General features: G+C 37.2%; 3 protein-coding genes across 3 annotated transcripts; 2 read left to right on the forward strand and 1 right to left on the reverse strand.

Annotated features, from left to right (window-relative positions):
• Nucleotides 1-7,741: 7,741 nt before the first annotated feature.
• masp2 (MBL associated serine protease 2) lies at nucleotides 7,742-18,999 on the forward strand. Its single transcript, XM_077218161.1, has 11 exons — nucleotides 7,742-7,815; nucleotides 7,958-8,174; nucleotides 9,031-9,208; nucleotides 9,543-9,674; nucleotides 12,485-12,681; nucleotides 13,757-13,904; nucleotides 15,635-15,753; nucleotides 15,849-15,927; nucleotides 16,817-16,939; nucleotides 17,023-17,097; nucleotides 17,907-18,999. Exons 1-11 carry the CDS (start codon nucleotides 7,805-7,807, stop codon nucleotides 18,686-18,688), a joined length of 2,061 nt encoding a protein of 686 aa, XP_077074276.1. The 5' UTR covers nucleotides 7,742-7,804; the 3' UTR covers nucleotides 18,689-18,999.
• A 3,520-nt stretch (nucleotides 19,000-22,519) lies between these two features.
• On the reverse strand, nucleotides 22,520-28,510 carry dffa (DNA fragmentation factor, alpha polypeptide). Its single transcript, XM_077218163.1, has 6 exons — nucleotides 28,182-28,510; nucleotides 27,092-27,250; nucleotides 26,852-27,006; nucleotides 26,532-26,721; nucleotides 24,784-24,908; nucleotides 22,520-23,911 (listed from the first exon to the last, which is right to left on the reverse strand). The coding sequence occupies exons 1-6, from the start codon at nucleotides 28,273-28,275 to the stop codon at nucleotides 23,696-23,698; spliced, it is 939 nt and encodes a 312-aa protein (XP_077074278.1). The 5' UTR covers nucleotides 28,276-28,510; the 3' UTR covers nucleotides 22,520-23,695.
• A 103-nt stretch (nucleotides 28,511-28,613) lies between these two features.
• pex14 (peroxisomal biogenesis factor 14) lies at nucleotides 28,614-99,170 on the forward strand. Its single transcript, XM_077218162.1, has 9 exons — nucleotides 28,614-28,742; nucleotides 34,096-34,137; nucleotides 58,466-58,550; nucleotides 72,631-72,750; nucleotides 78,666-78,751; nucleotides 82,933-83,035; nucleotides 87,658-87,755; nucleotides 94,321-94,412; nucleotides 95,601-99,170. Exons 1-9 carry the CDS (start codon nucleotides 28,707-28,709, stop codon nucleotides 96,058-96,060), a joined length of 1,122 nt encoding a protein of 373 aa, XP_077074277.1. The 5' UTR covers nucleotides 28,614-28,706; the 3' UTR covers nucleotides 96,061-99,170.
• The last annotated feature ends 8,653 nt before the right edge of the window (nucleotides 99,171-107,823 follow it).

A 107,823-nucleotide genomic window follows, 5' to 3' on the forward strand; every position in this document is an offset into this window, starting at 1 on the left:
GGTAGGTTTAGGGACGGGGTTGGGGTAGGTCATATATCTATATATACATAATACAGTAATATAACGTTAAGTCAAAGGCGTTGATAAACACGCTGAAAAGCGATTATGCGTGTTGATAGCACGCCAAAAATGGAAATACGAATTGGCGTGTCATACATACGCCATTTCATGAGATCAGTCTGGTGACGTTATGGTGTTCTTAGGAGGTACTTTCATTCAAAGATGCTTCTGTAAAGACAAAGCTTTCAGAAACCAACCTCCAAATATGATCATCCTCACAAGGGACCATCCTAAAATTCACAAGGCAACTATATATTTTCATGTTTAAAGACACAATTTATACTAAGTTAAATTTGTATCCAATAACAATTTAAAGTATTATTTGGGAAATATTTAGTATCTAGTTACATTAAGTTGTTAAATTTTTTTTTAAATATATTGTTTACTTATTTAATCCCATTTTATTGTTTACTTATCTAATCTATATGCTAAAAAATGATTTAGTTTAATATAAGGAGGAGAGGATGAGATGTATAAAGGCCATTTCCCAGGCCAAGCAGGGAGAGTGGATGAGATGGGAGAGTGTGAAACAACGCAAGATGGGCTGGCAAGACCTTTGGTCAATGGAAAAGAGTAGGATCAGTTTCCTTATTAAGTCAACATATGATGTTCTCCCATCACCGCAGAACCTAAACCTCTGGGTAGGAGAGGATCCCTCTTGTCCTTTGTGTTCATCACCTGCCACATTAAGGCACATTTTGACAGGATGTAAGGTGGCTCTTAGCCAAGGTCGGTTTACTTGGCGCCATGACCAAGTATTGCGATGTTTGGCTTTAGCATTGGAAGGCAAGCGTAGTATGACCAATAAATTGCCGCCTGTTCTAGCAAAACATTACACGCAGAAGACAATATTCCTCCGCCCAGGCGAGCAACCACCAAGAAAAGGTGCTAACACCAATTCTCGCCCAGGACAACTGGAAGCTGCTAGGGACTGGAAGATGCTGGCTGATCTTGATCAGCGTCTTATTTTTCCACCTGAGATTGCCACCACTAACCTACGACCAGATATTGTTTTGTGGTCTGGATCAGCACGCATTGTTCAACTGATAGAGTTAACAGTGCCATGGGAGGATGCGGTAGATGAGGCATATGAGAGGAAGAAACTGCGGTATGCTCATCTGGCCAGTGAAGCAGAACAGCGAGGATGGAGAGTCCAGGTTTATCCAGTGGGAGTGGGTTGTCAAGGTTTTGTGGCACACTCTACAACCTGGTTCCTCAGAGACGTCGGATTCAGTGGCCAAGAGTTGCGTCGCACAGTAAAGAACTTATCTGAAGCAGCAGAAAGGAGCAGCAACTGGCTGTGGTTGAGACGGAAAGATTCTAGCTGGTTGTGTACAGGCCGCCATGCTACGGTTTCGTAGAATTCTTGAAAACTTGAAGAGTCTGTTGGTTTATTTGTATAGGTTGTATAGTATTTACAGTCATTACGTTCCTGTGTATATTGCGTGAATGACGGGTGGTTGGGCAGATATTATGCCATACGGAACCGTTGCCACTGAAACTGCATATTAACGCACCAGTGGGGCACGACAGCCTTAGTCAAACGGGTTGGCGCGTATGGTTGGGTTGCGGAGAGACCGGGACCGCACTGTGGTTGAAGCCGTTGTGTGTGCTGACACGTGTTAACACTAGACAGAAGGAGATTTACATCACCATATAGAAAGAAGCGTAAATGGATGGAAAAGCATAGGTTACTGTAAAGCTATATCTTAGTTGGTGCTTATCTTGGCGAAAGCCGAGTACAAGTCACCATGAAGTTTTAACATCTACTCTCGTGTAATGGAAATCTTAATTGATTCATTTATTTAATATATTTTTTTAATTCTTTTTTTAAAATTTATTTTACTTTTCCATGGACCCCGTAGCACTCTTATGCGGACCCCTTGGGCCCCCAGACTTGACAGTAAGGCATTTTCCTTCAGAAACTTGGACACAGCCCAAGTTTCAATCTACCCTAGCACGCAAACTTTTGATGACAAGCAGAAAATAATTGAAGTGTCAGAAATGATGTCACATTTTGAGGCCCCTGGTCAATGTGCTGATTACCCCTTCTTTGTGTTTTCTGACACCTGACCCAAAGGTAGTCGACACACCAATAAATTCTTGGAGAAAAATAAGAAATCCTGTTCTATTACAGGAAAACCGTGAGGCTGCAAAGACTATTTCTTTTTGTTTGTTTGTCAGTTTATGACACAGTTAAACCATGGGGAAAATGATATGCTGTGAAACGGATTGTCTTGATTGTAGTGATTTCTTTTTCAAGCTGGGCAAATGGAAAGGTGGGTGATACTGCTGATTACCTCGTCATACGCTTTTGTAGTTTCAGAGACTTTACAGAGATCCTTGAGAAGTGTAAATACCAAAGCTAACAATGATTATAATTTTTTACATTGTTCTTTACATCCTTGTTGTTTGTATTTTTAGGTCACCTGATTGGCTTACAAGACATAGGCAATTACAGTGTTAATGCCAACACCTGTTACTCCTTCACATGATTCTGCCTGGTCTTGAAATAACCACCCAACAGCATGTTTATGGGGTTTAATTTGTTGTATTGTACATTGAAGTACAACAGGATGTGTGTGATATTTCAACAGGTTTTTCTCTCATAGCCTAAAGTCTCAGTCAAAAGTGTGATTTTGTCCCCTTCTGTTTCTTCATTGGTATTATTGATCCTGGATATGTATTTTGTTTTGTTCCACATCAAAGTGACAGTACTGTCTGGCGTCTTATCAGGATGCACTTCATTATATGGTACAGCAAGCATTACTGGGCTGCTCAGAAACCAGTTTCTGAGGCTCTGAATTTATGACTGTAAATATAGTTTTGTTAGTTTCATTGGATTCTGTGCAAAATTGCTAGTTCTTGCTTGGATACATGCTCTTATTTGTTTCAGGCTGAACCTAAGATGCTTTTTCAATACAAAGCTACACAAAAATATTTAAAACAAGGCTAATGGGATGGAATATGTCTACCATGGCCTGATAGAATGATGACCTGTTTTAATTATAGTTTGTATAATGCTTCATGTCCTCAATGTTCTAGTGTATACTCAGCAACAGAAAATGCAAGTACTTGAACAGTGATTCATCTTTTCAAAATGAACTTCATATACTTATAAAAGGAAGTAAAGAGCTCTAAACAGTGTTTGAATTAGACATGGGCTAACAGTTGCTGATGCACAGACAAGTATCTGGTCTCTGACGTACTTGTGAGTAAATTAATGTATAGTGATTGTCTAATTCATTAACATCAATTTGCACTGTCTATACATTTTATCTCGTTATTGTATGAAATCTTGCTCTATTAGCAAATGTGAAGATGGTAAAAACATTAATTATTGTTGTGCTTACTCGGCAACTAATGATTTGCTTCAAAAGAAATTGGCAGATTTCATTCAATATTGTTTTATCCTTATTGGAATGGATAGTTGAGATTACATGTGCATTTACGATGTGATTTCATGTTAGATTTAACTACCCAAGTGGTTTGGCTGGTTAGCATAAGACAGTTAGTCTCTGCTAATATTTCTATTCGCTCTACATTGACAGCCAAGCATTCTAAGTAAATAACAGAAACGTTCATTATATTATAGTAGATCTTTTACCATTATAGCTGATTTATTGTTACTGTAGATATACAGAATTACCCAGTAATAGACACGGTACTTCCTTGAAAATAAATTCCAGCACAATGTTACAACAATCATAATGAAATGACCCTTCACAATAGATAATGCTTTACAATGAACTATTAGAGAGCTACATATATGTCAAATGGCATCTCCGTGATGCTTTTACAACATTTCAAATTGCCATCTCTGAAAAGCCAAGCCAATGTTGATTCTCGTTTTATTTCAAGCTCTGTTGCGTTTTCTTTTTACAGACTATCCTCAATTCGGCTCCGTTTTTGTGAAGGAAAAAGTACATACTTTTGAGTGTGTAGCAGAATAGTAGGCAAGTATACTACTTAGAAGTACTCATAATCTTTAACTGACAGCTCTGTTGCTAGTTACATGCATCCTGTCACCGTTTAAATTGTCCTGTCAATCTTCTTCCTGTCAAAAATCCTCCACATTCAATTCAATTTAATTTCCTTCCGTTTCAGAGAGAAATGTAGTAGCATCTTGATCTGCCATTCGTGGGTCTTTCATGCAGAGAAAACTCTCCTCATATAATTTGCATATTGATGCAGTTAAAAGTTAATGACCAAATGTATCTTTTCAAAAGTTCACAGTGCTGTTGCAGATGAAATGTAATGTGGATAACATTGAATAAATATCTTTTCATCAGGTTAGATACTGATTTTTAATCACTCACACCCCTTTAACTAAACCTCTCTCTATAACCGTCGGACGCACACATCTTTTTATTCGCGATTGTATCCTCATCCAATGCGCAATGGGTTTTGGGCAATAATAGCCATTAGAGTGTGCACAGATCTGCACTTTGGATTCTAACCAGAAAAAGTAGCCTGGTAGACCATCTGTGTGTCTTTGGAATACTCATTTCAACATACTACGATTTGGGAAACACTTATTCTAATTTCGAATACTATTTAGGACAGAATTGGGACGCAGCATCTATTTATCTATCTATATATCTATTTGGATATGACAAGACACGCAGGGGCGAGTGACATATGTACAAATTTTTCTACTAAAAATTATCCCGCTAGGTCTAAAATATAAACGCTTACAATAGGCTTTCCATAGTGAATGAGGGTAAGACAAAAACATGTTTTGGAAGAAGGTTTGACGATGTATTGATGATTTCAATTTTGTTCATTTTGAACAAAAAAGTTATATAATTAGCATGAACTCATTTAGCTCATTTAGCACATGCTCATATCAATAGATTTTTACTGCATTTTAATTCTTGCATCAAATCATTTTAATCCACTTTGCAGCTTGTTTGTCCAAATTATGGCTTTTTTGAAAGAAAGAAAAAAATTAATCCATTTAAGCCAAATATGTATCTTAATTTATTTCAAATAGAATAAAAAAATAAAATGTACTTTCCCTCCCTAAACCAAGCAGGTGCCTAGATGCCTTCAGAGGTTTCCAGTCAGAATACTCGAGGGAGTCTCATAAACCAATGTGAACGGTTGTTTCCTCCTTAGAATCACTTCAGCTGTGTCCCAACAACCTGTGACCTCTCAAGCAGGTGTGATGACAGAGGTCAGCGCATTACACCTGACAGCCACAATCAGCATGGGCATGTGCAGCTGGAAATTACCATTGTCATTTATGAGGATAATTATTGTAATCTCCTCATACATCAGCCTTTACCAGCGTAGTGTATTGGAAAATAGGGGTCTATTATAAGCTTGCTTATGGAACATTTGTCGCTTTATTCACTTAGTCTCTCTCTCTATCTCTCTCTCTCTCTCTCTCTCTCTCTCTCTCTCTCTCTCTCTCTCTCTCTATCCTGCTAACCCTCTTTCTCTCTTTCTTTTTCTCACTCATACTAAAACCATCTTTTAAATCATTAAATAACCATCTCAATTTGTGCCAACAGGTTTAAATGAAAGGGACTGTGGCATTACAAAGGCATTTAGAATTAATTCTGCTCTCAGGGTAATTGGCACATGCGACAGTAACAGGCTTTCAGTGTCACCTGTTGTTTTTTTATCATAAACATCTGCCTGTGGCACATCGCAAATCATAGGCCTATGTCTGAAAATGCCAAATACTTTTTTCATATAAGTGTGACTGTTCTACTTTTGTCTTTCATACATTTGCAATGTTACGTCTCTTATTTATTATCACAACACAGTCAAAAGTGAGCAACAATTGGTGTTGGAAAAGCCATTTTACAAAATAAATTTGGTCAATTTTTTACTGTTCAGCAGGATGATATGACAGTTTTATTGGAGTCTGATTAATATCTGTTCTTATCATAGTTTTTCTTGATTGCTAACACACAATTGATGAAACAATTCACCATTTTCTCACAGCACAATCTCAAAGCCACACACCAGCTTGTGCAAACCTCAAACTTCCACTTCAAATTCATATGTTAGTCAAAAACTTAGCCAAACTTCGGCCTCAGATGACACACGAACCCAACTAATACACAGACACTCCACTGTCTAGAGAACACTAGTGAGATCAATTCATAACTCTGTTATAAAAACCTCCTTTTGGCAATCAGAAATGATTTTACAGTTTAATGACTTTTACAGTCTACGGCAAAAATAGAGGGGTGCAGATACAGTGAAATTCAACAGTAAGCTTTAAGAAAAGTTTGAGATGAGCCCGTAGGCCAATTTCCCTCATGGTCATTCCATGCACAAGGATATGGTCAACTATAACACTTTGTATTTCATCAGGAACAAATGTCCTTTGACCCTGGCCTGTTCCCTTCCTTTTTCTTTTCCCCTGCTCTTCCTCTTTGTCTCTCACCACATTCATTTTCCAAAGCACATAAACACCTGTGGCCCTATTTATATTATCCTAAGATTCTGACATTTACACATGGATAAATGTGTGCTATTTGAGTCCACAGTGTGAGACTTGAGGTAATTATTATTTTGTGTACTTGTGTTTTCTAAACGAGAACATGGTTAAACCAAAATGAAGACATTTTTGCAGAAAACATTGAGAAAATTGGAATGGGTCAAAAAGGGTGATATGTGTTAAACGTTTTGAGAAATGTGTCTTTGTTTAAAGAACTGAATGAATGCTTTGGGAAATTGGGCCAACTGAATAAGTTATAGTATGTTAGCAATCAGGAAAAAATTTTATATAAATAACTTATCATCTCAGTGTTACTAGAATGTGGTTGCTTGTGTTACAGTGAAACTATGTGCTGATAAATCTGTTTAACAATATTCAAAATATACAATGGGGTCCAAAAGTCTGTGACCACTAGTAAAAAATGCTATTGCTCAAATTTCTAATTTAGTGTATTTGTTTTTCATGGTCAATGAAATTGTAGTAATTTGAGTGAAAAGTTCATTTAAATAATTAAACTTAATTTCAGGATATCTTTAGTCCACATGCTCAGTTTCACAATTGTACCTATTTGGTCAGTGACCTTGTGATTTCTTATTTTATATCAAAATGTTGTTGTTTTTAAATGTTTAAATGTTTTTTAAAAATTTTGTGTTCAGAATATTGCAAAAAAAATATATATATTTTTTTTACTCAGATTTGCAATGTGGTATCAGACTTTTGAACCCCACTATATTTAAATAAGCATAGTTGTTAAGATCTGTTGTTTTGTTCTTTTGAATTAATTTCTACAAACTAAAGTTGTGTTTGCATTTACCCACAGAGGGGAAAAATCAATTATTGACGACTGGTCAGAAGGACACATTCCAAAAATGAGAGTTCATTTGCTGTCAGATGTTTTAAAAGTGCGAATAATATAATAGTCAATATAAAAGCAGAATTAATCAAATGTTTGATTTGCTTGTTCTGAATGTGTTTAAATGTTTTCTTGTGTGATTGTTTCTCTTCTTTTCGAAGAGAAACACTGACAAAATCTATTGTTTGAGGAGAAAAAAGATGTCAAGCTTGACAACAGAGATTAACTTCACTGGTATGTCTTCAACCCAATAAGTGATATTGACACTTGTCAGAATGGATGGTAATGAAAACCAAAAGTTCAGTGTTCAGCGCTGTGTTTACACAGAGCCATTTATTCAGCTAGTTCATTAACCTGGAGGACATTAGATTTCTGCACTGGTGAACAGGACATGTTTTTGTGAGATGAACTGAAGTTTGTGGTGTTCTGGAATGATGAACAGGTATTGAATGTGTTCACTGTGATGCGTTAAGTGTGGAGTGTAAACAATTGCCAGTCCCCTATGTCTCTGTTTAATGTGTTGGGATTGTGACAGCTTCAATACGTTATCAGTGATACACCTTTATGTTTTGCTGTTGTTTTAGTGTATCTTTGGCTTTCGTCGCTCTGCTTCCATTAACTTTTGGCTCCGAGCTGACTGGACTGTTTGGGAGCTTCACATCACCAAACTTTCCAAACGTCTACCCTAACCACCAGCGTATGGTGTGGAATATCACAGGACCACAAGGACACAGATTGCGCCTCTACTTCACTTATTTTAGCCTGGAGCCTTCTCATCGCTGCGAATATGACTATGTTCAGGTTAGATCCATGTTTTCAACAGAGATTTAAATGTTGGGTAATTTTATGGAATATATATACACACCGAAGTCCTAGATAATGATTCATATTTTGGTATCACAAAAAAATCAGTCTATTGAAATTGGATAAAGAGAATTGCAGTTTTCAAATGAGAAAGACATCAATACATTCTTGCCAGTGCAAATCAAAATCAGACTTCAAACAGGAATCTGTTAGTTTGGCTGATTGAAAGCTTTACAAGGTTTACTCAAAAATGAAAATTCTGTCATCAATTACTCAACCTCGTTCGTTCATCTTCGGAGCACAAATGAAGATATTTTTTATAAAATCTGAGCCCGTTCTGTACTCTCTATTGACAGCTACACTACACAACTACCAGTTTGACGTTTCAAAAAGTTCATAAAGAGATCATAAAATTAATCCATATGAATTGTTTCTCAATGGTTCTCACGGAAGCTCAAACGTGCCGCGAAAACCCCAGAGAATGAACCTCATTGGTTGTTGAACGTCAAGTGAACATGCTTGACTTTCTGCTTACCACAACTTATGTGTGAGTTGTTGAATGTTTATATGTGAATAAAAGCCTAAATTCAATCTTTAATGTAGATTATTACTAAAATATTTAAGTATATTGATAATTAATCAGATATTTAAAATATCAAAACATATTAGCCAAGCGAGTGTAAACACCTTTCTAATAAACCTGTTGCTTATAAGCACCATTTCCAAGTAATATCAGATAACTCAAATACTGAACATTTGATTAAACCTCCATTAATTGTACAGTATGGGTGTTATGTGAATGCAGGATACAGATGTGTGTTTGTAATAATTACTACTTGCTTAAACTTTTCAGGTGTTATCAGAAGGAAATGAGACGGTCCGGTTCTGTGGAGAAACGGAGACAAATTACGGTGATGCGCCCAAAAACACTGTCATCTATTCTGCCAGCAACACCATGGCCGTGCTCTTCAGATCAGATTACTCCAATGAGGGCCGTTTCACAGGCTTCCAGGCATTTTTTTCTGCTGAAGGTGATGGAAACAATGGATTCACAGCATGACTGTCTCTCTCTTCCGCTGTCACCTCTTGCTGTAAAGGCTAAAGGGTTGAACTAGATGATAATTTAAGCTAAATAAATCAAATATTTTATATTTACTTGTTTATGACGTTGTATAGTCTTAAATGAAAAAGATTTTTTATCAGTTTATACTAAAGTCATTTTCATTATATACTATATATATATATATATATATATATATATATATATATATATATATATGCTTTTTTTATACTTGAATTGATCTTAGTGGATGCCCAAAACTGAATGAGAACTGTTGCTAAACGACCTCGTTTTACTCTTTACAGACATTGATGAGTGCCTGAGCACTATAGATGGAGAGCCTGTGTGTGACCATAATTGCCATAATTATGTCGGGGGATTTTACTGCACTTGCCGATTGGGATTCCAACTCCACGATGATAAAAGACACTGCCCTGGTAAGGCTGATATCAGAATAGGTGAAAACCCTGGCCTGTAGTTTTTCTTGATTGATTAAGAATTGTATAGGCTCGGCCACTGTTCATGATAACGCTCTGATTGTGCAGCTTAAAGCACTCTTAGGGGGGTCATGATTTTAATATGTCACAAAAAACAGAGATGAAAACTTAAGATAAGTAAGAAATTTACTTTTGCTTTGCTTAAATAAATGTTCAGTGATATCTTCCAAAGATTGCATTTTTTCTCTACATAATGTTGATATGGCAACTGGACAATACACTAAGTTTCATCATGCTTGCATGTGTGGAAGTATTTAAATGTCTTACAACTAGCCCCGTGTTAGGTTGTGCCCTGCTCACCCCAATTACTATTCATGGGTGTCTTGCTCTTGAGGCAAGCATATGCAAATATATTTGCCCTTGTGACATCACAGATCCCGCAATATCCAAACAAGCCATTTTCCATGCTGGACAATTCATTTCGAATGATTTCTGCTTCTCTCGATTAATTAAATATAATCATCGCAATATTTGGCCCGCTGATTATTTTTCCTGAAAACGTTATTATTTTTATTTTAGACATTTTGGCTACATTATCTTGCATTGGTAACAAGCCTCTATTATCTTTCCTACATTTGCTGCCCAGTGTTTTGCTTAATCTTCTCAATCTGGCAACCATGCACACGCATGGTTATATAATTATATAAAATATAATAAAATCATTTATATTTTTTCAAATGAGTTTAATCTTAAATTTTTCTTATATAGTCTTAAAATGTACATCACAGACCTATAGAAACAGCGGTCACAGCAGCAGGCTGGGCAGCCACAGCTCACTACACACTATCTATCAGTCCTGTCAACAGCTCTTGATTGAGCTTGCATGGCCTATAATCCAGCAGGAAATAGAGTCACAAATAGGGGTTTGTTATATCATTGATAGAGTGGCCGCAACTAACTGCATAGCGTTTTTTTCGATATAAGCGAGGATTGTGTGGGATTTCGAATAGGCTAGGCATATTTCCATTTTCGACCTTCAGGTTGTGAAAACTTTTGGCAGAAAAATGGATTAGCTCCAAAAACTTCTCTCATTTAAAGTGCTAATGTTCACTGCGGTTCTGGACAGTGCTAACTGGCTTTAGCCTGAAGCACGCTTTAGCAACAGACTGATGATTCACTAGTGTGGCTGTATAAAGCAGTTGATCTCTGTCACTCTAAGCGAATCCAGGTTAATTACCATTGGTTCCTGAGGGAACAGCTTTATAGAGATCAGTTGAAAATTGATAACTTTTTCTAGCTGTAATACTGTGCTAATGATGGATAATTAATCACAATTACCAGGCCAGACATGCCTCTTAATTGTTTTTCTTTGCTAATGGGGAAGATAGAGACATCACATCATATCACACAGAAACAATGCCTTGTGTCTGAATCATTTAATCGTATGAATTAGTAGACCTTCACGCTGAGATTCTTCATTTATTGCAATTATTTGTAGCATCTGCACGTGTTGGGGGTTCATTTATTAAATTAATAGTATTGCTAAAAATAATATTTCTGTCACCATTTATTCACCCTCAATGTTCGAAACCTTTATGACTTTTTTTCTTCGGTGGAACACAAAATGGGAAATTCTAAATGTGACTCCTGTGCTGCTATATATTCCAAGTCTTCCAAGCCATTTGATTTCTTTTTGTGAGAAATTTAAGTCATTATTCAATGAAAATCTTTGCATTCAGTAAGTAATACTCAATTATTGAGTCAATGAGTCAATTCATGAGTGAATCATTGACTGAATCAACTGATTTGTTTAAAAGAATTGACTCAAAAGATTGATTTGTTTAAATCAGCCATCAGTACTTATTTCATGAATTTGCCTAGAGTGCGTGTGAAGGTTTTCAGTGAATGTTCCTTTTATAGATTCAGTAAATTATGCTTTAATGTGTATTATTTTGAGGCTTTCAAGCCTCACGCAGGATGCAAAAGTACAATAAAACTTGTTTTCATCATAAAGCTTAAAAGCTCTATTCCCCATTTATTTTAATGGCATGGAAAATAGCAAACAAAGAAAATGTTCAAATTTTTATCTTTTGTGTTTTGTGTAAGACAAATGGGTTTGGAACAACATGATGTTGTGATGATGCTATTGAATATGTATGTGTCTTTTTATTCTATTCAAAGTATCAGTACTGATTGATTTTGCATGTTGATTTTGCACTTCTGACAAAAAAATGAAAATAAAATTACTGTCATTACAATGATCTTATTTTTAAAAAAACGTAAATAGTGGTCAAATATCAAAGCTTAAAAATCCTAAATCTAAACCAAAGCCTAAATCTTACTGATGATACACAGTTTAGTTGGTAATAGCATCCAGTGAATCTAAACTACACTATCTTGGGCAACCAGTGATTTTTGCATCTAAAGTGGAGGTTTGAGTAAAGGTTTTCTTATTTGTATGTTTTTTTTGCACATCTCTCATTTATAATTTCATTCAAATGCAAAAAATAATAGCAAATTTACTACCTCAAAAATTGGACTGTTTCTATCTCATAACCATTTTTCAGCTTTAAAGCACGTAATGTTTGTAACTCTTCATAAATTTCACTCAAGATGCAGTGACAGAAAGCACTTTCTCTGGCCATTTTACAGGTGGAAAGGTTTATTTGCTTCGGAGCATCCCAAATCAATGTAGCAATTTCCTGCGGTCCTCATTGTTAAATGCGGCATGGATAGTTGTCTGTTTAATGTATGTGTGTGCGCTTTTGACAATTTCCCGTGGGTGTGAAAATGCTTTTTCCCCAATGTAGCTGAGTGTAGTGGGCAGGTGTTTCAGGAGAGGTCAGGAGAACTGAGCAGTCCAGAGTACCCAGGTGTTTATCCCAAGATGAGCCATTGTGATTACACCATCAGTTTGATGGAAGGCTTCCAAGTGACCCTGGAATTCCAAGACCTGTTTGATGTGGAGACTCATCCTGAAATCCACTGCCCTTATGACATCCTTAAGGTTGGTTATTTCTCAATCAGCAATCTCTGACAGCAGGATGGTAGTTCAAACCTAAAACACCAGCCATAATAGCATGTGTGTGGACACATCTCAGTCACTTTAATGAGGTCCTACTGAGTCCTTTGGGAAGTCTATACCTCTACCTGATAAAAAAAAAATACTCCTAATAATATTCAGAGTGTATGAGATATTTTTAAATCAGTTGTTAAATACAGAAAAAAATATAATGTTCTCATGCTTTTTTGCAATATGTGAGAAGTATTAATGCTAAAGATTTGCTGTTTTACATGATTTCTTTTTCTCATAGATTTTTTTGGTGAATTGTTTTGAATCCAGTTGGGTCAATTTTGCCCCAACCATAAAAATCGTACCCGCCACATTTTTAACATAATACAATGATTAAAGTTCCAAATAACTACAAATGTAGAAGAACTATAATAAAATTAACTCATGAATGTCTACAGTGTACTAAATGTAATAAAATATTTTATATGGTTAATAGAATCCCCACAAAGCCGTCATAATGCTGCACTTTATACTGAAGACTCGTTTTAAACTTAAGGAAGATTATTTATAATACAAATACTGTTTGAAGAGAGAAATAATATGACTTCTAGTGCCCTTGTTGAGTGTTAGAAAATATTGATTTTAGAGTGATTTACACAGAGAAGATTGGCTCTCCATATGCTTGATTTGCTTGATAAGTGTTTAAGAGTGTTTACTTTTCAGCACTGATTTCATACTCTGCATCAAAGCTCATTCGATTTTAATGACTGGAATCCAATTCCCTTTTTACGGGTTTAACCATCTTGTTATGCTAAGCAAATTTGTAATTTTGAGTTTAGCTGTTTCCACCCTCACTGCCTCTAAAAACAAAAATGGTTCCCCTTAGCACTGGTGTTAAGTGTCAGACTACTCCACTAATCACTGACCTGAAGGCTGTTGAATACATAATGTATGCTCTCTCATGCCCTCCACAACCACCTATTATTTCTCCTCACCCTCCCACCTCCCAAGAGGCTTGTTTATCTGTTGCCATTTGTATTCACTGTCAAGTCAAACTGTTTTGTTTAAGATCACTGCAGGTGGAAGGGAGTACGGCCCATTTTGTGGCAGGACCCCACCAAGAAAAATAGAGACAGGAACTCACAAAGTGCATGTGACCTTCCGCTCAGACGGTTCTGGGAAAAACAAAGGCTGGAAGATCAAGTATTCCAGCACAGGTAGTTTACGACCCCCTATTATGTATCTTTATGATAAGTAAAGAATAACGTATACCCAACCTCAGTTTATTTTGTTATAATGAGCAGCTAACTGTGCATGATCCTACATATAAAATGACTACTACAACATATTAATTAAATAAATATGTGTGTCACGGGAGCTGTTAACAGGAAGCATATGAAGATTATAACAAAATAGTCTTTAATCCAAATATCTCACAGGAGAACTCAGGGAAACAGACATAGCCTAACGCACCTTATCATTAACGACAATGAACTGAACGAAGACAGGACTTAAATACACAGAGAAGCAAAAGAGCTAATTAATGGGCAACAGGTAAACGGGACATACAATCAAGGGAACAAACTGGCACACACTGGGAAACTGGGTCACACAGGCAAACAGACACAGAACTTAAAACACAATGACAATGTGGACATAAAATATTGGTTTGTGTTGAAATTATTTTAAAATCTTACCGGTATATTATCTTAAAACTTCCAATATACAATATTGTCCACTACAATGTATAAAATAATCAGCCTAGCGACAAATCAAACAAATGCAACATGCATTTGTAGAAATGAGAGAGCGAGTCAGCAGTGTATCGCCGGCTTCAGTTACCAAATGAGTGGACTGATACAACGTAACCATGGATGACGTTCAATATACACTGCAGCAACAGTCGAGTTCCGGAAGGAAAAATCCGTATAGGGGAATTGATTTTGAATTATAAAATTTACGTTTTAAATAATCATGTTCAATAGCAGAATACCTAGTAAAAAAACAACACTACCCATTTTCACGCAAAGAAATCTTCACCAATCAGAAAATTTCAACAAGCAAATTGCACCAGAAGAACACTTTAGCACTAATCAAGTCAGTCTCCCTAAGCTCTCGAACTTCTGAAATACATGCACCATTTGCAATAACTGTACAATATGTTGTTTCTACAAATATAATCATCATCTTATAAATCAGTAGTTTTGTATTCATCCAGAGTTTTTAGTTTTAGATTGTAATTGGCAAACTTCATGAGATTGTAGTTGTTTTCCCTATCAAAGGTGTTAAAGTTAAGGTAGGTAATTTTCAGAGAGGCTAGCAATAGCGAGCTTAGACACTTAGACCACTTAACTTAATGATTGCTATCAGGATGTGAAGATACTTCTTCAACCAGTTACAAAAAATATTTCTGGAACAAATCGCCTGCCCTGCCTTTAAGTAAACAGTGCTGTACTTTTGTCTTTTTGTTCGAATTTCAAATATTAAAAAATGTTGTTCAAATTAAAGTTGTAACGTGATTACCTTGTAGCTGCTTTGTTTGCTTCAAGACTTATAACTCTTAAACAAAGACCTTTTTGGGAAAAATACTTCAGGACAGGAACCAAGGTCACTGACACTGTTGCACTCTATTAGGAAAGGGCTGACCGCTGAATACTATTGAACAATCGGAATCAAGTGTTCCAGAATGTGTGTAATAATAATGATCAATATGGTGTTTGCCTTACATTTGTTTCGTGTGGATTCTCTCTCAAGCACATTTCAAGAAAATGATGAATGGTGTGCAATCTACCAAAAAATAAATGTTTTGAAGCAGGGTTTCAGATCTGACGGCTGTCTCCAGACATTTTGGACATGATGCATTAAGAATCACATAAACATTTAAATGACAAGTTAATGGCCTGGTTTCCAGAATGTGTGTTTTCATTACTGTTCCCTTCTCTCACAGCCCAGCCATGCCCAAACCCCGTCACTCCTCGACACGGACATATCCAGCCCCAGCAGTCTCGGTACATCATGACAGACACCTTCAATGTCACATGTCATCTGGGCTATGAATTAATTCTGGTAATCATTTTTCCTCTTTTACTTTCTCTAAGATTTAAGAAAAAGAGCTTGGCATGCTATATAGAGAGTTAAAAGTGACCCTTTTGCATCTTAAGGGAGGGGAAGCTTTGCCCTTTTATCAAGCCACATGCCTGAAGGGTGGATTTTGGAATGGACCGCTGCCTGACTGCATCAGTAAGTTGCTCAAGAATCCCAGATAAGCATGAAGTGTGTATAATCGTCAATGGGGGTTTACTGCAACAAAGAGGAGGTACGTTTTAAAACCTGAGGTGTTATTTCAAGCTGAATTGGGTGAAATTTTGACTGTGGACTCTGTGATGAAATCGTGATCACACATAATAAAAGCACACTTTTAATTAAAACATTTCAGATATGCATTTTATCATGAAAAAACAATGAAAAAGGGGATTATAACAATATGTACTTGGTAAAATTAATGATTAAAATTACAATAACAACAACGATTTTCTTTTTTTGCATGAAAAATCCGAACATGCAAGTAAATCGAAAACTAATTCAGAAGTAAAATTATTTGACTTGTTTTCAGATAAATCCATTTTTCTGATCTCATTGGCAAATATTTTTTTGAGTTGTGGATTAATATAACATATTCTTGTTTTTTCTTTTGCTTCTCAAGTAAATGTATGTTTTTGTTAGTAATTTGAACACTTTTATTAGGAAATAAAACTAATATACTGATTAAGAAATAATTTTTTCTGTAAAAAAGAGTGATTAAACATTGCATATTAAAATAATTATAAAAATAACAGACATATGCAAAAACAACTGTAGGACTGATTATACAAGGTTATTTAAAACATGTTAAAATGTGCTGAAATAACAAACACAAATAATAAAAAGACAAGAAAAAATAATACAAAGAAAGAAAAATAAGCAGATTCAAATCAAAATGAAAGAGACAAATAATCAACCGTAAACAGATTTTAAGAGCCAGACATTTATTTAACTAAATAAATAAAAAATGGATATGCTTAGTTTTGGCCACACTGTCATTCTTTGTGTCTATAAACTGTGTCAGTTACCAAATGCCTTTCTTTTGCAGTTGTTGATTGTGGAGAGCCTGTAGAAGTGCATAATGCAAGTGTGAAATTCACCAAGACCACGTATAAATCCGAGATCAAGTATTCCTGTGATGAATTCTACACAATTGAGGCTGGTACAAATGGTAAGGTGGATGTCACAGGATGCAAGACACTGTACTAATCAATCACTGGAGGTTTACAGCAATCCTTTTCTCTCTGAAATTAGGAGTCTATACCTGTGCACATGACGGCTACTGGAGAGATGCCCTGGGTGGAAAAATACACCAGATATGTTCACCCAGTGAGTTTTAGTTTATGCAAATGGTTTATGTTTGAATATAGTGTACACTACCATCAAAAGTTTGGACACGTTTGAATTAATTTGTTTTTCAGTATCTCAAAACCTTATATCCAAAAATCTTAAATGATCAAATTAGTTTTGTAGACAAATATAAACTTATATTAAACTAATATAAAATATGGGATAGTAAACGCAAAAATGAAAATTCTGTCATCATTTACTCACCCTCAAACCTGCATGAATTGAACACAAAAGAAGATATTTTGCAACCAAACAATTGATGGGCCCTAAGATTGTTCAGAACTGTAATCTAAAGAATGGCTCAGATGTTAGTTTTTTTGGGTTACTAAAATGGAATTATGAAAATTAACAGTTTTGAGCAGGTCTTCTCACCCAGGGTGCAGCAAACCTCCAAAGGGACCTCTAGCATATATGATATAAAAAAATAAGATATTGCTTATTTAATTTAATCTTTTTGTCTCTGAAAAAACAGGATTCCCCAAGCATTGGAAACCGTTTTAAACGTGTGGTTTCTAGGCCTGGAAATTTTTCTAGAATTTTTTTCTAGATGTGCCAAACTTTCAAATTTGAGTAAAAAATGACTTTTAAAACATCATTAATCCTTATCCAGTTAATAATGAACAACTGGAAAAATCATGGGGCCTTTGAAAATGTTTGGTGTCAAAAAAAAGTTGAGAACCACTGGTTTGTAGGAAAATTGAGAAACAAAATGTCCACATTTTTTCCTGGTAGTTTATATATGTGTCACATTGCCTAATCACTAATCTGGTGTCTGTCATTCCTGAAAGTTTGTGGACAGCCTGAGAAAAAGCTATCCAAGGTGATTGGCGGGGAGAATGCAGAAAAGAACGAGATTCCCTGGCAGGTCATGATACGGATGGGTCCCAGGTTCATCGGTGGCGCTTCTCTCGTGTCAGACAACTGGGTCCTCACTGCTGCTCATGTCCTGAAAAGCTATACAGACACTTCCCAGCTGCAGCTAAAGATGGGCACAGTCAAACAACAGGACAATGAGGCGGTAGTCGGCATTCCACAGAAAATCTTTATTCACCCTCAGTACCATCACGATAACGTTAATTTCAACCATGACATTGCTCTGATTAAACTGGAGTATAAGGTACCTGTCAGTAAAGCCGTCATGCCTGTGTGTTTGCCTGGAAGGGAAGAGCGGTTTGTTTTAAAGGTTAATGACGTCGGGAAGGTGTCTGGGTGGGGTGTGTGGAATACAAACAGACCTGCATTATTTTCCAGTAATCTCCAGTACGTACATTTACCCGTCACTGATTTTGAGGACTGTAAGGCTAAATATTACTCCACAGTGACGGAAAAAGGGAAACTAGTAGTGACAGAGAACATGATATGTGCTGGGTTTGCTCAGGGAGGAAAAGATTCCTGCCAGGGGGACAGTGGAGGGCCCTATGCATTTTTTGACAATCAGAGTAAAAGCTGGTTCATAGGTGGTATTGTGTCATGGGGTCATGGCTGCGCCCAGGCTGGGTATTATGGGGTTTATACCAAAGTGAGCAATTACCTTCCGTGGATTGAAGAAATCATGTCAAAAAACAGTTGAAACAGTTGTGAAAGTGTTCAAAATGTTTGACTTGGATTTGATATGGATTTATCATTGGCCAAATTATTGTTAATTCTTTTGACCATGACAGCACTGCATGTAGGTTATCAGTCATTCATTCATTTTTTTGGTTATTATTTTTATTAATCTTGGTTTTGAACAGCACTTTGGTCGGCACTTGCTGTTTTTAAAAGTGCTAAATAAATAAACTAAACTGACATTTTGTATTCACTTACTTGCTTTTGGGGTACCAAACAAATAAAATATACACTACATATATAAATATATATATATAAAAAACTAAATACATACTTTCAAACACTTGGTCACATGCCAGGGACTATCATTTCCAGCAGGAGGATGTCAATGAACTTGCTTAGTAAAATATAGTTTAATAAAATTCATATTTGTATCATGTAAGGGCAGTTTCCTGAAAGCAAAAGACAAGAGAGGGTGTGCTATATTGTGAATTATTTTTTTCGTTGATTAATAATTATTTTCTTTAGTAAAACAATTTAAATGGCATGAGCCAGAGTTATTTGTTTCATTTTCATAAAGCCATTGGTGTCAATGCAGAGGTGTTTGTTTAAAAGGCAAGTAAGCTTAGACATCATGATTGACAGTCATTAAGTTCTTATGCATTATGCATCTGATCTCAGAGTCGTTGTCTTCTATCAGCAGCAGGACCGTATGGTCTCTCCAGCCCTGTGTAATTACCTCTCCAGTGCTATTTTGGCCCTGTGGAGTTCTAATCATTCTCAAGCCTACTTCAACCTGTGTCCTATCGCAAGAACTCAAGGTACGAACAACTGAAAGTTTACTGCAAATACTGCATGCATTCGAAGCAACATATCATACCAATATTTACCATTTAAATACATTCATAACTAAACCAAAACAATAGTAATACAAACATCACTTTACCATATTGCTTGGAATTTGAACAAACTCTTAACACTGTAATTTTGTGCTATACACACGATACCTCAGATAGCATCATTTGTTGATTAGAGGTGAGCTATAATGTATTTTGCTGAGCAGAAAATATCAGTAGTTGGCAAGTGACAATGAGTGAGTCATTCATTCATTCAGTAACAAAACAAGTGGCGGTCTTTAAGAGTCATTAAATCATTCACTCCAAAGATTCCTTCAGAGACACTGACTCATTTAAAAATGAAACACAGTGGACAACCGGGGTCGCATTGATTAATTTGACCAAATATGGAACTATTTTCGTTTAAAAACCACTTGAAATAATTGTTTCAAATGTGAGCTACTCAAAGAAAGGCAACTTGCTTTTGTTCTGAATAGTAGCATGGTGATTACCTGCGTCAAGCTTATGAATATAGAGCTCACATCACACACGAGGAGGAAAAAAGCACGTATAGGCCTTTCAGTTTTATTCAGAGGTCAAAACTGAGCACAAATATGCCATTTGTTGCAGATATTACTTATATGGACAAAAATTAAGACGGATTTTTGATAGCTTGTAATGTAAATCAATTATATTTGTATACAGTATACTATAACAGACTAAGCTACTTAATTAAAGCTCGGTTGTTTTAATTTTGGGGCAAAACGTGCAATGAAATCCAATACAATGATGATTGCGAGATGTTCAAATATGCATGTATCATCTTAAAATATAAATAACACTTACTATTCTATACGTTTTTTTTTAAACCTGGCTACGTGTACTATGCTAGACTAACTGGGACTAGTCACAGCACTTACATAGGCCTATGTATTGTTTCCCTATTGTTGGTTGATTGCTTCTACTATTCTCCTCATTTGTAAGTCTCTTTGGATAAAAGTGTCGGCTAAATGATTAAATATAAATTGAAATGTATTCTAATGTTTAAAAATAATAAAGTTATTATTATGTTTATAAAAATCATGAAATACTCCTTAGTAATTTATGTATCAAATATAATACAGTAGGCTTTATAGGGTTAAATATATATATATATACATACAGTTGTGGTCAGAATTATGGCTGTAAAAAATAAATATGCATTGTTTATCCTTTTGATCTTTCATTTAAAAAAATTGCAAAAATCTAACCTTTCATTGAAGTAAAATAACTGAAAGAGGGGGGGAAATTATATTATGAAATAAATGTTTTTCTCCAAAACGCGTTGGCCACAATTATTGGCACCCCTAGAATTTTTTACGAGTAAAATATCTCTGAAGTATATTCCCATATATTTACCTTTTTTTAGCACACCAGAGTGACTAGGAACATGAAATTGTCCAGCTATGACTCCTTGTTTCACAGGAGTTTAAATATGAGGACGCACAAAGGCCAAATTCCCTTAATCATCCATCACAATGAGTAAAACCAAAGAATATAGTTCTGATGTGCAGCAAAAGATTGTTGAGCATCACAAAATAGAAAGTGACTGTAAGAAAATAGCTAAAGAATTGAAAATCCCCATTTTGACCATCAGAGCAATAATTAAGATGTTCCAATCAGCTAAAGATGTTATGAATCTGCCAGGAAGAGGAAGTGTGTCTATATTGTCTTAATGCACGGTGAGGAGGAAAGTTTGAGTGGCCAAAGACTCTCCAAGGATCACAGATGGAGAATTCCAGAGATTAGTTGAGTCTGGAAAAAATAAAAAAAATTCAGACAAACCCCATATCCCCACATGTTGTTTGAGATGGTTTCAAGAAAAATCCAGCATAAAACTCAAACTCCAGCATATTCAGTTGTCAAGCACAGCTGGAACTTCAAACGGCACAGGATTCTGTGGTCAGATGAAACTAAAAAAAAAGGGCAAACACAGCAAACACGCTATATTGGTTTGGTGCACACAAGGATAAAAAGTACCTCATGTGTACAATTAAATATACCGCTGGATCTTTAATGCTGTGGGGCTATTTTTTTGCTGGAGGTCCTGGACTTCTTGTTCAGATACATGGCATTGTGGATTCTATCAAATACCAACAGATAAAAAATCAAAACCTTCCGGCCTCTGCTAGAAATCTTATAATGGGCAATGGTTGGATCTTCCATCAGGACAACAATCCAAAACAAACATCAAAATCAACACAAAAATGTGTTATGGAGCACAAAATGAAGCTTCTGCCATGACCGTCCCAGTTCCCTGACCCAATGAGTGGAGTAAACTGATGAGAAGAAACACTAACATGTATCTGGGAATCTGAAGGATCTGGAGAGATTCTATATGGAGGAATGGTCTCTGATCTCTTGTCAGGTGTTCTCCAAACACATCAGGCATTGTAAGAGAAAGCTCAGAGCTGTTATCTTGGCAAAAGGAGATTGCAAAAAGTATTAAATAATCTTATTTGATATTATTATTCAAATAATTGATATTTGATAGAATCCACGATGCCATGTTTCTGAACAAGAAGTCCAGGACCTCCAACAGAAAAAGGGTGCCAGTAATTGTGGCCAACTTGTTTTGGAGGAAAAACATTAATTTCATAATGTGATTTCTCCCCCCACTTTCAATTCTTTTACTTCAATGAAAAGTTAGATTTTTGCTAATTATTTGAATGAAAGGATAAATGCAGATTTTTTTTGCACAGCCATTTTTTATCATATTTACCAGGGGTGCCATAATTTTGACCATAACTGTATATATATAGATATAGATATATACATACATATGCTCATTTGATATCTTGCTTTTTCTAGACTCAACATATTCATCAGCCTGTTAATCTCAGTATGCTTGCAGGATTCAGTGAATGATCAATGCTCTGTGGTTGTGCCCTGCATGACACAGCCAATCCATCATGCAACAACAGACCCCAGTTGAAGCTGTGGTCACGCTTGTCTGGTAGATAGTACATAATTCACAGTTGATTTGCATGCTTCAGGTGGTCTTAAATTTAATCTGGCTGCTTATTTTCTAATACGTCATTTGCACATTATAAAGACCAACAGTCTTGGCTTTATTCTGATTACTAAGGAAATCATCTGTTAAGGGTTTCAAGACAGGAAGCCAAATACTAGAACAGTTCACATGGTGTCTTGCATACATATCAGTGTAATGAATTCCTCAGGAACATCTCTATATCTCTGTTAAATTGATATTCTTATCACTAGCATATAGTCTAACAATGGCCAGAATTCAAAAATTCAAATCAAAAGTACAACATCACAGCCACAAAACAGCATAAGACTGTCCGACTGGCTTCGCAACCCTGCCCAACACCAATCAAAGCTTACATATGCTCATTACAACGCAGAGTAGGACTACATCCGCACGGAAAAAGATGCTTTTAACAAGACATTCTTGGTGAATAGGAACAGACAAGCTGGTCTCTTCATTAGTTTATCAAATGGAAATTTTATCTACATGCATTACCATTCTCAATGCTCTCTGACAAGCTGAAATATTTTTTTAATCATTATGGAACTCGATAATACAATTTATATTCATGCCCAAAACTAAATGTCAAAATATTTTTATAAGTCTAATAAGAATATTTGACATCATTTGACGTTTCAAGTAGTGTTGTGAACAGTACCACAACAAAATATGCACCCAATGGGCTTAATTGCTAACATTTTCAATTTGACACATTTAGTGAACCTTGCAATTTCACCGTAATATATTCCTTCACTGAGCAATATCATAACGCAGCATGAAATGTTTCTATTAGGTATTAAAATGCCATTTCTGCCAGCATTTATTACAGGTGATGAAATTAAGATTGGACATGTTGTATTTGGAACAATCAATAATGAATTTAACTCCCTTTTGAAATAATTATTAACATTAGATTTTCAATAAATTGTGTACTTGCTTTGTTATTTTTTTTCTTATGTGGATTATTGACTAAAGAAAACAATAGTTCTTAATCCATATGTTGTAAAAAAAAAAAAAAAAAACAGCTCAAAAACAGTGGCTTTGGCATTTCCATACAATATACTATTATCAAAATACTCAGTATCTAAAAATTGGCTTATTTTTTTACATGAAATGTAATGAAGGAGTCCAAGAATGTAGACTAGAATAGTATTGTATATTGTCAGTGCGTGTGTTTTTTGCTGCGTTTAGCTCGGGTCTCTCTCTCAGCTTGTGGTTGTGAAGTGGACTGGTTTTGAGCGCTGATGGATTGCAGGGCTTGAACTCGCTTTAGGCGTTTACTCAGCTCACTTTCACATGCCTGGACCAGCGCTGATGTCCTTTCACTGTCCCAGCCCAATACCTCCATCATGACCTCCACTCCCTGCCTCACCACCATCTGCATAAACAAGTACATCCATATATGAGACCATAATACTAAATTAGTCATCTTAATTTACCAAACACACAAAAGCATAATTCTTTTTATTAATATGAATTAATTAATATAGGTATTTCTCTTTTTCAAAAACACTCGTTTTTTGCAGATATACTCCTGTGTCTTGCATTCATTCATACCACTGAAAAGAGTGAGTGCCCCCTACTGATATATGACTGAAAGTACACATTTATTTATTAATTTTTTAAGTCAACATGACATCACAATTGACCCTAAGGTATGTAATGCCTACTTTTCACAATTCAATCAATTCACAATGGATAAAAATCAAGTCCTGCCTTCAATTTCATTTCAGTTGAATGTCCTGTTACACTCTAAAATATGTCAGATTACAGAAGCAGAATGGGTTGTGAACGGTGTTCATGTCTTTCACTCTCTAGTATATCAAAAATGATAAATGTTTACTTTTTTTTCTTAAAATCACCATGAAATCAAAACGGACAATTCTTATTTTTTATGGAATATTGGAGTATTTATTCTAAATGATTTGTCTGTGCATATCATTATTTTTATATACTATATATATATATATATATATATATATATATATATATATAATCCTCATAATCTTTAATCAAAATAAATTCCCCTCCCTCTTGCAGAAACATCTCTTCTCTTCTCTGATGATGTGTTTACTGGCGTGAGGTGGGATATGACATCACAGCAATAGCAAACCACAACCATCCAATCAATTCCCGTTTCACTTAAATATGTCACAATAGGGAAGAAAAGACTAATCGCAACTTCTGTTTCATGCAGACTTTATGAAATTGTGGGAGATCTTACAACACTGTTGTGGTTGGATATCATACCTGTAGCTCCTCATTGGACAGTCTGGTCTCTGGGTATTTTTTGTCCTTCAGAACCATTAGCGTTGTGGAGTTGAACCCTGCTGCGGCCTCCACCTGCACCCCATCTGTCTCATCTAGTTTAGCGCCTGCAGCAATGACAGTGGTTAACATCCCGAAAGTGCTGGAAAGATTAGGGCTGTCACAAAAACAGATAAGCTTTTGATCATCCAAGCTGCTACTTTTCTTCATTCCACCAAGTAATGATGAAATGAACTTGTCTGAACTGGATCAATATTTAGAAATAGCTCTGCGACACCATCTAGTGGCAGCAGAGTCAAAGCAACACAGTAAATAACATGATGTTACAGTTAACTTGGGGATCTTTCAAATATTGCTGGTATAGCTTGGGTTGTTATCTTTCTCATTTTATCAAATGTGATTTAAACTTTTCATTGAGGGATATATTCCTCTATTTTTCTGGGAGTGACTATGCTATTGATAATGTTGTTAATTTCTTTGTGTTGCATTGTAAATTTTTTATTCACAAAAACAAATTTCTCAAGACTTTGCCTAGATTTGATGTCCTCATTGCTGAGATTTCCCTTATTGTAAAATCTCCTAAACTCATCAATAACAGTAAGAACAACTCATTTCTTAAGAACTATGTACGCTTTTTTCCTACTTGTTGAGGAGCTAGTTCTTTTATTTATTTATTTTTGTTTTTTTTTGTTAATGTACTCAATGCAGTGCTGTTTCTTCTTTGTGTAAAAAATTTTTTTTTTGCTGGTATCTATAATATTTGCTTTAAAGAAGACCTATTTTTATTAGTTTTTATAAGTTACAAAGCACAAAGTCTACTCCATAGGGAGTTATTCTCTATATCTGTGCGGACTGTTTCCTGAAACGCCTCTATTGTAGTCTTGAGTTTTCTTCCAAGAACTTACACATCACAATATTCCTCATTTAAATAAAAAATGGGGTGAGGCCTGGTAGAGTTGCGTTAGTAGTGTGTTGAAACTTGCGTTATGGTAAGGAGTGTGACACTTTTGAAGCGTCCATTGAAGCAGTCGACCATTAAGAGCACACAACACTTTTCGGAAGGAGGGGTTTCATAGAGACAGGAACTAAACAGAGCGTTACTGACAGACTGGGAAGAGAGGTGCTGCAACAATAGCCGAACAGTAAGGAACGGTTCCTGTTATATTTCCCCATTGAGCTTTGTTGAGCGCGGCACTATTACAAGCCTTTCCCGGAAAATTCCTGGAATTTTCAGCGCGGTTGGCTAACCATGCTGAACCGTGCTGGTAAAATGCGTGTAGTGACGTTGTCACTCAGGATCGGTCACTTGTCTGTTGCCTGGCAGCCAGTTTCTCTGTAGCTGTCCAAGCGTGCTATTTGAGTAAAGTTACCACAATTTAATAATAAAATAAAATTAAATATCCGATCATCCTCCATAATGTGGTCTTATACTGTCTGTAAACTCTTGCATTACCAAGGCAAAGACTGACGAATTAATATTACAATCCAAAGAGCGGCCTTTTTCAGCCCCACAGTGCAAAATGAAACCACATCTGTACCGACTGGGCCGGATCAGCACGGAATGGAACGGTTACACAATGAGAACAGTTTGGCCCGACGGTGTCAAGTCAGCTAATGTAAAATATGGGGAAAATTATATTTTTGAACATTAAAGCATAAAAACCTATTCTAGTAAACCACAAAAACAAAATCTGATGATCATAATATGGCATCTTTAAACATATTCCTACTTTCTTCTTGTGGGTCCAAGGCGCCTTCTCGCTCCATGGCTTTCAAATAGAGCCTCAGTAACTCTTTGGACTGTCTCTCTTCTTCCCTGCGGTCCAGCATTCTCTGCAGCGTGTCCTGTAGGACCTGTGTTTTCTGCTGTGAGAAGTTCAACGCCGCAGCCAGATCTGAGTATGGCACTTCAATCAAACTCTGTAACACATTTTTATATAATTATTCTCTGAAAACCCCAGTAAAACATTGTCTATTTACACAATTTAACCATACATGTAAAGGATAGAGGTCTTTATGTGGCAAAGTAAAAAGCCAACATCAAGCAGACCTGTAAATTTGCCTCAGACATAAGGATAATACTGGCCAGGTCCTGTCTGAGCTGCTTTGCCAAACTGCGCCAAGATTCAAACCCATCAACATCGTCCATTCCATCTATCTCTATATTAGCAGACTCTCTGAAAGGCTGTGCTGTGCCTCCATCAACTAGACAAATCATAATCAGTTTAGGTTAGTAATGATGATCTGAACAAATAGTAATACAAATATCCTGGAATAGGCTATATCTCACTTTGATGAATATGCATCCATATTTCATCGGCATGCAACAGCATGAATTTTGTATTTGCTGGCAGACACAGAAAGTAAGCTTCGTCTTCAACGATGGTCCCATCTTCTTCTAGCACCACTGAGACTGATGCACTGGGACTAAACCCTAGAGCCTCACCCCCTGTGAGAGATGAAGAGAATGTGTCAAATGACAAATAGAGCACAGGATGAATGAACTGTCAATCTTAAAAAATGAGTAATGGTGTACTTCGTTTGCTTTTTATATGACACATATATATGTGTCATTTGACACATATATATATATATATATATATATATATATATATATATATATATATATAAACATTTTGAACTTCGGGTTAACTTGATTAAAAATATTATTAAGGGTATAAACTGAATAAAAAAGCAGAAATATTACAATCCAATAAAAAAAATCAAAGAAATTAACAGACAATGAGCTATGTTAGGATATTCTGTACATATGGGCTTATTTGATAAAGTTGATGCAAAATACTTGGAGAGAAATCAAAAATGGGAAAACATTAAAGAATGTATGTAATGTAACATTAATTTTAATGGCATTTTTGACTGAACTATTAACAAGATAGCATGCCACAGCACATGTTTTTGTTTCAGTTATGCTATATTTATTATGAATAATATTTTTAGGGATGGGAGGAACAAAAATCAATCCTCCAGTGCACAAAGATTCTCTCTTCAACAATTCTGAATTGATTCCGACAACCTTAGATTTTTTAAAAGTATTTATATTTAAATAAATTATTATTATCACATGTTAGATCATTATTATTTTTCTTATTAATACTTTAACCCATTAATTAAACATTACTCTTATGTGTCAATATTGATCTTTATGTTCTAAAATTAGGCTATTATAAACTTTTCTCTTACATTTCTCTTTAAATGATGCCTATGTAAACACTAGTAAAATATGCAAAAACGTGCTATATAAATAAACTTGGCTAAATTAAAAGTTTATATAATCCTGCTTATTTCTGCATGTTAAAAGAAAACATATAAACTTCCACCTGAATTCAGGGTGAAGCGAACTCATTTATTTTCAAACCCACCTTTTAATTTGAGTTGATCCAGAGAGGTCACAGCCAGCCCATAACACTTCTGTCGGCTAATGTTACACACTTTACATACTTTTAATTCTGTCATGATGATAGTCAAAGTTCAGAGTTCATTATGTAGTATCTTCAGTGCCTCACACTTTGTTCTTGGGTGTTATTTTTTTGTCTGAATACACTTAAAATTCTCACCATCTGTTTGACAGATATTTCTGCTTCCGTGTTTTGAAATGTGCTGATCGAATAGTACTGTGAACGAATCGTTCTGTTGATTAGATTCGTTTTAATGAGTCAATTGAACCGATTACCAAAACCGGACTGAACTCTTGCTAAAATAACAATCACTTTGAACTGGTTCTTTGAAACGAACTGTTCAAAAGAACTGACCAGTGAGACTCGAACTTCGTATCACTAGTTCAGACCAGAGCCATTGAGAGAAGAATGGCGTTGGTTCAGACTAAAGCAATGGAGCACAGTTGAACCATTAGCTTCGTTAGCTTTCTGGCTAGTAGCTCTGAGAAGATGGCATCCTCGGACCAACCTGAACAGCAAAATCAGGTAGTTGATAACATTTCTCCAGTTAGCAACATGTATTTTGCTTGTTCGGCCGTGGACCTGCATAGTAAACGCACATTTTGTCACGTTTAAATTATTGATATACTCATAATCTGGCTGTCCCATGTTGTTTAGGAAAAAGTTTTAGCTGGTTTGCTAGCGTCCTGCTCACTGTCATCCCATGCAGTTAGACAGATGTGTGTGACAGGTGTAGGCCACAGAGAATAGGGCATTCAGGAGATTTCACGGCAGATCTTAGTGTCTGGATCTGGTCAAATTAAGCACCTTGGGAACATTTATCACCTATTATTTGTTATGTTCATTCAGGGGTCATTGACCCTGAAAACATGACACAGGTCACATCAGGGGCGTAACCATCATTAACATTAGATACACCATATCATTTTTTTTAAACCAGTAATTTACAGCTTTTATTTCTTGCTTAAGGCAGAACATACTTTCTATACTGTAATAAAGCCTATTGCAATTAGCACTGCATTATTGTTGTTTTAAAATTAAAATTTCCTGAGATGGTTTAAAAAACACACATAAACCATATATTGTCGTAATCGTGTGTTTATTGTCTTCACGTTTCATCTGTCCAAATGTTTCTGCTTTTTATTCAGCTACAGTGATATCTGGATGCCCTTGTCTATTTAAGGATTTCCTGGAATGTCATAAGTTATTAATTCTATGAGTCCGTTTTGGAATTTTTGTAAGAGAGCGCGCTCTGGCTTCCAGTATGAATGAAACTTGCATTACATAAGAGTGTTAACACTTCATAATGCTTACATTGCCTGGTTTTGGATAAGAAAAAACGTCAGGTCTCGCATAGAATATATTATCTCTTTGAGTTTGAATCTAGATTTATTCACGTTGTTACATGAAAACCTGAAAAAGTGCGAGAGATGAATTGTCATGTATCCTCCTTGGGCTCATCTGTCTTAGTCTCAGAAAAGTTTTTTTCTGTGTTTACTGCTAAAGTAAAAGCTTTATTTAGGCAATGTTTCAGCAACGAATTAAATTGATTGTTTATCCAAAAATGAACAGTCTGTCATCATTTACCCATCCTGATGTGCCAGACCTGAATGTGAAAAAAAAGGTATATGAGAGAGGGTGATGCAATATAATTGGAGGACAGTCAATAATTGGAAAACATTAAAGAATGTATAAACACACATTTTAGAAATATATAATTTATAATAAAGTCTAGGTCTAAATTTATAAAACAAAATCTTATTACTCTAACCCATTAATAAAATTGTATTACTTATATTTTTTCTTTACTCATCTTTATGTCCTAAAATGATTTTAAACTAGAGGCTTATATATCCCTTTAAATTATGTAAAATATGTAAAAGCATTAATTATAACATTTAAAATGGGCTATATAAATCAGCAACAAATTAAAGGCATACCTCACCCAAAAATGAACAGTCTGTCATTATGTACATTATGTCTGTCTTCATGTTTTTCCAAACCTGTATGGATTTCTTCACCAGGGACACAAAACGAGATGTTAGGCAGAATGACATCCACCATTCATTTCAATTGCATATTTCCATGATTTTTTAAAATGATGACATACTCTTAATTTTGGGGTAAATATCCCTTTAAATAAATGCTGTTGTAATGCATTAAATGTCTCAGATTTAAGAATAGGACATGAATCTTGGTTGATTATTCTTATGCATTTTTCTCTATTACATACTATGATGTAAACATAAGTTTGTCTTGATAAATAATTGCATATAAATATAGGTGAATTTTATGACTGTGTAAGAACGCATATCACCAGGCCAGAACAGAGTCTGCAAAGCGTCACGAGAGACGGCGTTAAATTCCCTCATGTCTCAAAGCACAAAACATTATAATAATAACGAATGCGAACAACTTAGAGAGCTCCGACTTGTACCAAAGTCCCTTTCAAGGAAAGTCTGTTCACTCGGTAGCCGTATTTGCAACGCCCCCGGGCAGCTATTTCGGGCATCCAAGACCAAGTTCTGTCTACCTGAATGGGGGAATCTTGAAATCTCAAAAACATCTTGCAGAACACAATTAAATAACATATTTCAAATCAGCAACAAAATCTGACATGGACTGCCCCATAAATGTTGTTTATTATGCTCAAATAGCATTTAAAAAAGCGTATTTTTCATACTAGATCCACCAATGCGCATGAGCAGTCCTTAGTGCACGTTCAGAACACTGACTGTTTCTGTAGCAACCGGAGCTTCTAACGGCAGCTGGCGTGATGTAACAACTTTATCAATCAGCGATTGGCCGTTATATTTAGAAGGCGGGACTTAATCTGCCATATTCCATGTTGCACTTTCTCCCATTCCAAAAGTAGTGCACCATCTTTGTATGTCTTAAATTCTTTGCAGATTGCATTGATAGTGTCAACAGAAATGGCCATAGAGTCTGAGGAAGTGAACAGCTCCGAGTAGAATGTCAGGGGTGTCATCTTGTAATTACAACATGACTTAAACACAGCATAAGCTCATTGTTTTGGTTCAGGAGGAACTATAAAAGGTGTCTTCTGTTTGTTTGCTGTGCTTGTCTGTCTGTCTGCTTAACCTCATGGAACATGCTAATGACGTGAACAGAGTGTATAGGTTGACAGTCAGGTAGGGCATCCTATCATTGCATTCGGACCGAAATGTGACCGAAAAAGTGTTATTGAAAAACTCTGCCTACCACTTCGAAAAATGTCAATAAATCTTTTAAGATATCCTGAAAAAAAAAACACTTCCACACTCTCCACATTAAGCAGCACAACAATTATAAACTAAAATAATAAGAAATGTCTCTTAAGCAGCAAATCAGCATTTTAGAATGAATTGATATTGAATAGGCTATTGAATAGATTGAAAAACTGTATTGCTGGTCCAACACACTGGAACAAGCTCCTGTAGCCATCCGAACAGCACCGTCTCTCTTTGTTTTTAAATGATCCTATTTCCTTGAACATTTGTTATTAATCTAAAATTTGTTATGTAGTTGAATTTTATCCCTTTGTACATTTTTAAATGTTTAATTTATTTTGGTCAACCCATGGTTGTTTTTAAATGTGCTTTATAAGTAAAGAAAAAAGAAAGAAAGAATGCTGAAGGATCATGTGGCACTGAAATTAGAGAAAAAATTTATAAAATATATAAAAATAGAAAACAGTTCTTTTAAATTGTAATACTATTTCATAGTGGTACAAATTAGTCTTTCTTCAAAAACATTAATAATCTTACTGACTCCAAAATTTTGAACGGTAGTGTTAAAACTGTTACTATTATGTCCTTGAGCCTAATCTACCTAACCCAAAATTGCTTCACACTAATATGTTACAGTATGTCAAATAAATATTCTAATTTGAACTTTCCAGGCTTATTTAGTGCTCTAAAGTGGATTTAAAGGGATAGTTCACCCAAAAATGAAAGTTCTGTCAGTATTTACTCACCCTCATGTTGTTCCAACCCCGTAAGACCTTCGTTCATCTTCGGAACACAAATTAAGATATTTTTGATGAAATCTGAGAGCTGGATCACTCCTCCATAGGCTTCTTAAGGGATTGAAACTTGCCAGCCCCGAAAAGTCATTAAAGACATTGTTAAAATAGTCCAAGTGACTACAGTGGCTCAATCTTAAGTTTATAAAACGACGAGAATACTTTTTGTGCGCAAAAATAACGACTTTATTTAAACTATTCATTTCCTTCTCTGTGGGCCTCGAGTCACTTCACTAGAATAATAGCGTAAGTGCTTCTGTGTTGTACGTCACACGCATCACCCACATGACCAGCGTCGGCCAATAGTGAGCCTACGTGTGACGTAGCTCTACGTAATCACACTACGTTAACTGACGGCCCACAGAGAAGGAAATGAATAGTTGAAATAAAGTCGTTATTTTTGTTTGATTTTGCGCACAAAAAATATTCTCGTCGCTTGTTAAACTTAAGATTGAGCCACTGTAGTCACTTGGACTATTTTAACAATGTCTTTAATAACTTTTCGGGGCTGGCAAGTTTCAATCCCTTAAGAAGCCTATGGAGGAGTGATCCAGCTCTCAGATTTATTAAAAATATCTTAATTCGTGTTCCGAAGATGAACAAAGGTCTTATGGGGTTGGAACAACATGAGGGTGAGTAAATACTGACAGAATTTTCATTTTTGGGAGAACTATCCCTTTAACCAATGGTATCAGACATCCACTGATCAGAAACAAAACTGTGACATAGAAAATACCAGGCCTGGCTCAATTGCAGATGTTGATAAAGGCAGGAGTGTTAATGGCATCTAATGACAATCAGTAATGCAGTAAACTCTATAGTCTGTCAAGAACTGAATGGCAATATATAGACATTAGGGTTAGTGAAACTTGAGTTTCAGCTCTTGCAGGCTACCAGAGAGAGGCATCATTGAGTTTTAATGGGTGAAGGGACATCTTAAGGACAATACCATTATTCTTCTCAGATTTATGATTGGTAGATCCTATCTGTATGCTAACATTTCTGCCTTTTTCCTCACCTTTTTTTTAAATTATTTTGAAAGAAGTCTCTTTTGCTAACCAAGGCTGCATTTATTTGATAAAAAAAAAATGTAAATAATAAAATTTAAATATTTTTTAAATGTAATTTATTCCTGTGCTGGCAAAGCTAGGTCCTTCCGTGTCAACTCAACCAGAGGTCCCCGACTAAAAATGTTGATTTGGACCATTTTTTGTCTGGTGAAAGTAATACATAATTGAAGAAGAAAGCCAAATATTAAATGTTATGGATGCATATTTACTGAGTAATCCACTATATTGTAGAGGGGGTCAAAATGACAATTTTAGAGCCGAAATTACGGTGGGCTAAAAATGACTTTAGAAAGATGGCCGCATTATTTTATTTTATCAAACTTTTCTTTTGGTATCTTCATTTTAAAGGCCCCAAATGGTACAATCCCAGAGATATGGACATCTTAATGCGGCTCCATGAGTGAATTGGTCAAAAAAAAATTCACAATTTTTTTGATGAATAGAAATTTAAAAAGATCACCATTTATTTGAAGCAGACGTCTTTTGTAACTTTATATATGTTACTGTCACTTTGATCAATTTAATGCTGTATAAATGTAATACTGTCTTCTTTTTAAATATGCAAAATCTTACTGACCCCAAACTTTTGAACATTACTGTACATTTCTGGTGAGGGATTTCTCATGATTATAGTGTTACCATTTAAAGGCCTTTTATCATGTTGAAAGTATGAAAGATAGCTGCACAACATGTTTTTTTTTTCCTGCTGTACTTTACTCGAATCACATGTAGTCATAAATTGTCCCACTAGGTGGCGCTGTAACACAAGGCTTGTTTCTTTCAGAATGCTCCAGCCAGAGAAGACACGGCTCCAAGAGAAGCGCTGGTAAGTTTCAGAGGTCCTGCTTACCTGCACTCATTATTCTCTACATAGAGTTTGTTAAAAGAATGTTTGGAAACACTTTATTTTACAGTGTCATTGTTACATATGTTACATGTAGTTACTATAGTAATAACTATAAATGATGCATATTTACATGCAACTGACCATGAACCAAACCCTAATCCAATAGTAAGTGCATGTAGTTACATAATATTACTCAGTACTTAAATATATAATTACACTGTAACAATGACACCTTAAAATAAACTTTTTTTTATAGAATTGCTTTACATTACCATTATTATTATTACCATATGCCTAAACAGAAAACAGATATTATATTTTGTACTGCTTATTTTGTTTTGTCTTGCCTGCTGTTTAATTGGTTATTTTTTTATAAGAATGTCTGGTTCCTGTTCTCTATATGATTGGACAAGCCACATTCAAAGCCGATATTTCTTGGTCATTGGTGTCTTTTATTTAATTTATTTAGTGTTATAGAAGCATTAACCGAGTTGAGGCTGTGTTTTACAGAGATTTTACCTCTTTAGTTAGTCTTATTGGATTTTGAAAATGTTTTATTCAGCAAGGACAGCTTCAATTGATCAGAAGTGACAGAAAAAGAAATTTATTTGAAGATTTGTACTTCATTTCGAACTTCTTTTTTAACTTTCTATTCATCAATAAATTATATAAAATGTATCACAGCAGCACAACTGTTTTTAACTTTGATCATAATAATAAATGTTTCTTTAAAAAAAAAAAACTTACCGACCCCAAATGTTTGAACGGTAGTGTATGATCATGATTTTTCTTTGATAACATGTAATTCTCAGCGTGACTGTAATCAGTGTTGGAGGTTTACTTCAGATTACTTTGAGTAACTGTTAAAGCGACGCAGTACTTTAAAAACAAAATATCTGATTTACTTTTTCAAGGTGTATTTTGTTTTCCCATTTATTGACCGACTCGTCTCTTGTCCCCATGTTGAGAGAAATCGTTGCTGCTGGCCTTCAATTATCCAATTCAACCATAAAACCGACATTGGATAAACATCAAATTTGTGTTTCATTTGTTTTTGTTTTTATTGCTGAAGTAAGTGTGTTGAATTCTCCTGTATCCTATTCTTCTGCAATCCAGCAGCTGTCACTTTTGATGTCAAAGGGCCTTTACATATGCCAAAAATGTATTTAAATACGGACAAGAAAGCCCAGAACAGGTGAGACAAAGTAACGTCAAAGTAACTTAACACATTCATTTCATTAAAGGTAACTAAGTATCATAAATAGTTACTTTTTGGGGGGAGTAACACAATATTGTAATACATTACTTTTAAAACCTTCCCCAAAACATTTGACCATTAGTTCGTAGATGACTTACTAGGTGGTAGTTTTGTGAATGTGAGTAATCCTCACCAATCCCCCATAGTGTGCTTCTCAGCAGCGGAACTGCTCTCTTTCTTTTATTGCTCTTAAACTAGGAAGTTCTTGGATTATCTATGGCACATTTACTATCATTGGACAATTAGGCGGTGTATTGTTCGGTTTTGTGTGATGTGATTTTCTGCTATGAATGATATCTAGCCATGCTCAAAGCACCGTCCTTAACAGCGGGGAAAAATGCAGATTATTAAGGCTTCTTGGCTTTCTAACTGCTTGACAAGTCCCCCTTTTTTTCCTCTGCTTTTCTCTTTTTGATGAGCTGCTCTTTCCCAGTTAAGTGGATTATTACAGCTCTGGATAATTCATGTCACAAGGCATTATTTGGATGGGGTGAATAATTGAAATCTGTGTCTGAAAGGATTTGATGTGGATGAGCGGAAGGGGAGTAGTGGCAGGGCTGGAGGGAGGCTCTGGGCGCGAGTGCCGGGGTGTCAGGCTGGGGACACCAGTTATGTTAACAGGTTCTGACTCACCTCGCCGGATGGGCGGCCCTCGCTCCTCGGTGGCAGGCGACTCTGGCTGGAGTCTGAGCCAGAACAGGTTTGGACCTGCGCTGTCACTCAAACCCAGTACCAGTCGTGCTCAGGGTTGAGCTCTTGCCTCCAGGGGTTGTGCTTCCTGGCCTGTCCCGCTACCACACACTACACACTGCACAGGACTTCATTTATTCTTTTTTTTTTTACCGCCCACTCACTTTTCTTTCCTTTCTTCTGATTTCCTTTCATTTCTGTTATTTTCTTTTCCTTTTTGGTCTTTTTCCTTTTTTCCATTTTCACTTTCCTTGTCTTTTTCATTGCCTTTTTCCCTTTACATTTTCATTTAACTTTCCTTTTCCTTTTCTTCCCTTTACTCCTATTTCTGTTCTTTTCCTTTGTGTTCTTTTCTTTACATTTTTACTTTCATTTACTTGTCCCTTTAAATTTCCCTTTTTCCCTTTCAGTGTCATTTCCTAGTCTTTTATTTTTTTATTTCCTTGTCCCGTACCCTTGTGTTCCTTTACATCCCTTTTACACTTTAATTTCCTTCTGCCTTCTCTTTTCATTTTTCCCTCTACATTTCCCTTTTCTATCCTTTTCCTTTTCTTTAAATTCTGCTCTTTCCCTTTTTTCTTTTTTGTTCCCTTTTGTTCCCGTTCTATTTCTCTTTCTTTCCCTTTACATTTCCCCTTCCTCTCCTTTTTCCTTTTTTTACTCTTTGCCTTTGCACTTTCCTTTCCCTTTTAATTTCTCTCCCTTTTCCCTTTACATCGGCCGTTTCTGTCTTTTTGCCTTTTCTTTACGTTCTGTTCTTTGCCTTTTCCAATTTTTTCTTTTCCTCTACAATTTCCTCTTACTTTTCTCTAATTTTCTTTACTTTCTTTTCTTTTTTCTTTCTTTTGTTTTCCCCTTCCCTTAAGCCTTTCCAGTCCCCACACCTTTTCCCTGTCATTTCCTTCATCTTTTTTTCCCCCCGTTTCTCTTTTCCTCTTTCTTTTTTTATGGTACCTTTCCTTTGTCTTTCCCCCATTCTCTAACTTCAGTCGATACCTGAAAGTATAGGCAAATCAGCCTTAACATTTATTACATCATAGAATGCCTATAAATTCCCAACTGAATAACATATCTGAATTTAAATATAGCAGTAAAAGATTTAACCATATTCATGATTAGTGGAGTTAAATATCACCTCAGGCTGTCAGAGAACCAGTGCTGTTTGACTCACAGAATCCATGTTTGTCAGCTCTCTTGTTTGCCTTTTAGTCTTCTGTGGTGGGCTTTCTGCCTCAAAGGTGTGTGAAAGGTTAAAATCTTTCCCTCCAGTGGTGTTTTGCGGTACCCTTCTGCGATCTACCGCCTGTGACTGTAATGCTCAGCTTGTTGGCATGGTAACTGCCGGCTCCATGGGATGCTCTCCCATCCCTTCTCTGCCCGCTGGGGCTCCACTGTGCGCCCCAAATATCACTGGCCTCCTGTGGAAAGAGCGAGGGATGCAGGAGCAGAGGGAGGAGGTGAAAGGAGGGGGGAGGGAAAAAAAGGAAAGTTGTTAGAAGAACATCCCGGTCTCGCCGCAACTTCAAAAGCTCCCCTTCCCCAGGATATTAAGCAACTGTGATGAAAAATTTAGCAAGCGTTAAATAAGGCGCTTTGAAGTGATCTGTTTTGGCTCGGCAGTCTCTGAATTTCCGGAGCCCCTCTGCTGTCACAACCACGCTGGAAAAAAGAGAGAGCATACCCAAAGCTGAGGAATTGGGGTCTGCCTGATGAGATGCCGATGTTGACATTATAGCCTGTGGCATTGACCATTGCGTTGACTTGGCGCTCTGTCTTAATTATACCATTATTTTCTTTATATCATACACCTTGCTTGCCCTAGGCATGGAGACATCTGTTGCTCAAATGTTGGTTTTGAGAATGAGCTTCCACCACGCAGAAAGTATCAGTGACCTATCAAGAGCATTCATTTATATTCATGGTCCATGGGCCGCTGTTGACATTTTGGGACAGCATTTCACTTTTGTTTCATTTCTGCAGTTCCTGATTATGAAACTTGAAAGTTAATTATTGAGGGAATGAGGGGTTGTTAGCCAGTAATAACCCAAAAGACTTACTCTGTGCTCACTTTCAAACTGTGCTGCAATTTAATTTGCCTGGGGATCCATCCTTGGACTTTTCTCCCCCCCCCCCCCCTTTGCTCATTACTTTAATTGTAATTGTAATCCTTTATTGAAGCTGTCTGCAGTAAAGGAGAGTTATGGTTGGCATGGGGGCACAGGCCGCAGAGATATTTCATGATTGTTGGGGATGATGGTCACTAGGTGCCGATGAGCGGGCCAATGAGGGGTCTCTCATTCCTGAGAGATTGCTTTGAGGAACAGACTGGGTTGATTGAAGCAGCACACATTGGTAGAACATATTTTCCAGAGCGGCCAAAGCGGTATTTATTGTTTGAATTTCATAAGACTGTTTCATATCAAAAGTAGTCAGGGCAACTTTATTTATAAAGCGCTTTATACATACTGTAAAGCAGCTCTAAAAAGAAACTAGTCTCATTGTTCAGCTGAGGTCAGTTAAGTGTTGATTTGGTTTCATTCAATTTCAATAATTGTATAAAGATCATCAAATATGAAATGAGTTCAATTAAATTATGTAGCAGCTCTGTTGAAAACCGTGATGTCATCGTCCATCTCAGTTCAGTTCTCATCCAATAGCCTCAGTACAGTCAAATCAATAATATTGCTGAATATTAAGTGTCCCCAACTAAGCAAGCCAAAAGGCGACAGTGGGAAGGAACCCTGACTCCTCCATCAGTGACCGAATTGGAGGAAAAAACCTTGGGAGAAACTAAACTCAGTTGGGGGAGCAGTTCTCTTCTGGTATCATTCAGAATATTTCATCCAGTTCCTTCTGCTTGAAGATTGAGATACATCACACCGGCATTGAGATACATCACACTGGCATATGTAACAGAGCAATGCATTAGATGGAAAGCATGCTACGAATAATGTTTACTGAAATTTTTGTCACGCATCAACTGAAAACAGCATAAACTAAAAGATTGAGATTCAAGAATCGATATTGTTTCATCAAAATGAAAATGGATTAAAATTGAGATTTATATTGACACCACACTTTTGAATGGTAGTGTATATATCGCATATTATTGATAAATTAAATGTTTAAACAAAGTCCCCCTGTTGTCAATAATTTTATTTCTTAAAACTCATTTTTGATCACCAAAAAAATTCTTCATGCCTTAAAATAGCCTGTAACTATAAACCCTTGCTTCATTTAGTATACGTGGACACATGAATATGCAAATATGCAATTTGCGATTTCTAACTTTTTTGAGCAGTTTACTGCAGTTTTAAGGAGAACATACTCAGCAATGGTGCTGACATGAATTTGCACATGCTTTGTCTTATAGCATAATAAAAACACCACATAGACAAATAAACAACATTAAAAACTTGATTTTCACCACAGGGGGTCTTTAATACAATAAGCATATGTTGTTAGTTAGATCATAATTTAGCTGACAAATCCAGGCCGTTTTTTGATACCCCAGTTGAGCACCTGCACTTGCACAGGTTTGGTTTGAGCCATTATCCTGTTCATACAGTATGTGCATTTTGGAGATGGATAAATAGGTTGATGAATTACCGCTAAAGTATGTGTTTGTGTGAGATGTGGAAGTTTATTTTGTGTTGTTGCAATTGACACTGTCGTGTCCTGAGCTGTTTGAGCTTGTGGTTAATGATACAGGAAAAGGCCTGCGGTTTTATTGTTGCTGTGTTGCACTTTTCCGCCCCCACCAACCTTGTCCCAGCCGCCTTGGAGGGGATCTGTGTGAATTTTCACTGTCACGTCCAAGGGCGAGCGGCACAGGGTCAGCTAATTGCTTTTATAATTATGATTTCACGTCAGATTTATTGTGCATGCTTGAAGTCTGCAGATCAGGGGCTTCGGAAAATGTGTTTACAGCTTTTGGCTAGACTCATTCTCCTGTTTCAGTCAGCCTTTTTGACTCAATTTACCAGATTAGATGTGAATAGATGAGACCTGGCCTCCTCTTCAAGCCACACGGTGTATAATTTCACAACTCCATCTGCAAAGTCCCCTTCTGAATGTGTTTGTTTACTGCTGTGAAATGCTCATTAAATGACTGAGGGATGACACAAACCAGAAATCCCAGTTTTGCGTTTGAACCGTGAAATGGCGTCTCTCGCATCCTCAGTTGTTTTCGGCCTGCCTCTATGACACTAGTCTGAGTGATTGTGTTATTTAGCCTCTTTTAAAGTAGGTTCCATAACTGTAACTGGTTAGGTTTTTTTGATGTTGGTCATATATATTTTTTTCTGGTTCTCTTTGAAAAAGCTGAGAAGATAAAGACGAGTGGCGCCCAGATTTCTTTACATTGTGGTTTTGGTCTTGTCTGCTATTGGACCAGATTTCTGGAGCTGGTCCCCTTGAGGCCAAATTCAGCAGATTTATGGCCGGACATCTTCCCACATGAAAAGCCCATTTCTTTTCATTTTCTTCTCCCTTTTTTTCAGTTTTCATTTCAATTCTCTAAAAGACTACTTTGCTGATATATCAAATCTTGCTGCTTTTTTAATGTTTCTCATGTCAAAGTCTTTTACATACTTCGATACCACAGCAAAACTACTAGCTTAACTAATAAAGTTCAAACATATTAAAGGCAAATTAACAGTCACAGCAGGTATTTATAGGCTGCTGTCGCGTTAAGACCCAACATAATGATGTACATTCAATTTCTCAACTGTTTTCGTTCACTTAGACATACCCAACTATGTTTAGGATCACGGATCAACTACTTTTCGTTTAACCACTAAATAGCATGGTACAGTCATGGCCAAAAGTTTTGGCAGTGACCATAAATTCTGTTTTGCAAAGTTTGCTGCTTCAGTTGTTGTGGTGTTGATTCACATTGTTTCTAGATTATTGTGCAGTAGTGATCAGATGCATTTTAAATAATTGCAAAAAGCTTCATTTGCCAATTTTTTTTAAACTTAATTACAAAAATCCAAATTTCACAGGTTTTTGGCCCTGGGACAAAATGACCAGCTAACATCATTTCACTAATCGAATCATCACATGGGAAACGAGTAGGCTTCTAGTAATTTCAGTTGAAATCACTCAATCATTCTGATTGGATTATAAGAGCAGACTGATGGAGGGAAGAAGTGCTTCTAAACATTGTGTTCTTTAGCAATGGTTACCTCCAAAGAAAGACATGCCGCCATCATAGCTTTGCATCAAAATCGCCTCGCATGCAAGGAAATTGCGGTAAAGAATATTTCACCTGAAAAAAACATTTACCGGATCATCAAGAACTTCAAGGAGAGAGGTCACCTGCAGTGAAGAAAGCTTCAGGACATCCCAGAGTGTCCAGCAGGCTAGAAGAAAAGGTGAACACTACCATGAGTCCTGTGTCATGCCAACAGTGAAGTGGGGTTGCTTTTCATCCAAGGGTATGGACTCTCTCACAATTCTGCTCCAAAACACTGCCATGAATAAAGAATGGTATCAAAACATCCTGCAAGAGGAACTTCTGCCAATGACCCAGGAGCAATTCTATGATGATCTGTGCATTTTCCAGCATGATGGAACACTATGTCACAAGGCAAGAGTGATAATGAAGTGGCTCTGAGATCATTACATTACAATTTTGGATTCATGGCCAGGCAACTCCCTGGATCTTAATCCCATAGAGAACCAGTAGTTAATCCTCAAGAGGCGAGTGGACAAGTAGAAGTCCACAAATTGTGATGAACTCTGAGCTCTAATAAAGAAGTAATGGATCACAATCAGTCAGGATTTGGACCAGAAGCTGATATCCAGAGTGAATTGCAGAGAATATGAAGAAGGGTCAACACTGTAAATAATGACTCTTTGCTTAAATTTAATGTTTTTGTCTATCAAAGGCTTTAAAGTTATGAAATGCGTATCACTCTTTTCCAGTATACCATAGAAACATGTGAAAAGAATAATGAACAAAAACTAAAGCAGCAAACACAAAATTATTTTCACTGGCAAAACTTTCGATATACAGTGGGGTCCAAAAGAAAAGACCAAGTTGTGAACTGAAAAAATAATACATGACTTCAAATGTACAGCTTGTTTACATTTCAAAAACGTTCTCTTTAGTTCAAGGTTTAAATTATAGGCCTATTTGTTAAATGTATACAGTGTGTGTGTGTGTATATATATATATATATATATATATATATATATATAATTTAAAAAAAAAATTAGGCCTATAGTTTTTATATAACATTTCTATTTTTATATGTTAATATTTTATCTAAAACAACATAAAAAATATTGCTTTTTACATTTTATTTAGCATTTCTGTGTTAACCGTTTTGACACCATAATCACTGTGGTGTTGTTTTCTCTAGAATGACAACAGCAGAAGCATGAGCATATTATATTGTACGTCTGATACACACAATGTAATTTTAAAATCCTTGTAGGAGCTACATTTGTCTCTGTCGTTTGTCTCCAAATAGCTCTAGTTTCTTAACGTCCTGTGACATCCAGCATTTTGTTTGTTTGGCACTCATGTGGGAAGATTCATTAGATTTGTCAGGTGAGTCAAAGCTATCAGCTCACGGAAATCAATTAAAACTGCCTGAGTCACCAGCATATCTGGTTATTTGTCCATTTCTTCTGATTTGTCCACTTCATCAGAACATGGCTTTGCCATTCATCAGTCACAAGCTTTCATGATGGTTTCGTGTTTGCCTGTATAAGCTGATAATTAAAGTTTGCCTTCAGTTTGACCGCAGCGAGAATGTTTGTTAGGAAATTGTGTTGACATAGCCTGTTAAACATTACAATCTGTGTCATATTGTTCTCAAAGCCAAAATTTTCCAAGCCAAATACACTTGCTTCCTTTTATGGCCTGTCAAAATGACTGAGAATGTCTTGAATTTAGGAAATTGTGGGTTATAGACCATTAAATTCTCCAAGATTCCTTAATTAAATCCTCTTTTATGAGGTGCGTCTCTGTTTGTCAGTGCGTATTTCTCTCCGTCTGCTGCTTTCCCATGTGTCTAGATTAATTTTGTATGACAAAGTTTAACGTTACACTATCTCCCTTTCACATTGCTCAGTGACCTGATGAGGTTTGGCCGAACTGCATGGAAATGCAGTGTATTTTCAGCACTTTCCTTCTGATGTCCGTATTTTGCTAACCGCTTTGCAGGCAGGTTTTAATTGGAACTCTTTGATTACCCAGAAATCAATAAAATATAATTCATACTTGCCCCGCAATTTTGTAAAATCTCTGCAAATATATTAATGCCAACAGAACTGCAAGAACAGATCTGTAATTTCTAGGTTTGCTGTTGCCTGCTGAACTGTGTCATTATATGTTGGCCCGACACGATGATGGAAATATGACAGGATTTTAATTATAGCGTAGCCGTGTTTTTAAAGAGCATGGAAGGAGATCTGTGACACCAGTTTGGGTTGCGCTTTGTAATTACTTCCGTTTGATGTGAAGGTTCTCCTTGGCGGCAGATACGAAGTGGAGCAGACGCGTTGAAGAGAGGTATAGCATGTGATGGAAAGAGAGAGACTCGCCATATGACTGACGATCAGGTCGAATCAGTGACTGCCTTCCCCCGTCAGCTCTCTTGAACGCACACACCCGCACGTCCCCCTCACCCTCCAATGTCACTTTCAAGGCATAATTACTCCAAGTTGTGTTGATTAGTCTAAGAAGCAATTATGCCAGTTTTTCCGCTGCAAATGAGGAGACATGATGGCCCCCTGATTGACAGGAAACATCTCTGCTTTAATAAGTAAATGACTATGGTAATGCAGGTACAGAGAGCCTTTGATATGTCAGCATCTTTCTCTTTGCGGGCCCTGTCCCTGTGATTTTAATGAACAGGAGTGGGACTAAAGCCCTGTGTTTTCTGACTTCCAGGATCTGTCAGGAGTGAGGACCGACCGGCAGCCAGCATTTCGTCTGGAAACGCCTAGTTTTTACAGCGGTTCCTCTGATTTCTAGAAGCGTTTGATCAAATGAATAAGGGAGAAGGGGAAAAAATAAGAGTCTCCTCGGCGCACTGCGAAAGCCACATTTTTCTAGTTGTACCTCTTTGAAGTGCTCGATCATGTTTGGAAGTCTAGAAATCAGAGAAAAATTCAATGTAATTGACACATTGGGACTGTTCTTTATCTGCCTGCGCAGTAAGTTATTAGCTGTTAATTCATCTGCCAACTCCCCTGCAGCGCCCGTTATTTGTTTAAATGGAGGGATTCCCATGGTGCATTTGTAACTACACTGCTGAAATGCTCCTCTCTATAATTATTTAACATTACACGCTGACTTATAGTGGTTATCGGTGCTGGAATATTAACATGGGAAGAAGCAAGGCTGTTTAATCACGACTGAGACTTTGGGCCAGAGTTGTGTTTGGAGCACATGGTTTGCTATGATCTGCTTTTAAATACTATGGCAAATGTTCATATTCTTTCACATTACGTAAAGTCTGGCCTGATTTGAATGACACGTGTTGGACACATCTCTTACCAATAGGACAGAAATGTTTATGGAAGACCCTTTGATGTGGCAGTTGATGTGCATTAGGTATGGTCTGATCCTCTGCTTCCCATCCAGAAAAAATACTTTAATGTGCAATAAGGTAGTCTACTCTTCTCTACTCTTTCAAGTTCACTCCATTGTACCCTACTCTACTGGAGTCTAGTCTTACTCTTGTGTACTATTTTCTACCGTACTGTAGTTTAGTCTAGTCCAGGGGTTTTAAGGGGGTGCTGTTTATTTGTTTGTTTGTTTATGCAATAGAGACAATGCACGTTAATGAACAGCAGTATAAAAATACAAAATGTAAACATGCTGGATTATAGCAACATTGCTTACCATAATCTCTGTTAGGGGGTCCATGTCAAATTTGTGTAAGAAGAAAATACAAAATGTGTATTTAGAGAGGGAACCATATAAGTGTGTGTTTAGGATCTAAATTAAATATTAATAAATATAGTTTTACTCTTTAGATTTTTATAATAAATGTAATAAAATTAGGATAATAAAGTTCATTCTGCTTGCTAAAGTGTTGTTCAGGGGTTTTCAAACAAATTATTTTTAATTTAAGTATTTTTCCACATAATATTTTAACAATTTGCTTTATACAGTGGCAATTATTTAATTTAATTTATTATCTTTATAATTTTGTACTTTCTCCCACAAAATAAATGCAGGGGGTGAAAAAAACATAATTTTTCTAGTGAGTAGGTCACTCACAAGCGGGTCATCAACAAATCTAAAAAATGTCTGATCTAGTCTACTGTACTATCGTTTAATTTAGTCCTGTCTATTTTACTTCATTGTACTCTACTCCAGTGCACTTAACACTACACTCCAGTGTACTCTAATCTTGTCTAGTCTACTTTACTCCAGCTCTCACTACTCTAATTCTCTCTAGTGTACTCTATTCTAATCTACTCTCGTCTTCTTTGCTGGGCTCTAACAGGATTCCCATACAAGCTGGCAAGCCGGCACAGCCTTTTATTCATTATTCCACACTTTTTATTCTTATTGTAGGTAGCCAATTTATGGATTAGTTCATAAACGGGGACGCCCGCCCCTCGAATAACCTCTGCGGGCACACGCGTGTACCGCCGCATAAATGTAATAGAATCATTTGCACTAGCACTCTCAATCCCTCGCCGTAATTTATGCGGATTGAATAAGTGCCGTATTGTGGAAAAGCGCGAGTGGACCAAACACTCATTTGTCACCTCTAATAAATGTTGGAATGTAAATTATGAAGTTATGCTTCAGATGTAAATGCACTTTGTTTCAGTCTCTTAATGCAGAGGCCCCTTCGCCAGTACATTAAGAGAATGAGTGAGGTCGGCAGAGAGAGAACATAAAAATTCAGTCTGTTTTCACAATCAATAATGAGCTCAAAAAGGCTCAGATGGAGGAACATTATGAAATATTTGAAGTCGACTTCATAAATTATTGCTGGAAAACTGGCATGTACACTAAAATGTAAATACATTAATGTTATTAATAATGAAGTGACTAATAGTTCTATCACGACTGTAATAGCTGTTTAATAGAACGTGACAGCAAGAATATATTGCACTTCGCTCTCTGAGATGGGATGGAGCAGGACATTTATCAGTGCTCGTTCAAAAACACTATTTTGATTATTTTGTTCAACTAATTGCCCACCCCCTTCAAACACAACATCTTGGCCCCTCAAAGAAAAAAAAACAAGTAATAGATATTAATTAATACGTGTCAGTTTTAACCAGTTTGATGAAAAATAATGTAGAGAAGATGCTAATAGGCTTCTCGTTTCTCTCTGTGTGGCGCTGGTAGATTACAGCTTTAACAAGCCAATCAGGAATCAGTCAAGTGAGCTGCAGTATGGCATGTAAAAGGTCTTATGGAGTGTGTGTGAGCTCCGTAAAAGTACAGGAAGTTGTGGGAAAAAAGTTAATAAGAATAGATCGAAAATTAAAGCATTAAAACTATGCAAAAGAGCAATTGCAGTTATATATATATGTGTATAAATTTATATATAGTGTGTATTTGATATGTGGGTGTACAGGCACCTGTTGCTGCCCCGTTTGTGAGCACTAGGGGCTGCTGGAGACTGTATTATAGATTCGTACTCGCTCCTCTCAGAGTAAATCCCCTCCGAGGGCCTTTAAACTATGCGTTTTATAGGTCTCAAAAGGGCAAAGGCGCTGCTTGAACTTGCTTATATAAAATCGCAGTTGCCTCTGGGCTCTAGTAAGTGCTGTTTTGTTGATGAATTCTCTTTGGCGTTCTGACTGAGTCAGGTGTGCGTACAATCAAAAAAGGACTACTGTCCGTCTGAGGACTCGCATGTATCCAGACAAACTACCTTTTTTCCTCTTTGTATATCATCAGGAGCCCCATCTTCAAATAATTCTGTATTATTATTAACAGGAATGAGAAACAGGAACCCGCATGTATCTGTTAGCTGCTGGCAGCCTTGTCAAACACCTGGACCAGTGGCCCGAGGGCTTTAAGTGTTGTGACAACAAGAGAATGAGAGACAGGCTTAAACACTCAGAATAGGTGCTAAATGTGGCACATGTCACCATTTTGGGTGGGCTGCTGGTTAAACAGCAGTGGCCATTTTTGTGGAGCTGGATGGGGGAGAGGTGAGAGCTGTCAGCAACCTCAGAGACCTTCCTGTTATTTATCACATGCATTGGTTTGCTCCTCTATTTTTGGTGCATTTTCTTGTAGCTGAAGATGAGTTTGTTGCTGTAAATTGTCACTTATTTCGTCTCAACTGTATGACTTTCTTCCGTGCTAGGATCACAAAAGGAGACACTTTGAAGAATGTACTGGCTATTTTCCCCATGCAGTTACAATGAATGTAGGCTGAATATTTCAAGCTTTGGGGAAAAAAAAATCATAGATTTGAACAGATGTATTTATGTATATACTACCATTCAAAAGTTTGTGTTGAGTAAGATTTTTTGAAAAAAGTAATACTTTTATTCAGCATTAATCAGCAAGGACAATATTTATCAAACGCGACAGTTGGAATGTTATAAAGATTTCTATTTCAAATAAATGCTGCTATTTTAAATTCTGCTATTCATCTAAGAATCCTGTAAAAAAAGTATCACTGTATCCATAAACATATTAAGCAACACAACTGTTTTCAACTGTGTTGATAATAAAAAAATGTTTCTTGAACACTAAATCAGCATATTAGAATGATTTCTGAAGAATTATGTGACACTGAAAACTGGAGTGGACTAATGATGCTGAAAATTCAGCTTTGCCATCACAGGAACGAATTACATTTTAAAATGTATTAAAATAGAAAGTTATTTTAAGCTGTAATAATATTTTACAATATTATTGTTTTTTCTTATTTTTTTATCAAATCAATGCAGCAACAGTGAAAATAAGAGACTTCTTTCAAAAACAAAAATCTTACTGACTTACTGGTAGTGTATTTGTGAAACTAATCTCTGAATTCTGATTTAATAAAATCATGTTCTGTTAAAAAACATGAGTTTGTCCTTTAAACCCTTTATATCAAAGTGATAGTTTCTGATTTGTGAATAAATAAATTTTTTGAATCAATCAGTTCACAAAATTGTCTGAATTATTTGTTTTAGTTTATAAAGCTGACTCACTGACTCAATGATTCGGTTCCAGTTATATAAATACATTTTAAAGATGTACATTTCAGTCTACTTGTCACACAAAGGATATTTTGTGTCCCACAGAAGAAAGTAAGTCATACAGGTTTGCAATGATATGAGAAGTGAGTAAACGATGACAGAATTTGAGTTTTTACTTGAACTATTCCTTTAAAGGAGTTGGGAAGAGAGCAAGAGAGAGTGACGACAGTCCCGTGGGACTCAATGGAGAGGTATTGTCATGTGTTTTTCTCAGTCAAGGTCGGCAGGAAATGTCAGAGCAGGTGTGTGTCTGTCAGTGAGTGGCCAGCGCAGCCCCTGGGCTCCAACACGCCATGCTGTGACACTGGAGCAAGTCTCACACTCTCTCACACACACACACACACACACACACACACACACACACACACACACACACACACACACACGCGCACACACGCACGTATGGATCCTCATGCCCTATAAAGCCAGTGCGGGTCACCTCGGGCCACAGCAAAGACTCCCGTAGAGCCATGCGTATTGAGCACATATTGCACCCGATACTGCAACAAAGCCATTTTGAATTGTAATAATTCACGTGTGTTTACTAGTAATGAGTTACTAGTTTACTAGTAATAGTAATTCCTCAATTTTTTATTTTGTCATAATTTTACTCACCCTCACACTGTGGAACACAAAAGAATAGCTCAGTTATTTATTTGATTTTTGTTTTGTTTTTGGTCGATGCAATGATTTTTGATTGACTGTCATTGACTGACATTTTGTCTTATGTTCCACAGAAGAAACAAAGGTTTGGAATGACATGAGAGTGAAAAAATCTGTAATTTTGGGTTGAACAATCCCTTTAAGGTGTGTCTATATGAAACTTCTCCTTGAAAGCCAGTCTGATCTGTCAATCTTGTTTGAACTTTTGCATGTGATTGGATCCCTGCTTGTTCGTTCCATTGTGTTTTGGTGTTTTGGTGGTTATTGTTGCCTAGGCAGGGTCAAGAGAGTTTTTTACGCAAACCCAACTGATTTATACACAGGTTTGAGAACAGGGCTGGGTGGCACCATCTTACCGCAGACATGCTTTGGGCAATAATGCAGTAAAACCTGTACATTCTGGCTGATCCTTTAGAAATGCACGATTATTCTCGCACACAAGCATTTCTCAGATTCTGTGGCTTCAGTTGAGTAACAGCAATTCTCCATATGAGTCAACAAGCATAAATCACTCTGCTATGCTTTTATTTTTCTACCCCTTCCAACCCATTTTGCGAGAAAAACAAAACTTGTTTTTTAATGCAATTTTAGTCGCTATGGTAATTAAAATGTTCCCATTTGTTTGGATGCACTAAATTAAAACCGCAAAACCTGAATTGTTTTTATTGGTTTGCTGTGCCACTGTGGTTTTGAAGGAGGCCTAATCTCATTTGTGGATTAAACACTTACTACTCTTCTCAGTCATGTGACTCCGACTGTGGTCTGAGTATCTCTTTAAATGCGAGCCCCATTGTCATCTAATCGTTCCTGACAGCTCCGACTATCACACAGCCTGGGAGGCCTGTCGGTTTATTTGGACATGCCACTTTGTGCCACACTTCCCTTCGCAACCAGTAGATGGTGGTATTCATCTTCATCATAGACCTGTGGGAGGCCAGGTTGCCCTGTCTTTGTCTCTTTCCTTATCTGATCTCACTTCTTTAAACTTTCTCTGCCTTTTTACTTCCTTCTACGAACTGTGTCTCCCATACCGTGTTTTTGTTTTACTTAACACTTAATTTTTTTGCTTTCCATCTAGTTGTTTCCATCTCCACCACCCTCAGAGTAATTGAGAGTAGGGTCCCCGAGCAAGAGGGTCACAGAACCAATTCTTTGCCTTTTTGAAGATCGCGAAACTGTTGATCCGCAACGTGCAATAAGCGTCCCAAGCTATCGAATGCAAGCCATTGTGAGATGATAATGTCACCGGAATGTCACAATCTGTCTGCCGGTGGCGTGGCCGTCCCCTCTCAGTGTCATATTGTGCTTATGCCTAATCAACTAACCGCCGGCAAGCAAGCACATTTCCCTTTTAATTGTCAATGTACTATACGTCTATTAGCTGGTTTAGTGTAAGAGACGGTGGCACAATTGTACACTTTGATTTTGTGTGTGTGCGCTAGGTGGGCGTCTGTTGCAGAGAGGGAAGACACTCGTCAGGGTTATGGCAGTCGTAGATGACAAGAAGGCTCTTCCTTCCTCTCCATAAACCCTGCATTGTGCGGTTTGGACATGAGTGCGGCGTTGTTGCCATTGGTGCTGTTTTCATTTTGCTTCAATTAGCTAATTAGATGTGAAGGGTGGTAGTGTCTCTGAAAATGAAGGACAAGGATCCAGCGTCGGGTTTAAGACCGCCTTTGTCTTTATCTATGAGCCGGATCGCAACGTGTTATTAGGATGTGCCACCAAGTCACGATAGGCTGCTATTAATTTATGCTCCGTTTCCTTTAGATTTTCTTGAAATCAGATGTTTGCTTTTCCCCCCCAGGTTTTGTTATGAATTACACGGGCATTGAGTGTTTGTGTGTGTGTGTGTGTGTTTACGCCCTGCTCATTTGCAACTCTGAGACATTTTGTACGGCCTGTCACCGAATGTCATCATTGACTGTAAAAGTAGAGAAAAAAATGCCTCAAATTACAGGAAAGCAGCACTGCATTAAAGAACAAAGAGGATCGATGGCAGTACATTAAACTTTATACAATTGGGGGGGAATCAACTAATTAAAATTGATTACTCTTGCTTTGTAAAAGTGTTTCTGAATTAAATTATTGTATGAAAACATTTTGACCAATTGAGGAGCTGAGGAAGTATCCATTACTGGATTACTGCTGGAATATTTGCGGTGAGCTGGGCTAAGTACTGTTTCCCCCCCCACCTCACTGCTGAGTCCAAGGGCCACAGTTTCTTCTTTCTTTCTTTCTTTCTTTCTTTCTTATACATACACATTTCACACTTTTTATCTTTCAAAAAATGTCTAAAAATAATATTGAAAAAAATAAAGTAATATTTGTAAGCTTAATTTGACCTTTAGAGTGTAAGATTCCTGTCTTTTTTTCCCAGTGAGACATTTTTTTGATTTTTTTAAGCAATATTAAATTAAACAAGCCATATGAACTATTCTCTCTTGTCAAACACATCTAGTACACACATTTTACACAATCAAAAGATGTTTTATGAAGTATGTCCAAAATTAATGGTCAAAATCTACATTTAAAAAAAATAAATGTCATATTTTTTAAAGCAGAAACTCAAGATTAGACTTTAAGTCTTTTTTTTTTATAAGTGTAACATTTATTATTTATCAAGCAAGTTAGGCATCTTTTTCTCTCTCCCTGAAGAGATCAGATTAAATGAACACCTCAGTGTTTTTTTTGTGTTTTTTTTGGTCAAAAATCTTTTAAACCCACTCTGAGTTAGCCATATAAACTAGTAGGTCTTTTATGGAACACCTCAGTGAGCCGGCAATGCATTGGAAGTGTAATTCTGGCACCACAGACACTTTGGCGCTCATTAGTGGAAACAAATGATTACATGTGAAAGCTGGACATATCTCCCAACAGTTAATAATAACGATTAAGATAAATTTGCCCCACATTAACAGAAATGTTTCCAGCAAATGCTCTGCTTTACCGTGTTCTATTGATTTACATGTTAAGAGGAAATATTTCAGGTCTGTAATCGAAAGTATTGAGTACTAGTTAGGCTAGCGTTACAGATTAGCTTTGGCTGAGTGAGGCAAACATCTATGTGCATATGTGTATTCAAATGTGTCAGTTCCACCATAAACCTGTGACTTTCCATTAGGCTTAAATAACAGTCCGGTATATATTTATAATATTTTACTATTATAATTTTGTACTTTTTTATAATTTTGTACTCTTTCCTGTGAAAGTGAAATGGCATGATATATGCTGTTGATGTCATGAATTTAATAACAAATTATGTTTTACAGGGTTTCCACAATCCTGGAAATATAAGGGAAATTCATAATTGCCATTTCCAGGCTTGTAAATAAATAGTTCTGGAAATTCATGGGTATTTCTGTAGTCAATATTTATTTTATTAGTTATGCCTAATTCTAACCTATTTATTTGGATAATAACGTATAATTTATATAAAGTGAAAATCCTTATCCAGTCATCAAAAACAACTGTAAACGTTGTGTGAAAAAATCATGGAAGTTCTTTGGTGGAAAGTGTGGAAATCCTGGATTCCCAATTTTGTCCAGAAGGCTTTAGTTCATACTTATTTTCAAATCTCTGTATGTCATATAACAAAACTTTCAACTGTATTTTTCTCTGCTATTGTATTTATTGTTTTTTTTGTTTTGCTTTGGTGGTAAACTTTGTTGTGACCTTTAAGTCGTCAAAGTTCAGAACATTCATAAAATATTGCCTGCTCCGTGATTTGAATATCAGCGCTGTAATCGCAGGTCTCTGTGCTCAATCCACTCGCAACACATGGAAAATGTGTGTCGCTCTACTTTGTCATCAGTAATGGCTCTTTTTGCATAGATCTATTTATCACGAATGTGACCTTTTGAAACTGGATTTGGTTGCATAAGGAAGATGGGTAAAGGCATAACTGACTGAGATATTCCCTTTTCATGCACTTTTTTCAGTAGTTCAAAGTCGTAAACAGACCACACAGTTATGCTGAAGACTTTTGGAGTGACTACTAAGATTTTTGTGATGATGATGAGGAGGCAGAACATTTTAAAGGGATAGTTCACCCAAAAATGAAAATTCTGCAATCATTTACTCACCCTCATGTCATTCCAAACCTGTATGAATTTCCTTCTTCTGTGGCACGCAAGAAAATATTTCAGAAAATATCTTTCCCGTGGACCTCTGTGGACTTTCGTTGCATTTGGAATTTTTTCCTAAATATTATCTTTTGTGTTCCGCAGAGAAAAAAAAAAGGTTTGAAATGGCATTAAATCTTCCAAAAATCACAATAAAAAGCAAAGTAACCAAAAAAAACATTGCTGTATAAAAATTATTTATTGATGTATGTAATGTCTGTGTCGTGTGGGTGTGGAGTTGATCAGTAAGAATTGATTTTATACAGCTGTTTTAGATGAACTAAACTAACATTGCATTAATTAATTGTACTCTCTCTCTCTCTCACTCTCTCACTCTCTGTCTCTCTGTCTCTCTCTCTCTCTCTCTCTCTCTCTCTCTCTCTCTCTCTCTCTCTCTCTCTCTCTCTCTCTCTCTCTCTCTCTCTCTCTCTCTCTCTCTCTCTCACTCTCTCACTCTCTCACATATGCACACCCAGTTTCCTCAGTGTACTCTCCTCAATAAAGGTCATTTAAAGCGGAAGTTGTCATAATTAGAAGGGCATTTTAAGATCTAATTATAAAAGATTAAAAATACCATTTTGAGCATCAACCCTTCAGGAGTTGAAAGGAATCTGACTGCAAGGAAACCCACATTGCAATTTCAGAGAGTCGACTCGAAGCGCTTAAAGCGTCCTAGATATCCATCTATGTCATGGAATCATTCATGATAGAGGTTAATTAATATAGAAAGCCGACAATGGTCTCTTTCTCCCTCTCTCTTCTCCTGAACCCATTGTTTTGTAGGAATCTGAGACCAACCTAACGCAATTGGATCAGTGTCTATTAGGCCTTTATTATATCAGGGGTGCTTCTTCACAAATGTACAGGGCAATTTGAAATGAATTGATTCACGCTGAGACTGGATCCCCAGACCTGCTAATGATTTCCTTTTAGCTTCCTTTACCCTTTGCTTTTAAGTGCCAACTGATGGCCCCCACCTTCTGCTGTGGTAGCTCTTGTCCTTTCATACGGAGCGGTCATTACTGTCAACAGTCCTGTAGCCCAAGATCAACCTGGTATACAGTCAGGCACACTTTCTGGTCTATAACTTCGTTTCACGACTTCACGCCACCCTCCGCAAAGTTTCAATTTGTGACTTTGCGCTTAAGGAACTGGGGTAAAATGCCTTGTTGATTTAGTTTTATTTTTCTATTTTCATCAAAAGCTAAGCACAGCTATTCATGCATACATCACATGCAAAATTTGAGAAAATTTAATCTCTTATTTTATACTTTTTTTTTTAAGCGATTGCAGATTTATGTTACTAATAAAACTGAATGAAATCTATAAACTGTCCCATGTATTTTGAAACAAACAACCGTATTTTTTTTTTTTTTCAAGGTCTATCTGTGTGTTTGTTTTTTGGTTAAAAGGTTATTAAAAAAGGCAAAACACCATTTTCTATTTTAAATATTTACTTACACACTACTTTAAATATCTTAATACATCAAAAGTGTATGCATATGATGTCAAAATTGTATCACTTTATTTGCACATTTACATACTGTACTTCACTGTATTCTCCAATTCTAAAAGACCCCTGTAGCTGCCTTTTAAGTGTACATTATTTGTATTTAAAACAAACATTTTGCCCTTTTTTATACAATATACTAATATATACTTTTATAATTTGTACTAATATATAAGTAAAATCACATTTTCTTTAAGGGTTTTTTAAGTTTGTTGTATACCTACCTCTGCACACACTGTTTAAGGAACTTTTGGTGTCTCTTTCACCGATCAAGATATTGAAATAAAACCTTTTCCCCGCCATCAACGTTTGGCTTAATAGTACTTTTGTAAGTTGCCTTGATCAAAAGTATATTTCCCTGACTGTTGGACCTTTTTGCAAGGGAAGTCTTCCTTCTCATATTTACTGGTTATATGGCAGGATTTATAAGCAAAACTTCCTCTAATTCTTTCATGTCAGAATTTCTTAAGCGTTTTAATGTTCTTAAAACAGGAAAAAAGTATTCAGAATTCACTAGTTCACTAGTTAGAATTACATTTTTAGGGTAAAGTAGGATAAAATCAGGAAAATTGGGACTTTTTTTTTGTTTTGTTTTTTTACATTAAACTGACTGTCAAAATGCGGTGCGATTTTTATCTGAATTGGCCCTTTATAAACCAGATATTGGACTTTTAACTGGTTTTAAAGGAGACTGAAATGATGAAAGAAAGCATCATACGAGTTTGGCTCTAAAAATTTGGCTTCCCTAATAGGACATTTATATTTCCTTCCCGATCAATATCATCATGTTAAGCGTAACGACCACCTCCTCCAAATTTAAGGCGAGTGTGAGGCAAAAGTGCTCCGTTAAAACTCGGTCCGATCCAAACTCAATAACCAACATGGCATGATTTGCAAGACCTTGTGCAGTCATCATGTTCACGGCGGGCATGTCTCCAGACGTGGCCCTTAATGTTGCTCGGCCCCTATGATTGAGTTTTCACCACTTTTTAGGTTGCACCTGACACTTGATCATTTATCTCATTTGTAAAGATTATCGGTTAGAACAGGGAGCACTTTCCGTGCATTAGCAATTTTAGCCTTACAAGAAACACTAGAAAATAATGGTTGATTAACAAAGAGTATTTACTGGTATTCAGCAAAGAAACATGCACCCACCTTTTTAATTTGAGTTAATATTTTGCTTGCCAAACCAAATGTGTCTTGTACTGACATGTAGTGATACAGCTCTCCCCCTTAAAAGCACGATCGTGCGCTGCTACCTTATACGACAACGAGGGTGATCTATACGTCAATAAGTAGACAAGACTAAAATCTGTGCAATGTGGTTATAATTGATTGAGATGTCTGGGTGGAACTTGCATAAAGCAGCCGTGTCATCTGCAAAGAAAAGCACTTTTCTTCTCCCTGAAGAACAGACGTAACACTCTTGAAAAATAAATGGACATCACCCTCATTTGTTATCCCACTTTGATCCCATCTTTTAGAGAAGTGTTTACAAGAATGCCGTGCCCCTTCCATCCAAGTAAAAGCTAGTCTCGATCACAAAACGGAGTCGTATTTCATAGTCATACATATAAGCCAAGGAGCTGCGATTTTGACCCCTTTGTCTTTATAATCTTAAATGAAACATTCCTGCTGTTGTTTTTTTCGCTGGCAGTGACTCAATTGAGAATGTTCTTTTCCTATAAAGTGTGATTTACTGTACATGCAACGTCATTTTTGTGCAGTGCATAAAGAAATTGATGGTTTACGCAGTTTATGTGGTGTTTATAGAGCGGGGAAGGAGTGTTTCTGGATTGTAAAATGCACTTATTGTGTGATTCTCCAACAACTCAAAACCCTCATCCATTCAAATGCTGATTTTCACTTGCAATTCATGTTTGAAGACTTCTCAGAACTGAGCTAAGCTGAACTGGTTCATTTATGAAGCAGGATGTGCTTCAGTTAGACGATGTGGACTTTGTGGCAATTTTTGGTCATAAGTTTCCAGGTGAATACATTTAATATGCCTTCAGCTTATATAATGGGTGCCCAGGCCATCAAAAATAAGAGAGGGTTTATGAAGAATTTTCATAAATTAAAGTATTTGACAATTGGCCAGATTTACTGGAAAGTTATGCACGTGATCTACTGACACCAATCCGCAAACCTTAGTAAATCACCTTGTGTGATTCATTTAAATACTCTCCTTACATAAATTTTGCTTCTGAGAGGGAAACTCCTACAAATACATTTGCAATAAGGTCAGCTGCAAAAATACTGTAACTGTGTCCACAGCTTTTCAATGCTCATTTTTCACTGTGTCTTTAGTAAATCCTGACAGTTTTACAACACCAAAAGAAGTTTTGCGCTAGCACAAGCTGTCAGTAACTCTGGCCCATAGTGTTTTTTGTTGTTGATGGTCAGAAAAAATATGAACTTGAAAAGGTAAAACATTTTTTTTTTAAAAGCCCCCGAAAATTCACTTTAGGGGATAATTTTTGACACTGATATAGAGATCCAGAAATTTCAAGAAAGGTCATGTTAACGTAAAACACTGTCCCTGATGTGTTCTGAAACCAGGTGATACTAAGGTTGTGTTCTATGCAGACACTGCCTCAGATGTTTGAGGAGACAAATGCGGCCTGCCTACTTGCTTATTCCAATTAATCGGAATCATAATCTCATGCCGTTCCCTAAATCGTCAGTGCCCCCCTTTTGGTCTTCCTTCTTCATTTAACAAAGTCAGAGTTGTTCCCCATAAATTTAAGCTGAAATCAATATGATGTGTTTTTGAAAGGAAAACCGGGTCCCCTACTCACTCTGTCTTGATTTGTCACCGCAGAATTATACAGCCGACCCGACTATTACACATTCTTCTCAGCCTATTTTCAAAATGCAATCCTTTTGGATTGAAACAGGTCTTTAGTATATGCAATGCATTACCTAAAACGGATTACCACAGACAGCGCGCTCAATCACTTTTTATCTTTTGCCGCTTAAAGAAAAAGAACAGTAATCAAAACCTTTCAACCTATTAGAGGGATGACTTTTACAATTGAATCACAGGGACCACAGGTGCGATAACGAGGCGGCTCGGCTTTATCCTTGAGTGTGCGTTTCCCCCTATCTCCAGATGTTATTTCATGTTTATCTGTTCTTTAAAAGCACCACTTCAGAGCCCGCACTTCAAATTCATGCTATAATGGTGTTTGAGGAGGAGACCCTTTTTTAATTCTAGGAGAAGCAAGCTAAAGTGGCAGATCAAGGTGCATCTCGAAGGAAAACACGATGGAATCGATGGGAACGGCGCTGCACTTCCGACTACACGTGTTCTGATGATATTTAATTTTCTAGTGCATTAACACTCAGTCATTACAACATGCAGCCTAGGTGATTTGATCATAATGCATTTTCTTCTTTAAGAATCGCTGAAGTTTTTAGCCAGGTATTCTGCCGTTATTAGATACAGATGGGCACTTCAGCATTAAGTATAGATTTCCAGTCCCTGCTCACTTAAGGCTAGGAGTTTGTCTTAAAGAGGATAATGGCAAATTAAACTCCATACCCCATTTGTTCTGCAAACCTTGATGGGATAATTTTATAACTGCTGATTCACTCATTTCCTAGATTTATCTCTAAAGTGGTTTGGTGGTCTGGCCTCCATATACTTATTGGGAGGGGGAGGGCTATTTTATAAGTTCCTGTTGTTGGCTGATGATATACCTTGGGGAGTTGGAAATGTACAATAATTCAGCCGCCTTGCAAGAATTCCTGAGTCTTCCTCTCATTTCCAGTGAAGTTAATTTACTGATGACTTTCTATTATACTGATGAGCTCATTTCACGCTGCAAATGTAAGAATTCTTTTTTCCCGTCTTCACAGATTGCCACGGCAGTGAGGTTTCTACAAAACCAGCAAGTTCGTCAGAGCCCCCTGGCAACCAGAAAGGCTTTTTTAAAGAAAAAAGGTGCGTATCATCAATATGTTCCTGAACCCTAATGTGAAATATTGCGTTTTTACAGGCAGAACGGCTACAAGATGGCTCAATTCCAAGACTTTGACCTTACATTTAACCAACTTAATGCTTTCGTTATTTCTTTCAGGCATGAGTAGAATCAGTTTAGTAAAAAGAGCCTTTTTGCAATGTCAGGTTAAAAGGACAGTTTACCACTAAATATTTTTTTTATACCTTTCATTCCAAAACTTTTCATATTCCCATAAAGAGAAGTTTTGAAGAATGTTCATGCTGCTCTCTTACTTTCATTTACAACAAAAGTAAATGTGGACAGATGCTGTTGAGCACCAAAATGGACAAAAAAGGGCCATGAATTCTTCAAAAAGTAGTTAATATGATATATCTTCTGAAGCCATATGAAAGGTTTATGTGGCAAAAATGACAGAAATGCTGGTTTGGCAAACACGTTCACCATCTACTTCCCAGTTGTGTGGAAAAGAGCAGCTTTTACATTCTGCTGTAAATATCTTCTTTTCTTTTCTTTTTTTTACCACTGAAGCAAGTCATAAAGGTTTCAGGTGAGTAAATGATGAGAGTGGTCATTTTGGGGTAAACTATCCCTTTAAAGACTGCTCAGTTTTAGGAACAGCATGTAGTCCAGTGTCCAAAGATTTTCATGGGGTGAGGTCATTTGCTTTTATGGGTCAGGGGTCGAGGCCATTGTTGAATGCCCTGGAGGGTCAGGTAGGGGTCGATCGGGCTGCAGAGAGCTTGATCCCGGCTGTGTGGATAAATGACCCATCAGTTGGGACGCTTTGGGATCCAGAAAATTAATATTGACAAACCCTCCTGCACTTTCAATGGAATTGTCAATTATGCTACCTCCCAGCATTTTAAAGCTTTTACTTAATTTAGCTGTTATCATAAATATTAAAGCACTGGAATGCATCAGAAAGTTTTATCGACCAGAGAAGCAACGTGTTGTGAGCATACATATGCATTCACTCTAAATTCAGAGCAGTTTAGGTATCAATCAATATGTGTGTTTGATGCATAACCCACCACTATCTCTCCAATGGCACAAACCCCTTTCAGATCAGATCACCGGCCTGAGTGTGTGCTGGATAGTAATCAATCCTTACGCTGTATTTTGATCTTTTTTGAGAGTTTTTTTTTTTTTTTTTTACCCAGCACCGAAAATGACATTGTGATGTTTTAGTGAATCACTTTGGGGGGCGGCAGTGATGGAAACCGAGAAGCACAATGTAATCTGTCTCACTTTACGGCTTATTTGAGTGTTTTGCCAGCAGGTCTTAAAACTTTAAAATCAGTCACATAAAATGACGATCACTTCGGCGCTGAAATGCATATCATTTTTTAAAATAAAATATAGTCCTTCACAAAGGTCAGATTAGTTTTATCTTGATTACATTTAAGTTTAGCAAGGTCAGCATTGTCCTTTATAACACGATAACTCAACTGTCTCTGCGCGGTATTGATAATTGTAAATCTTAGCAGAGCCGTGCTTATCGGACATACAGTACTGTCACGACTTTCCTTTTAGTTCTTATTTCAAATGAAATTTCTTCTGTCAGGACTAATTAATGGTAAAGCCAGGTGGATTTGGCCTACTACGGTGCTAGTAGAGGGACAGAGGAAAGCGAGCCAAATAGCTCAATGACCGTAGTGGGTAACCGGAGACAAAATCCATAGATGCCGGCTGCTGTTGTTCACATCAGTGGCTTATTATGACTTCTCAATATCTTTAGAATTTTCCTCGGTCAGTGCTTCTCGTTAGCAGTAGATCAGCTTCATTTATAATTCACAGCTGGGTTATGCGGCTTAATATGCAGTATGTTCAGGGCGAAATGTGGTTATTTCGAATGTGTACGACTGCAATTGTATCCAGCTGCAGGTATTTGCAGGTTCTGAGCGATATGCATCATGTTTGTGTTGTGTAGAAAGTGTTTGGTGGTTCAAATGGATTTCTCAAAGGGGTCTACTGGTACATCAAATATTAATATGCTAGTGTGTCACTGTTTCATGATAGGTCAACCTCCCCCTCCATGCCAACTGAAGTCAATAGTGTTCAATGGGTCCCTGTAATCCACATGAATGTGACTTTTTCATTATGCTTCCTGAAGAGGATGAATAATAATTATATTCCCTCTCTCCAAACATTTATTTATCTGTTTATTTTATTTTTTATTTTTAAATTCAAGAAAATGAACAGTCTGATTGATAACTCTGTTTTGCCCGGAAAGCTTTGCACTCTTCTAGTTACTTTTTAAAGTTCTAATTTTATTTTTAGTTCTATTTTTTACATTAAAATATCATCATCAACAATATTTAGAGAAAAACATTTTATTTATTAACATGAATTTTAATATTTATTACTATTTGACCTTTTCTTTAATGACAGTAGTGCTCGAGCTGATTCCAGAAATCTATTCAAAACCTGACGATCATGTGGTCTCAGACCCCACTATGTTTGCGTTATTTATTTATAATTCATACATGCATGTATTTGTGTATGAGTCTCTATTTTGTATGTGTGTATAATGTATATTTAGATTGACTTTGACCCCTCCGAACAGCAGAACCAGGGAACACTGTGAACTATCATGGCAATGTGTCCCCAGGGTGTGTTTGAACATCAATAGATCTATAGCTGTAAGACTCGGCCTTGTGCTATTGCTATTCTAATTTGATGTTGTATTTTTTTATGCGGACATTTGGAGATCTCGAACGAGGACACTATTTCCAGGTCACTAGCCTTTTAATTACCAACCCTTGTAACTGAGAGTTTATTGATAGAACTCAGAGCACAAAAATGTTTACAACCACAGCGGGCGAGTTATCACCAACGCTTCAAGTTTAATTTCTTACGTTTTCTCTGCTCGCTCATGCAATTTTGGGTGGGCGTAGCCGCTTACACCCTGAGGACCACTTCGCTGTGATATTGCCACTTGTCATGTAGTTATGAAAATATGTTAAACATTGTAATAGATAACTATTCAATATCCTCTCAATGGACGTTCCCATCGCGACGGCTTAATTAAGCCAGCATGATTTAGGAATGATTTGTAAGTACTGTACGTACAGTTCATAATGTCTGTTGTTAAGGACGGATTTCGGATTAAAGTCACAATGACCTTTTTGTTTTAATTGTGGTTCGCAATCAGCAAGCTTTTGTCTACATGCAAACGTTTTTGTTTTGTTTTGCCTAGTCCCTCAAATGGAAGAAGAGCGCAGGCTTTAAAGTGAGCCGTCTGTGAATTTGCATGTGCTGGAAAATCGTCTTGTGTCAGCACCGAGCCATTTCTACTGAGCCTCACCTTCAACAATGTAATTATGTCACAATGTTGTATCACTCTGAAAGCAACTCGTGCAATTTGAAGGGTAGGAGGGAGACTAATCTAGAAGCAAAGTGCTGAGTAATCTTAAGCCAATTTCTCCTTATTAAATTTCTCCTGAAATTTACCATTTTCTCAGTGCCCTGCTGAGCTCACAGAAGCAATTTTAACGTGCTGCTCTGTGTGTTGTTCGTGCAGTGTTTTCAGTGCCATTCTTGGAGTTTGTTCGAAAGTTTAATTTGATTAACATCGTACATATTAAAGCATGCCTTAAAAAAAAGCTAGCTGAAATCACGGATCAGTGGTTATGTAGGTGACCTTTAATTTTCACTGTTTATGACTAACACCTATTAATTAGGGATAGGGTTAAGCCAAGGTCAATTTAATAATTGCTGAATGCAGGAACAAATTCTTCAATAGTAATGGTTGATGTCTTTGGCATTTAAGAGTTTTGTCTGTAATCCACACTATAGTTTTGTGCATCATTGCTTCATTTTACCATTTGTGCTCTGTTTTTTCCCACTGATCAGTGCTTTACAACAGTTTCCCAGATTGTTTCTTATACAGTATATGTACTGTACACCCTTTGCCACATCACTAAGCCTTAAGTACCCCCTCATCAACCCCAGACCAGAAATCTGTCCCTTTTTAACTCATATTACACTGTATTTAATTTAGCATTATATTTAATATTATTAAAGTGGCATTATTACAATGAGTCACTTTTAAACTAAAAGCAATCAATACTGTGGGTGAAAAATAGACTCACCCAGTTGCTTCCGCTCAAACTGAAACAGTATGAGAAATATAGACTAGAAGCTTATATTTTATAACTGCATTTAGTTTGTTATTGTTTGGTTTTATAGCCTGAGACACTTGTTGGGATGAAAATAGGAAAGAGCTGTGTATTGTTGTGAAGTGTGAGATGAGTATAGAGCACTGTTGTAGAAATTTACTTCAATTCACACAAATTGTCTAAATGTACTCCTATTATTATATAGAATAGTTTTATTTCCTTAAAGGGGTCATATAATGGTACATGCACTTTTACAAGTTGATTGTACTGAAATGTGTGTTGGCAGTGCCTGTACACAACCATCATATAATGATAAAAATCCATCCAGTGTTTTTGTTTTAATCTCCTTATATGTTTTCCCCTGTCTTAAATCGAGCCGTTCGACCGTGTGACGTCACACGGTCGGACGCCCCTCCCACTATTGTTGATTGACAGCAGTGTTTCAACACAGCCCCGCCCTGAGCGAGCTGTCATGATAGTCCGTCATTGTTGATACACTGGAGCAGAATGGCGTCTAATGGCTCGTTTCCACTGAGCAGTACGGTACGGTACAGTACGGTTCGGGTCAGTAAACCATGATCCGGCTAGCGTTTCCACCGCCAACAGTACCCTACTTGATAGGCGTGGTGTTTGCAGAAAAGAAGCGATCAACGTCATTTTCGCGCAAAGAAGAAAGCGACAAAGTAAACACTAATGGATGGCATACAGCAGATCTTGTCCTTGCTTCTCGGCATGTTTGTCACAAGAAGACAAGCGCCGACATTAGGCATTTCTCAATACCAAGTACGCAAAGTTCTCAGCAGAATGACTCCCGAGGACGCGAGTCCGGTAATTCTCCAAATGGAACAGCGCGTTCTTGAAAGCGTCACTCAGCTCGCTCTGCATGTACATTTTAGGCAACAATAAAACGAAATATATTATAAAACACCACTCTGTCCCTTTTCGTTTTCATTTAAATACATTTTAAACATTATAGGCACACAAATGTGGTTCAGGCAATGTATAGACCTGATTATATTATTTACTGCATGTTTAACGTTAGCCTATTTATAACAAAACGAAATATAAAACACAACCCTGCATCTTTTCGTTTAAATTTTAAAAATATTAAACATATTTCAGGCAATATTTGCATTTTTACAAATGTTGCAATAAACAACATTACAGTGATAATCTTGTAATAAAATAAAAAATGACAAAACTCAACCCAGTTAAATTTCAGTTTTAGCAATAACAGCCATTATAAAAGTATACGTAAAAGGTAACGTTACAAGAAGCTATACAATAAGAGATAAAGCAAAAAATTCAGTCAAATATACAAATTCAGCGCTGGTCTAACATTAAGTTAAATAGCCTAAAAATATGAAACTTCATTTAGCCCTCAGCCAAAACGATTGGCCAGGGAACCAATTATCGATTCACGAGACCAAAGATCACCCGTTAAATTTACACAAGACGAATTACCACTACAGAGTCAGCGGCAAACGTCAGAACGACTAGCCGAGGAAAGGCTGTTCCAGGCGGGGAACATGAGCGCAGAGCGCCCGGTGATCGCCTGGAATGGATCAAATTATCATAAATCATTAAAAATAAACCATAGATTTGAGCTTTAAACAACTACATTCTCGTCTGAAAAACTCTTAAAACTACGTTTCGTGAAAGAATAACCGTAGTATTATATTCCAACTGTATATTAAAAAATGGCGCTTCTTATGTTGCCATTCCCCTCGCGCAAGTGACGATACTCTGTCAACCAATCAGCGTTCTGCAGTGAGTCTAACTCCACCCTTTAGTACCGTTCCACTGTGCTAGGTACCCCAACGGAAGGGTACCCAAAAAGTGGTACGGTACGGTTCGGCTTTTTGGTACCATTCACAACTTTTGACAGTGGAAACGCATATAATTGCGTACCGTACCGAACTGTACCGTACCGCTCAGTGGAAACGAGCCATAAGCGATTGTGGTGTTCTGTTTTTGGGTGTAATAAAGAACACGGCAGTCATTTTGATGGCACGGCAGTCATTAAATTCAAACCGCTGGAGACGCAGTGGCTGAGTTTTGTTTACGATGTGAATATTCCCCACGATCTAAGTCAATGCGTTCAATGCGAATAATTTCTTTTTAAATGCGGGTCAGTATAAAGCTGGTTTTGCTAAGAAGCTGCTCCTGAAAAAGGAATCGGTACCAACTATTCGTGTTCCTGCTGCACCTCCAGAACAAGTGGGTGTAACGTTTTATTAACCTTTAAATATTAATCTTTGCAAATCGCTTGCACGCTTCACGATGAATGCGGCTAATGTTTACACTCAGGGTATATTACGGCATGTTTTCTATGTAACGTTACGACGTTCTCAATATAATTCATAATCCCACGTTTAAAGTGAACAACGCTTTATGGTTATTGTGTTATTAAAAACTGTGTACGCAGCAGGTGTTACAGTTTACGATACAGTCATAATAGTTGTACCTAACACTGAGATAAAGTTACGCATCACTGACAAGCCTGCATTTACAAAAAAAAAGTTTTACAACATAAATCTGTCAACGAACTAACCTATACATTAGTAAACACATACCATTTGTATCTCACTACTCTACCCTGCCAGTACATACAAAAATAGATTAAACTGACATTACGTTAACCAACCATTCAGAAACGTCCTGTTCGAGCATTTAATTGTCGAACTTCTTCGGAGGCGTCATCTTGTTCCGGGTCCGATTCCGGTTCAAATTGGTATGGTTGCACTACAGATGTGTCCTCAGAGACTCCCACTCCCATTCTTTCGCCAAAATATACCATCAACTGTTGTCAAGGCAACACTCCACGTGCGTTTTTGTCAAAAACGCCCCAAAGAATAGAGGGGCGGAGTCAGCAAAGCTCATTATCATTTATAGGCATATGCACTGAAACGGCGTGCTAAAAACAGAGCTGTTTTTAAGCAGCTAAAATGAGTGTTTTCTTAAAATACTAATGAGAATTTTTAATAAAAGTATATTACAAAGTTTTCATTTAGACCCTAAAGATTCACATTAACTTGTACAAAAATGGCATTATATTACCCCTTTAACAAAATAGCTACATAAGCTGTTAACTACATACCATTGCATAAATAGTTAGTTATTTTTGACAGCCCTGCTATGTTATTTATTGTTAAAATTTAAATGTCATTCTATTTAAAAAAAAAAAAAAATATATATATATATATATACACAGTATACATTTATATATATATATATATATATATATATTTATTTATTTATTTTTAATGCCTTTATTTGATATGACATGACATTATGAGAAAGAGGAGAAAGGGAAACTTGATCAGGAAATGACATCATGGAAATGACATTTCAGAGTGCTTTTTTTTGCATTGTAAAGTAATTTCTGTTTTATAGGTTTAACAAACATTCAAATCTATTCAAGTACTACCTAGTTTGGAATCAGTATAAGGCAATATTATAGACATTGTTGATCTGTCTGTCATGATGAAGTAGAAGAGGAGCATCATGGACGTTACAAAGATCAGAGATCAGATTTCGGGTCAGTCACTTCCCCCCAAACAAGATCTTAATATCCATCCATCTTAATTTCTAATACAGTTTAATGGCATATTTATGTAAATATTTTCCAGTTTTGCTCTATATTAACGGTGAGAAATGTCAAAGTCCCCATAAAATAAAACAATACCATCTTCTGGTGGAGTGGGGAGTTAAATTGGATTCCTGCAGCAAGCAGCAATAGTGGCGGGCAGCTGATGAAGGGGAAAATAGGAAGCACTTTGATTACATGTTGCAGCATCTTTACACAACAATCTCTCCTACACGTATTATTTACATGCCTTATGCTCTAATCCGTGCTGAAGGATACCTCTGTGATTTCCACCCCTTTCTCTCTCTCTCAGTATTTCTGTCTCCCTCTCTTTTCAAGGGGAATGTGATTGGTCTCGGTAAGCATTCGGAGATATGCGCTAATGTTTTCGAAGCAGGTCATTTTACAGTGTAAATTGTGAATCTCCCAGAACATCATTACATCACTCTTTGATTGGGCTTTCCAAATGTGGGTGTATATGTACTTATTATCTAGGCTTGCGTTAATTGTATGAGCTGTCCTTAAAGAAAGGTGGTTTAAAGAAGCTGCATGTAATCGCTACACTGTAATTACTGTGGTCTGTACAATTTTACCAATAATTCCCAAAATTAGCGTACTGAGAAAGATCGGCAAATGAACATTTCTTTTGCTTTTTCCCGGAAGTTATGGCTCAATCTATGTCTCAGTATCTTGATTTGACAGACACTAACAAGCATGTTGGTTTAGTGATGTCAACTTAGTGGGAAGCACTCTGTAATCACTTTTCAGATGCATTTGTTCTTTATTTTGATCAAAGATTTTAAACAAATATTTTAAATTCTTTTAAATTAATATTTTTAATAAATGATTAATTCATCATATTTTTTTCATTTTAAGTTTCGATATTTTATTATTATTTTAAATGATTATTATAATAATATTATATTTTTTAACAAAACATTTTTAAATCACAGATAGACAAATGTTTTATAAATTACTATTCGTCTGTGTCATTGCTGTATTCGCAGCACTATGGTAGAATACTTTTTGTTGTAGCTTAGTATAAGGTGTCAGTGTGAATTGAATGTTTTGTGAACTGTTGACAAAACAAGTCTTAAACTCATGGGTCATCATTTTGAATCTGTCTAATGGCTGTATCAATCACTGTAACATAAGTCATTACTTTCTGTCATTACGATCTCTGACTCAAAGAATCAAAATTTATTTGGGGCCATTCACACAGAACTCCTTATATAGCCTCGGATAACGCGAGACGTGGACAGTGGAAAGAGGAATACTGCAAGTTCTTGTGACTTGTTTTTTTATAAGTTAAACTTCTTTTAACATGAACGCTGCGTTTTAGAATAACGTGTCATACGTTGCAAAGTATGCGAGATGTTTACACGATCAAAATTTCGTAGAAAATCTATGGAACAGCAGCGCAGTGGAATACAAAAACACGTTCTGTGCACTTGACAACATTTAGTTAAGTGTTAACACATTCTCAACAGAGTTTTGTTTCTAATAAATGATATTTTAATTATGAACGACATTAAATTGTGTTCTCACTCAGGGGAAATCACTAAAAATGAAGTGTGCCCGCTGATATGTCGTTATCTTAAAAACTACAGGCTGAATTTCTCAGATGACTGCTAGTTGGCAGCAGTACAGAATTTACTGTCCTTTATTTACTGTCTCCAGGTTGTGTAATCAGGCATGTAGTACTGTTTTTCCTCAGCTTTTCCAACAGAGAAAGTCATGGATTTTCTATATTGTCCTGTCACAAACTTCACCCAGTAGCTTCCTTTAAACCTGTATGTGGACGTCCGGATGAGACACAAGCCGCTAAGGCTCGCCGCTCAGATCTCTGACCTCGCTAGTGTTCTTCCTGTAGTCATTTCATTATGCTCAAAGGGCCATGAGGGACACTGGTGCACTGCAGGTGTAATACCGCTCACACCATGAAGGTAAAGAAATGGTTCATCATCCCTGATATTAATAGGAAAGAGTTTGCAAGTAAGGCGACTCACCTCTTGGACAGGAATGGCAATGACCAAGGCCTGCATAAAAGACAAAGGGATTGATGTGGTTATAAATTACTCCACGGCGCCACCTAGGCCAGTCGCTTTTCACTTTGTCATCAGGAGAAGGCGATAAAGCAGGAAAATGACCAGAGTCCTCCTTTTTTTTTTTAATACATAAATGAATACGCTATGAGAGCGGTCATTATTTAAGGCATGCAATCATGTGGGACATGGACTTGACATGTGAAATCTCACGGAAATGCTCTCAGTGACCTCCATCTTTACGACCTTAAGTATTTTTCTTGTTGTTCAATCTGGTATTATTATTATAATAAGAAGTAATATTCACCGAGCCATTTCATCCAAGCCTTGTTGGTCTGCTGAAAAAAGAGCAGCCACCTTTGACAGCCAGTAAGCACTTTTATAATTGTCCCTGCGAGCTTGTTCATACCCTATGAAGTTCACAAGTGCCAAAATTGGAGAACTGCACTTTATGGCTGGATGAGTCGCCTCATCACTCTTTAAAAAAAGGCTGGGGGGAAAAAAACATCCTGAAAATAAGAGCCCAGAAAATAGAGCCATAAATAATACAGAGAGCAATGGGTTTTCCTTTAAATAAATACCGATCAGGTTTATGTTGAAAGACAATAGAAAACGTAGCCCAGATATGCAGTTTACAGTATTTATAGCTGTAATATCGTGGTGCCACCACCGTAATTTCATGCCCCAATGAGAATGGCAAGGTCAAAGCAAATGCTTCGACTGAGCATCTGCTAATATGGTGACTCATAAACAGGCTCTGCGTGTATCAGGTGCACCAAATAATACAGTATAATGAAATACAGAATAGCTTTCCATTATTGTTCTTTTTTACGGTGTCGTCATTAGATGTAATTTATGCCTTTAAAAATTTCATCTACCGGCGGGTCGATCTGAAATGGAGGTCCAAGGGGTCATTCCACAGGTTTTGGAAACTGTAATAAATTTCTTGTTTCTTTTTTGTGTCCTTTTCCTTTTATATGTAAAACTCACTCTTGTTGTCCTTCTTTTAAATTGGATCTCAAAGGTCTTTCATTTGTCGTCCCATTTTCTTTGTAATAAAGGCATCAGAGGAGACAAAACAGCTGAGTGAGTCCGAAAACCCGAAAGAAAAGCAACGCCTTAATGAATTTGCATGCATCTTATTCGGGTGCACGACGGACCACTTTGTAGTTGCGCAGTGGGTGCTATTTAAGAATTCAAATGACATTACAAATATGTACATATTTGTTCATTATGTCCTTAGAAAACGACCTGCTCGTTCTGAGGTGAACTCACGAAAACGTGAACTTCCTGATAGTGCCTTTACGGTGAGGTGAGTGAGAGGAAATGAGAGGGGGGCCTCCAAGTCTCATTCAATAGTCTGCCACCAAGCAGTCTGGTGTGGTCAGATGAATAGGGAGTCCAGGGACACATTATTGCTTATTGGACAGTACAGGCTGACTGCACCAGCTCAGCACATGGCCATGGCTGCTTCCTGGCACTTTGAATGCCATGCAAGACAGGATGACCAATATTTGCCTTAAATTATTCAACATTTTTTCAGGGCCATTTCAACCTCCACAGAAACTGCCCTCCTTTTAACTTTGACCTCAACCTAGAGTTTTCCGCAAGAGAGGTAAAACTGGCTACATGGTAATTTTATTAAAAAATGGTGGCGGTATAAGTTTTGTTAATATCAATCTTGACAGTGAAGGAGAATATGGTTAAATGTAGAGAGAGACGTGTCATAAATTCTGGGCGTTAACATTTTGCTGCTGTGTCCTCTTGCTATCTCAAGTGGAAAATGCCATTCGAAAACCTCCATAAACTGTTAAATAACTAGGTCATTTTTATCTGACTACATATTCTGATTGGATGAGCCACATCTGAAGTGGTTATAAAATACAGATAATTGCTTACCCGTGGTTGCACGTTCACTGTTAATGGGGCTCAAGTTGCAACATTTGTTTTACAATTACAACAGTCTGTAGTTAGTTTAAACTACAATAGTATTCAAAAGTTTGGGGGCAGTAATAATTTATATACATATAAATATATAGGCGTTTATTTCTCCAGTCTTCAGTGTCACATGATCCTTCAGAAATCATTCTAATATGCTGATTTGATGCTCAATCATGTCTTATTATCTTTGTTGAAAACAGTTAATACAATTATATTTTTTGTCAGGATTGTTTGATGAACAGAAAGTTCAAAACAACTACATTTATTTGAAATAGAAATATAATTGTATTTAATTAGATTTAATGCATCCTTGATGAATAAAATTATGAATAAAAGTATTAATTTCTTTCAAAAAAAATTTATTGACCCAAAACATTTGAATGGTGGCATATATTGTTTAGAGGAAGAATGATTTTTTTTGATTATGAGGATAATGAAAGCCACTCAAGGCCACTTTTTGGCTTTAGCCACTTACTTATTATGTTATGGACAGTAACAGTAGTAATACATCATGTTATGCCTACAGACAACAAGCCATTTTTTTTAAGTAAAATGCCCGTATTCCTATAATTAAACTCTCTCACAGTCATAAATTGAAACTTTTACTGGAAAAGCATGAAACGCAGCTATAAAACCGCCTGATTAACTATGCATCCCAACCTCCGCTGCGCGCTTGTATTGTTTTGCAGTGTTAGTGTGGCTCTATGAAGTGTGACTGTGATTTCATACCCAGCAGACAGCAGACAGGGCTGAACAGACTCAGACTCTGTTCTGTGCCAAGCTCTCAGTTCTCCCCGCTCTATTTAAGCACATGTGGCACTGGCATTTGCCACATTTATGATGTGTGTATTACAGCGCAAAAACAGCTTGCTGTCTCCTCTTTAAACAGCTCAATTTGGAGCAAAGCTCAGCCTTTTGGCTCTCTGGCAGGCAGCCGTGCCTCATGAAAGCATGTGGAATAGAGTAACGCAATGCCCAAGGGAATATCTCCAGTAAACAGAGCAAGAGCGTGCGAGAGAGAGACTAAATACGCAATGACAGACGTGACACACTCCAGTCTAACTGTGGACAAACAAAGGTCAGAGGGAGTGTGTGTGTGTGTGTGTATTGTAGGACTCAGTAGATTTATTAAATTGATATGTGTAACTTACAGTTTAATAGAAACTGGAGCCTTTTTAAACCATTGGCTCTAAATGGAGATGTTAAAGCATTTGGGTTTTATGTGCCAATTGTAGAGGAAGCCCATAATGTTTTCCCCGCTTTTATGTCTTCATTAAATGTCAACACACAAGTACATTCGACTAACAGGCTCTGACTTTCCTTTCCTAATGTTTCTCCGGTCTCTTGTTTGCGGTCGGCCCCATCACCGCTTTGTTTAGGCCCGCATCGAGATGCTTAATCAAGACAAGACACAGGCCAATGACTGCATGCAGAGTTGGAAATAAACCAGCTTTTTTTCCACAAAAGGAAATATTAATATTAGATTTTTTTCCCCTCTCCTGTCATTTTCCATTAGAGACCTCTTTGCAATTTAATCACCACTAAAATCATTAAAAAAGATCTGAAGATTAAATTATATTGGCATTTGCAAAATTATGTAATACATTTACATTACAATGAAGAAATTAAAATAATGCATTTTATCTGTCTGGGGTTCCGCTGAGCTCTACCTGGGGAAATATAGCGGCAGGAAATGGACAGGCTCTGTTCTTGAGATCTGACTGTAATGGAGTGGAGCTCAGAGCTTTGGACCTCCAGAGCCGCTCATCCGGGTCTACGTCTGCCGCTTATGGTGCTATTAACCTAGTTTAGCAAGAGTTTTAATGTTTAGATTTATTTGCAGGTTGCAAAGGACAGTCAAGGACACACTTCCATTTATATCACCATTTTTCCCTCTCCCATTACACTGTTTTTCACATCATTTCATGGAGTTTTCAGGCATTTTCAGCTTGTCTTTAGACAGATTATCTTTTGACAAGGCACTGATTCTTGAATACTGAGAGAAGAGAGGTCACAAAAGTGCAGAAAAGTTTATCTACCAAAGCATTGTTTTGGAGAAATCTGTTCAGAGGTTTTCACCAACGTTTTTACCTACAAACCTTTTCTCAGTGTTTTCCTTTGCCTATCACTCATCAATACCATCAGATACAAAATTAGACTAATATTTATTACAAATATTTACTAGCTAGACTACTTAAAATGAGGAAAACTATCTAAAAATACCAAATGATTTATTTGCGATGTCTGTGAATGTAACCAAAATATATGCACAATTATCATATATATAAAATATATTTTTTAATGTTTTTGTAAATATCTTATAGTGGCGATTTGTTTAATGTCATACCACGTTCTTTCTGTGCAGGTCTGACCGATGAGGAGGTCGATCTAGCCATCCAGCGGTCCGGTAGTGTGGATGAGCCGCTGACTGTGGCTGTTCCCGGGCCTACGCACGTCACACACCCTGTTCCACTGCCCCCGTACAGTGAGTATAACCACAATCGCTTATGCTAGGATAGGTGGTCTTCCCTTTAACCCCTCCACCTGTCCCCTCACTGTATGTTTCCGTGGCCCATGCGCTCCTTAAACATGACATGTCTAGTCTAGTAGATTTTCTCTACCAAATGGTGCGTGACTATTTTAAATGAGTCCCACATCGAAGACATCTCCTCTGTGCTCCCATAATCCTATTTAAACCTTTGCCTATACATCAATTCAAAACAGACTGTGTGGAATACTTTTGAATATCATGCAGATATTTTTATTAGCGCCCAAACATGACTATTATCTTAAGCAAGTGGTTTTCAAAGGAAATGATTGGCGGACGGCATAATTTTCGCGTAGGCACATAATTAATTCCGACACGGCCTTGCGATATGATGTCCGCACCGTTACGACAATCTGTGGTTGGTTGGCCTGCCGAGGGCCTTTCTGCAGCCTCTATCTTTATTACCTCTGCGGGTTATGAGCTTCAGGCCGGCCGCTGATTTACCAATCCCTGAATGAAGTTCGCATAATGCTTAACCTGTATGACAATGATTCCAGATGTATTCCACCCTCATTTATTGCCACCCTGTCCTTGACTCCCCGCCATCTCATGTTTTGTAATGAAAGCGATGTTGATGGGATGGCCATGTAGTTAGGCTAGGCTAGGTAGTGGGGGGTTTTATATCAAAACGGCTATGAGAGAATGGCATAATGAGGGGAGAGTGAGGAGATCTTCACGGGGGTCAGGTTGGAAAGAGGGGGTCCCTCTCTTTGATGTCCTTGTTATGGGGACGATGCGTTGGGACCTGCATCCATCTCTGTCGAAGTAATGGATACTTTGATCTCTATTTTCAAGCGGCAGAAGGACAGTAAGGCCTTTTCTGAACCCAATAAATTTGAACGGAGATTGGAAAAAAGGGGAATGGAGGCCATGCTCACACCTTAAGTGACCAAATAAAAAGCAGGAGTGGAAAGTGGAGGTGGTACCGATGTGGAAGAAGGAGTCCAGTGTGGATCTCGAGTTGAAGTAGGAGATCGGTCAGATCGGTCAGGGTCTAAGCTCAAGGCCTTGCCCAAACTGTCATCATGTGTTTCCTGCACACCATGCTCTCGCAAGGACACTTAGTTAATGTGGTGTTTACCATTGTTACAAAAAGTGATGTTGACAGAAGTCCTTAAAATGGAAGCTTTAGTAAGTTGCAGGTTTGCTAATGGTTTGATGTGCTTGCAGACGTAGAATGTCACTGAGCTTCAGTCTTCAGGCAGAAGAGAGGTTACAAAAGTGCAGAAAAGTTTAAGCATCAGAAAATTATTTTGGAGCAATCTGTTAAACATGAGGTTTTCTCACAAATTAAGCGTTTTCCTTTGCCAATCATTCAATATGAATTAACAGCGTCAGACACTAAAGTAATGTCAAATATTTATTACAAATAGATTACTTAAAGGGACATTTTCCTGATGACAGGAAAATTCTGTCATTATTTACTCACCTTCAAAAATCTTTCATTCATCTTCAGAACACAAATGAATATATAATTTTAATGAAATCTGAGAGATTTCTGTCCCTCCATTGAGAGTCTAGCAACTACCAGTTTGACGCTTCAAAAGTTCATAAAGAGATTGTAAAAGTAATCCATATGAATTGAATAGTTTATTCAAAATTTTCTGAAGAGACATGATCGCTTTAAATGATGAACAGATTGTGTTTAGGCTTTTTTGCACATATAAAGATTCATCAATGCATATGGTAAACGGAAGCTTAAGCATGCTTGCTTGATGCGAGAAGCAATGAGGTTCATTCTCGTGTTACGCAGCGCGTTTGAGCTTCAGCGGGAGGTTTGTTCTCGTGCATCAAAGTAGGTATGGTTCAGCTTCTGTTTAAGTTCGGCTGATCAATGATCTCTTGATTCATATGGATCCTTTTTATGATCTCTTTATGAACTTTTTGAAGTGGTAGACATGAACTGTCAATGGAGGGAAAGAAATCTCTCAGATTTCATTTAAAAAATCGTCATTTGTATATATGAAATATATACATATTATATATATATATATATATATATATATATATATATATATATATATATATATATTCATGATTTAAGGACATATATATTTCATATTATATACATATTTTAAAAATATATATATATATGTGTATATATACAGGTCCTTCTCAAAAAATTAGCATATTGTGATAAAGTTCATTATTTTCCATAATGTAATGATAAAAATTTAACTTTCATATATTTTAGATTCATTGCACACCAACTGAAATATTTCAGGTCTTTTATTGTTTTAATACTGATGATTTTGGCATACAGCTCATGAAAACCCAAAATTCCTATCTAAAAAAATTAGCATATTTCATCCGACCAATAAAAGAAGTGTTTTTAATAAATAAATAAAAAGTCAACCTTCAAATAATTATGTTCAGTTATGCACTCAATACTTGGTTGGGAATCCTTTTGCAGAAATGACTGCTTCAATGCGGCGTGGCGTGGAGGCAATCAGCCTGTGGCACTGCTGAGGTGTTATGGAGGCCCAGGATGCTTCGATAGCGGCCTTAAGCTCATCCAGAGTGTTGGATCTTGCGTCTCTCAACTTTCTCTTCACAATATCCCACAGATTCTCTATGGTGTTCAGGTCAGGAGAGTTGGCAGGACAATTGAGCACAGTAATACCATGGTCCGTAAACCATTTACCAGTGGTTTTGGCACTGTGAGCAGGTGCCAGGTCGTGCTGAAAAATGAAATCAGATGGAAGCATGAAGTGCTCCAAAATCTCCTGATAGCTAGCTGCATTGACCCTGCCCTTGATAAAACACAGTGGACCAACACCAGCAGCTGACATGGCACCCCAGACCATCACTGACTGTGGGTACTTGACACTGGACTTCAGGCATTTTGGCATTTCCTTCTCCCCAGTCTTCCTAGCACCTTGATTTCCGAATGACATGCAAAATTTGCTTTCATCCGAAAAAAGTACTTTGGACCACTGAGCAACAGTCCAGTGCTGCTTCTCTGTAGCCCAGGTCAGGCGCTTCTGCCGCTGTTTCTGGTTCAAAAGTGGCTTGACCTGGGGAATGCGGCACCTGTAGCCCATTTCCTGCACACGCCTGTGCACGGTGGCTCTGGATGTTTCTACTCCAGACTCAGTCCACTGCTTCCGCAGGTCCCCCAAGGTCTGGAATCGGTCCTTCTCCACAATCTTCCTTAGGGTCCGGTCACCTCTTCTCGTTGTGCAGCGTTTTTTGCCACACTTTTTCCTTCCTACAGACTTCCCACTGAGGTGCCTTGATACAGCACTCTGGGAACAGCCTATTTGTTCAGAAATTTCTTTCTGTGTCTTACCCTCTTGCTTGAGGGTGTCAATGATGGCCTTCTGGACAGCAGTCAGGTCGGCAGTCTTACCCATGATTGCGGTTTTGAGTAATGAAACAGGCTGGGAGTTTTTAAAAGCCTCAGGAATCTTTTGCAGGTGTTTAGAGTTAATTAGTTGATTCAGATGATTAGGTTAATAGCTCGTTTAGAGAACCTTTTCATGATATGCTAATTTTTTGAGATAGGAATTTTGGGTTTTCATGAGCTGTATGCCAAAATCATCAGTATTAAAACAATACAAGGCCTGAAATATTTCAGTTGGTGTGCAATGAATCTAAAATATATGAAAGTTTAATTTGTATCATTACGGAAAATAATGAACTTTATCACAATATGCAAATTTTTTGAGAAGGACCTGTATATATAAATATTATAAAATATGTATATAATATAAAATGCATACATTTGTACTTAAATAATGGTTTTAGGGGTAGTATTTGATCATTAAATACCATTTTAATTCAAAGGGGAAAAAAGTAAATTTGTGTTAAGAACAATCTAGTGATCTAGTGTAAAATCTCCTATTTTAAAAACTAATGGCAGGTAAATTTGTGGGACATGTTTTGTCCGATTTCTCAAGAATCAGGGCCAGATTTTATATATGGTGTCCCTAACAGGCAGTTTTTATCTGATTAATTATATGAGAGGTCTGTTAAGTTATGCTCTGTTTAGCAAAAAATGAAAAAGTAGAATGGCTTTGATAGTCTATTAGCAAGCCTGTCTATTTGTATTCAGTAGAGCAGATTCAAACAAATTACAGTAACACACCTGTTCCGCAGACCTTGCTATGTTACAAAATGGAGCATTTTGTATCTGACATGTTGACCTGCCAGAGCCAGGCTTGCTTTAATTACTTCTCTGTTTGGTGTGCCGTTAAACATTTGCATGATAATTTGTCCCTCCTTTCTGTTGGCTGAGCCTTGCCAGATTGCCTCAGCGTGAATTGAAACTACTGCTCTTGCTTTCACAAGCTGGTTAAAACATAACGTAAAGCTGAAGTTTCATTTTATGTCATTTTATCCTATATGTAAGTCATTGGTAAGTTGATTCTCTGAAAAGACGCTTTTAAAACTTGTTTGTTTGAGGTTCCCGACCAGCGCGAAACAGCAACATTGGCTCAACCAGTGATGTGTGTTAGGGGCGGAGCTATGTTTTTGCCCGACTAATGACTCTTTTGAGTTTTTCCCTAATGCCTGATTGTTCATTTTCTGATGCTTGGGTGGTTTGACCATTGATTTTTCATATGGTTTATCATCAGAATGTTGACTTTTATAAATAACTTCAATCTTATAGCTGTTAGCAGGATATCTGTCTGATCTCACTTTAAAAGAAGAGCGTTTTCAGGGCATGTTCTTTGTTTTGAATCTGCACTGAACTGTTTTTTCATCTTCAGTCAGGTCAACTGTCTTTCTCAGAGAATGAAGGTGAGGGGTGAGGAGGGACTCTTTGATGTTGGCTTTCATTTCCTGATAGTCCTTGATAATACTGCACTTATGTGACATTCACACCTCATCTCACCGCTTGTGAGCACTTCTGTGAGGTCTCAGCAGAAACTGTGCGAGGGATCTTTTAAACGATTCTCATTTCCATTTCTTCAAGATCACAATTACCATTAACAGAGTGATTTTTCCCCTCAAATATTGAGAGCGGGAGTTTCCGTTAAGCTCAGTCGTAGCTTATGAAATTGCTCATTTTCTGTTTTAGTTCAGATGTAGTTCACGCTTCTACAAACACGTGTAATCAGAATTCTCTCCCCCCCCCCTCCTTCTAGGAACAAGAGCTCCAATTCATATAGACCTGTATAAACTATAAACCTTAGTCCAGTGTTGACACTTTATGTACAGTAGTTTGACGCAAATGATAAAGCTATAAGGGGTAGAAGTACAATCAGCAGTTTCTATTGTTTTGTTTTGTGGAGATTATTTGTTATGAAATATATTTAATGTAAATATTTAACATTTTAAATAAAATATTATATATATATATATATATATATATATTACTATATTATTCATTCCGCACTTGGATAAAAAATTTTAACCATCATTCTTAACCATCAAACACTAAGTTGCAGAACATGAGATTCTAAATATTTAGCTACAATATCAGTAAAGTAAGCTTTCCTGCATGCTTTTTACTAAAACACAAGCAAGAATCATATTTACTTATTTTCAAATGAATACACCAATATAAGAATAAACAGCAGTGTTTACTTACATGTATTTTTATGTGTTCTGTGAATTTTTTTTTATTGAATTATTAATATATTATTTATAATAATAATATTATTATTATAAAATGGATACTTTATTCTGATTCACAGAAATGGTCTGAGTAACCAGTGCCATCTTAAGCAAAAATCAAACAAGAACATTTACACAAATTATTTTACAAATACACTGTATTTCTGTACATCACAGCTTTGCTTCTTTCATGTCAAATTAAATATGGCATCTACCAGAAGGTCTACCATAGATTTTCCCAGGGTTTGGGTAATAGATGAGCTTGTTGTATTTGTGTGTGTCTGCAGGTCCCTCAGGTTACAGATGGAGAGACTACAGTGCCATGGCTGTCATCATGGCAGGAATGGCCTTTGGCTTCTATCATCTCTACCGGGTATGTGTATGTGCACAGTTTTTTAAATATAATATTTAAAATAAGTATATTAAATATATAAATTTTTCTGAGAAAAAAAGCTTTTCCCAGCATTTCTGCTTTTGTGTAAGTTTATTGAGTAAATCATTGTGGTTACAGTCAATCTGTCCAACGTCATCGGAATGGTCCATCTCAACCCCTATATCTTTTCTTTGTTTTCCCTTTCGGAAAAACCCTGTGGCAGTGCCACTTTCCAATACTATCACCACACGATTTTGTACGTGGGGGCACGGATGGGTGCGTGGGCCCTTAGGCCCTGTCAAGTAAGGAGAGACCCTGTTTCTTTGTAAACCCACACTACCCACAGGGGCATTTGGACTCCATTACTGTGTTTTATAAGAAAACGAAAATAGAGCAGTGGGCTTTAAGAGAGCATTTCCAATGACATTGAATGGAACTCCCATGATGTCATGATTAGGAACTCATGTTTAGCTTCCTAAGCTTCCGTCTGCACTCAGCCACTTCAGTCAGTCAGTTCCTCTGCTACTCTCACAACACGCGGGTTTATGAAGCCAGTCTCCATCTCCAGTGGCCCACATGACTGCTGTTATTAATTGTAGTTGGCCAAACCTGTCATTTTAACAGAAAAAGTCACATTTTCCTTTTACAAGAGTGTGTTTTACAGTCTGAAACTGTAGCTTGTTCAATACTCAAAATGATCTTTTGAGAATGTGACATCAACTCTCGTTTTTATCAACTTTCATTTTTACTCATTCCCATTTCTGGTGCTTGCTCAGGAAGTCATTTACTATTGCTGTTTCATTGTTACTATTATTATTTGATCAAATCCCCAACCAAATATACATGAATGAACATCAGAGAATGAACAACATGAAAGAAACGTTATCACTTATCAATATCCCTATCAGGTCTCATGTAATCACTCAATCTGTTTCGACTGCGGAAAGAGGTCAATAAAACAGCTTGTAAACAATGTCCCATAAGTTAAATTTTACCTCAGAAAAGGCATTCAGTAACCATAAACTCGATAGTTGGTTAGAAAAATGAACTCTAGGCAGGATTATTTTTCCAAAAATATGTACTATATTCATATTTTCCTCTTATTAAAGTTATTATTTCAGCATAGTATAAAAAAAACTCCAGTACATGCAACTGGGTTCCCTGTATAGTTTACAGCATTAGTTGAGAGATTTTTTTTCCTTAAGAAAAACTAACATGTATTTTATCTGATATCTTAATGAAACGATATTCAGTCAAATAGAGTCTATATCATAATTTGATTGTGAATCGCAAGCTTACGTATAGATATGGCCCAAGCCCTGCCCTAAAAAAGCACAATACCAGTCATTGTAACAAATGGACTTCTGAAAAGGACAGAAAACCTAAAGCTCTACCTGATCAGTTCATTTGGCTCGAAGTTCATTAAAACAACATTTTCCTTATTTTATTTACTAGTTAGAATAGGTCAATATTTTATGATAACCCAGTATTTTAACTAATTGCAAAAGCTGATTAATCGATCAAAGTCTACTGATTCATCTCTGAAATAGTTTAGCTCTGAAAACGATTAGTTGATTTATAATAGTGAATAATCTTTTATCTAAATAATTGTTTGTTGAAGACCGGAGTAATTCTGAAAAGTCAGCTTTGCAATCACTGTAAATAAATTTAAAAAAAAAAAAATTAAAATAGAAAACAATTATTATTTTTAAATGTAATAATATTTCACAATATTACAGTTTTATTGTATTTTTGATCAAATAAATGCAGTCTGGGTGAACATAAGAGATGTATTTATTTGAACAAACAAACATAAAATCTTACAAACTCCAAACTCCTGAATGGTAGTGTATTGTCCATAAACGATGAGCAAATTCACAAAAAGATTGGATTTAAGATATTTATCTGGTAGAAAATAAAATGCGCAAAAAACAGACATGATTAGAGATGACAATAATAGAAACTTTTGTGTGGGCTCTTTTGACTTGGATCTAGAGATGTTCTAGGAAATAAAAAAAACACTCTGAGCACTTTAGCAACAGTGTAGTGATGCAACGGCAACCGTTTACAGCATTGTGACAGTGACTTTTGTGCAGGCAAGCATCACTCATCATTTCTTTAGAAAATGCAAAAAATGCATTTCTGTTCTCTGTAACTCTTTTTCTTCTGTAAATCTCTTTTTCACTCCTTTCTCATTTTATGTCAGTGTCTCATGCTCTTTCTTTCACACAGACACTAAGACACTTAGTACAGACACACACACATACACACACGCACACACACGCACACACACACACACACACACACACACACACACACACACACACACACACACACACACACACACACACACACACACACACACACACACACACAGAGAGAGTTTGTGATTCTCCAGTCCCTGCTGTTCTCCGGTCTCTGCTGTTGAGAGGATCTGTGCCCGTGGCTGGAGGTGCAGTTCCCTGGTGTGAGCGCTCTCACTGCTGTCATGTCAGAGGAACAGCTCACCGGTGCCACCATATGCCCTGTCCTCCACCTCCACTTTTTATTTATGCTATAGAGCACATTGTAAACTGCGCTCACAGCAGCTCTCTTATTAACTACCCTGGTGTTGACACTCATTCTTATTTTTTCAACCTAAAAGTGTTTATTACTTATACTGGTGTCAACAACGGTTGCGCCGCTGTGAAAACCTGTTTAGACCAACTGTTTTCCAGACGGAGAGTCTGCACACGCACATTACGCTTTACAGCACCCAGCTATTCACCAAATGCCATTTTAATCTCCCCGTCTATGTGCTGTTTATTTGTCGAGGGAAACAAATCGACGTGCGCTTTTGTAAATATAACAGCAGTGGCGTGAGAATCGGGCGGCTACTAGTGGAAGCGCCAGCCGTCTGACCTTTGCTTCTTATTCTCAGTGTTTGGAGATGTTGTTCTACAAGGCTTAAACTCTGACAAGCAATTGTCCTCAGAAGGTGACATGTTCAAATGGAGAAGCCAGCCTGTGGGCTAAAAGACTTAATGATGTTGAACCCAGAGTCATGCCCCGATGCTTAATTCTTGGCCTCAGTGTCAGCCATTGAGGCAAATTACTCTGGATGAAGTGAGAAAACCACAAGACTATTGAGAGGGATTAAAAAAACAAAAGGTCCTGTTTTTTTCAGCATGAATGCAGGCCTATTAATCATAATTCATATAATGATGTTTTATCTGCCGTTGCCAAACACAATACTGAACCTGATACTGTGAAATCAAGCACTAACACTAGTATTGATTTTTTTCTCCTCATTTCTTTTATTTCTGTTTGTTTGATATATTGTGCTGATGTACTAGAATCTATAGTAAAACATAGTAAAGCATAGTATTTATCTACCCTGCTCTTAAATATAGCTTTATTAAGTCTGATTCATAATTACTTTATTCAGTAAAAAAAAAAAAAAAAAAAAAGATTTACAATATTTCAGTTGTTTTAGGCATTCTTTTTAGGGCAATTTTTAGTATAAGGCTGCTGTTCATCATTTTCAACTTTTCTGTTATATACATTACAGTGCATTCTATTATTTCAAAAATTTGTAGTTGTATTTTATGTACATTTATTTGCTTAAGAGATTGTCACCTAATTGTGATAATTCAAAACCCCCCTCAAAAAAATATTGACTATATTAAAGTTGGGGGTCACTATCATTTTTTTGATAAGGATGCATTCAGCTGATCAAATAAAATGACAATAAAACATATATAATGTTACAAAACATTTCTATTTTAAATAAATACTGTTATTTTCTAACTTTCTTATTAAAAAATGTATCATGGTTTTCATAAAAATATTAAGCAGCACAACTGTGACACTGAAGACTGGAGTAATGGCTGCTATAAATTCAGCTTTGCCATCTCAGGAATAAATTACATTTTAAAATATATTAAAATACCAAATGTTTACTTTAAATTGTAATAATATTTCACAATATTTTGATAGCAAAGCTTCTAGAGGTCTTTAAAAAATGTCATGAACTTAAGAAGCCTTCAGCGAGGGTTAAGTTTTGGTCTGACTATGCTAACGCTAATAAATTAGCCCTTTGTCTATTTGTTGAGTTAGCAACAGAGCATGTCCTTGTCCGCAGGCCTGTTCTCCCTGTTCCTGAGTGGAATTCTTATAGCGTGCCATGTTTTTAATTGCAGAAATACATCCTTCCTCTCATTATGGGCAGCAAAGAGGACAAGAAGCATCTGCAGCGGATCGAGAGCAACATCGCGGATATGAGTGGCACGCTGACACAGACAGGTGAAGATTAATATCTTCATCACTTTTTCCTCCTTAACATTTTCCTTCATTTATCTGTCGCCAAAATCTCCTCACATTTTACAAATGACGGTCCTGTCATTTTGCTTTAATTTGAAATTGCTTGTTTACTGTCAGCTCAGCTTCAATTAATTACGTTTCGCTGAAAAGCTCTTAACCTCAGAATATTAATGAGGGGAAGAGGAATGACAGCGTTTCTTTTTTTTTTTTTTTTTGCCTTCTTAACTGCGTGGCAAGAAAGTTCATTTTAATTTTCGCCGTGGTGGTGTGGCTCTCGGTTTGGGCCCGGAGTGCGCTGGTGATTAAGTGTGCGCTGACAGGTGCGTCTCCCGCCTTGGACAGGTGAGGAATCTCAGCTAAACTGTCAGAGAGGGATGCCTCTCCTCCTCTCTCCTCCCCCTCTCTTTACCCACTACGCAGCCGGTGTAATTAAACATCCCGGCAACCATGAAAGCGGGACACTTCCCGAAGAAACTTTGTCTCGTTAGTGCCGCAGTCGATTTACAGCTGGGTGGCTCCTTCTGTGTAAACGACAATTCACTCTTGCAACATTTTTTTTTCTAAAGAAAGGCAGGACAACTTATGCATTCTTTTTTATTACAGTTTTTACAAGGCAGCACTTCTGGTTAGGATTTTTACACTTCTGCTTAACATGAAACTTAAAGGATCTTTTTGTATATAATTTAAGCCTTATGAGAGCTTTTCTGTATTTCTGTTAAAATCTATTTGTGTTATGTAAAGTTTTAAAGTTAAAATAAAGATTAAAGATTAGAAGTGATTAAAGTGAGTGAATATAGAATATTCGCTATTCGGAATCTAACAGACAGTGATGCAATTACAATATTTGCATGCTGAATTGCAACTGGTCTTTTTTTCCTTACGTCTATTTGCATATTTGATGAATGGTCTTGTCTTCCTTGCATATATTTAACCATTAAAAATAGGTATGCTCTGGGAAATTAAATTCTGGCTGATACTGAGAAACCCATAATTCTTGATAACTGATACATATCCGATATTAAAATCATTAATTATTTTGTATGAATAGATTAAATTAATTAAATTTTTATAAGTTAATTTTGGCTTCACAACATTATAATGTACAGTATAAAAAATTTGGAGATTTGTAACATTTACATTTAACAGTGTTATTCAATTATTATTGTTTTTGAAGATTAACCTTAGGTAAGCATTAGATTAGTACAAAGGTAATTTTGACATCTGAATATTCACCAGGCTTTACTTTTTTCTTTTTTCTTATTTTTTCTTTTTAATAAAGGTTGAAGGTCTTTAATTCAAGGTTTCACGCATCCTAAAAAACAAACTTTATTTAGTTCTACAAATAAGTGTTTCCTGCACCACTGTTCAGCGCCACAGTAAAGGACATATTATTTCATATTTTACATCTTTTTACATATAATTACACATTTTATTTTCAGTTGTAAGCTTTCAGTTTGAATTGCGTGTAATGAGTTAAAGGGCTTAGTACTAAACAAATTTCTGCTAGGAAATATTCTTCTTCCCAGTCTAGCTGAATACCATGAAAACATTTGAATTTTTTTTTAATTGTAGATATGTAACAGTCTGTGAATGTGAAACAGTACATGCAAAGCAGGCACTCTTGACTTGTAATGGACAACAGACTTGTTGTTGTTGTTTATAAAAGACTTTTTCAAAGTATGCTTGCCATTCATCCATATTAATATTTGCATTATAAAACCATGTAAATAATCTAGTTCTATACATGGACTACTGATCTCAATGTAGCCTCCTCTTTGGCATATAGTTTTGTTTTCATTATCCAGGAGATCAATATAAGCAAATTTGGGGCATATAGGATAAAGGGCGAGTGATTTTGGTTGGTTGCGTCTCTGCATTATGTTTTCCGTTGCCTAGCTTTTTAGTTTGGGGAGGGTTACCAAAAGGCCAGTCGATTGTGAGCCATTGCGTGCAAGCTTGATGTGGGTTTCTTTATCTGATTATCAAATGAGCCTCTTCATTGGCAATTTGGTTCATATATGCAAAAAAAGCCTCCTTTGTGTTACCCTGCCTGTCTAGCGCTCGTTTTGTTTGGTTTTAACAGGAATCCTGTTTTGTTTAGCGTCACATTCAGATGATAAGAGTATTGTTCCGGTCTGAAGCTGCTTTTCATATTTCCTTTGTGAAACACTTGTTCCTGACCATCTTTTTTCTCTCTCTCTCTCTCTCTCCCTCCTTCCCTCCACAACTCTCTGGTTTTCTCCTGGAAGAGCCGTACCTACCCCCAGTCACTCAGTCAGTCACGCCGCTGATCTAATTTGCTGTGGCTGCAGTAGCCAAGTTGCTATTGTAGTTAATGACTGTTTCAGTTAACAGTTTGGGAGAGGGTTGCAATTACAGAGTGAGTTTCTCCCACTTAGCAAGTGTAATAGCAAGTGACTGCCGCGCTTGCCAATTGCCCGCACTCCTTTGTTAAAGTTTGTGTATTTCTCTAGTGCCAAGTGCGTCGGAGTGACGTATTCCTTTGAATGTGGCTCCATTACTCTTGCAACTTTTGATTGTAAGCCTTGACTCCCATTATGATTTCCCAACAACTTTCCACACGCAATTAATGAACAGGTATTGGAAGCACTTTGTCGCTCACACTCACCCTCGTGCTGGCTGTAATGGAATTGTACTAGCTGCTTGGTCTCTGTCTGCGGATAGCATATTGGTGACCAGCTGGCCAATAAAGCCTCAGACAGGCCCGGACATATGCAGTGTACATTATATTGAGGTATTTACTGAATAATTTACGCTGTACACACTGTCTGCCTCCTTGTAGCAGCTGCGAAGCTACTTGCAGGATCTCAAATTCGCCCGATTGTTTTCTCCAAAGAGAACGTTTGTGGAAACCCGAGCCAGCCTAAATGGAGGCATTATTCCTTGTGTTTTGAGTATGAAGCGAGTGTTTGGGGGGTTTAGAGGTCTAGTGCAGTTGCTGCTCATTCTCAGTGTAATATCGCAGGAATTGCTAAGGGTTGACGTAGGCTGTAGTGGCAGTCCTGCTTGGAACAGATTTTTACTTTAGACCTTCTAGCTATTTTATTCAAAGGATAGTACGAAGATAACTGGAAATATGGGTAGAAAAGGATTAAAAGAAGGTTGTGAGATGTTGGGAGCTGTATTCAAACCTGCATGACCCATTTGAACACCATGGCTTAATGTACAGTAACTTATATCCATGTGCTTCTAAGGAATATTTGAAATCATAAGGGTGACTTTCAGTAAATGTGATATTTAACGAGTCCATGATGACATATAAACCCAGCTCTATAATTATAAGTAAATCTTCTTTTTTTTCAAAGGGCTAGATCACCCACGAATAAAAATTCAGCCATCATGTATTAGTTCTAAATCCCATATGGTTTACTGATGTATGAATTCATCTGTACTGTAGCCATATGATTGGTTTGTCTGGGGACTGAAATTGAAGTTATTGATAATTACATTTCTGAAAATCTTCCCCTCTGTCATTGCTTTCAAATTATTCACACACATTGAAAATTTGTGCCATCTGGACCAAGCAACCAGGTTTGTATGTGCATTCTGCAAAATATCTCATTTTGTGATCCCCAGAAAACTCGTTGGGAACAGCATTATTGAGTCAACTGTTTTAAATATATGTTTTTGAAAACAGGTTAATACATTGGATTTCAGATCTCTTGTTAATACTAATATAGTCATCTGAGCTACAGTAGTACAATCATTATTATTCAGCAAGAAAAATTGTTCAGCGTCTCTTATTGTGTAAGTAGTCACCTAATGAGACAGACAAAGGCTGTGAGAGAAAGAAACATGTAACAGCTCTTAAGCAGAAAGTGGAAAGGCTGTTTCTATGAAAGGAGAGCCCTGGAACTGTGCGCCGGAGAGCCAACAGTCGGCAGCTAATAATATCTGCTGATGTTAATCCAATTAGAGTTGATTTAACACTTTACAGAGCATGATTTATAGAGGCGTTTATTGGTTTTCTGTAACATAATCAGTTTGGAAATTTAATGCATTGTTTGGGAATGCATGTGTGACTGGAAACAGGGGGAGAGCAACTTGTGCTCTGGGTTATTTGAAATGATACCCCCATTAATAACACCAACTCTGGCCCTGCTAGGGCTGTTTTTCTTGGGCTTTCTCTAATCCTCGGGACCAGCACAATCTGACAATAATTCAATCTTCAGAGAGGGAGGAAAATGAGCTGTATTTAGTAAGATTAGTGAGGACAGTAGTGTCTAGCCCTGCTGCCTCCCAAATGAGTGGCTTTTTTTTTCCATCTTGTTGATTGTTTGGAGAGTTTGATAGAGCCAGCGTTTCAAACCCATGCTAATGGAGGTTAAGAGACCCTGATTTGATATAAGAGCAGACGTAGGTGATTAATCTTGTACAAATAGAGGTGTCTTATATTACTGATTGAGCTGAAGGCTAAATCAAAGAGAAAACCACTGTGTGTTTTTTCGTCGGTAATGCTTTCAAACAAACGGATATGTCGGTTTGCACTGGTTCTCGACTAAAGATGTCGTTTTCTTGCTTGTGAAGTTCTGGTAAATGTTTTGGGTGTAGACTTACCTTCATTTGTGTGTTTTTGGATGCAGTCACCCAGTTGCAGACGACCCTGGCTTCAGTGCAGGAGCTGCTGGTCCAACAACAGAAGAAAATACAGGAGCTGACACAAGAGTTGGCCAACTCCCAGGTAATCACACACACCATTACTACAGTGATTGACAGATAACCTTTACATTTAAAAATGATTAAAAGTCAGTCATCAATAACTTTTTATACATCGTTTCAAACCCATATGACTTTATTTCCTATATATGTGACTATATCTTGCAGAGTCCAGTATACCAGTATACTTTTTTTGATGTTAGAGAGCTCCAAAACAGTCAGAAACCACCATAAAAGTAGTCCATATGACTACCTAGCTCTTATGAAGTTATATGATAGTTACTGTATATGTGAATAACAGCAAAATGTAAGTTTTGAGTAAGTGAGTAAATTGATTGTTTTGTTTTGGGAGAGTTATCCCTTTAAAATGTGTCCAATAGTGCTGTGGTTGCAGTAAATTGCCATATGGGGAGACAAAGCAATATTTTGGTTTGATTCAACAGAAGTGACTGGTAAAAAAACAAATCGTGCAAACATTCCTCGAATTTTTTATATTTCTTGTCATTACAGACCAAACCATGTCTGAGAGAATGAGATATACATATCCTCCATGGTGCATGGGTCAGTGGTAGCCAACAACATTTTCCTGACAGTGTTTTTTGTTGCATAGTCATCATCAGAGAACAAAATTCCATGCACATTCTACAAGTTCTATCAAACTGCTTAATCGGCAGAATAGAAATGCATTAAATGCCTGTCATTGTCTGAAATAACTTTGCCATAAGAGAGTGCAGCTAACCGTGTAAAGGAAGTATTAAAAAAGCTGAAGGAATTTAGCTATCTAAAACAGTTGCATTCCTCCCCAGTTTTGTGATTTCCCCCAGATATAATATGAATGATAGTAGATACTTGTTTTGTTGATCTGCTGTTTAAATAAAGACGTCAGTGACCATTTTCATTGCGGTGTTCAGTTTCATGGGCGTAGCCTCTATAAAACAAGGCCACTTCAAGTTTAAAACAACACGGGGCATTTTTCAGTGACATTGAGACTGATGCCTAACCCTGATCTGAATATTAGTTGTGACACATCTCATATGCCGTTCAGAAGAGAAAAATGTGCATCAGCAGGACAAGCCATGTCATGGGAGCTCAATAAAGAACATGTACGGCCATCTCCAGACCGCTCAAGCAAGCCATCCAGGGACAGGAAGTGAACCCACGCTGCCAACCCCTCTTGATCTCTCCTCAATCTGTCATTTGCCTTCTGCTAATTTCTTCGGGGCTGAGACCTCAATTAAACCCCCACCCATACTGCAACTAAAACTGGACCAGTAATATTTTCTTTGAGCCACAACTTTGAGTTTAAGGTGTGTCAATTAAAGAATTACGAAGATTTTTCTGTGTAGTGTTGATAAACAGTGTTTGGGTAAGTTACTCTAAAAAAGTAATTAATTACTAGCTACTAATTACATCTTCAACAATGTAATTAGATTAGTATTGCATTACTTAATAGTAACTACTTTCTAAATCCCATATCAACCATGACCAGATGAAGGATAGACTTGAAACTGCGCTTTTATTTACAGTATTTAAAGTCAAGTCAAGTCACCTTTTATTTATATAGCGCTTTTTACAATACAGATTGTTTCAAAGCAGCTTTACAGAGATAACAGGAAAATAATGTTGTAATAGTATTGTTAAATATAAAATTAAATGTCCCCAACTAAGCAAGCCAAAAGCCAATGGCGACAAAGACGAAGAAATGCGACAGTGGCAAGGAACCAAAACTCGTAGCCTCCCAAAATTTAAAAGGAGAAGGTTACATTTAATAACATACATTTTAACATTAGACATTACATTTTGAGGTTAAATACCCTATTGTGTTATATAGAATTGTTCTATAGGCTATACTATATTTAATGCAATTACATCAGAACTAATTATATGACAGAAAAATTAAGTACTACCCATACTTAAAAAATTTTTAAGGGAAAAGTAATTTAATTACAGTAATTAATTAATTAATTAATTAATAAATTAGTAATGCATTACACCCAACACTGTTGATAATAAATAACTATTAAATGTACCTGGTTTATGAAGCTACAGGGTTGCATGATAAAGAATGATTTCCCGTCATTATGTGGCAGCACAAGAATGATAAAAGACATAGATAAAGCCACATCCTTAATGCGCATTATCATTTTGTTGTACTAGAAAATAAAATGACTTCAATGCATTAAAAGAATCACTTAAAAGCACACCACATTGCTATTACTGCTTTTAAATATATATTTTTTAGAATATAAATTAAAATATTTTAAAATATGCAACAAATATAAAGACCACTACCCACAGTAATAGACAACCGTAAACAAAAGAGAAGAACGCACAGAAAGATACAGAGTTGTCATCTTTGTTGTTTGTCTATTGTGGCAGTGATTTTGTTGTCTTTATCACATGCTAATTTAATGCATTATGGTGTCATTTCAGAAGAATGCTCCTCATGATGATAAGGCCTTCAAATCCTTTCTGAAGACATGTGCTTATAATCTATAATGAATAGTCATCTAAGGAAAATCGCCTGCTGAAAACATTGCCAGAATGTGAAACTCTTAAGATACAGTTTGTATCTTGCGATACTGTGATAAATCATCTTGTAACAGGCTCCAAAAAGCGCTGTGGAATCGCAATCGAGGGCATGTTTTATGTCCACAGCTTGTTAAGCACATGGGTGTTTTACTGAAGCATCTGGATCCCGAAGGAAAGCATATGCAAACACATCTGGCCTGGCACAAATTGAAGTGAAAATATGAATCTCACCCTTCTGAAGTTTGCTAGAATTGCAGACTCACCACTACTCTCACATCCCCCTTCCCCAACCTCCTTCCGTCACGCTCTTGAAGTTCGCCATCCATAAACTGACTTGCCCCCACAAAAAATCATCTATGGTTCACCTCAGATGTGCTTCTGCTAGTTCCAGAAAAAATGCCACAACATTGATCTATTGTTCAACACACTTCCAGTCATCATCTGCAACAGCAGTCCTAAGTCAAGTAGAAATGGCTGAAATTCTCTGTCAAATTCCAGATTGAATTAAAAAGCTTAATTTGTTATGAGTGCCTTGCTGGAAAGCAGCAGTGTGTATAAAGTATACTTCACATCAAAAAGCCCATTAAACAAATCATAAAGTCTACTTCATGCTGATCTTAAATTTTGTTTTGAGAGATGTTGTCTAAACCCATATGGGAAATTGGGGAAATTATTTTCAGGTCCAGAGCGTGAAATTAAGGACACGTGTTAAGCCTTTTGGCTGTGTATCATTTTCAGTTTGCGGTTTTCTGAGTTGCCTTTTCGGTATTCTTCACTCTGTGCAGAATGTGCCAAGCTTGGCAATTAAACTCTTTAATGCGTAAATGTGTATTTAACCCGAAACACATGGTGACTCCTGTTTCCTCAGCTGCTAAGTAAACATTTTTTTTATATATATATTTTTAAAACCACACAAATGAAGCATGTTCTGTTTTGTGAGCACAGTCGGCCTTTTTCTCTGGATGAGTTAGTGCTCATACACGAGTTTCTGCTCATGTTTCTGCTCGTTTTCTTTTTCATCTCAGTAGATTAGCTACACACTTTGTGTTTAAATGTCATTATGCACACCTGAAAGTGTTATTCAAATGCTAATTGATAAAGTCGGTAACTGATAAAGTAGTCAGTTGGAACTTCTAAAGAAGTGTAGTTTTATTGCTTTGTCTTTGTACTGCTCAAAATACTTTACTTTAGTACTTTATCAGGTGCTAGAAATGACTTTTTTCAATAGTTGTATATTGATTTTTTTTTTCATAATTTTAAAAGGAATAATTCACTCCAGATGAAAATTGTTGTTTACTCACCCTTATATTTTTCCAAACCAGTATGACTGACTTTTTTCAGCAGCTTTTTTTTTTTTAACTGTGCCTTTAAGAGCAGAATCTGTTTTTGTTTCTTTTATTGATTTGCGTCATTTTCTCAGCTAATTTTCTGTGCAATGGATTTAAATATGGAAAAATGTGCTAAACAGGGCTTTAGAGTAGAAGTAGACTGATATATCATCTACCTCCACCATGTGTTTATATCCCTTTTGTGTCATTTCCAAAATCTACCCACAGCTTTGTCATAATTTCTTTTTTAAATTTCTTTTTTGAGTAAATGTTATGTATACATTTCATTTTCAGCCGTTTTTTGTAAAACTAATTTGCTATCATTGAATTGCATTGTGGAGTAGAATGGGTATCTGTGGAGTAAAATTTAAGATTTCTTATTTTTTAAGCTAAAGCACCTTGTTTTCCTTTGATAAAATGTAATATTAAATAACAGGCAGAATGTTGCATCTCATTCTCCACATATATTAACCATTATCATCATGACTATTTAAGTTAAATTGCTGTGACGTTTGAATCCAATGATAAGCTGTCTTTATTAGTGGCTGCTCGTGGAAGATTAGAAGCTCTAACATTTTTTTCTTCTTCCAATGCGGAAGGCCCTGCCACTGGGAAAGTGAATAAACAGGCTCAAATAAATTGCACCAGTGTTTTCACCAGAAAACTCTCCCTTGGGATTTATTTTCGAGCTGATTCAGCCATAAATATACATGCATTACGTGGTGGAAATAGCATCAGAGAGGGAAGCAGTGAATTAATTTGCATTCAGACATTTCTTAACTCGACTTAAGATATTATCCGTTGTTAATGTTCGGCAGACATTTGCTTTAATGTATTCCTTGTCTGGCTGCGGTGTAAGTACGTGCATATACCTCTCTTGTACAGTGCGCTCTACCTCCTTAAATAATTACCCAGACTGTGGTGAAGCTTTGTTCACACTTAAGAGGGTGACGGACCCCGCTCACACTGCACTGACCCCTCTGACTGGATGGCTGCTCACACAGTCAAAGACATGCAGAGAAAGGCCTTTAGCAGCAATTAAACGGTCATCACTGAATGTGTGTGCGTGTGTGTTCGGCTCTCGAAATGAAGAATTGCAACCGCGGAAGTTTAAACACCGCCGGCTGAGAGGTGCTTTGTAGCCTCTGTTAAAATATTATTTAGATTTTATGTCTGAGAAGTGTAAGCTAAGCCTCCGAAGCAATTAATTTTTTTTTTCACCGTTACAAAGGTAAAATGAGCAGGAGGTACATTCCAGCCTTATTATACCGGATGCCGTGGGGAGTGTGGGATTAAGATGGCCATAATGAGGTGAGGCCTGTAATAAGAGCGTCTTCACCAGGCCTAGTGCGCGCGGCTCAGATCAGATGTGGCCTCTTCGAAAATGCCACACTTATCTGAGGGCTTTAGGAGCAGAAAGGAGACAAACCCGCCATCCCTCCCCAGCCTTCGCTGTAAATGAGTCTGATCCTTTTCAGATGTGTTTCAATTAATTTACTTTAGATTTAATTACATGTGGAAGAGTCCGAGTTATCCCTCTCCTCTCGATAGGGGGTCTCTGCTTTCTAACTAGCCGCCCCCGGTGACTCCGACGTTCTTAATTACACTTTTATTTTCCTTTTCCCCCCAGTCCTTTTTTCCACTTCCTCTTCCTGCTTTCCTTCACCCCTCCCCCCTCGACGGGCAGAGGAACTGGAATGGGATTATGGGGTAGATTGTTTGCTTGTGGACGGTTCAAAGAGTCAGTGGCTCCATGTAGCCGTACAGCAATGGGATTTGCTTGAGAGAGCCTGGGTTGATCGGTCAGAACGTTTGGAGAAATGAAATACAGTATAATGGATACAGAATAATGTACAGGTGCTAAAAATCTCCCTTTTTTCTCTCTATCTCTCTTGAAGTGGGTTTTCTTTCATAAATTGACATTGCCAACCACCTGTCTATTTGGAGAAAAAAAAATGATGGATGGATTTTTTGGGGCTTTTTTTTCCCTTGAATTCATTTGCTATTCAAATGTTTGCTGGCCACTTCAATTGGCCATCACTCCCTTCAGCAATTCATCCCATGGCAAGCAGTTAGTGATAAGGCTTCTTTTAATAAAAACCTCTCTGACTTGATGAATACTTCCATTGTTGTGCCAGAGACCTCTTATCAAACACCTCTGTCCTGCTCAAATCAGCAGTCTGCAATATGGAAAAATATGTAAAAATGGCATGATTAATTCCCTTAGCCTTTTTCTGAAAGATCCTGACCTTACGGGTGGAGAAGATACAGTAGTTGGGACTCGTCAGTGTAGTTGTGGTTTGATATCATGAATTTGAGGACATTCATTGTCTCATATTGGCAGTTTGAATGTATCATATTATTTTGTTCATTGAGTCATTGACAAATAAAATTTGAAAAAGTCACACTTTAACAGATCACTGAAATTTGTGAAGTTTTTGCACATGCTGCAGACTAATATAAAAGGTTTTGGTTAAAAAAATAAGTCTAGGGTCTAAAGTCTAAGTCTTTACAGTCTAGGGCAGATCTTTACCTTTAAAGAGAGTAGAGGGTTAACATATTTTAAACCATTTGTAAAGGTCAGTTTTTTAACCCTGGGTTAGGGTTAAGGGCCCGGGTTTAATAATGATCCTAGGTTTCAAGTCTAGAAAGTCCATAGTAGTAAATAAGTGTTTGATGATGACAAAAATGATAATGATCATCATTTTTTTTGTAATTTTGTCTCTTCAGGCCTCATCTGCCACCAACCGCATGCTGGAGTCTCAGAGCATCAGTGAACTCAAGGCGGAGATTGTGTCTCTTAAAGGTCTTCTTCTCAGCAGGTAACTGTTTCAATGATTAATCAGCTATAACAATAGACAGTAGACAATAACAATAGACCTTAGTTAGACACCATATTTGATTTGATAACATAATGAGATTAACCCTAACCCGGGCCTAACCCTAACCCCTAACCCTAACCCTGAGGGACTTTAATTTTGAATTACAACAAATGTTGTGTATGTGGATGTCAATCCTAAAGCTGCTGCAGCATTAAAGTGTCTCATCAAAATCTTTTTTGAAAATTAGATGGAACTTGGACCTATTTTCAAGTAAATTAAATGTGACATCTACTCTTAGGGTCTGCCATCCAAAAGCCATTTATCTGCCGTTACAAATATCTTTACAGAGTGCTCAAAAACCGCCTGAAAGAGGCCTCTAGTAGATCTTCCAACATGCAAGTGTTGTATTATCAATATGTAAATGAGTGGAGAGTGTTGTTTCTCACTCAGGGCAGCTGATATTTGTATTCCTTTGGACGTTTCGGCAGATAAATGTGTCTGAGATGGTTTGATCTGTATGTGTCATATCGTTCTCTTCACCGGGGCATGTAGCTGGAACCGGCTCATTATTGATTAATGAGGCCTGATGCATCCAACAGGTTCCCTCAATGCCCCAAGATGGATCTTCCCTCACTTTCATTACTGTTTACTTGATTATGTATGTATCATGCAAATTAAGATCCAAGTAATCTCATACATCTGAATTTCACACAGATAAAAGCTTTCATTTTGTCTGTTGTTTCACTTTCATGAAACATTTTAAGCTGTAATTACCTTTTTTTTTACAGTGTCTGAATGCTTTATCTGGTTGTCCTTCTCAAGATGTGAGATGTTCGCTGTAAATACAAACCAAGCACACCATCTGCTCAACTTGTTGCCTCATATTCAAAACAAAACCACCCTGACAGTACATATCTGAAGTCGCTTTTGAATTTATTTTACTTTTGTTGTGAAGACATGCTTTGTTTTTAATCAGATGCCAGGTGTGGCGTGCATATGGACATAATCTCTCATGTACTACCATACTGACAAATTTGCTTGTGTTTCCAAAGCTCAATAGCTGGATTCACTTGTGCATTTTTTCAGAATCAAGCCAGAGGCACAATCTGCACTCTGTTGTGAGAGATTTCAGCAAACAGTTCAAAGAAAACGCTTGTAATTTTCTATTCACTTCCTCTTTCTTCTCAGGAGACAGTTCCCTGCTTCACCTTCCGTTCCCAAAATCCCATCCTGGCAAATCCCTCTCAAACCAGCATCACTGTCCAACCCGCCCTCAGTCAACCACACCAACAGCAGCAGCGACATCTCGCCTGTCAGCAACGAATCGGCCAACTCATCCCCAATCAAAGAGGGCAACAGCTCCCTGGCCACCCCGTCCGGCTCACACTGCCTGAACGGAGACGTGGGCCTGGGCGCGATTCTCCCTCTGGACCTGAAAGACCAGGTCCGTATGGAAGTTCAGGGGGAGGAGGAAAAGAAAGAGGATGAGGACGAAGAAGACGAGGATGATGACGTGATCCATGCGGATGAGGAAGACCCCCTGAGCGTGCAGACAGAGGACAGGAGAGGAGGCGACGGACAGATAAACGAACAGGTGGAGAAACTGCGGCGTCCAGAGGGGGCGAGTAACGAGAGCGAGGTTGATTAGAGAGTAACCCTCAACCAGACTTCATCCGTCCAATCACCTTTTCCCAGATTTCCTGAGTGTTAATTTAAGTGCAGATATCACACCCTCGTTGCTGTAAAATGGCTACCGTGAGCATCATTTAACACTGTATCAGAGCGGCAGCTGAGGGGGATTATGTTCCTTTCACTGCAGTTCTTTACTCTTTTGACTTTTCAACATGCAAACTTTCAACGTGCAAACCAGAACTGTCGGCACAATCCTTCTGCATGCCTGAACAAGCACAGCGACAGACATTTTTGGATAGACAACGAGAGAATTATGACTTTTCTTTTGCAGCCATTCAGTCCATACATTTCCCCTAAATGCTAGCTACTTATTTTAATAGAGACTGTCACGCTCCAAAAAAAGCCTGTTTGTTCCATAGCCCTTCAAGCCATTACAAACGTGAACAATTGCAGTGTAGGGACTATAGCAACCAATTAGAGGCACCAAAGAGTCAGAAAGTTGGCTTTCTTGTGATCTGAGGCCGTTGGGTTTGTTTCTATGTCATTGCTTTGTGTTTAGTTCAGCAGTAAAGACTAGTTCACAAATTCCCAACACTGTTGGATCCGCTTATTCTTTATAGACCTTGCTACCTTGTACTCTGTCGTAGTGAACCAACTCTCCTTCAAACGTTTGAGATTGTGTTGTACACGGGGCAGCAGCAGTGTGTGTAACAACGATGCCTTGTATTTTGTGATCAGAGTGCTGGCGGATTTGAGATTTCTGTGGAAGAAAGAGAGGGAGGGATAACATGTTTGAGAACACAGAAAATGAGGCGAAAGAGAAATGTGTTTGTCTCAGTCGTATCTCTGCAGTCTCCAGCAGGGTAGCTGATTTGGTTTATGAAGTATGTTAATAATCAAATGATCGACAAATAACAGATGTATTAGTTCATGCGGCTTGAAATGTCAAGGAGGCTAAAATCGGAAATCTAATACTGAAAGCCTGTTATATTGTATTATATTACATGACAAACCCTCCAGTCCAAATTATATAGGCCTCCTGCAGTGAATAATCTTAACATGAAACGGTGCTGGGGTTTTGTAATTAAACTGTGTAAAACAATGGATGCTTCAGCGGAGGTGCTGACAGTTGTGCTTTTCTCTTTGGGGGCTTTTCTCTCAGAAAGTCATGAGAGGATAAAAAAAAAGACGAAAAAACATTCCCCTGTGATGCAAATGGAGAGTAACGTATGAATATTTAACTAATGAAATTACTCACTCACCAGCTGATGAGAAACAAAGCCAGAGAGATCCTGGAGTGAGAACAAGAGCCTCAGATCCATTGTGACATTTTCACTTTTAACAAATGACCTTCAGAGTAACTGTATTACAGCGCAGCCAGGTGAATTGTGGGTTTATGGCAGCACAATGCGAAGGCACAATGAAGGAGCTCAACTTGTCTGGCCATGTGTGTATGTTTTCTTACTTCCTAGACTAGGGCTGACTTAACACTAACCCACACAAGAATAGCATATATTCATATGATACAATGTCAAGAGAAACCCGCTATGTTCGTTTGATATGCAGTGACTTTTTTTTAAATTGGGCGTTGATTTGAAAAGCTAAAAATCCAAATGTCAATTGAACATTAGAGGAATAGTTCAGTCAAAAAATACATGTACAAAAATCTGTCATTTACTCACTCACGTCATTTCGAACCTTAATGCTGTTTTTTTCTTCTTCTGTGGAATGCTAAAGGATATATTTTGAAGAATGATCACACTGCTGTTTTGCATACAACCACAGTTCAATTTTGTGATTTAACAGACGTAGTGGTCTGTTAAACTCCAAAAATGACCATGAAAAAACCCATTAAAGTGGTCTATTTATTCTGAAGTTTATCTGAGTCAGTGAGTTGAACTCGAGAACCAGATCAGTCTGATTCATGAATGGTTTTCAAATGGTCTTGATTAAATGGTTGGTCCGGCACATACTGTAAATCACACTAAACAGTTCATTCACAATTTGGACTGATCAGGTTCTTGTGTTCAACTGAATATGGCCAGAGCGGTTCTGGAGTCAACAGCTCAAGAATTGTATCAGTCAGATTCGTGAACGAATCATTCAGTTCTGCATCTTATATTGGAGCTTAACATCTGTGGTCACTATATGAACTATCATTTAACACTAGAAGAACTTAGATGAAGACTCTTCAAAATTTGGCTGTTTGGAATGGCATGAGAATGAAAATAAATTATGTTTTGGCTGAACTGTTCTTTTAATGTAATCAGAGAAGTCCATTTGATCTAGAAGGTTAATTGGATTGGATTGGTGTCAGAAGTGACATTGCAAAGTTACAGATAGTTAGTTATTTAAGTTTTAGGAAGGAAGGAAGACCATCGGCTTTAGAATGATGTGTGTGTGTGTGTGTGTGTGTGTGTGTGTGTGTGTGTGTGTGTGCGCGTGTGTGTGTGTGCGCGCGTGTGTGTGTGCGCGCGCGTGTGTGTGTGCGCGTGTGTGTGTGTGCGCGTGTGTGTGTGTGTGTGTGTGTGTGTGTGTGTGTGTGTGTGTGTGTGTGTGTGTGTGTGTGCGTGTGTGTGTGTGCGCGAGTAAGTGCGCGCGCGCATGTACCAGTTTTGCTTAAAACCACATTCAGGAGTTCCTGCAACTGGCAGGCTGTTTCTGGTAGCGTGGCGGCAGAGGCCTTCAAACTACATAGTTTGCTAATTTTAGCTAATCATTGTAAAGCCTCTGTGAGGGCTACTGAATTAATCATGATGTAAGCCACAGATTCAGTGCCTATATCTCTTTTAAGATGACATTCTCATCTCCAACTGTTTTTATGATCGTTTTGTTAGGAATCTTACTCATGCTGCTCAGTTTCAGCAATTCAGATTAGGGATTTAAGCAATTGTTCGCGTGTGTGTGTGTGTGTGTGTGTGTGTGTGTGTGTGTGTGTGTGTGTGTGTGTATGTGTGGGATTGGTTTTATAAGTAAGCTTAATTCAAAGGTCTATAACAATTTGTCTGAAATGCACAGCTTTGCTGTATGTTGATGTTGTTGACACCCTGTTGGTATTTGTCATAGAGAAATTCTGGTATGAAAAGACGTATGTACATAATTGTAATAAATTTGATTTAACACAAATATCTTTGTTTCTACTGTTGATTTTTAATTTAATTAGGAATAAATGTAACTTTGGTATCACGGTTTCATTGTGACAAAAAAGACAACATAAAAGTGTTAACTGTAAATATAAGAAAGGCAGTGAAACTGCTATAGTATCCATTAACGAAATATGAATTAATGAAAGTGATTCATATATAATACATTTGTTTGTTTGTTGGCTTTTTGCCAGTGTTGGAACAGGTGCCTTCCTGATCTAACATTGGCAAAAAGCCTATAAAAAATTAATTAATACAATTTCAATTATTCATTTGAAGTACAAATTATTAAAAGTAAATTATTTACATATTTTATATATAATTTGCATAAGTAATGAGATGTTCAGCAACCTAAAAGAAAATGTGGATAAAGTGTATGCAGTATCAACTAAGGTCTTCATCTTACTCTAAATTTCACATTATTTCAGCATTCTTCTTGGCGTATTCAGTGGACTCTATTAAGTGAATTTCAGTCAATAAACCTTTATCTTAAAGCAGCACTGTTTAAAATAAAATGTAAAAAAGGGCCCGATTCCACTGTAGTAAGCAATACAAATATTCCAGTGCATTATCAAGTTTATGAATTTAATTTGTCTGTCAAGGTCTAAATGATCAATAGCCTTGCACATATTGATGTGGTGTATAAACTTCTCAAAGGTTCGATACCGCATCCCTTTGTAATCCATTAACCTCTCCCCGGAGTTCAGGCCAGGCTCAGATTTATAGGGGCTGCTGTAATAAATGCACTTGTACATCATTTAGTGTCTTATGGGACAAGCAGTGCATTCCTGCCTAGAAAGCCTCCTCCATCCCAATCTCCAACTCTTTAGAATGGTAGGTGAGACTCATTTTGCCACTACATGACTATTAGTAACAGGGTAAGATGTTAGAAAGCTGGAGTATAGGGAACACAGGGAGGCCAGTGTCTGTATATCTTTCCATGATGATGGGAAGAAAGGGGTTTATATATATGTTGAAGGTGTCTGCCCTGCTATTGCAGAGACTCAGGAGCTTCAACCTCATCGTTCGGCTTTACTAAACGGAGTGCGCTCAATAGGCTGGTGCTGTATTGATGTGTGCTGAACTCCATTGTTCTCCTGAACTGAGCACTCAGCAGGTTAGAGGGCTGAGTGTCTCCTTGGATCAATGCAAGGGTTGTTAGCCCTTCCTGCCCCAGGAGGTTCACTGCACACAGCCTGTGCTCACAGCCCAGGGTGCTCATGGAGGAATTGCAATAGGGACCACAAGTACCAATCTGGATTGTCTTTTGCCATCTGTAGCTTAATGAGCCATTGGGAAAAAAAAAGGAAACCAATTTCAACACCAGTTCAATTACTTTTCATTTAAATCTTCTGATGTGTACTTAAATTTAGAAGAAAGAAAATATCCTTTTTTATATATAATATATATATATATATATATATATATATATATATATATATATATATATATATATGATTAAAAATGTATTATTTGTTAACATTTGTAAGTAATAAATTATTTGCTTAAAAATATACTGATGAGTTTGAAGAACACCTGATAAGAGACCATTCCTTCATACAGAATCTCTCCAGATCTTTTAGTTTCCGTGTCCATGTTAATACACTCTCCTCTTCAGTTTTCAGTAAAACTTTATTTTGATGGTCCCTTTTGAACATTCTGCTGACTATAAGTAACTTTGCAACTACATGTCAACTAACTCTCATTAGAGTAGTAGACTGTCTGCTGAATTTCTGCTATCTCTTTATTGTGATGGTCCTCCAACAAACATTGTACTGACTATAAGTAACTTTGCAACTACATGTCAACTTATTTTAACCCAAACCCTACCAGTCTATTAATACTCTACTAAAACCCAATTGAGCGTTAGTAGACATGTAGGTGCAACGTTACTTATCAACAACAGAATGTGTTAAAGGGACGATCAAAGTGAAACCCAGTTTTCTATGGTTCATGTCAGGGGATTGTGGTGCTAGGACATTTCGTGCTCAGTGACGCATTTTTGTGTTGATTTTAATGTTAGTTTTGGATCATTGTCCTGATGGAAGATCCAATTATAAGATTTCTAGCCGAGGCTGTAAGGTTTTTATTTTTGATTATTTGTTGGTATTTGATAGAATTCATGATGCAAAAAAATAGGCTCAGAGATCAAGCATTTAACCCCGGGCATGGGGTACTTTTTTTTTTTAATCCCAAACCCATCTGATGGGTTTGCTAACAAAAAGCTCATATATATGTGTATGCTGTATGTATGTGTGTGTGTGTGTGTGTGTGTGTGTGTGTGTGTGTGTGTATGTATATATATATATATATATATATATATATATATATATATATATATATATACACACACACACACACACACATACAGTTGTGGTCAGAATTAATGGCACCCCTGGTAAATATGATCAAAATAAATCTGCATTGTTTATCCTTTTGATCTTTCTTTCAAAAAATGTGCAAACATCTAACCTTTCATTGAAGTAAAAGAATTGAAAGTGCGGAGGAAGTCAAATTATGAAATAAATGTTTTTCTCCAAAACACGTTGGCCACAATTATTGGCACCCTTTTATTAAATACTTTTTACAATCTCCTTTTGTCAAGATAACAGCTCTGAGCTTTCTCTTACAATGCCTGATGTGTTTGGAGAACACCTGACAAGAGATCAGAGACCATTCCTCCATACAGAATCTCTCCAGATCCTTCAGATTCCCAGATACATGTTAGTGTTTCTTCTCTTCAGTTTACTGGGTCATTGGGTCAGGGAACTGGGACGGTCATGGCAGAAGCTTCATTTTGTGCTCCATAACACATTTTTGTGTTGATTTTGATGTTTGTTTGGATCGTTGTCCTGATGGAAGATCCAACCACGGTCCATTATAAGATTTCTTGCAGAAGCCGTCAGGTTTTGATTTTTTATCTAATGGTATTTGATAGAATCCACAATGCCATGTATCTGAACAAGAAGTCCAGGACCTCCAGCAAAAAAATAGGCCCACAACATTAAAGATCCAGCGGTATATTTAACCGTGGTCATGGGGTACTTGTTATCTCTGTTTGCACCAAACCAATCTGGTGGCTTTGCTGCCAAAAAGCTCTTTTTTTAAGTTTCATCTGACCACAGAATCTGGTCCCTTTTGAAGTTCCAGTCATTCTGACAACTGAATATGCTGGAGTTTGTTTTTGAACGAGCGAGGAGGATTTTTTTGAAACCCTCCTAAACAACATGTGGGGATGCAGGGGTTGTTTGGTTTTTGTTTTATAGGCTTTCTGACCCCAAGACTCAACTAATCTCTGGAATTCTCCATCTGTGATCCTTGGAGAGTCTTTGGCCACTCAAACTTTCCTCCTCACCGTGCATTAAGACAATATAGACACACTTCCTCTTCCTGGCAGATTCATAACATCTTTAGCTGATTGGAACATCTTAATTATTGCTCTGATGGTCAAAATGGGGATTTTCAATTCTTTAGGTATTTTCTTACAGCCACTTTCTATTTTGTGATGCTCAACAATCTTTTGCTGCACATCAGAATTATATTCTTTGGTTTTACTCATTGTGATGGATGATTAAGGGAATTTGGCCTTATATTTCAGTCAATAAAACTGTACGTCCTCATATTTAAACTCCTGTGAAACAAGGAGTCATAGCTAGACAATTTCATGTTCCTAGTCACTCTGGTTTGCGAAAAAAAAAGGTAAATATTAATGGGAATATACTTCAGAGATATTTTACTCGTAAAAAATTCTAGGGGAGCCAATAATTGTGGCCAACGCGTTTTGAAGAATGTATTTTTTAAAAAAAAAACATTTATTTCATAATGGGATTTCCCCCTCTCTTTCAATTCTTTTACTTCAATGAAAGGTTAGATTTTTGCAAAATTTTTTAATGAAAGATCAAAAGGATAAACAATGCATATTTATATTTTACAACCATTTTTGATCATATTTACCAAGGGTGCCATTAATTCTGACCACAACTGTACATCATGTAATATAATTTTTGAATTTATAAATGATAATTTATATAAAGATTACGTATGTGTGTATATATGTATATATATATAGCCTATATACCTCTCTGAGAGGTGTATATACAATATATATATATATATATATATATATATATATATATATATATATGTGTGTGTATGAAAATAAATAAAAAGTTGTGCATTGTACAAAAAAAGCATGTACATGTGCTACAAATAAAACTAAAGAAACACTTTTAACCCCATAAACTCATCACTGCTGTCATAAAGTGGAATTAGAACACCTATTAAAGAATTTAAGATACTAGGTGATGTCAGTCATACCTATCTTTATTTTTAACAATAGCACAGCAGGTGTCCCATTAAAGCATATCCCTGGACACAATCCCAGTCGCCGGGGCAGAAACCTCCAAGTTCTCTCAGCTTTGCATGAGAAAGGTCAAGCCAAATTCTACAGGGATGGACCGGAGGGGTGACTTCCTCCTTCCGTCTCAGATAAGATAAGCAGGAGAGCACGCAGTGCTGCATGTGTAGGAGGGAGCCTGTTTGATGTTGTGCTAATGTGGGTCCAGACCTCTGGAACACCACTGGGTATCCTACACTCAAAGGGAATCCACTGATGGACAGATGGTATCACGCACTACAGGACGCTCACGCTCGATGCTGCTGGAAGTCGGTGACATGCTATGATGCACTTAAATCTGCAAAACACAAGAGTTAGGTTTCCATCATGGTCCTGCAAGTACTGCAGCTTGGGCACAAATATTCGGAACCCCCATTGCCTATATTTTAATTTAGCTATTAAAAAAAAAAAACAATGGCAGTACCAATAAGTGGCTTCCAGTTAGTTTTTGCCTTGATATTTGAAATAAAATCACAAAAATGTCATATGAAGGTGCAGTGACATTAGCAAAATATCATGGGGAAAAAGGGCTCAGTGTTTGGTGTAGCAATGTGTGAAGCACAACAAAAAAGTTATGCTTTATTTTAAGGTGTTCTTGTTGCAGTGTAATTATACATTTAAGTATTATTAATTAACAACATGTACTTACTATAGGCATAGGGTTAGGATTAGGGTTAGTTAATTATGCATAATTTACTGTTATTATTATAGGGTCAAACGTGTTCCAGCTGAATGTGGTATCCTGGTATTAAAGGACCACACTTCTGGGAGCTGGATTTGAGGTGAAAATGGGCCAAGGTCACATGAGACCGCTCGCATAAGACCTTAGTGGGCTAAACCCAAGTGCAACAAAACCGCATAGTCATAAAGCACTTTGTCATCACTTATATGATTGTTCAATCGAGCAGGATTGCATTTCGCCCTGCTGTGTGGCTGCTGTCACTTGATGTTCCTCTGGCCCTGTTTCAAATCTAAATGGAACAAATACCCACTGCCGTCGTCTTCATGCGGCAAGAGATGTGGTTCGGGTGCTTCAATCTGTGGAAGAACGGAGGGTGGGGTATGAAAAACAGAAAGCAGGAGGAAAACAATAGCATGGTGTTAAAAGAGAAGAATAAATCTCTGGGGAGCTGAGAGGGCCCTGGAAGTGGTAATACTGGAGACAATATTTATGAATTGGCCTGTAATGAGCCATCAGCGGCATGGCGGATATGAGTGCTCCACCGGAGAAAAATGCCCTTGTCCTGCACGGACCAGGGAGAGCATCCGTGTTATTGTGGGTAGAATGGATTATCTGGGGGTGCTTGTCAGCTTGTTGAGGGCTCGGGACTGCAGGCGGTGATGGGGAAACAGGTGCGCTCCTCGCCGAAGCTTGCAAATTAGACAAATCGCATAGACCCTTGCATGCGCAGCACCTGAAAGACGCCGCAGGCTCTGAGGAGGAAGTGAAAGCGAAGGTCGGCCTGGTGCTGACTCTCCATTCGGTCGTCTTTCCTTATCGCAGTCTCTCTCTGCGTTTTACTTTCCACATGCAAATGTAGACCACAACCCTGAAAGGATGTGCTGGATGACACTGACATGCTACGAAGCCTGTGCGCTGCCTAAACCAACAGAGCTGCTTTAAGCTGAGAGCAGAGAGTTTATGCCTTAATTAAGACGATGAATACCACTGCTAACTTCCTCATCACAGTACCTGTGTAATTACACCAGCTCTGCTATATCCTGAAGCACAGCTCTTAATGACTGTGGAATAAGTAAGATGTCTGATGCCTGGAGAAATAACTAAGTCTCTTGTACAGCTGGAGGGTTGCTCTGTCATTAACGTGTTTATTAAAGACTGTTTAGAAATGTGCTGCATGCATAAAATGCTGTGTGCTTTGAAACAGCGCTAAAATGTTAGAAACAATAAAGCCATTAAGAGACCCAATATTAAGATCAGAAATGCTGTTTTATATAACATTCATGGCCCTCAAATGTGGATTTTCTCTAATATTTTGTTTGAATCAAGACGCACCAGTAGCGATATGTATCACGCTGTGTTCTAACCAGATGCAACGCCGTTGCATTATTTCCATTTCTGCCACGTCATCTTTGTAGTCTCGCCCACTACATAACATCATTAGTTCAAAATCCTGTAATCACATGATGTACATTAAACATTAAACATTGCATAGCTCAGTACTTCAGTGTCAATATGCACAGACTGTTAGTCTCACAAGCCAATGTTTTTACCATCCGAATTAAATTTAGTGTATATTTTAATCTGGCCAAAACCATCCATTCAGATATAAAGGGTCCTTCTGAATGACATGTTTAAATATCACACTTCACTGAAGTTAAGTGTAGTTTAGGTGATAGTATTACAAGAGGATGTGTCAAAAGTATAAAGCAAACATATCTCTTTACATTCAACAATATGCCACAAATTCTTCGAGATAAATGAAATTCTTTCATTAATTACTCACCCTCATGTCGTTACAAACCCATAAGACTTTAATTCAGATTACATGAAAATGAATCTTCAGAATACAAATGAAGGCTTTTATTCACATATAAACATTCATCAACAACGGAAGCTCAAGCATGTTCGCTTGTCGTGCGAGAACCAATGACTTTCATTCTCGTGTTACGCAGCACATTTGATCTTCCGCAAGAACCAATGACATTCATTCTTGTGTTACGCAACATGTTTGATCTTCCGCAAGAACCAATGACATTCATTCTTGTGTTATGCAGGACGTTTGAGCTTCTGCAAGAACCAATGAGGTTCATTCTCGTGTTACACAGCACATTTGATCTTCCACAAGAACCAATGACATTCATTCTTGTGTTATGCAACATGTTTGATCTTCTGCAAAAACCAATGAGGTTCATTCTCGTGTTACGCAGCACGTTTGAGCTTCCGCAAGAACCAATGAGGTTCATTCTTGCATGTCAAGCAGGTTCGGTTGAGCTTCTGTTTATGTTCTCTGATCAATGTTAATATGTGAATAAAAAGCTAAATTCAATCCGTTCATATAAAGCGATTAAGTCTCTTCAGAACATTTGGACTAATCCTCGAATATGAAATATGAATTAATTTATATGGATTAGCTTCTCTTTATGAACTTTTTGAAGCGGCAAAGTTTCAGTTGCATTGCTGTCTATGGAGGGACAGAAAACCTTTTAAATGTCTTCGTCATGTACACAGATTTTTTCCCTCCACCCACAAACACAATATGATATATTACAACTGAACTGTTGATATAGATTTTTGTGATGAAATTTGCCACTTGTTTCCGTAGTATGTTCATTTTTTAATGTCAAATTAAATAAATTGAAAATCTAATTATTTTGATGATTTAATTATATGTAAATATATATCAACTTCTATTGCACTATCTATTATTAGTGTCGGCAACATCTTTCCAATCTTCACCTCTTCCATTCTGCAAATATCACATTGCTGATGTATGACAGTATTTTAAGTGTGTGGAGTGAGGAGACCAGTGTGTTATCAACCACCATAATGTGACAGATTAGCACAAGCTTCGTCCCACCTGTTTTTACTTTTCTTTTCATAAAGGCCGCAGCTGCTGCACCAAACAAGGCATTTTAAAAGCTCTTATTTACCTTGACCCAGTTCACAAGAATGCATTGGGAGATTCTGTCATGTCCTTATGGTCATCATGCAAACACGCGTAGCTGGTGGCTTAAGAGACTGAGCAGAGCTCAAAGTCATCATATATTGTGCTGTTCGTCAAAAGAGCCTTTTCTACTTCTCTTTGTTCCCTCTCAATCAAGTCTGATTTAAGAGTCAGTTAAATGGACGAAATTGGTAGCTGGCTTTTATTTCTCCCTCCCTCTCTTCTTTCATTCAATAAGGTTCAATTTGAAAATGGTCTGGTTTGTATCCTTAATATATGAGCGTGCAGGTGCTTCTAATCACAGGCAGTGCAAATACTGTGACAATGTGAAATATTGCGATTTATCGCTTGCATTTGCGTGATATTTTTCAGAGTTGATTGCCTGGACGTGTGATTTCACAGGGCCACGTCTCCATCTACACCATTTTCTCTAAGTATTGAACATTTTCATCTTTCTTCAATACACGCTAATTGGATTAAGTTTGAGCAATTTTCATATTGCCATGCATTGTTGGGCTGCCAGGCTGCTCTGTTTTATAGCTCCGGCGCGCGCTGTCAGCCGCGTGTTCCTGCCGTCATCAAGGCGCTAAGGACCACATCAACCATCTCAGCTC

This window comes from Siphateles boraxobius, unplaced genomic scaffold (genome assembly GCF_051911475.1).
Source record: "Siphateles boraxobius isolate OS27281-9 unplaced genomic scaffold, OSU_SipBor_1 77, whole genome shotgun sequence".
Lineage (NCBI taxonomy): Eukaryota > Metazoa > Chordata > Actinopteri > Cypriniformes > Leuciscidae > Siphateles > Siphateles boraxobius.

Bases quoted from the DNA above. Each gene is read 5' to 3' on its own strand.
- dffa (XM_077218163.1), bottom strand. From the start codon at position 28,275: ATGACAGAATTAAAAGTATGTAAAGTGTGTAACATTAGCCGACAGAAG. The intron at 27,007-27,091 runs GTGAGATATAGC...TGATTTGTCTAG, and splicing joins ATGGATGCATATTCATCAAA to TTGATGGAGGCACAGCACAG. The intron at 23,912-24,783 runs GTATGATATCCA...TTGTTTATGCAG, and splicing joins TGTCCAATGAGGAGCTACAG to ATGGTGGTGAGGCAGGGAGT.
- pex14 (XM_077218162.1), top strand. From the start codon at position 28,707: ATGGCATCCTCGGACCAACCTGAACAGCAAAATCAG. The intron at 34,138-58,465 runs GTAAGTTTCAGA...CCGTCTTCACAG, and splicing joins CGGCTCCAAGAGAAGCGCTG to ATTGCCACGGCAGTGAGGTT. The intron at 87,756-94,320 runs GTAATCACACAC...TTGTCTCTTCAG, and splicing joins AAGAGTTGGCCAACTCCCAG to GCCTCATCTGCCACCAACCG.
- masp2 (XM_077218161.1), top strand. The intron at 13,905-15,634 runs GTAGTTTACGAC...CTTCTCTCACAG, and splicing joins GATCAAGTATTCCAGCACAG to CCCAGCCATGCCCAAACCCC. The intron at 16,940-17,022 runs GTAAGGTGGATG...CTCTGAAATTAG, and splicing joins AATTGAGGCTGGTACAAATG to GAGTCTATACCTGTGCACAT.